Source organism: Spermophilus citellus (assembly GCF_964194105.1).
Source record: "Spermophilus citellus genome assembly, chromosome: 1".
NCBI lineage: Eukaryota > Metazoa > Chordata > Mammalia > Rodentia > Sciuridae > Spermophilus > Spermophilus citellus.
Window position 1 is genome coordinate 37906460 of NC_138182.1, and position 135908 is coordinate 38042367.

General features: G+C 38.4%; 1 protein-coding gene and 1 long non-coding RNA gene across 5 annotated transcripts; one reads left to right on the forward strand and one right to left on the reverse strand.

The window, feature by feature from the left end:
• Window positions 1-10784: 10784 nt before the first annotated feature.
• RNASEH2B (ribonuclease H2 subunit B) lies at window positions 10785-89287 on the reverse strand. Of its 4 annotated transcripts, XM_081295612.1 has the most exons (11): window positions 88563-89257; window positions 70462-70533; window positions 68371-68478; window positions 63701-63777; window positions 61048-61162; window positions 52941-53005; window positions 51317-51422; window positions 48850-48931; window positions 47160-47202; window positions 23652-23732; window positions 21386-21543 (listed from the first exon to the last, which is right to left on the reverse strand). In XM_081295612.1, exons 1-11 carry the CDS (start codon window positions 88624-88626, stop codon window positions 21412-21414), a joined length of 945 nt encoding a protein of 314 aa, XP_081151738.1. In that variant the 5' UTR covers window positions 88627-89257; the 3' UTR covers window positions 21386-21411. The 4 variants fall into 4 exon arrangements, with proteins under 4 accessions (XP_081151740.1, XP_081151738.1, XP_081151739.1 ...); XM_081295614.1 differs by lacking the exons at window positions 21386-21543; window positions 23652-23732 and adding an exon at window positions 10785-10949 and having other exon boundaries at window positions 88563-89253; XM_081295611.1 differs by lacking the exons at window positions 21386-21543; window positions 23652-23732 and adding an exon at window positions 38646-42760 and having other exon boundaries at window positions 88563-89271.
• On the forward strand, window positions 88813-96172 carry LOC308649806. Its single transcript, XR_014022168.1, has 3 exons — window positions 88813-88920; window positions 93732-93846; window positions 96056-96172. It is a non-coding gene; the product is annotated as an uncharacterized lncRNA (long non-coding RNA).
• Window positions 96173-135908: the final 39736 nt, after the last annotated feature.

A 135908-nucleotide genomic window follows, 5' to 3' on the forward strand; every position in this document is an offset into this window, starting at 1 on the left:
GCTTGAGCCACATCCCCAGCCCGCTCCTCTTCTTTTTGACAGGTAGGTTCTAGTTCCCCTAGTTCCCCTCCCTTGAGTGTGCACCAACCTTAGTGGTTAGTTCAACCTCCAGAATCCAATGCGAGTGAGAGGCTGTGCCAGTTCAGGCACAAGGAGTGGTTGTTTCCTCCCCCAGCCACTGGGCACACTTGCTCATGGTGCAACAAGGTGTTAGGAAAGAAGTCTGACCCCCTGACACCATCGTTTCATGAGGAAGCCCAAGCTAGTCATGTTTAAAGTCAATGTGGAGATGGTCAGTCAGTCCCGAACTGATTCAGCCCTGCCCGCTCACACAGCTCTGTGCTTTCCTTATCATCCTTTCCTCCCTCACACCTTTAATTGCATTCTTATTTCTTTGATGGCTTACTTTTTCTCCCATGTCTACTCTGCAACCTCACTAGTTCCAATCTCATCTCTTGCCTTTCTATTGCTTCCACGGACTCCTACACCTCTACTTTGTGCTCAAGCATTTTAGAGGTCACAGTATCATTAAATAATGTGTGTTTGCAGTTAAATACTCCATTTTCAACTGCTTTCTGGCCATATTTTATCTACCATTTTTCCTGAATTTTTTATTTTTTAATGTCTTGCATCTTTGAAACAAATTGAGTTGGCACTTTTTGATTTCTCACTTTTGAGGCAGTCAAGGTTTGGAGTGGGGATGGGTAGATATTTGCAGGAGCACATCTAGGAATTTTCTTTGTGAACCAAGTTTTGCATGTGAGTTTTTGGTCTATTTCTCCCTTATCAGTACAGAGGGGAACCTATGAAGTTCCGCAAAAGCAATGTCTCTTCTTTCTTGCTGGCACGGAGATAGAACCTTCCCTGCAAATATGGTATGTACATGTAACTTTTTTTTTAACACCATCAAACTAAATACCAGGGTGAGATTCTCCAAAGATCCATAAGTTTATATGGGCGTGCATTGCAATGGGAACACACATGTCGCTGTAAACTACTTGCACACTCAAGGAGGTAGGGGCTAGAGGAGGTTTGTATTAGCAAAAAGAAAGAAAGTCAAGTAAGCTGCTTCGATACAGCAGCCAAAGGACTTGGAGACTTGAGACAGAAGTTGGCATTAGCTTTGGCGATTGCTGATCCCACCATTTTTTAAAAATTTTTTAAAAATATATTTTTAGTTGTATGGACACAATATCTTTCTTTATTTTTATGTGGTGCTGAGGATCAAACCCAGTGCCTCACACGTGCGTGGCAAGTGCTCTACTACTGAGCTACTGCCCCAGCCCCCACCATTCGTTTTTGTGGTAATCAGTGTTATAGATGTCATAGTAGGTGCTGGGTATTTTATGTAAATTTTATATAATGTTTTAATATGCATTTCACATATATTTTGTACATTTATATATATAAAAAACTTGGCTTCAGCTTATTGGTGGAGGTGCCATTCTTGGACCAGTATTCTGTCAAGGACGTTTTATCTGGATTGCTGCAGTCTTAAAGAATATTAAAGATAAACTCTGTTACAGAAATCTGTGCAGACGTTCAAGGCGTGCAAAACATGGGGTGTGTATAGAATGTGCAAGAATTTCTTGTAGGGATTTTAGAAAGTCCTTCAGATAGTCATTATCTCAGGCAAGCAGGAACTCTCCTCCTTCATTTCCCGGCTCCAGTTTTGTCTGGGTCCAACAAAAATGATTTCATCTTGGTCAGCAATATTTATATCCCATCATCTCTGCTTTTCATGACGGAATTGGGCGCTGGGGAGTTCTTGCTACCCTGGTGGGTATGCTGCTCTCTCTGGTGTAAATGTGGGGCTTAGAATCAGCTCCTTGCCTGCCCCCTCACTGTTTACAAGTGTGCATTTGCTGACATGGTGTGATTCTGCAGCCATGTGATCTCCCTTCTTCTGTCTCCTAAGTGCTCCCTGCTTTGTGTTTCTAGTTGTTGTTTGTGGTTTTTAACTGCCTCCTAGTTTTGCCAAAAATGAAATTTTTATTTTCATTTCATCTTTAAAAAATCTCAAGGAAGAGAAGGGGAAGGACAGACTTCCTACATCCATTTCCAAACAGAAATGGGTGTGAACATTTTAAAATTTCAATGTGCATAGTCTAAAGGGCCGGAGGCAGCTGATTTCAAAAATCTTGTATAGGAAAACAATATGGGATTCACCTTCCAGAGCATATGGATATTTTGGGTGGATTTACAGTGTTCGAGGTACTGTCTTTGCCTATCACTTGAGCAACTATCTTTTTCCTCTGGACCTCATTTTCCCATTGCATGGGTTTAATGAGAGGATTGCTAAAGACTTAAGGCAAAGTGGACAACCCCAGGTTTAACTCTAAGAGATGAATCCCTGGTGGTGGAATTTAGGTTTGGAATTTTTGGCTCGGGGAGAAATTAAGGGTCTTGGAATAGAAAGAGAAGTAACTTGAATTGAGCAATTACTATGTGCCTGGTTCTGTCCATAATCTTGGAAGATAGGGGTTATTACGAGCTCCATTTTAGGATCATAGAAAATGACTCTAAGAGTGTATTAGTTAGCTTTTCATTGCTCTGACGAAAACACCTGACAAGAATCACTTAGAGGAGGAAAAGTTTACTTTGGCTCCCAGTTTCATAGACCTCAGCCCATGGTCAGCTGACTCTGTTGCTGTAAGCCAAAGATGAGGCAGAACATCCCAGCAGAAGGGTGCAGTGGAGGAAAGTTGCTGTGCTCTGGTGGCCAGGAAGCAGAAAGAGAGGGTGGAGCCAGCAGTACAGGCCAAGGGCACACCCCCAGTGACCTCACTTCCTCCAGCCGCACCTCACCTACCTAGAATTACCACCCAGTTAGTCCATTCAAAGTGGGATGGGCTGATTAGGTTCTGGCTCTCATAATCTAATCATTTCTCCTTCTGAAGCTTTGGGGAGACATCACATGTGCAAAGAGATTAAAGGACGTACTCAAGATGGCAGAGCCAGAATTGAAATCCTGGTCTTTCTGGGTCTGGAGCTGAGAGTTCTTTCCCAGAGGGACATGCAGAGGTGTGCAGGCCCCTCCTGCCTGAAATCCACCAGCAGTGTTCATGTTTCTAGCCATCACTGCCCTCTGTCCCCCTGCCTTCCATCCATCTTCATGACAATTATTTTAACACCAGGCTTTCTATCAATTTAGCCTCCGATCATGGGTCGAACTATTGTCTTTGCCTATCACTTGAGCAACTCATGTAATTCCTCTGGACCTCATTTTCCCATTGCATGGGTTTAATGAGAGGATTGCAAAAGACTTAAGGCAAAGTGGACAACCCAAGGTTTAACTCCAAGAGATGAATCCCTCGTGGTGGAATTTAGACTTGGAATTCTTGGCTCCGGGAGAAGTTAAGGGTCTTGGAATAGAAAGAGGAGAAGTAATTAAAAGGACTGGATCACTCTTTTACAACTTCCTGGTAATCAGATCCAGGCTCTGCTAAGGGTGACTGCCTTCAGCCTGCTCAGGACAGCGCTCTGGAAACCACACTCCAAATAGGAGGATATTTGTTTACTAAAACTTTAATAAAATAATTGCAGACAAACTATTTTTCATTTTTTAAATAGACCGCATTGATACCTTTGAAGAGCCAAGGAATCTTTACCCAGATCATTTCCTTGAAACAAACAAACAAACAAACAAACAAACGAACGAACAAAAACACCCATGGGTACTTTTGTTCACTTTAAAAAAAATAAGGTGTAACAATTTACCACTTGTCATGCTCAGTAATGAAGCCAACGCAAATAGCCTTCCTATTTTAAAAAAAGTAGTAAAAAAGCATGCCAAAACTACATTGCTTGGAAATTCTTTTTACCTTTTGAACTTCCTTGGCCCTTATAAACCTGTTGGCAAAGGAAAGTGGGGGCCACTCTGCTATAGTCATAAACAACGACACCCTTTTTATGAGTCTTTATTCATTGGAAAGGTACACATGTGTTGAAAAGCGGTAACTGAGAAAATAAATGAGCAGAAAACTGATTAGTTTGCATTTAGTGATAAGCTGACCCTGGTCCGAGTGTTAACAAAGGCCAAAACTTGATTGGCTTGGGAAGCTGACGCCTGTCTTTTCTCCTGGGTAAAAGAAGTCTCCTGACTTTGCACTTGTCCTGCCTGGACTTGTCCAACCCCAGAGCCCCATATAATTGCTGCCCTTCCAGGGTGTGTCCCTGCTGGCCTCTTTGCCAGCTCTTGTAGTTCTAACCCAATTTAAATTGGAATTTTCATGATACCTTTAGACTCCAGCACCAGGTAGAGAAAAGGTGAAAATAAATCCCATTGAGATTCTCTAAACCCAAATAGCCGAGGAGGCCTCCTGTCTGAATTCTCACTGCTTCTGACTCTGAGGGACAGGAAGGCGGGATGTGAACAGACTGTTCCTTCCCTTCCCTTTCTTGGCCTTGTCTTAGGTGGCACCTCCATGTGCTCCAGCCTAGGTCCACCCTCTCCATGGAGCCCTGCCTGTCGACACCCAGCAACTCTGGCAGATGAATGGATTTACCTTCACTGGTAGAGAGGGCTTCCCCTTCAGAGTAGATGACATGCATCCTTGTCATGACAACCAGCCATTACCAAATATTCAAAATAAATCAACTAACTTCATTTTATATGAAAGTGAAGTGTATATTTTCCAAGTCAACTGATAATGGTCAACTGATAATGTAGACGATTGGTCATTGAGGTCTGTTCTACACCACAGTGATGTCCTTGAGTGTGACTTTGAGCTTGTCCCAGATGCTCCGGTCTTCTTAGGCAGTTGAGGAACAGGGTGCAGAACAGGGTGCCTGCTTACTGACTGTGAACTAGGTGTGTCAGTCGGCCCATCATCGCTGGGAACAAAACACCCGACCGACAAGAACAACTTAGAGGAGGATCATGTTTATTTTGGGCTCTTGTTTGCAGAGGTGTAGTTTATGTTCAGCTGGCTCCACTGCTCTGGGTCTGAGGTGAGGCAAAATTCGTAGCAGAAGGTCATGGCAGAGGAAAGCTTCTCAGCTCATGAGAGAGAAGAAGGGAGAGAGAGAGAGAGAGAGAGAGAGAGAGAGAGAGAGAGAGAGTGCGCACGTGCATGAGGAGCATATATAACCTCCAAGGTCACACCCCCATGCCCACCAGCCTACAGTTACCGCTTTGTAGAGTTGTCCTTTTGATTTATTAATCCATCAACTGGACTAATTCACGGATCAGGTTTCAACTCTCATGATCTAATCATTTCAGCTCTGAACATGCCGCATTAACACATGAGATTTTGGGGGCCATACCTCATATCCAAACCTTAACACTCGGAAACTAGAAAATTGAAATTTTATGAAGCATTTAGAAAGTAAGAATAAACTGGGCTTGGTGGAAGTGTGGACCTCACCTTGTGAAGTCTGATGGTCAAAGATGGGGTGGGGGAGGAAAGGATGGCGTTGGTGTCAGGAGGGAATGCCAATGAACATCTGGACCACCCCTCAAACCAGTGATGGCGGTATGTCTAGGAGTGGGCCCCCGCATCGGGATTTCCTCAAGTTTTCCAGACCCTTCCCAATGTGCAGCCGTGTTGAGAAGCACTTGCTCTCTTTGCCCTCATCACCCACACTGAAGTGTCACTCTCGGTGACCAAATTGACCAACAGTGCCAACACATGGTATGGAGGGAGGTGATGGCAAGCTGGGGAAGTAGCCTCCACACCAGTGAAGTGCCAGCTCTACTCTTCCTGCTGCCACTTCAAATACAGGAAGTCCATCTTCACGAGAAAGGCTTTGCCTGAGCTAAATATTCAGAATCATAATTTAACTCCGCCCTTTCCAGAGGATGTACATTCTCCTTTGAGGAACTCAGGATGTCGTCGATGCGTTATAGTACTTCTTGGTTTGCTTGAGAATTTTTCAGAGGACAGATTTGGTCCTCGCTCTCTGAGTCATTTCCATTTCAGAAAACATGTAGTAAGCCACTTACTAAATGCCAAATGCTGGGCATGGTTGTGGGGACATGTGGTATGTGGAGGGTCCTCAAGACACTCCCATCACCAAGCATGTGCTATAAGGAGTTGCAATACAAAGTCATGTTCACAGCTAAAATTAATTCCAGTGGTGCGGTGGGGATGCCTAGCCAGATGGGAAAAGGACTGGGGCAGTGTCTGGGGAATCCATGCACAGGCTTCCTTATGCTCTCTCCCTCCCGTGAGGACCAGGCAGAGTGCCTGTAGGTGAGTGACAATTCAGTGTCATGCCTGTGATACTTCTGCCCAGGGAAGCCCATTGTAGACTCCATGCCTAAGGCCATTTTGGGGGGCTGCTGGTTGTAGGCACTGTTTGCCTTGTACCAAAATTTTAGACCCCAGAAGGAAAGCACATGGTCAGCATAAACCATGCTGCTTATCCCAACAGGAAGGGTACAGAGAGTCACTCTGATCTTATCAGTATTTCATTTCAGTGTGAGGAACTGTTTACCAGACGCCAGCTGAAGACCAACTTTGCAATCAGGCCTTTCTAAGGACTCTACCCCTGGCCTGCCATGATAATCATCTGCAATAAAAGGACATTAAAATGGGCCCTGCCTTCACGAAGCTCTGTGTAACTGGGAGATAAACATTAATCTAATAGTTAGACCTACAAATAGAACAATGCCTCCGATAGTCCCAAGAAGGGGAGGTCAAGGGTACAATGACAGACTGGTTTGTCTTGAGCTGTGCTGTTGATAAAAAGCTATTCTAAATATTGTGACTATCACTTGTGCTAGCATGTATGCAACGGAGGTGCCAGGGAGGTCCCCAAAGGGTTTACAGAACGTCGGTTTATCAAGACACTTAAAGGGACAAAGGATTCAGTAGTAAAACATGGTGACAGATGCTGAAAAGAGTGGGCATTTCTAGGAGTTTTATAGTGTCTGTTAAGATTTGTGCTCCAAAGTCAATCAGGAAAGAACTTTATTGAATTCAGCACAGCCCACAGACTCTGCCACCGCCCCTCTGCCTTTTCACAGGATACTTAATGCTACCTGGCCTTTTGGCAATAATGACACAAAGAAAAACGTGTCTCAGTCTCCTAAAAATGCCTCAACAATAATAAAGTTTTATAATCTCCTTCATTAAGTTATCAAATCATGAAAAAGATGAGGGTGGAATGAGAGACACTAAGATAGGATCCTATAATTTTACATAATTCTAGAAGTGGCCGAGACAACTTCAAAACCACCAACGCTCCATCTTGATTTATTTCAATAAACTTTTTTGGAAAAATTTATTACTAGTGCTTAGGAATTTAATCTATAGTTCTTGCTATGAAGTTGAGCACTTTGGCTAAGGTTATGGTTTGGGCCTGGAATATCCCCCTAAGACCCATGTTTTAGTGGCTTGGCCACTAGCCTGTGGTGCAATTGGGAGGCGATGGAGCCTTTAGGGGGTGGGGCCTAATGGAAGGAAGTTAGATCATTGGTGTCTGTGTACTTTAAGCAACTTCCTGTCTTTCTCTCTGATGTACAGGCCTCCTAGGCCTCACACCTCCACCATGATGTACTGTGCTGTCACAGGCCCAAAGCAATAAGACCAAAGGGACCATGGACCAAAACCTCTGAAACTACAAACCAAAATGAACCTATCTTTCTTCTAAGGTGCTTATCTCAGCTATTGTGTCACAGCGACAGAAAGCTGACTAGTAGTTACTGTCTGCTAAGGGGAAAACCATAAAAGCTGATCATGAGCTAATTTGAAACATTCTCTTTTTGTGCCCTCCTCAGTTGGTTGTATGTTTTCCTGTCTCCTCAGTTTTGTGGATCAGAATAGTCACTCTCAGGCCTGGTTGTGATATTCCCTAGAGTATCTGCAATTATTTCTAGGGCTCTAAGGAGATCTTCAAAGCAAAATTAATTGATTTCAGCATCCATGTTCATGTCCCAAAACACACCATTAAAAACAAATCATATATTTTTGACTAGATAAGGGGGAAGAGATCAGGGAATCACATAGTAGGTATCTGAAACCTTTGAAGGTATGGGGATGGAAGAAGAACCACTATTTGATTATTGGTAGCTAAGCATCCTTTTATTATTTACTAATCTCCCACTTGAATACAAAACCTAGAATAGTGAAATGTACCACGATTCTCCAAAAAACTTACTAAATGAGACACAACCCTTTTCAAAAGATAATAATCATAAGAGAAAAAATTTTAAGGAACATTTAATGATATGACTTAACACAGAATTTTAAGATCGTTTTTGTATTAATGCAATAGTAATACATGTTTATCATAGAAAATTGCTAAAAGAGGGAGGGAAAGAGACACAGCAAGAAAGAGGAAGGAAAAAAGAGAAAGGGAAGAACCGAGTAAGGTTGGGCAAGGGAAAGAGGGAGAAAATGGAAGGAAGGAAGAAAAGAAGGCATGAAGGGAGGCAAAAGGGAGAAGGGGGTCCTTGTATTTTCAGAACTGAATTTTAAACACAAATTTTCTCAGCCCTCCCATTTCAGGGTTTTTCCTCCCCTTTATTTGGTATTTTAACAATCCCATGATGAACGTTCTTGTAGCTGACTCTTTGCACACATTTATGATTCTTCCTGAGACTGTTCTTTTAGCAGTGGGTATTGCTGAGGCTCGGGGGAGCAGACTCTCCAGGCTGTTGACACTTATTTCCAAGTTGGCCTCCAGAAGTCGGGCCTTTTTATAGCCTGGCCAGCAGTGCCCGTTTCCCACTTCCTCTCTACCTCTGAGCACGACTGCTTTCTAAAAGTCCTTGACAAGTTGTGGGAAAGAGGATCTGACTGTGTCCATCGTGACTCACGCTCTGAGCGTGGGGCCCACACTGCGTGCTCATCGCTGTGGGCAAGACTCTATTTGAGACCCGAGCCATATGGTCTCTGCACTCCAGGGAGCTGGCCATCCAGCTGGAGCGGCTTCCTTTTGGAGGCAGTGGGCGTGGAGAGGAAAGGACTTGAGAGAGGGCTAGGGTTTTATATCTGTTATAATTTTAATTTTCCCACGAGACATTTCTGAAGGACGACTCAATAGGATTTGATTCTGAAATAAAATGACAAAGTGAATTGCAGACACAGTAACTCTAGTACTGCTAGTTAGAAGAAGGGCAGACAATGGACATTGGATTGGGTAGCTAAGAAAAGAACCTGATCTAGGGCCAAGAATGCAGTTAGCAACAGGGGCCTGAGCAGTGCTGGTAAGAGGTAGGGTCCCTTTTGCTTTTTCTTTTAGTTGAAATGTGTCATGAATTACTTCAATGGAAAAAAAAAATGACACAAATTTTTGTCATTTTAATTGTGTTAAATTTGAAGTGTTGGTAGTTTTTCAAAGTTCAGAGGCCAATGGAATGTGAACTTGGGGCACAAGTAAAAGAGTGACCACCTGGGCATCGTCAGGTCCAGTGGTTTTGGAGTGTGTGCATGGAGACAATAAGAGAGACTGGGGAGAGGGGAGGAAGGCACAGAAGCAGAGGGTCAAACACATGGTTGGTAAATGAAGACAGTGGTAGAAAGAGATGTCTTTCAGAAACTGGGGGAGCCTTATACTTAGGGGACCATGGAGTCCATCCAGAAATCTACCAGCAGTAAGTCTCTCCAGAGGAAGGAGAGATAAGGGCAGGGGTCCACCTGCATCTGACAGCTATTATATTAGGAGGCTTTCTGTCCCAGGGATGAAGTTCTAAGAGGATAAATGACTTGCTCAGACACAGAACCTACTAAGCTGGAGCACCGTGGAATTGGCAATTGCTTTGGGCCAAAATGTACACTGACCTCCAATGACAGTGGACTGTACAAGAAGAGGGTGGGAAAAGCCACATTTTAAACTCTTCAGCTATGTGCAGAACCACACATCAGGTTCTTGATCCTTACCCTAAACAGCCTGGGTTTCAAGCAGCTCTTTTTATAGAGCGCCCCCTCCTGGAAGCCAGAATTCTACATGGACTTTCTGGAGCTGGGGTTCTGGAGAGGAAGATTGCTTCTCAACTATGGAAGCCCAGGAATGTTAAAAGTTCCTTGAGGTGAACGGAAAATTTTCAACATATGAAAGGAGGCATTGAAAAATTATAGACTCCTTGCCAGACTAGATTCAACTAAACTGATGGAGTCAGAAATTCAGAAAAGAATTATTTCCTGCAAAAGAGGTTAGGGGTCCCATTAGAACACAGGAAGATGAACTGAACCGCAGCAACCCCATTCCTTCTGTACATCTAGTGAATGAGCCTGCTTGAACCCCCAGACACGTTTGCACACCCCACCCCCTCCTCCTGAAACTCATTCACTAGGCACTAGAATTTCCCACTAAATTACTTTTTGGCATTGACTTCTCTCTTTCTCTCATATCCTATGCCCTTGCTCTAAGAAAATAATAATACACATACCAAACAAATCTTTTAAAAATGAAGCAATGTTTATGACTCCATAACTCTAAGACATCATAAAATGCACATGTTTAGATATTGTTCTGAACCAAAAGCTGCCAAGTTGGTAAGGAGTAAGGAAAGGTGAGGTTTTGGGTAAGTATTTAAAGAAAGGGTTGAAACCTGGTTTGCTAGTGCTCCTAGTGTAGAATCCAGTGACACACCCAAACATGCTGATCTGACCCAAGTGGAACAAGTCGATGTGGTCAGAGGCCTAAGAATGACCGTGAAAAAGAGTTGTACCCTCAACATTTTGATATGTGATGCACTATACTGGAAAGAGCCACACTGTTATGGGGATAGGCCTGGGCAGAGGTGAGGTGGCTTGAATTCCTCAAATCCACTCTGGGGATGCCTCCATCTTGAGGGCCAATGTCATTGCCTGTTACTGATCAAATAAATGAAGCTTTCATCATTGGTCCCTTAAAATGCATCTATTAGCAATTGGTGGTTTTCTAGAAAGGTGGGAGACAAAGTCTTAGCTCTTGGGGGTGTCTGAAGTTGTACAGGAAGCAGCCAAGCCTCATGTGGAACTGTGTCATTTGCCCCTTTTCACTCTTCGCGCTGCCATCTAAAAGGAAAAGAAAATAGTCACCTGATAACTCGTGCACCATCAGCAATCTCTAGAACAGAGGAGCAAGGCAGACTGGTTTAGTACTGAATTGGTAGCTGTGCATTTTCCCTTCCAAGAGAGGCCCTCAGGTGCAGCACAGGGTTCCCATGGTGACGGGCACTGGTGATCTCATCCTAGGGCTAATATCAGGCTCCCGGACAACTGGCCAAGGAGTACATTTTTTTTTCCTCCCACAGTGTTCAAAGGCATTATAAAATAATGTAAAAAATATAAAATAATGTTAGCATCACCCAAACTTCTGGAGCCCAAACCATCATTTTAGAAAAAAAAAATACATACACATAAAACATAACATGAGCATAAGCTTCTGAGATGAATAATTCTTAAACCATTTTAATCTTTTTGGCTCTTATTTTTCAGATCCTGTTTTAAAAAGAATGAAGCATTACGTAGACTCCAATGTCTAACAAAATAGAGGGACATTGACTTATAGTAGACTTAGAAATCCCTAACGTTTCTCTGAAGAATGTAATTGAACAAGTATAATTACAAAAGTTGTTTTTTTTAATTTCTTTAGTACAATGTTAAAAATAATTCATTGTGGAACTGTAAGTCATGAAAAAAATGTGGATGGAAATCAGATTTCTATGTTATAAGGTGGATAACATACAAAGGCAGCAAAGCCTTCCTTGACTCCCTCTCCCCAGACCCTGTCCTTAACCTGCTCAGCTTTTCCCAGAGCCCCCACACTACCTGATATGCCATCCGACCACCCACCCTGGAACCGAAACTTCGCAGAACAGGGATTTTTGTCTGCCATGTTGACAGCTTCATATTCAGTACCTAGAACATTTGGCGTGTAGCAGGTGCTCCGTGCAAATTCTCAGAGGAATGAAAGGATCTAAGCTTATTCCTTGGCTTCTTTTTTTTTTTCTTTAGCAAGAACTAACAACACAACTTTAATTTTATACACATTCTGATCAAAACCCACGTGTAACGTAACATTCCCTTTATTGTTTATGAAGATGCTCTGATTCCTTGTGTAAATCTCATTGGGTGCCTGCTCCCTTCTCACAAGGGCTTGATTAGAGTCAGACCATCAAAATAACATTTATGAATGAAAGTACAGTAACCGCTAAAAAGCTGACAGCTGAAGGAATGATTGGACATGTAAATGCACCAGCTAAGAACTTAAATTCTGGCTTGCCACTCTGCCAATTCATTAAGAATACAGCTAGAAGATGAAGCAGAATAAATCTGAGTTTTTTCCTTTCTTAAAATGAGATTTGTAATTAGGACAGCCTACTTAAGGATGAATGGCCATAACCTATACAAACAATGGTATGAATAAGAACCTTGGGTAAAAACCAAAAGGAAAGCAGCCTGGGCTTGCAGGGAGCAGGGAGGACGCCCGGGCTCTGGCACCTACAGTCTGGAAGACTTTAACCTGTACAACAAGGGTACCACCCCTTTTCTTGTGTACCTTGAAGAGTTGTAAAGATTAATTTAAATACAGATCAGAGATTGCTGTGAAAGACATAAAATACTGTTGCACATTGCGAGAAAACCTTTTGATTGGTCTGTGGCCCCAAGGAATGCCGAAACCTGAGGAGTTTATAAAGAGGTACAAAAATCAACTCAGTTCTGATTATTCAGACAAGATCAAAGCCACAGGACATCTTCCAACTACACTAAGACAATGCCCGCCTGCCTCCCTGGGCCTGGACTCTCTTCCAAGGGACAGGCTTTGCTGCATCATGCATCTAACTCCCAGGATCTCTGAATTTTGGAGTGATTGGGAGAAATACCCCTTTGTGATACAAGATGGCTAGTCAAATTAGACCGGCTTAAAAACAGGGAAAGAGGGTCAATCCCTAAGCTATATGAAGAAGCTGTCCTTTCAGTCTGGTGTTATGGTTTGGATGAGAGGTGTTCCCCAAAAGCTCACTCGTGAGACAATGCAAGAAGGTGTAGGAGAAATGATTGGGTTATAGGAGTCTTAACCTAATCAGTGAATTAATCCCTGGTGGGATTAACTGAGTGGTAACTGGAGGCAGGTGGGGTGTGGCTGGAGGAAGTGGTTCATGGAGGGCATGGCTATGTATCTGGCAAATGGAGTCTCTCTGCTTTCGGATCACCGTGTGAGCTGCTTCCCCCTGCCACACTCTTGCTCCATGATGTTCAGCCTCATGTCCAGCCCTGAGGAATGGAGTTGGCCTTCTATGGATTAAGACCTCTGAAACTGTGAGTTCTCAAATAAACCTTTCCTGCCCTACAATTGTTCTGGTCGGGCCTTTTAGTCACAGGAGTGAAAAAGTTGACTAAAACATCTAGTGATGACGGACTTCCTAGGATGTGGCAGCCATCTAGGGAAAGGCCTCTAGGGAAAGGGAGTTTGGGGTGTTGGAAAGTCCGACAGTCAGAGGTCCCAAGTTCAAGTTCTGGCTCCTTATTTGTTAGCTGAGTGATCTTGGGCACATAAGTTGGTCTCACCTTGTTCGACTGTAAAATGGGAGAGAGAATACCACTTGTGCCATGTTTCTATATGGATTAAGCACATAAAATCCTAGGAAAGGTGCTTTAAAAATTACAAAGCACTTTGCTAGACTTTGTGATTACTTTCCAGTAATTGTGCTCTTTGGAAACTGAAGGCAAGAAAAATAAACACACAGAGACTATAATGGTCAGTATTTGGTGTATTCCCTTCAGACTTTCTTCCAGGAAAACAGATGATCTTTCCAAGGGGCTTAGGGAAGTGCTTCGTGCACTGTCCCATCTCATGAATGCTCATTCTAAAAGCACCTACCTCCCAGGTGAGAAGGAAATGAGGCACCCCAAGAACCAGCAATTGTAGGAAAGGTCATAAGATGACTTTGTGAGTTAATACCATGTCACAGAGCAGGTGGCTGCAGGCCAGCAATACCAGTGATTTGGCCAAAGCTCAGAGTTAAGGCAGGATGGAGACTCAACTAGGAACAATTCAGCTACTTTAAATTCACCAGTCCTTTTGGTACTGAAACATGGTGTTGCTCATTTAAAGTCTCCTTTTCACTTCATTTACCCTTAAGATTTAAGATATGTGTACTGTTGTCACAAGTCGGAATAAAACATTACATTTAGTAAGTAAATGGACATGTCTATGGACCTACTTCCAGATTGCCTTCATGTCCTATGAAGGTTCCCTCCAAAACCATACATAATGTCTACATGTAGACAATATGAAATAGAACAGAAACAACGAGGGACAAATTTCTCTTGACATCTGCCTTTAGCCAACAGAGAAGAATCTCCCTGGGAGTGTGGAATCAAATTATAAACCTTGAAAGATCAAAAGAGCTGAGGACTGAGAATACAAGGAAAAATTAAATTGAAGATATTAGAGACACACAAAAGGAAAGAGTGTAGGTAATCTGGGATCAGTTTCAAAAACATGTATGGTCTGATGAAAACAACAGAAGCCCTGGTGTGTGTGTGCAAGTGGTTTTATAGTTTGCAGAATTTTTTTGAAGCTTTCCCAAACTAATAATAATAATAATAATAATAATAATAATAATAATAAATGATGCAAGAAAAAAAAAGGGGCCAAAGAACTTGAGTAAGCTAAAGTATCCTAGTGTTTGGTATAAAAAGTACAAAATGACTCTTATTTGAAATTCCTTTAAAAGTTTGAAAGAAGGGTAGGTTATACATGTATGTGCACAGGTGTACATGTATGGTAGATTCATACTACCCACACACGCTTTCATATAAGCCCAGATTGGTTTATTCTTAATATTATTTCCCCATGTGGCACCTGGCCTGTGTAACATCTTTCGTTTTTCATTTTTCAAGCATTATCCAACTCTTGATTAATGTTGCACATTGCAGTTAAGATCAGAATCCTCATCTTGGTGTCAGAGGTTGCTATGGTTTAGTTGGGAGGTGTGCCCACAAAGCTCCTGTGTTCATGTTCAGAGGTAAAATGATGAAATCATGACAGCTGTAAGCTAATTGGTGATTAATTCAGTTGATGGACTAATAATTTGAAAGGACTACTGTAGAGGGTGCCAACTGTAGGCAGGCAGGGTGTGCAGGCAGGATGTGCCTCGAAGTAGGTCATTGGGGACAGGTCCTTTTGGATTACATCTTGTCCGTCTGGCTCCTCCCTCTCTTTCTGCTTCTGGGCTGCCATGAGCTGAGCAGCATTTCTCCGCCATGCCCTTCTGCCATGGGGTTCTACCTCACCTTGGGCTCACAGCGATGAAGGTGGCCAACCATGGATTAAGACTTCTGAAACCATGAGTCAAAATACAGTTTTGCTGTCCTAAGTTGTTCCTGTCAGGTATTTTGCTCACAGAAATGAAAAGCGGACTAACACAAAGGTGAAGTCAAATATGCAAGAAAACAAAGTTGCTTATTTCCCAAATTCCCATTTAATTTGTGGCTAAGCCATGATGTAAGCTCCTGTTTAAAACTCCTGGGGAGACAAGGATTTTATAAACTCACATATATTCTCAAACTGTAATAAATGAGGTGGTGGGCTCGATAGAAATCTCTAAATGCTACGTGAAAGCAAATTTATTAGCATTGGCAGTCACACATGGATATAATGTCTTGGCTGCAGGTCTTGAGAATTAAAATGACTGTAGCAAGTGTTGTCTAATTCACAGCTCTTGATCCAGAGAGATTAATGATTCTATTTCACTTAATGACCAGAATCATTAGCATACAACTTTAAGGCCAATGTAAGTTTTGCATGAATTTATGAATACGTCATCCTTGGACTTCAAATACTAGAGCACCACAGAAAACCCATTCACAGTATGAACCCCGAAGTTCAAGTTTCAGCCAGAAAGCTGTTGAGAACTTCAATGTACTGCAGAATACTTGCCTGGGTATTCAGTGATGAATTCAGCAGCAGGTTAATCCCTTATGCAACACCCACCTCTGTCTGCTATCCCCAGCTGAGTGTGTATTTGTGCAGTAGTCAGGCAGGGGTCTCTGGAGAGAGGAAGGCAGGAAAATGGGATGGAGGGTGTCTGAGTAGAAGCATGGCGGAGGCAGGCAAGGAGGGTTAGGGTTGCTTCTCTGATTTTGGGGTGATAATGACAAGACAGAACAAATCACGTGAAGAGCTGGAGAAGAGATAGAAAGAAATTAGTCATACAAAGGTACCAGTGTGTGTGTGTGTATGTGGGGGGGAGTGTGGTGTATTCAAGACCAAAACAAAGGGCAGAAAATAGCTTAGGTGCTCTGAAGGGCCACAGTGGATAAAGATCTTGACTTTGTCCCTTAGGAAAAAAAACAGTCCTCTCAACTAGTGAGGGTACTGGTTAGGTTGTTCAATCGTCTGCTTATCGTATATGTGCCTAGCATTGTGAAACATGCAAACTTGAATAGTCCCTGCTGCTAGGAGCTGACCTCCAATAAGGATGATAATGCAAATGTTTCAGTGGCCTTTCCTTTTGTCCTTTGCTCTCTGGGTTGGTGTCACTATTCTGGCTCCTATCACACCTCGTTCTGCCACCATAGGGATTAAACGAGTTATTACGTGCAAAGTGTGTAGATCAGTGCCAAGCACATCAATGTTATCCAGTGTCTGTTCTTATTGGTTGTTAGTAGTGCTATGAAATGATTACATGAGAAACAGCATATTAGCACAGTTCCTAACTATCTAAAAAACTGAGGATCATTTTTACAAAATAACCAATCAATATTCTCAAAAGTGTCAAGGTCACTGAAAGACAAAGAAATATTAAAAGACTCTCATAAATCAGAAAATACTGAGGAGATATGACAACTAAATACACTTTGAGATCACGGATTGGATTCTGGAACAAACAAGTGACATTAGTATAAAGATAGGTGAAATTCCAATAAGGTCATGAGTTAGCTAATAGTATAATTGTAAATTCCCTGGTTTTGATAATTGTACTGTAGTTATGTAAAGGGTTAATACTGGGGGAAGCCTAGGGGAGGGTAGACTCTCTTTAGTATTCTTGCAACTTTTCTATAAGTCTAAAGTTATTTCAAAGTAAAAAATAATAATAAAGGGAGAGAAAGAAACAAATCAACACAGAAATGACCAACTAACAGACATCTATGTAGCTACCTAAAAAGCTATAAAATATCTAAAGGAAAACACAAATATATGTGCAGAAAAGTGAGAAGACATAAAAAAAGGTCCAAATAGAACAACTAGGACCAAAAATTATAATATTTGAAATAAAAATTCACTACTGGAGGTTAATGGAAGATGAAATCCTATATCCAAAATAAACTTGAAAATACATTAAGAGAAATTGCTGTCTACAAATGGAAGAAGGAAAAAAAAATCAGAAGTTCCATGTCAGGGCTGCTATCAAGAGGCCCAGTATACATGTAACTGGGGTCCCAGAAACCGAGGAAGTGGAGAGGAAGGAGGGAAAATAACTGAAAAATATCTGAAGAAATGTTGGCCAGAAGTTTTCCAAATTCGTTGAAAACTATAAACTCAAAGATACAAGAAGCTTAACTGACTCCCAAAGAATATCAAGAAAACCATACCAACATGCTGGAAACTATTAGGATACATTATAGGAAGTAGGAGAAATGTAAGAATTAAAACAGATGTCTTATCAGACATGATGCAAGCCAGAAGAAAATGGTTCTTCAAATGGATAAAAGGAATTGGTAAGCTTTGCTTGAGCTAATGAAGAAAACCAAAAAGACACAAATGACAAATATCAGGTATGAAAAAAGAAACATCGTTATAGAAATGCAAACAGTAAGAGGATAATATAAAATATGCTCTTACTGTTACTATGACAATATTTATGCCAAGAAATTTGACAACTGACATGAAATATAGACATTTCTTAAAACATATAAATTACCAAAACTGGCGCAAGAAAAAGGAGAAGACTGGAATAGCTCTATTTTGACTACAAAAATTGGAATAGTAATTAAAAACTTTCCCAGAAAGAAAATTACTGGCCCGATCAGCTTTGAAACAGCTTCTTCCTCTAACAACTGCTCCTATAAACCGGACAAATTTGAAACAGTACTAATCATTGTCCTGCTAATCTGTTCTTCATTTCTGCATCTTAGCTTCCAACAAGTTTTCATGATAAGAACAAAAGCAGAATGCACCCCAAAGCCCTGGCCCCTGCAGCCAAAAGGATGCCACTGAGATCCAAAGAACCCGAATTACAACATACCTCTGGCTCATAAGACTAACTGAATATACACGTGCAAGTCTCTCCCGACACTCTCCACACTCCCCCGACTACTTATATTCTTCCCCTATTTAATCGGACCCTCAGTACCATCTTCACAAGTTAATTCTGCTCAACACATAAGGTAAGAAACAAAATGAATCTCACACAATGTCTTCAAAAGATAGGTTATGTAAAGGTATTTCCCCACTCATTTTATAAGGCTGGTTTTACTGATATCAAAATCAAATAAAATCATTACAACCAATACAAAGCAATATTTATTAACCATACAAACCAATGTTTATTAACAGAAGATATAAAAATCCATAACAAAATATTAGTAATAAAAACCCAACTGTTAATGAAAAGAATAGTGCACTATCACCAAATAGGGTCTAGTCTAGGAATGCAAGGTTAGTTTAACAATAAACAATCATTATGGGGCTGGGGTTGTGGCTCAGCGGTAGAGCACTCGCCTAGCACGTGTAAGGCCCTGTGTTTGATCCTTAGCACCGCAAAAAAATAAATAAAATAAAGGTATTGTGTCCAACTACAACTAAAAAATAAATTTAAAAAATCATTATAATTCAAATATTAAAAGGTACTCCTTTATTAAAGGAAAACTGCCAGGCAGGGTGGCACATGACTATAATCCCAGCAATTTGGGAGGCTGAAGCGGGATGATCACACGTTCGAGGTTAGCCTCAGCAACTTACAAGGCCTTAAACAACTTAGTGAGAACCTGTCTCAAAATAAAAAATTAAAAGGGCTGAGGATATGGCTCAGTAGTAACCACCCCCATTCAATCCCTAGTACCAAAAAGGGGAAAATTCTGATCATCTCAACAGATATGAAAATTATTTGACAAAAATCAATAACTATTTATGATACAAACTCTCACAGTAGTAGAAATAGAAAAAAGCTTCTTTTCCCTGATAAAGTGAATCTACAAACTATCACACATATACATAGCTGTTGATAAACTGCTCTAGAAATGTTGATATGAGTACACTGTTATATATGTACGCATGCACACACACACTTTCTGGCTTTGGACACTAAGCAATGTTGTACCAGTAATGGCACAGCTACTGCCACGATGTTGGTTTCTAAACACCATTCTCCAATTAAAGGAATAGGGCTCCTTGGAAAAAAGGCTGATTCAGGCTTTGGATAGGGAAAGTGCAAAAAGAGCCTGGAATTCCCTGCTGCAGAAATAAGAAAGTACTAAAGAACAATAAAAAGATTAAAAAGATGTAGGAGCAAGCTTAAAGGGTCTCCTTCTAGCCATTTTGGAACAATTTGAGCATCAAAATTACAACTACTACTAGTACTACTACTACTATAACTCCCTAGATAAAATTAAAATCTAAAAATTCATATTGATATAAAATCATTAGTGAATAAATAAGTGGAGAAGGGAAGGCTCTTCATTACCAAAGGATGCCAACCAGTGCAGAAGACACGCTAGAGTTAGAAAAATCATTGGTAGATCCTAAAAATAGTGAGTCAACATTTGATGTAGAATAGGATATTTAAGAGTTTCAGGATATTTACCCCCAAATACTAATTAATTACAAACATAATCAATAATAATTTACAGTGAATAAGCTTATGCACACCATTCTGAGTGAGGAAGTCAACAAGATTGGTATGGGGCAAACTGTGACTCCTGATAGTACAGTAAGAAAGACACACACTCCTTCTGTGGGTGTCTCAAGTGTATAGTTTGGATTTAATCAAGAGGAAAGTTAGACAACCCCAAAGTGAGAAATATTATACCAAAAAAAGTGGCTTGTATTCTTAAAAAATGTCAAATAAGACAAAGGAACAGGTAAGAAATTCTTCCTGTTTAAAGAAAGCTACAGTAAACAACAATAAAAAAAAAAAGACTCCAGTCAGTGCTAGACAATTTTACCTCTGATAATCTTTTCAGAAATAGAAACAACCACCATGGAAATTGTCAAAAGATTAAGAATGGAACCATCTAACCAAGTGGCTAAAACACTTCTCGAAATCTTTGCATAACAATTAAAACCAGCATCCTTGAGAGACACATGCATACCCATGTTTATCACAGCACAATTCACACTAGCCAAGTATGGAATCAATCTAGGTGTCCGCCAACAGATGACTGGACAAAGAAAATGTGGTGCTTATAACACAAAGGAGAGTTATTTGGTTAAAGAAACACAATTATGTCATTTTCAGGAAGAAGGTTGGAACTGGAGAGCATTATATTAAGCAAAATTATATTAAGCCAGATACAGAAAGCCAAGGGTCATGTTTTCTCTCATATATGGAAGCTTGAGATAAAATTGTAAAAAAAAAGGAGATCTTATGAAAATAGAGTAGATAGAGGCAGGGGCTCAGGGGAAGAGACGAGGAGAGGAAAGGGGAGTTAGTAGGGAATTAACCTGATCAGATTATATGTATGTACAAATGTCCCATCCACCATTTGTTAGAGTGCAAATTTCTGACAACTTTTTTGGAATATATTTCCATAAGTATATATTTGAAAAACTTATTTTTGAACCAGTAAACTCACATCTAAAAATCTATTCTAAGGAAGCAATAAAATATCTAAACAAATATTTACATACAATCTGATTCTTCAAAACATGAACATATGTAAAGAAATGTAAGGATATTTATTAAATAATCAAATGTTGAATAATTAAAAAGGATATTGTCATTTAAAAATCATATTTGTGAAAAATACCTAGTAGCCTGGGAAAAATCTCACAAAATTATGTTACAAAAATTGAGGTTATAGGGGCTGGGGTTGTAGCTCAGCGGTAGAGGGCTTGCCTTGCACATGTCAGGACCTGGATTTGATCCTCAGCACAACATAAAAATAAATAAGTAAGTAAAAATAAAAAAGTAGCAATTTACCTGACAGTTTTGTTAGCTAGTTTCTCTCAGGATACTGAAAACCATGTTGTTAAAGCTACTGTGTAGCAAAATTAAATAAAATAACAACAACTCAAATATTGTCATAGGTCAGTTAGCAGAGGGCACTGTGATGCTACATGTTAAATTCTGTTCACTTGATTACTTTTTCAAAGACACCAAAGGCCACTGTCATGAAACCACACAATAACTTTCCCGTATTTTGTTCAGAGACACAAATATCAAATCCTAAAAAATGTTCAAGAGAACCTGAACATTGCCATGTTTCTCCAAAAGGTGGTAATCAAGGGTCAGGAAGTACCGAGGCATGGAGGAAGAATGAAAATGGAACACATAAAAAGAAAAGATGCTTTTTGCTTTATTAGGCTTTATTTTTTAGAGTTTTGAAGGTTTCCAATTTTTTTAGAATTTTTTGCACCAAAAAAGGCATCAATACTTTTCATTCCACTCTTGTCAACTTTAGCCAAAGCCTTCTGAGCTGCAGTCATTTTGCTTGTTTTCTGTTTTTGAAAATAAGAGAGAAATATATGTTATGAATATAACATTAGTAATTCATGCATGCAAATCAGACAATATTGTGTATGTCTCAAGGTTCGTCAAGGGAGGAAAGCTCTGCTATTAACATGCTTCCCAAGAGAATGAATAAAATTCGGATATCTATTCATAATTCAGACACAGAATATGTTAAGATAAGATTGCTGCCTTCTAAGGAGTGGACGGTTACAGCCAATGATCTACTGCAAGGGGAATAATTCTGGAGGGTGCATTAGTGCAATAACACAAACAATAGAACTGACACAGGCAGAGATTGTCAGAGGAAGGAATTACAGCCTTATATTACCACACGATGAATAATTCACATCAGCTTACCATCTGATTTTATTCATTTGCTCTATGGGAAACCAAGCACAATCTATTATATTCAAAAGATGACCTGTATTACAAAACATCCACTGGTCTTCAACTAGTACTGAAAAGTACTTCTTCAACAAAGAAATACTCTCCAAAAAGCTGACTCCAAATAACTCTGCCCTTTAAATTTTTCTCTCTTTCGTGGTTACTGTATTGTTCTCCCCTTTCACCTGAACTATGTCCTTTAAAAAGCACTAGAAGATGGTAAATAGCAGCTGATTTTACTGCAATGCATCAAAACTTGTTGAAAAGAAGTATAAATAATGGGAACCAGTAAAGAAAAAAAAAATCGTCTATCTCCCTGGAACTGTAAGATAAGTTCAAAGGCACAGCATATGATCCTGCAATCTGGCTTCCCACATTCTATCACACATCACATAGGAGGCTTAATTCTTGACTGGATAGTGAAAAGTGGCCATCTCATCCAGACAAGTTGTTCTGGGTATTTATGCCTTAATAAGCGACACATAAACTCTAAGGGGACTATCCACTGTTAAAATCTAAATGAAAGTTAAACATAGAAACAATAGGGAAAAGGAAACATACATTCTTCAGAAAAAACTTAAAACAACTAAAAAATCAAATGAAAAGGTTAAAAACATTCTGGAAAATTTATCTGTACCCTGTGTCATAAAAAGTGTTAATAATCTCAATTTAGAATAAGTTCTTACAAATCAACAGAAAACATTATTATTCCAACATGAAAACAGGAAAGGGACACAACTGACCTTTGCAAAAATTGTAAATTAACGATAAATAATTGGGAAAACAAGTCTTTCCAGTTAAAGAAACTTGAAAGGCAAATATTTTCAAAATAAAAATAATGCTATCCAGAATGCTAGATAAACAGTCATTGGCAACCATGTTTGGGATTACAGATTTTTGTTACATCATCTTTAGAAAACAATTTAGCTATATATTTTATGAAAGAGTTCATGTTCTCTAAGCATTTACTCTTAGTTTTAAATTGTGTCTCATAAAATAAACTGATATAGACTGTAAATGTCTATCACTTCATTAAAACAAACAAAACCCCTGAAATTTAAAAGCCAGAAGTAACCCATAAATACAAGACCAGGGGATGGATTACATTATATTCCATATGATGAAGTAAATTAACACTCATGATTGGATATGAAAGGATGATCAAAACTTCAAAGAGTGTTTAATGATATGTGAACATTTTCACAACACAATGATAAATGAAAAGGGCAGAACCAAAAACTATGTAAGCACTATAATGCCAATTTTAAAAGCTACATATTATTTATAATGCATGTGTCAGATAAAACTTAGTACGAGATGTTACCCAAATAACATTTATGGGTAAATGCTGAATGGTCGAGTTATTAAAAATTTTTGTTATCATAATTTCTGGGAAGATTCTGGGCAGTAAGATTGACCAAAAATTTACCTGTAGAGGCTTCTTCCCTTACCACCCATCGCTCTATGAACACATGGCTAAGTGTAGGCACATTCTTGCCAAGCATATTGCTCTTCTCTGTTTTGTAAAAAGTTTAAATTGCTTAACATTTTCATTGTCATGCACAATTTTGAATACATTAAGCCACAGAGATGCAAATTAATAATTTTCCATATTCAAAAACTAATCACAATCAAGTGTGCAATTGTTTCTGATGTCTATACAGGTCACCCATTGCAAATGTATAATATGTCACTACACCTGGACACGTACCTTTTCAGTCTTGAAATCTTTTGTGTTAAACTTAGTGTAATCTTCTTTTGCTTCTACAGGCTCATTTGATAACTTTAGTTTCTGCAATGTTAGAGCAGTGAAGTGGTGTCAAATGTCACCTTGCCACTTATATGATGCATTAAAAACAAACAAATGTGCAATTTGGACTCACACTGGACAAATGGAGCACAGACCTGGCAATGGATTTGCTTTTTACAAACTCCCTACATTTTGACAACTATCTAGTGAACTAAGCCACGTACCACTTCCAAGTAGCAGCTGGGGTGATGGGATTAGGTAGATACAAGACTCAATCTCTCATCCTGTGTAGCAATAGAAGCGAACTCTCATTTTGTGTGTGTCAGGTACAGTAAGAACCTAGGTGGCATAAGACTTCAAGGACAGTCTGGGGCTAAACACAATGCATGGATGTCAAAGACAAGAATTCCTTTAAAATGGATCAGACATCCAATTGTAACTAGGCTTCCGTCACCTCCTAGGCTGATTAATATCCACTGAGGAATACAGGAGCAATATTATTCTATTATTACCACAGTTGCATAGCTTTATCTCCTTACTTCCTTTCAATTTAATTATCTTATCCGAACAAGAACAACTGAAGAACAAGAAGCAGGAGAGGGAAGCGAAATGAATAGCTTAAGAGTCTAGTAGAGGACGTGGGTTGCGATTTCTATTTTTATACAAGTGTTCTTCCCATTAGGTCCAATGCAGCTAAGTTGAACCTTCCCTAAATATTTTTGCCTTTCACATGGGTGTTTTGCAGCAATGCATGTGAAAATTCTGTCAGGAGCTAGACTGTGACCTTAATGACCATTAAAAAAAAAAAGAAGAAAAGAAAGCATGTCATGCTTATGGTAAAAGGTGCAAAGGTGGGCAGACGAGTCATGTTTGACATGGTAGATTGACTGTACAAGACCCTGCATGTCTTCAAGCTCTTTGTGGAGATATCATGTGGGTACAAGCCAACATGGTTCTCCCCTAGGTAAACAGACTTATCATTAGCTTCATTCTTCACACCCCTGCTTTTCCTAAGCAATGAACTGTATTAGTTAGTTTAGTGCTAACATATGCTACCACATGAACCACACAGGGAGGTAAAACTAAACAAAATTTCTAAATTCTTTGCTGTATGTGATCAGATGAGCATCCTGAGACTATATCACATATTGTGGGAAAATCTTCTCTTGACCACACAGCAACCTATAGCAAATCAGCTATCAAAAGCAAGACCACTGATTCTCAGCAGAAGGAAGAACAGGAACAAAGACCCTGAGGGGACTCAGCAAATGACAGACTTGAGGGACCCAGTGAACAGTGGCTGCTTTTGAGATTGCAGCTGCAGGATGAGGTGGGAGAGCTGAGGGAAACCCGAGGTGCAACCAGTGAGTCAGCAGTCACCAGGTGAAACCCAGAAATACTGGTTCTTGGAATAAGAGGATTGATCAAAGAAACGGTGTGCACAAGGGAGGAGAGCTCCTCTCTGTCGAGCTGAAGCAAACCCTCATGATTCAAAAAATGCAGACTCAGGCAAACATGGAGTCTTGGCAGAAAGGAGATTTTGAGTCTGCAAAGGGAGCTAGTATGGGAATGGGGTTGCCCCAGAATTTCAGTGACAACTGGGAAAGGGGCTTCATTGTCCAGATGAACTATGCCAGAGATCACAACTTCTGTGTTTTTTTTCTTTCTGTCTTCAAAACCCAATGGCTTTTCTTTCACTGGGTCAGCGGGCACCTACCTTGAGTCTCAAGCTGGGATCAGGAGGGAGACTGTGGCACTGACCTGCTGATAGCTCTGAGAAGCACAAGGTGGAGCAGCGTTCCCTTTGAAATTGGTGTCTAAGCTGGGTGACAAGAGGCAAACCGGTGGGGTGTGGATTGGGGATGAGATTCAGAATGGAAGAGATGAGACTGGGTCTGGTGAAAAGCTTGCTGCTTACAGCACACCCCAGTACCCCCAAAGTCACCACTGTGAGCTGGACACTTCACACACACACACACACACACACACACACACACACACACACACTTTGAGACATTCAGGATGTGTAGTGCCAGATAATCCAGATCAGTTCACACACATACTGTAGCCAAGTCCATCCTTTCCTCTGATACAAAAACCAGGGCTACATGAATTTAGCTCTGAGCAGATCTCGTTTCCTCAATGCTTGCTTTGGTGGGCAAGGAGAGGCAGAACCCAGCATACAGGTTTGGCCTCCTTGAGCCAGAGTTGAGAAGGAATCAACTGAATGGCCAATGGGAACTGTGTGAAATTTTAATCTTTTTTATATTTATTTTTGCATTCACTTTCTTGGTCAATTTTGTTGTTATACATCATTGGGTTTTTATAGTTCTAACTTTAAATATTTTTATCAATGAATTAGATTTGTTCTCAATCTCTTTTCTTCTTTATCATTTTAATTTTCTTCCTTTTTCTTTTTTCTTTCTTTCTCTCATTTCTTCTTTTCATCCCCATTTTTAATTGTTCTTTTTAGATATACCTGACAATAGAGTGTATTTTCACATATGATATATGCATGGAGTATATCCTAATTAGGATCCCATTCTTGTGGTTGCACATGATGTGGGGAGTCACTGTGGTGTATTCATATATGAACATTGAAAAGTAATGTCTGATTCATTCCATTGTCTTCCTATTCCCTTTGAAACTGGTGGTCTAAGCTTCATAATTAGGGACAAACAGGTTGGGTGTGTATTTGGGATGGGAATCAGAACAAGAGAGATGAGATTGAGTCTGGTAAAAAGTTTGCTTTTCTTCATTAACCTTTGTCTAATCCACTGAACTTGAAGTCCCTCCCCCCACCCCCACTGTGAGTTAGCATCCATATATCAAAGAGAACATTCAACATTTGTTTTTTGGGGACTTGCTATTCACTTAGCATGATAGTCTCTAGATCCATCCATTTACTGGTAAAAGTCATTTTTTTTGTAATTGAGTAATATTCCATTATATAGGGTATTCCACATTTTCTTTACCCAATCATCTGTTAAAGGGCACCTAGGTTAGTTCTATAGCTTAGCTATTACAAATTGAGCTGCTATAAACGTTGATGTGGATGTGTCACTGAAGTATGCTGATTTTAAATTCTTTGGATCTATACCAAGGAGTGGTATAACTTGGTCAAATAGGTGGTTCCATTCCCAGTTTTTTGAGGAATCTCCATACTGCTTTCTTCCCATAACGGTTGTACCAATTTCCAGTCCCACCAGCAATGTATGAGTATACTCTTTCCCCCACATCCTCACCAGCATTTATTGCTGTTTGTATTCTTGACTAATGCCATTCTGTCTGAAGTGACATGAAATCTCAGTACAGTTTTATTTTACATTTTTTTACTTGCTAGAGATGTTGAAACTTTTTTTCATAAATTGTTGTCCATTAGTATTTCTTCGGTAAAGTACCTCTTCAGTTTATTTGTCCATTAATTGATTGGGTTATTTGTGGGGTTTTTTGGTGGTAAGTTTTAGAATTCTTAATATATAGACATTAATGTTCTGAGGGATAGGTGGCAAAGATTTTCTCCCATTCTATAGGTTCTCTCTGCACACTCTTGATTGTTTCCTTTGCTGTGAATAAGTTTTCTAGTTTGATACCATCCCATTTACTGATTCTTTACTTCTTGAGCTTTAGGAGTCTTGTTGAGGAAGTCAGTTCCTATGTCAACATAACAGAATATTGGGCCTACATTTTCTTTAGTAGGTTCAGTGTCTCTGATCTAATGCTTATGTCCTTGATCCACTTTGAGTTTTGTACAGGATGAGAGAGAGAGAGGTTAAATTTCATTCTGTTTCATGGATTTCCACTTTTTCCAGCACCATTTGTTAAAGAGGCTATCTTTTTTCCAATGTATGTTTATGGTGCCTTTGTCTAATATGATACCTGAATTTATGTATATAGGTTTGTCTCTGCCTTCTATTCTGTTCCACTGATCTTCATGTATGTTTTTGTGTGTGTGTGTGTGTGTGTGTGTGCAAAATCATGCTGTTTTGGCTACTATAGCTCTGTAGTATAATTTAAGGTCTGGTATTGTGATGTCTTCTGTTTCACTTTTCTTGCTAAGGATTGCTTTCACTATTCTGGGCCTCTTTCTAAATGAATTTCATGACTGCCTTTTTTATTTCTATGAAGAACATCATTGGAATTTTATAGGAATTGCATTAAATCTATATAGCACTTTTGGTAGTATGGCCATTTTGACAATATTTATTCTAACCACAAATATGGGAGATCTTTCCATCTTCTAAGGTCTTAATTTCTTTCTTTACTTTTAATAGTGGTCTTTCACCTCTTTTGCTAGATAGATTCCCAAATATTTTATTTTCTGAAGCTATTGTGAATGGGATAGTTTTCCTAAATTCTCTTTTGGTTGATTCATCATTGGTAGAGGAATGCAATTGACTTATAGGTGTTAATCTTATATTCTGCTACATTTGTTTCTGAGTTCTAGGAAGTTTTGGGGTAGAGTTTTTTGGGTCTTCTAAATATAGGATCATGTTGTGGGCAAACAGGGATAGTTTGAGCTCTCCTTTTCCTATTTGTATTTCTTTAATTTCTTTTGTCTAATTTTTCTGGCTTGAGTTTCAAGGACTATGTTGAATAGAAGTGGTGAAAGAGGGCATCCCTGTCTTGTTCTAGTTTTTAGAAGGAATGCTTTAAACTTTTTTCCATTTAGAAATATGTTAGCCTTGGGTTTAATGTATATACCTTTTACAATGTTGAAATATATTCCTACTATACCTAGTTTTTCTAGTGTTTTGAACATAAATTGATGTTGTATTTGTTAAATGCTTTTCTATTGAGATAATTGTGTGATCCTTGTCTGTGAATCTACTGATGTGGTGAATTATATTTATTGATTTCTATTTGTTGAATCAAATTTGCATCCTTGGGATGAAACCCACTTGATCATGGTATACCTTTTAAATATGTTTTTGTATGTGCTTTATTAGTATTTTATAAGAATTTTTGCATCCATATTCATCAGGGAATTTGTCTGAAGCTTTCTTTCTTTGATGTGTCTTTGGTTAGTTTTGGTATCAGGGTGATACTAGTTTCACAGAATGAGTTTGGGAGGGTTCCTACCTTTTCTCTTTCATGGAATAATTTGAGGAGGCTTGGTGTTAATTCTTTTTTTTTTTTTTAAAGAGAGAGTGAGAGAGGGGAGAGAGAGAGAATTTTTAATATTTATTTTTTTTAGTTCTCGGCGGACACAACATCTTTGTTGGTATGTGGTGCTGAGGATCGAACCCGGGTCGCACGCATGCCAGGCAAGCGCGCTACCGCTTGAGCCACATCCCCAGCCCCTTGATGTTAGTTCTTTAAAGTTAGGTCTGGTAGAACTAAGCTGAAAATCTGCCTGGTCTTGGTTTAAAAAAAAAAAAAATATATATATATATATATATATATATATTAGTTGTAGTTGGACACAACACCTTCATTTTACTTGTTATTTTTGTATGTGGTGCTGAGGATTGAACCCAGGGTCTCGCACATGCGAAGCGAGCGCTCTACCGCTGAGCCACAACCCCAGCCCTGGTCCTGGGTTTTTCTTTGTTAGTAGGCTATTGATAATGTCTTCAATTTCATTGTTTGAAATTGATCTATTTACATTTTCTGTGTATTCCTGATTCAATTTGGGTAGGTCATATGTCTCCAGAAATCTATTAATGACTTCAAAATTTTCTATTTTATTGGAGTATAAATGTTCAAAATAGTTTGATTATTGTATGTATTTCAGTAGTGCCCATGGTGATATTTCCTTTTCCATTGTGGATTATAGTAATTTGAATTTTTCCTCCTCTTTTTCTTAGTTAGCCTGGCTAAGAGTTATCAATTTTATTTATTTTTTTAAAGAACCAAGTTTTTATTTTGTTGATTTTTTTGTATTGTTTTCTTCTTCTTCTTTTCAATTTCATTAATTTCAGCTCTGATTTTAATTATGTTCCATCCTCTTTTGCTATTGATGTTGATTTGTTCTTTTTCTAGAGCTTTGAGATATAATGTTAGGTTATTTGTTTGGTGACTTTCTATTCTTTTAATGAATGAACTCAATGCAATGAACTTTCCTCTTAGAACCTCGTTCATAATGTTCCAGAGATTTTGATATGTTGTGTCACTATTCTCATTTACCTCTAAGTATTTTTTTATATTTTACCTCTGATTTCTTATGGTCATTCAACAGCAAATTATTTAGTCTCCACGTGTTAGAGTAGCTTCTATTTTTTATTTTATTGTTGTTTTCTAATTTCATTCCATTTTGACTGATAGAATGCAAGGTATTATCTCTATTTTTTTATTTGCAAAGAGTTGCTTTGTGGCCTAATATAGTCTATTTTAGAGAAGGATCTGTGTGCTGCTGAGAAGAAAATGTATTCAGTCATTGATGGATAAAATATTCTATATGTGCCTGAAAAGTCTAAATTATTAACTGTATTTTTTAGTTCTATAGTTTCTTTATTTGGTGTTTGTTTGGAGGATCTATCCAGTGGTGAGATAGAGTGTTAAAGTTACCAAGTATTATTGTCTATTTATTCTTGAAATTGAGAAGGGTTTGTTGATGTGTATAGATGTTGCATTGTTTGGGGCATAAATATTTACAATTATTATATCTTGTTGGTGTATAATTCCATTAAGCAGTAAAAATAAACTTCTTTGTCCCTTCTTATTTACTTTGGCTTGAAGTCCACTTTATCTGACAACAGAAACCCCTGCTTGTTTACAATATCTATGTGAATGTTATTTTCCCATCCTGCACTTTCAGTCTGTAGATATTTTTGAGTCTTGGTGACAGCATATTGTTGGGTCTTGTTTTTAATCCAATCTACTAGTCTATGTCTTTTGATTGATGAGTTTAGACTATTTATAGTCGATGTTATTATTGAAAAATGATTTATTCCCTGTCATTCTGATTTCTGGTTCTTAACTTGAATTAGTTTATCCTTTGATTGACTATTCTTCTAGTAGTTCCTCCCTTTGCTGCTTTTCAACTGTATTTTTCATTAAATATTTTTATTATATTTTGTAGTACAGGCTTTCTAGTTGCAAATTTTTTAAACTATTGTTTTATCATGGAAGGTTGCTATTTTATCATCAATTCTGAAGCTAAATTTGCTGGATAGAGTATTCTTGGTTGACATTAATTTCTTTCAGAGCTTAGTATATATTATTCCAAGACTTCCTAGCTTCTAGGTTCTGGGTTGAGAAATCAGCTAAGAAATGGACTTATTTACCTCTTAATGTAACCTGTTTTTTAAGCCTTTAATATTCTGCCTTTATTCTGTATATTAGGCATTTTCATAATAATGTGCCTTGGTATGGGTCTGGTGTAATTTTGTGTATTTTGGGCTCTGTAAGCCTCCTTTATTGATTTTTCCATTTCATTCTTAAGTCTTGGGAAACATTCAGATATTATTTTATTGAAAAGATTGTGCATTCCTTTGGTCTGCATCTCTGAGCCTTCATCTATCCTGATAAATCTTATATTTGGTCTTTTCATGTTATCCCATATTTCTTGGAAGTTCTGTTCATGGTCTTTTAATATCTTTTCTCCATGGTCATTTATTTTCAAGATTATATATTTTGTCTTCATTGCCTGAAATTCTATCTTCCAAATGGTCTAGTCTGTTGGTGATGCTTTCCACTGAATTTTTTATTTGGTTTATTGATTTTTTTCATTTTGAGGATTTCCACTTGATTTTTCCCCCCAGAATTTCTCTTTATTGAAGTGATCTTTCACTTCCTATATTTTCTGATTTCGCTCCTTACATCATCCTTTCTAAACTCCTTCTCTGATATTTCTTCCACTGTGGTGTCAATGGACTCTGTTATTGAATTATTTGTTTGTATGAGGTGATTTGGTCCCTTGCTTTTTTTCATATTGTTTGTGTGTCTACTCATCTAAAAGTATGGATCCGAGGCAGTAGAGTTTCTACCCTGTGGATTTATAGTGTCCCTGGAGGTTTCTAGAACCTCATAGTTTAGGGGGAGGCAAATAATAACAATAACCAAAGCCAAAAATATACAGTATTAAACCAAATAGTTCCTACTATGACATCTACAATGTTAACTGTAACAATAAACAGAAATGATGTGATCAGTTATTGCCCACATGAAAACAGTAAGTTTGTGAAAGGATTTACAATTTTGAGTGGTGAGCGGGGAGAGAACAGAAGAGATGTAGAATGTCATGATTCTGAAAGAGGAGGTGAGAAAATAGAATTTAAAAATTAAAGGAAGAGTGAAAGAGAGAACCAGAGAGGTTGGCTGTTAGCAGAAGAAAAGAGAAAGAGAATTACGGGAAATAGATAAGTGAGAGAAAAAAAATATCTAAAATAAAAAACATAATAAATAAAAATAGAAAAATACAAAACAAAACTGAAATATACTAATTAAAAATCCTAGCCCTCAAAAGATGGAGCCATGAAAAATAACCATCTTCAAAAAATGCTAGAAATGAGAAAAAAGAGACAAATACGCATAAGTGTCCTTGAACTATTCAGCTCACAATTAAACAGAGGGGGAAAAAAGTACTGATGAAAAGTTAAAGAGACAAAGAATTTAAAAAGCTGATCATTATACAAATGATCAGAGAATTAAAAGAAGAACTAAGGAATGAGCTAAGGAAGTAAATATAGGAAAGAAAAATGCATTTCAATAGATACTCTAAAAAAGAATTGAACAAACCTTGCAAATAAAACTCAATAAATCAAATCAAAAAAGAAAAAAAAATACATATCAATAGTGAGTCTTACCAAAAGACTAAGCAGAAGAAAGACTATGAGGGCTCAAAGACTAGGCAGATGAATTAGAACACTCAAACAGTAATAAAGAAAAAAGAAAAACTACAGGTAGAATATATGAGAATTTTGGGACAGTGTTAAAAGGCCGAACTTAAAGACTCATAGGTCTTAAAGAAAGTAGAGACAGACAAATGGTATAGAAAACTTATACAGTGAAATAACAGCAGAAAATTGTCTTAATTTTGGGTATGAGATGGACACACAGATACTGAAAGCATTTACAACTCCATATAGGAACAGAAAATGACCCCTCTACAACGTAGTTTTAATGTAAAAAAAAAATTCAGAACAAAGAATCAATCTCAAAAGTTGCAAAAGAGGGCTGGGGTTGTAGCTCAGTGGTAGAGTGCCTGGCTAGCACGTGTGAGGAACTAGGTTTGATCTTCAGCACCACATAAAAATAAATAAATAAATAAGAGTATTGTGTCTATGTACAATTAAAAAAAAAAAAAAGAGCTGCAAGACAGAAGCACCAAGTCATTTATAAAGTCAAACCCATAAGAAAACAGATTCCTCAGAAGAAACTCTAAGGTTGAGAAGGATATGAAATTATACATTTCAAGTCCTAAAAGACAATAACTGCCAACCTGGACTACTATATCCAGGAAAGCTACTGTTCAGAATTGAAGGAGACATAAAAACCTTCCAATATAAGCATAAACTAAAGGAATCTATGATCAAGCCAGCACCGCAGAAACAGCTTACAGGAATACTACACATAGAAGATAAAGATAAAAATAACCAAGAGAGCTTGGGAAAGAATATATTTCACTAGCAGAATAGATGAACAAATGAGAATTAAGAATGATTCAAATATTAGAAATAAAGCAAATGACAGGAAGTTACACATACTTCTCCATAATAATACTGAAGGTAAATGGTCTTAATTCTGATTAAAAGACAGATTGGCTGGGCTGGGGATATGGCTCAAGCGGTAGTGCGCCCGTCTGGCATGCGTGCGGCCCGGGTTCGATCCTCAGTACCACATAAAAACAAAGATGTTGTGTCTGCCAAAAACTAAGAAATAAAATATTAAAATTCTCTCTCTCTCTCTCTCTCTCTCTCTCTCTCTCTCTCTCTCTCTCCTCACTCTCTCTTAAATAAAAAATAATAATAAAAAAAAGACAGATTGGCAGATTGGGTTAAACTCAAATATAAGTTTATCTCCAAGAAACACACCTTACAGACAAAATCCTTCACAGACTAAAAGTGAAAGGCTGAAATATGAGATTCCATGCAAGTAGAATTCAAAAGCAAAAAAGTAGCTACTCTCTCTCATATCAGACAAAGCAGGCTTCACGCTGAATATTGAGAAGAGGAAAGAAAGTCATTACACATTGGTAAGGGAACAATTGTAACAAGAAGATATAATGATCATAAATATTTAAGCCTTAGATGTTTGTGCATCCTATTTCATAAAACAAACATCAAATATACCATTCTTACTAATAGGTCATTCAGACAGGGGGATAAAGGAGTAAAAACACAATAGATTTAAACTATTCTATAAATGAAATGGACTTAACAGACACCTACTGAATATTCCATCCAATGACAATGAATATACTTTCTTTTCATTCACTCAGAACTTTCTCCAAAGTTGATAATATATATATATTAAGCCATTAAGCGATCTGAGCAAATACAAAAGGAATGAAGTAATCCCCTGTATCTTTTCAAATCATAATAGGATGCAATTATAAATTAATAGCCAGAAAAGTTACAGAACTACATAAATACACAGAGAATGAATAATGCACTTTTGTTGTTGTTTCTTGTTTTTTGGCTTTTGGGTATCAGGGATTGAACCCAGGGGTGCTTAACCACTGAGCTATACCCATTTTTACAACATTTTTTATTTTGAGACAAGATCTTGCTAAATTGTTGAAGGCCTTGCTAAGTTGCTGAGGCTAGCTTTGAACTTGTAATCCTCCTGTCTCAGCCTCTTAAATCACTGGGATTACAGGTGTGTGACACCATACTCAGCTGAACAATGCACTTTTGGATGATGAGTGAGTCATTGAAGAAATCAGGAGAGCAATTTTAAAAAATTTTAGAAGCAAATAAAAACACAACACACCAGAATCTATGGAATACACTAAAGGCAGATCTAAGAGAGAAATTTATAGTTATGAGTGCCTACATTTAGAGAGAAAGACAGAGAGAGAGATAGAAAGAGATAGAGATATCTTAAATAACCTAATGATGCATCTCAAGGTCTTAGAAAACAAGAATAAACTAGTAGAAGAAAAGAAATAACAAAGATCTAAGCTGAAATTAATGAAATAGAAATTAAAAGAACAATACAAATAATCAACAAAACATGGTGGATTCTTTGAAAGGAGAAACAAGACTGATAAGCCCTTAGCCAAACTAACTAAAAGAAAGAGCAAAGAGACAAATTAACAAAATTAGAGACAAAAATGGGAATATTACAATAGACACAATTGAAATCCGGAGGATCGTCAGGGACTATTTTGAAAACTTATGTTCCAATAAAATAGAAACTCTAGAAGAAATGAATAAATTTTGAGAAACACAACCTATAAGAGTTGACTCAAAAGGATATGTAAAATAACAAGCAATGAGTTTGAAGCAGTAATAAAATATCTCCCAACAAGAAAAGCCCAGGATGAGACAAATTCACAGCTGAATTTTTACCAGATCTTTAAAAAACTAACATCAATGCTCCTCAAATTATTTCATGGAATAGAAAGGGAGGAAATTCTTTAAAACCCATTCCCTGAGGCTATTCTCACCCAGATATCAAAACCAGATCAGGACACATTAAAGAAAGAAAATTACAGATCAATATCTTTGATGAACATAGACACAAAAATACTTATTTTATTATACAAGCAAACTGAATTCATTTTATTATATGAGCCAACTGAATTCATTTTATTATACGAGCAAATTGAATTCAATAATCCATCAAAAAGACGATCCATCATGATCAAGTTGGATGCAAATCTGTTATAACTTATGCAAATCAATAAACGTCACCAATAACCATATAAATAGAACCAACCAAGGACAAAAATCACACGATCATCTTGATGATGCAGATAAGCCTTCCACAAAATTCAATACTCCTTCATAACAAAAACCCTGAAAAAACTAGTGGTAGAAGGAACTTAGCTCAACATCATAAAGGCTACATGTAACAAACCTAAAGTCAATATCATTCTGAATGAGGAAAAAACATTAAAAACTTTTTTTATGCACTTCCTCTGAAGTCAGGAAAGACACTGATGTACACTCTCACCACTCCTATTCAATATAGAACTTGAAATTTTAGCCATAGAAATTAGGCAAGAAATTGAACTAAAAGGGATACAAATAAGAAAGAAGTTAGATTATCCCTATTTGCAGATGATATGATCCAATACTAAGAAGTCCCTAAAGGTTCAAGAAGACTTCTTTAGCTAATGAACAAATTCAGCAAAGAATCAGTATAAAACAAATCAACATAAAAAAATCAACAGCTTTTCTATATACCAATAATGAATCTGTTGAGAAAAAAAATCAGAAAAACAATTCCATTCACAAGAGCTTAACACATACACACACACACACACACACACACACACACACAAACCACCACCACCACCACCAACAAAAAAAACCCCAAACACTTAGGCATAAATTTAACAAGGTGAAAGACCTCTACAATAAAAATCATAGAACAATGAAAATAGAAAACACTATTAGATGGAAAGACCTCCCATGTTCCCCATATTCATGGATAGGTAAAATTAGTAACATTAAAATGTCCTTATTCAAAAGTAATCTACATACTCAATGCACTTCTCATAAAAATACCAGCAATATTCTTCACAGACCTTGACAAACCATTTTTAATATTCACACGGAAAAGCAAAAGATCCATAATAGCCAATGCAATCATGAAGATTGCGGGAGGTATCACATTATCAGATTTCAAATAGCTTTGAAATGGTGGTTGAAAAATTGGTTGTGTTGGAGCTGTGGCTGTGGCTCAGTGGCCCTGAGTTCAATCCTCAGCACTACATAAAAATAAAATAAAATAAAGATATTGTGTCCAACTACTACTCAAAAATAAATATTAAAAAAATTGGTTGTTTTTTCTCTCATATGAGAAGATAGTGGGGGTAGTTACTATACTACAGAGACATAGTAACTAAAACAACAGTACCAGCATAAAACAGGCACATAGGCAAATGGGTCAGAATAGAAGATACAGAAACAAACCCACATACATGGCTACAGTCATTTGATCCTTGACAAAGTTTCCAAAAACATACTTTTAAGAACAGAGAGCTTCTTTCAACAGAAAGTGCTAGAAAAACTGGATATCCATATGCAGAAGAATGAAACTAGATCCCTCTCTCTTGCTCTGTATAAATGTTAACTCAAAATGAACCAAAGACCTAAGTATAAGAGTAGGAACTGTGCAACCATTACAAGAAAACAGGAGAAACACTTAACATATAGGCACAGGCAATAACTCCCTCAATAGGACTCCTATATCTCAGGAAGTAATAGCAAGAATCAATAAATGGGAAGGCATCATCTACAGCAAAGAAAACCAACCCCAGAATGGGAGAAAATCTTTGCTAGCTACTCTTCCAATAGACACCTAATACAGAATACATAAAGAACTTAAAAATTCAGGAGGCATGGGGTTAGAAATGATGGTGGAATGTGATGGACATTATTATCCAAAGTACATGTATGAAGACACGAATTGGTGTGAATATACTTTGTATACAACCAGAGATATGAAAAATTGTGCTCTATATGTGTAATAAGAATTGTAATGCATTCTGCTGTCATGTAAATTTTTTAAAAAGTAATTAAAAAATAAAATAAATAATAGGAAAAAAAGAACTAAAATCTTCAACACCCCAAACCAAATAACCCAGTCAATAATTGGGCCAATTAAGTGAATAGACACTTCTTCAAAGAAGTACAAATGACCAACAATTCTATGGAAAAAAAAAATGTTGAACATCTTTAGTCATTTGGGAAATGCAAATCAAAACTATCCAGATTCCATCTCATTCCAGTCAGAATGGTAATAATCAAGAATTCAAATTATATTAAATGCCAGCGAGGAAGCTGGGAAATGTGCACTAGTACAGCCACCAAGAAAATCAGTATGGAGGTTCCTCAACCAACTAAAAATAGAACTATGATACACTCTTGGTATTTATCCAAAAGAATTAGTCAGCATACTTTAGAGACAGAGGCATACCCATGTTTATCACAGCACAATCCACAATTGTCACGTTATGGAATCAGCCAAGGTATCCATCAACAGAGGAGTGGATGGAGAATATGTGGTTTATATACACAACAGTGATTTATTCAGTCATAAGGAGTTATGTCATTTTCAGGAAAATGGATGGAAATGGAAAAGCACCATATTGAGTGAAATAAGCCAGACTCAGAAAGTCAAGGGTTGTATGTTTTCTCTCAAATATAGAAGGTAATAAGGAAAAAGGAAAAAACAAAGAAACATCATGAAAGTAGAAGGGAGGCCAATAGGGATAAAGACGGGATGGGGGGCGGGGCAGACAGGAGCGAAGGGTGGGGGAGATGCTGGGGGGTGAAACTGATGAAATCATGTTATGTGGATGTATAAATATGCCACACTGAAAGCCACATTCTACAAAAGCTACCCCCCAAACATATGGCAGAGGGGGAAAAAATAGGCTACTTCACCACATATGAACTACCTACCACTACAAAGCGCATGGATACATGCAACTTTCTTAATACATGTTTGTTTAAATTGAGACAGTAAAGGGAGGTCAGGCTATGTATATTTTTACTGGAAAGGTGTCTTCTTGTGGCTCACGATGCTGAAGGTTATTATTTTCAAAACTCAAAGAGCACAAGGTCAGGAGGATGTTTGTGTTCCTTATCTGTGGTGCAATGTTTCTAACACAGATGTCATTATAAACATTGGAACATTGTTTACTTCTCTGATGATTCAAATAAAAAATGTCCATGGCTAGAACTTAAAATAAATAAAAGTACTTCTGTCATCATATAGGGATCTGAGATCTATAGGAGCAGAGATCTCTACTTGCATCTTCCAGGTTCTTGACCATGTTGCAGAAAATAATTTAAGAACATAACAGGTGTAAGATAACAGCGCAAGAGATTTATTAAAAAGCGAAAGTACACACACAGGAATGGAAGTGCAGGAAGGGAGCCTGAGGCAAGCCTCCCTCCTTATGCTGCCAACGTTACTCTATCATATGCTGAGTGATCATCACATATCTGTGGATTTGAGGGAATGTGGGAAGTCCAAGTAGAAACCAGTCACTTGATTAGCAGCTCATATCTCCTCCCATGTGGGTTAAAACTACTACAGTGGGAAGTCTGGTCACATCTTGGTCAAAGATGTGCATGCTACAAGGAGTCGTGTGTTCCTCCGGCTGCCTAGGAGCTATCCAGCCACGGTGTCATAGCCACTGTTTTATTGGCTAATTAGTAAGTGGTGGTGAGGGCTTAAGGCGACAGAACACAGGTAGGTCTGCTCACAAGTTGTTGTTCTGTACGTCAATGGTTTCACAGGCATTCCTTTGTTGAGAATTACTGTACTCCTCAATTTGCCTATCTTATCTCCTGTACCAGACTTAGATCCCTATTTTTACCAGGTTGCCGAAAGAAGGTAGTCTATCTTCTGTAGCTGCTTCAAGCTGTAATGGGATGTACCTGTAATGGGATCCCTACCTATCCAGGGATCTAAAGTCTCTAGTCTCAGTTGCTGGAAAAGGTCGAAATCCATTCACCACCATCATTCTGGCTACTTGCCTAGGGAAACAAGTAGATAGTTGAGGTAGTATCCCAAAGCAACAAAATAATCCATGGCACAAAAGCAACCCAACACGTATGAGGGTCATAAGGAATATTAATAATTTTTCCTAGCAATTTCCTGTATTCCGCCAAGAGAGCCAAGCATTTAGGCTAAGGGCAGAATCATCAACCATCACCTTTACCTGGACATGCAGATCTTGCAGGGCTAAAGTAATGCTGCCTTAATTATCAGGGATATATATACAACATCAGTTTTAATAATGGCACAGCCCCTGACTGGGCAGCTATTAAGATGTCAAATGCCATATGATTCTGGAGCATTGCTTTTCTCATTAAGGCTACCTCAATACTTACTAGGATTATTCCAACATGGGGATACCACGCTGTCATTTAAATTTCTTTGAATAAAACTGAAAGGCTTCTATGTGCCACGTTACATCTTCCAGCCATATCTGGAGTACAAAGATGGAAGCTAAATGGTCATACCAGTAAAGAACAATTTGTGACCATCTTTCATGAAAATTTGGGAGATTAGTAGGCTCACCTGTGGTCTTAATCCAACATCTATGATCCAGGGATATCCTAGGGTACATCTAACCAACCACCAAAGGGGAAGCCAAGGCCCATAGAATTAGTTCCACACAATCACTGAGTTCCACTTGATGCTAGCCATCTTATTCTCAACCTCTATATCCAAATGGTAGCATACTAATCACTTTCTTGTAGTATTATATTTTACCTTCTGTTGGGATATCTGGACCTTTCATGGAGATACTCAGAACCCAGGAAACCCCAAGAAATTAAGAACTCTGATAGTATTTTTGTCAGCATCTTGTTTTGTGGGGCTGCAGGTAAGACCATTCACATATTTGAACAGAGCTCCATTTTCTGAAGTTTGAGAACTTAATTCCCCTTTGCTAGGGCATTTCTAAACAGGTGCAAGCTGTCTCTAATTCCTTGAAGCAGCACCTTCTAAGTACATTGACCAATTTCTATTGTGCCAGGGTCAGTCCATTCAAAAGTAAACTGTTATTGTGACTCAGGGTGTAATGGGATGCAAAGACAGCATTCTTGAGATTAAGGACAGTGTACTATGCAGATCAACTCAGTATTTAAGTCAAAATAGTGTATAGGTTTAGGATTATGGGATGAAGGGGGATTAAAGCCTGATTAATTCCTTGCAAATCTTGGATCAGTCGACATTCCCCGTTAGGTTTAGCACTGAGAGAATCGGAGAATGACATGCTCTGGGATACCATGCTTAAAATAGAGATAAGGGGTTGGAACCCTTGGCAGGCCTCAGGCTGCTAGAGAACTATTGTTTATGGAGCTATGTTTTGGGGTCTTTTAGAAAAATTAAGATTGTCTGGGCATTTATTGCCTTTCCTGATATCTGAATGTCCCAAACTTGAGGAATTATTTTAGTCAAAGCATCCACAGGCAGAACTCCAATCTCTTTCTAGATATTATCAATGTTATCAATTCCCCAATGAAGGGGGAGGTGAATGTTTAGGTGCTAAATGAAGAGTTACATACAGGGAGCCTAAGAATTTCTAACCTAACAGGGGAGTGGGGCTTTCTGGGAAAACCAGAAAGGCTTGAGTCATAATTAGTTCTCCAAATCTGCAAGTCAGAGATACAAATCTTTTAACTTTAGAGATTCTGCCAAGACCAATCACAAAACAGTTTGATTATAAAGTAGTGTAACAGGTTCAAGTAAGGCAAAATATGAAGTCCCCATATCCCATATTTTTTTTACCTGCCATGTCAAGAGTCACCTGAGACTCTTCCTGAGTGAAGTCCAGCTGGCCAATGGGGACAATATGAAACCTTGGATACATTCAGTACTCAAAGGCAGTCATCATAGGAGAGGATGTCCATCCCGCTTCCCTTTGGAGGCAAGGGCAGTCTCACTCCATTGTTTTTCCCCCATGACATAGGGGACAAAACCAGGTTGAGGCGGTCACCGTTTAGGACAATTTTTCCTCCAGTGTCCAGATTCTCCATACCTGAAACAACTGTCAGGTCTCCAGTTTTTCCCCTTTGGGCTACATCTGCCTCTAGGGTCACCTTGAGATTGCAAGGTGCTTCTCATACCAAATGAAATTAGTTGGGCTTGTTCTCTAGCCTGCTACCATCTCCTCTGGGACCTCCTAAACTCTTCCTTTCTTTCTCTGTGGAATGCCAGATGGACCAAATCTTTCAGCTCCTTCAAGGACAAGAACTGGTTCAAGGCCATCTTTTGAATCTCTTTTTTGATGTATGGGGTTGACTGGTAGGTGAAAAGTATCCCTAATACGACTTGCCCATCCACAGAGTCAGGATCAACAGAATATTTCTGGAAGGCCTCAGCTGATTTAAAAACAATAAAGGATTTTCATCTTTTTCCTGTTTTACCTTCCAAAATTACCACATTTTTCCTTTTCCTTATACTTTTTCATCCTTCGATAAGACAAGTTATCATGTGGTTACGCCTAACAAGGCTTGTGTGTTCTGGTTGATGATTCCAGTTAGGGTCCTCACGGGGTATGGCTATATCCCCTAGTGGCTGGTTAAAGTCAGGCTACCTGCATGTGCCCGAGCTTCATACAAAATACTATCCTTTCCTTCAAGAGTGCAGCAGGTGGACAACACTACATGTAGGTCAGACCAACTGAGATTAAAGGTCAGAGTCAGGGCCTGAAATTCATCTATAAATTAGTTTGGATCCTCTGAAAAATTTCCTAACTTCTGTTTGCATTGAGCCAAGTTTGACAGAACAAAATGATCATAGACTCCCATGATTTCCCCTTCTCCATTTGAGACTTCCTCAAGTGGATGAAGACTGGAGAGCTGGGGGCCCCCATGAAGGGATAAGGTTCTCAGCACTCCCCTGTAGGGCCGCTCCCCTTGGATGGGGGAGGGGGGTTGAGAGTTGATGAGAAGGTGGGCTGACAGGTAGACCAGATGGGGCAGATTGGGCTGAGAAACCCATGGGATTACAGTCTGGGGAGAGTGGCAGGCTTTCAATGGGGAGGGCCCACGTGGCATACTAGGGCCACCACTCAAAAGTGCATCCTCTAGGGGAGCACTTTCTTCCTGGACTTTAGTTAAAGGAAAATGGTCATTGTGTATTTTACAGAGACCCTTAAGTTTTGGGTCCCGGTATAAGACCATAAAGGCCTGGACATAAGGTACTTCTGTCCATTTTTCCTCTTGTTTGCAAAAGAGATCCGGCTACAAGACAGTGTTCAATTTTAAGGTCCCATTTTCTGGCCAAATCTCCCTACTTTCCAATTTGTATTGAGGCCATGCCATGTTGCAAAGAAAAGTTAGTCTGCTTTTATTTAGACTGTCAGCCTTAAAAGCATCCCAATTATTTAAGATGCAGCCCAAAGGAGAATTGGCGGGCACAGATGTGGTATTATCCATTTGGAGAGGTGACATTATCTTGTTTAGTGATGAATGTGCCTCTCTGTTCTGGAAAAAGAAAAGAGAAATTGAAATAAACAAAGTCCTGTCCACAGGTATGACCTTATGTCATTTTAACTGGTGTCTTACAACAGAAAAGTTAGGCATTCTTGCCTCCAACTGACACCTGTGCTTCTAGTTATCCTTGGAGCCCCCGGATTCTTCAAGCCTGCCTGGGGCCCTATATGAGAAGAGACAGAAAGGACTCCAGAGGCCAGGTATGGGTCTGCATGCCTGTAATCCCAGTGGTTTAGGAGGCTGAGGCAAGAGGATCACCAGTTCAAAGCAACTTAGGGACACCCTGTCTCAAATTAAAAAATATATAAAATGGGCTGTGAATGTGGCTCAGTAGCTGAGCACCACTGGGATTAATCCTGTACCAAAAAAAAAAAAAAAAAAAAAAAAAAGGTCTACAGAGGTCTGAGGATGTCTTTAATGATGAAAAATGGTCCACTCTCCTTTTATTGCCCCCAATGAGCCCTATCAAGGATAAGGATTAAAATGACCATAGGATCCTTGTGAGCAATTTCAAATCTCATAATCCACATCTCTCCCATAAGCCCAGAGCATATGAATAGCATTTACATTATGATCCCAAAACAAGTGATTCTGGGATCTGCGCTTATACCAAAGGGGGAACAAAACATCTGGACTGCTGGTAAAAAGGAGTTTGGCAGTTGGAAAGATTATGAAAAAGAATCAAAGGCCTTAAAGGAGGGTCGCTCAAATCCCAGATCACACAGAGGATAATTAGTACTAGATGAACACAGCAAGCAGCAGCACAGCACCAAAGAGGAAATTTACCAGTGCCTGGAAACAATGCAGGAACCAAGATTTCCACAGCAAAGGGGAAAAAAAGAAGAAATACAAATAGCAAGGCTGGAAGGGAGATTGCCTGCCATCCTCTGCACTATGTAAGGTTCTGCAGAGTTTGGATTACTGTGTTGATTTTGGAGGTTGCTTCTGAGGCTGTCATGCCAAGGCCAATTTCCTCTGCTGTGCCTCAGGTGTGACTTACTTGTTTTATGAAACGTGAGGGTGCTGAAGACAGAGTGATCAGCCCTTATGAGTGTCTCCCCACGTGAGCTTGTTAAGTTCCATCTGACCCAGTGCCTCTTATCTTTGACATCTTTATGATCTGACACTCATGTTTCCCTAAAGAGGGAAGGAATCTGAAGACATTTCAGAGGCAGAAAAAGAATGAGAGAGAGAGAGAGAGAGAGAGAGAGAGAGAGAGAGAGAGAGAGAGAGAAGAGAGAGAGAGAGGCGTGCCAATGAACTCCCATTCAGCTTGGCACAGTACTTCCTAAACCCAAAGATTGGTGTTAGGAGTCACCTGCATGGTCCTTGCACCTGCTTCATATTACGAACTAGTTCTGAAAAGGAGAGCCACAATCAGGCAAGTTGAGATTATGTTCTGTGGCTCATGAAAATGGAACAGGATGGAAAAAAAAATCAGTTGAACTTTTTTAAGAGTGCAAGAAAAGCATGTCAGGTCACTCACTAGGGGTCGGTTGTTGTCATTTTACCTCCTATCTGGCTCACCAGAATACATGACAATGTCACAGAAAATAACTTAAGGATGCATTTGGTGGGTAACAAAACAAAAGATTTATTAAAAAGGGAAAGTACACACACACACAGGAATGGGAGTGCAGGAGATTGCAGAGAGCCTGGGGAAAGTCTCCCTGCTTATAAGGACAACATTACTATCATACTGAGCCATCATTACATATCTGTGGGTATAAGGGAATGTGGGAAATGCAAGTAGACTCATATCTCTTCCCATCTGGGTTTTACTATTACAATGGGAGATGCGGTTGGGGAAGAGGGTCTGGTCACATCTTGGTCAAAGTTCCTGATGTGCATGTTACAAGGAGTTGTGTGTTCCTCCGGCTGCATTGGAGCTATCCTGCCATGGTGTCTTAACTGTTGTTTTACTGGCTAATCAGTAAGTGGTGGTGAGGGCTTAAGGTGACAGAATGCAGGTAGTTTTGCTCATGAGTTTCTTGCTCTATAACATGTCAGTGGTTTCAGAGGCATTCCTTTGTTGAGACTTAGTACTCTCTGTACCCCTCAATTTACCTACCTCACTTCCATCTGATTATAAAACATTTAATTTAATAAGCAAAATGATTTGAATTGTGTGTTTTAAAAGCTCACATCCAAACAATATATCAGTTATAAGTTTTTCTTATAAAAAAATAAAAATTATTGTGGTACATCTCTGCACATGTTATTTCTAGCACGTTGAACACATTGGGGGGAAAATTTATTGATAAATTTTTGTTATTTAAAAGACCAAATCACTATGGAGTGAGAAGATGCTTCAGCAGAAATAGTAAAGTAGCTCAGAAAGACAGTACCAAGGATGTGACTAAATGGGTACAATTCTGGGAAGAGAGGAACAAACACTAGACTAACATGAAGATTTATGTTAGGCCTGGTCTTCTCACTATTACAAAAAATTTGCAAAAAGGGAACTTGGGAACATCTCCAAACACTGATTACATCCAACTTTGTCAGTTGATAGTGACAAATTCAAAAGATTGCAGGGGATGAGGGTAGGGGGCTGAGCTCAACAAAAGCAGAGATGTGACAGTAAGGGAAAATGAGGCAAAAAAAATTTAGATGCAGACTCCATGCTTGTATTACAACTGATACAAGGATGCCTGGTGGCTGCTGGGAGGTATTTCCTGAAAATGATCACATATACTCCTATAAAAAAAATCAATCAAACCCTTGGCCCAGACAGGAAAGCTAGTAGAAGATATAGTCTATGCTTGTTTCAACTATGATACATTATCCAGTATAGTTTGTAATGTGCATGCCTCATCTAGGAGATAAGGCTGAGGTGCAGAAAGGACAAGATGCTGAAATCCAAATCAGAGTTTGGCAAACTATGGCCCACAGGCCAAATCCAGCTGGCCCTCGATTTCATAAATAAAATTTTATTGGAACCTAGCCATACTAATCACTTATGTATTGTCTATAGCTGTTTCTGCCCTCCAACAACACAGCCCCTGTGCTGTAACAGAGACTGTCTATGCTGGGAGCCTAAAACATTTATTATATATCCTTTACAGAAAAAGTTTGCTGACCCTAGATCTAAATAAAAAATGACAAGACCACAAATGACTTAAATTTTGGAAATTAAGAAACAGAAAACCGGAATGGAGAAGAATAAACTTATGAGATATATTCTAAAAGATATCAAAGGCTAGCACTTTCAAGGCTAAGTTTATATCAATTCATGAATTACATCTAAGTTTCTAAGGAAGATAGACATGTGGGAGAAAGAAATACGCTTTATTTTTTGAGGTAGAAAAATAAGAAACAAACACTTTCAGAGCACCTATTATTTTACTCTTTATCCCCCAGATACTGTCAGAGATTAACTACGGAACTGGAAGAAGCATGTGTCTGACCTAGGATGTCCTTAGATCTTACAGCAACTGACTTCTGCCCAGTGCTCTTCTTCAAAGGAAGCAAAAGATGTACCTTCTTTGACAACTGCTGAATGTGACCCCAAATGAACACTGATGCACTTTCAATTTTCAGTCCTTTTCTAAAAATCAAAGAAAGCTCAACAAAAGCAGCTTTTTAAACTGCTAACCCCACCTGCAAATAGGACTTGATAGGAGAAAATTCCTGAGCACGCCGACTACCTTGAAGGCCAAGCAATGAATGCAGGGGGAAGGAAAGCTGTCTTGTGTCTGTGAGGTGTCTACTGCACATGCTCAAAACTTTAAGTCCTCTGCTGGCTGGAGAATGAGCTCATCCACAGCAGTGCATGTGTTTATTCCCCTGCCTCAGAGCAACACTTACTCATCTGAGATCTGGCCTAGACTAAGGGATGCTACAGTTTAGGCATGGGTTATGATTGGCTTTTCTAGCCTATGGATCTAGGAAATAAACACAAGCTATAGAGGAGCTAGGGAGAGCTGTTTGAGGATGTTTGGAAAAGGAGGATTCTCAATAACAGATGGCAACTACAACTAATTTTGTTAATCATTTCAGATTCAGAATAGAAACATGGTCATCCTTATTCATCTTTGAGTTACAAAACTCATGCTCGATGTGCCTCTGGGCTATTTATAATTAGATTTGGCAAAATGAGTTTTAGTTGTATGGTTTTGGGTCATTAATGAAAGTAATTAAATGGCTTAGCCTACTCAATAAGACTTCATTTTAATTATATATCTATAATATTTTTATAGAGGTGCCTTCTAAAATGAACTTGGTTTTCACTTTGGGTAAAATCTACAATAATTAAAAATACTCATGGAGAATCCAGAATAATATATATTCCATATTGCACCACTCCATGAGAGATGGATTTTGTATGCTTTAATATATACTAGAACAAATTAAACTAAAAAAAAAAAAATTGGTCCCAGTTCCTTACCTTTGATGGAGGGTTTGGCAATGGAGCTGAAGGTTCTGGAAGCCTAAAGAAGTTAAGAAAGATCACAGCCATGAGTTTTCATTGAAAGGCAAATAGAAACTGAGCCAACTTAAGACTTAAGAGAGTCCTGCTTTTCATATAGCTTTGCCACTATAGATCCTCCTGTTCAATCCCCTCAAAGTAAAGAATGGAATCTCTCTAAATTAATGCACCTTCATTTTGCTACTTAATCCCTCATATTAAAACTGTTTAAACAGAAAAACAGAAAAACACTAAACCCATTTGTTGAAACACAGTGGGTTTTTGTTGGCCTCCACAGATTAGAGTTTTGGCACTGGAGTGTTTTTTCTTCATAAATTATGATGCTACCATTTATTTAAAAGTGAATAGCATTATAACTGTTGACAAAAGCCACACAAACTTTTCTCCCATTAAAAAGAAGTTTAACTGGCATGCTCTGTCTTCCAAAGTCTTTAAATCAAACTTGAAATTTTAGGGAAAGAAAAAAATATAAACAAATAATGGAATACAAAACAAGTAGCTAAGAAATCCAAGGAAATGTTAAACAGAAGGATGGTTATCAATTTAAAACAAGCTTTCAATATGCTTTAACTACTATAGGGACCAATTTCCACTACTGTTTTTAAAGCAGGATCTGTGGAATTTGCTGAAAACAACAACTCTATCTGTTATAATCTATTATGGATTTAAAAAAAAAGATAACCATATTATTCCCTTTCATGGATTAAAGAAGCAAAAGGATTTAATAAGGATTGGGAAAAGCTATTAAATCATCATAAACATAAGCTCTTAATAATGGCTAAAATCTTGAAAATAAGCACATACTTTTCAACAAAAGTATGGTCTATATATTATATTAAAGATCTTTAGGGGTTGTGGCTCAGTGGTAGAGCGCTCGCCTAGCATGTGCGAGGTCCTGGGTTCAATCCTCAGCACCACATAAAATAAAGGTATTGTGTCCAACCAACTACAACTAAAAAATAAATATTAAAAAAAGAGATCTTTAAAAAGGAAGGAATGAAAATCAAGTCATTCTTAAAACTGTTCTTCCATCTCTGAAGGACAGAGATTATTTTCCATGTGACTTTCAATTTGAAGTACTCAGCATTATAAAGGTAGTTGGTGAACATTTAATGGTAGTGAAATGGTATAAAACTTTTAAATACAATTTTCAAAAATATTCTCCATGCCATCTACCCTTTCCTTTCCTATCTCTTTCTCTTTAAATGATCACAAAAATCAAGTTAGTTAAGTCTCACTGGGGATAAAACTTTAAACACATTTGTCCTCTAATACAAAAAACAAAAATTCTAATCTCTAAACTCACTCGTTGCTGCAATCAGTTTCTACCAAATCAATTTGTTCCATTCAATGTCTATTAAAAATCCTCTCCAGGGCTGGGGTTGTGGCTCAGTGGTAGAGTGCTTGCCTAGCATGTGTGAGGCACTGGGTTCAATTCTCAGTACCATGTATCAATAAATAAAATAAAGGTCCATTGACAACTAAAAAAATATTTTCAAAAAAATCCTCCCCAATCCATACAGTATAAGACAAAGCTCAAGAATAATCTCTTATCACACAGTGATATCATATGCCACAGAGAAACCTATTGCTGGGGAAACCAAGAAGCACAAAAGTCCTTGTTCATTAGGACTACACCAACACTTACTTTAGATATTTGGATAAGTCATCACTTAATTCTTTAGGGATATAATCAGATATCAGACCATGGGCATAACAAATGTAATCCTCTGAAATAAATGAAAGAGAGTGAAATAAAACAATTAGGAATAATTACAGTGATTTTAGAGTCAAATTGACCAGAGTTCAAATTCTTGGTCTATATAGATTTAGGAAACTCATTAGGCTCTAGCCTCGGATTCCTTGTTGGTAAATGGTGATACTAATACAATGTGTCAGAGCAGAGACGTGATGATGATATATGATATAGCATGATACCAAAGATGTGATAATATAACATAGTAGACATGTACTAAATTAAGGACAGGAAAAGCAAAAACTCAGGGTTGCTTTGTTAGTTGAAGCCTTTGAATACAAATAAAATTTAAAAATCAGATGTGATAATGTTAAATATTAATGTCTCTTTTTTCTAAGGCTAATCTCTTCTAAATCTGTTCCAAATAACAAATATAATCATTGAATAGTAATGATAATATTCATTTAAGGTAAATAAAATAACATGATTTATCTCTATTAGGTATTTGCTTCATAAGAACACTTCATATACTTTGAACACTATATACTTCCAAATACAATGCCTTTTAAAACCTGAAACACAACTCACACAGCAGAATATAATATTAGTTCAGGGTATCTGAAGTCATAGTACTAAAATGCAGCTCTGCCATTGATTAAAAACAGCCAATAAAATCTGTTTCCAAATGCCGCTCTTTAATTCGGCACTGTGAGCAGATTATGTGGGGCAATCAAACTTAATCAGGAGATGGAATGACCACAGGGGGAGACGAACTGTCAAAAAGCAAAGCCCGGGTCTGCTGCAGAGATGTTTACTTGCTTTCTTGCTTTCCTTCTTTTCTGCCTTCAAAATAAGGCAACAATATACCCCAGTATTACTTAGTAAATGACTGCAGTCTGGTAGTTACCCGATCTTGAAAATCTTTAGTAGAAGACTTTCATGGCTGATGTAGAACACAAAGTTATCATTGGACCCTTCTTAAAATGTGCTCAGGGTTCTGGGCTAGTAATTTATCCAGTTAGTCATGAGGAGACAAAGAAAACTATTTTAAGAAAGTCAGTTTACAGGTCATTCATTCTCTGCTTTTGGTACCACACCCCAAGCTAAAGATCTAAAAGTATGTAAAGCTTACTTTATGGCTGGAACACTAACCAGCAATACAGCCATGCCAAGAAACTTAGATGTAGAGTCTTGGTGAAATCCCTGGACACAGAGCACAAGACCTTATTTATCAGCTAGAATAAACCATCCATCTCTCTGAGACTATAGTTGTCAATTTTTAAAGTAAGAAGACCTGTCTATAAAACTCTCTAATATCCCTTCTTCTACAAAAAAAAAAAAAAAAAAGAAGAAAGAAAAAGAAAAAAAGAAAAATAAATAAGTTTCATTGGTCAACTCTCCATCCATCTCCCCTTGTGATTCACTACTTCCTCCTCTTCTGTTAAGGCCAATTAAAGACACTGACAGTTCATGAATTTGGTATGGCAAGCATGCTGTTCACCACCCCCAAAATGGCAGTGGCCAGCTATGTCAATAAGTAATGAGTTGTAAAACAGATTTCTGCACATCAAAGACCGTCTGAATAATCCATCACAAAAAGGTCCCTATTCCTCATATTAATTTTTTTTAATGGCTAAAGTCAGGTATTGAAAATTGTATAGCCAGAACAAGGGAACACAGAATCTTGAAGCTGAAGGGCAGAATAATTTGTCTCACCCTTTCAGAATGTTAATTGCACTATATAATTGTTTTTATTTTTAAACAATGCACACATACACACATACACTATACTGGAAAAAGCAAAAGAATGTAGTACCTTAATAACCTAAGAAAATTGCTAAGTGAGTCAATTTTCATCTAAAATCAAAACATTTAAAGCTACCTTAGGAATTATGCTTTATGGCAGTAAGATGCAAAAAGAAGCAGCCCATTAGAAACCCTGAGCCAGAGGAAAGGTACAAGAAAAAGGGTAAAAGCATGGGCTTGAGAGTGAGAGAAGCTCCACGAGTAGCTCCGTTTTGCCATTTGCTGGTGGGTAACTGTGGACTGAACCTTGATTCTCATGGGACTTCCTGGGGTGATCAGGAGACAATGTTTGTATCCTGGCAACCTAGCCAAGGGTCTGGCACATAACATACCCTTAAGAAATGACAGCCAGGCTTCTCAGGGTTGCTATTACTGTTGGTGCAAAATAATTATTTGCTGAATGAATGATTCAAGTGCCACTCAGTGAGAGAACTGATCTGTTAGAAACAGCCTTTGATTCTGAAATAGGATGTACAATTGCCCTAATCTATGAAAAACACTGGCAAGAATGATGCTTCAGTGACATTAAAGATTTTAAAATTCTCATATATGCATTTGCACATAAGCAACTTACTCCAGACAAAAATTATTTCTGATGAAGTGGTTTACTTACCTTCCTTGTCACTCAAAACCTGGTTACCAGAGAAAAATGCAGATGACTGCACCCGAGCACTGACAGTGACATTACTGGTTTTTAATGCTGCCACAGTTTGTTTAACCTAGGAAGCAAACACAGGGCAGAAATTGGAGGAATCTTCAACATAACTTTAGAAATGCATGACTTTCCAGATGGCCCTCAATCCACTTAAGATCTATGAAGAAGTATTTGAGAACCTAGAAATATCTCCACCAAATATTACACACTTGGAGAGAGGCTGAGGGCAGATACATTTCTGGATGATCTCAGTACGTGGACTTCCTGAGCCTACGCAATATGAGAAGCAACATAAGGTGGTGACTGAAGCACTGACTCTGGAAACAGGCTGCTGTGATTTGCTCTGTGACCAATCACTCAACCTCTCTGTGCTTCTATCTGTGCAATAGGCAAAAAGAGTATCCACCCCATTGGACTGCTGTGAGATAATGAGTTAATGCATGTAGAACCCTTAGAACAGAACCCGGTACAAAGTTTCTATATTAGCAATTTCTAAACAGAACAAAAAATATAAAATTTCCCAATAAGCATAAACTTCACTTTGTGGTCATATCATTATCACTTGCTAAAAGCAAAAATGAAATGCTAAGATTTTGCTCAGCATTTTCACCTATATACAATATGCTCTGACATAGCACATGACAAGTGGAACATGATGGCACGTACTAAATTTTTGTTACTTTGTACAATAGGAGCCTGACTGATTCTACAGTGTTCATTTGCATGTTTCCAGACTCCAATGTGCTCAGCGATATAGTGTGACAAACGAGTATGGCTTTCACATGTAAGATCCAAGGGAACCTCAGGAAACAGAATTATAACTACTGGTACGCACTGATCTTGCAAAAACTAAGATTCTTAATCCATGTGAAAGTAATGATACTTTCCTTAGACCATTGGCAGAGTTTTTTGTTTTTTTTTAACTACAACCCACAGTAAGAAATATCCAGCAATTTAAGATCAAACACATATACAAGTATACGTTTCATAGAGTCATCCTTAACATTTACTCGTACTCTGGGCTATATATATATATATATATGAACCCATTCTGTCCTGTCCTAATTCATTCTGTCCTGCTCCATTCCAAGAGAAATACTGGTTGTGATGTTCTAAATCAATTTTAAAAATACTGCCCTGGACCTTGTATTTGGTCAAAATCACTAAGACATACAGTTTGCCTAGAAGATGATCCTTCTTCAGCATTTGGACACTTAGAGTGGACTAACTTTCTCTAAGTTTGAACAGCTTTCTCCTGCCATCTCTTGCCTGGTTATGTGAGCAACACCACCCTGGAGATACCTGTGCAGCTAACAGCAGTGAAGAGCCTCAGGCCTGGCACTGTCGGGCCTGGAAGATTCAAACCTGTACTAATCAACAGCAAGAAACTCTTTCATTTAGGACCAGGAAGAAATGAGGATTCAGGTCAAAAAAAATACCAAGTTTCTTTTCAGTCTTGGATATCTTTATACAGTTTTCCCATTTTCACTACACATATAGGATGGTCTTTGGATTCAATTTTATTGCCTATATAAAGTTTTTTTTTTTTTTTTAATCACAAGACACTAGAGAGGTACTATACCTTTTTTTCCAGCCACTTCAATGTCTTCTCTTTGCTATACTTGTAATATTTCTTGTTGCCTATTTCTGGATTAATGGGGGGAAAAAACCCTTAGTACAGTGAGTTAAAAAACAAAACAAACAAACAAAAACAGCTCAAGGTAACATCATATACAATAATTTAAAATTTTTCATAATACATTGTTAAAAAGCCCAACCTATAAACTGGAGAACATACTTGAGACATTTTTTTTAAAAACTCCCAGAGTTTAGGTACCTCAGAAGTGATGTCATCACAGAATGAATATGAACTTTTAAAAACCCTCAAGTTATATAAACAACACTGTAGAAAAGGTAATTTTTAAAATGCAGCAATCTAACATGCTAAATAATCTCAATTTTTCTGAGTTAATTTTAAGTTCACCTCAATGTTTTCAAAGAAAGACTTTCCTTTCTAAAATAAAAAACCTGCGGGGTGGGGGTGGGGGGGGTGAATAAAAACACTAAAATCAGGCAGATGCCTGTGAAGGTCCATGTTCAGGGGCAAAAGAAACAAAAAACATCTTAACTACTCAGTGCTGCCCTGGTGGAATTGGTGCAGCAATGGATATATCCATCTTTTAATGTATTACTAATATAGTCATAGATATTTCAGGAGAGTTTAGATTTATGGTAGGCTCAACTTGGCCCTTTATGGATATAAAAGTTCTGACTGTTAGAAATTATACTTCCCCTCACAATCCACCTAGCTTCATACGCTATGTCATTAAACCAGGATTTCCTCCATAACACGTTTAGTCCGTGGGATTTCTTCTTCCTGTGTGGTTAGCCAGCCTCCTTTATGACCATATAGGAGTCATTTTTATAGCTACTGGAGACCTTAAGGCCAGTGCAGACCCACCATCTGTGAGCTATACAGCATGTCACTTCCCCTTCCTCCCCCCCCATCACGGGAAATGGAAACTGCTTATTCAGGGGTAGCTCTCTGCAATCCAAATGGTTTGAATGGAAGAAAGGCTGAAAGACCCCTGCCCCAGTCTCTGTGCATTTCCTCCCCATTTCTGCCTGTAGTGGTCAACATGAAGATGGAGTGGGAGCTGAGCCTTTGCACCTGTCTCCTGAGTATGTGTCACTGAAGGAGGGACAGTTGCAAATGACATTCCATCAGAAGTAAGAGGATTTCTGCTCTCCTGGAGCCAGGATAGCCTAGAAAAACAGCCCACTGCAGAAGCAAGACTGGATTCAGTTTCCCTGGAGACAATATCCCATCAGGACATCAGTGGAAATTTAACAGGACACAGCTCACCCAATAAGTGTACACTGTTGAATGGCTTTTAGAGAAATTCCATTCACCACCTGCATCAAGACTCAGTAACAAAATTCAGTGCTCAAGTCTGTCCTAAGAAATCCCACCTGTCTCTGCTCTTTACCTACCTCCAAAATGCTAAAAGAACTACCACTTACATAGTTTTTGTTCTTGGCTCACATTCCCCGAATCACCTAGGCAGACCTCTCCTGTCCCTCTTGGAAATGGTCTCTCAGAAGAAATCAAGAATACAGACTAAGCCATACATACTTCCAGGGCTCATGCAAACCCCAGCATATGTTGTTACCTCGAGAAGCCACTTCATTGTCAAAACCTGTTTTCTCAAGGTGTAAAGCAAGGGTTAATTTGAATGTGCAATGGAATAGTCCCTACAAATCCTATGGCACAATGTCTGCCAAATAGGAAATAGTTGATATCAGCTAAGCAAAAATGATGACAGTTGATATTTGTCAATTATGTGTCAGAAAACTAACATTTATTCAGGCTCTTCACATACATTTTCTCATTGATGGGCAGAATGGATTTCAAATGAAAAGCTTTATTTGTACTCATCGCAGAAAACCAGGTTTGAGTGACCTAAAGTAAATTGTCCAAAGTCACTACCAATGAAGAAGCGGCACTGCATTCCCATCCAAGGTGACCTTTCAGCTATGGATCTGATGCTCATTTTACCAAGGACAATGAGGTCTACATGCTCCCCTAGGAACTTCTGTCCTCCCTATTCTCTGTGGGAAAGACCTCTCCAGAAGGGTAGCCACAAAACTGCTTTCCTTTGGTTTTCTCTGATGATTTCTCTAAATCTTTTTCCAGCTCTCCTTTACCCTTCTCCAAGGTCAACTGCACCGTTCTCCTGGAGAGGCTTTATATCCTAGTTCAACAAGACTTTAAACAAGCTCAGCTAGCAAATAGCAAACATAAAGCCCTGAGCCAAGGCTCAACATGTCTGAAACTAAACTGGTCATCTTCCCAAACTAGCCTCCTGGCTGCCCAGGCTGCTTGCCTCCCACACTACAGCACCTGATCCCAAGGCGACAGGAAGTGTGGAGAATGAAGGAGTCAACCTTATCTTGACATGGGGGAGGAAAAAAAATTACTGAATCAAAAATCAGGAGGTCTGGCTTCTAATGCTGGATTAGTAAGTACATTTTTTTTTAAAAAAATCAACTTTATTTATATAATGAACATACCCACTTTAAGTGTACAACAGGACGCGTGTTGAGAAATAAATGCAGTCATGTACTCATCATGTCCATAAGTTCCCTTGAACCTTTATGTAATCAATTCTCCCAGCCCTCCCCAGACCACTGGGGAACCACTGAGCTATCTTTATAGATTGATTCTTGCTTTATTCTGAAACTTCTTAGAAATGGAATCATATAGTGTGTACTTTTTTGTGTTCATCTTCTTTTGCTCAACAAAATTTCTGTGAGATTCATCTGTTTTATTGTTATTTTAGTGTATTCTGGATTGTTTTAAAAAAGAAAAAAAAGTTAACTGTGCATAACCACAGGCAAGTCCTTTAGAGGGATTCCAAAAGGACTGCTATCACAGGAGACTGGCAATCTGTGTTATGCCCCTGAAGAAGTTCCAGTGGGCCCAAATGTAGAGGTGGCAGAAAGTGATACTGATGATCATGACCCTAAGTAAGCCTACGCTAGTGTGTTTGCATCTTAATTTTTAACACAATTAAAAAAGAAGAAGAAAAGAACAAGAACAACAACTAAAGAAAGTTCACAGAACAAGGATGCAAAGAAAGATCCTTTTTTTTTTTTGAGGCTATATGATAGGTTTGTATTTTAAGATATTATAAGTAAAAAGTTAAAAAATTAAGAAGTTTATAAAGTAGTCACAGTAAGCTAAGACTAATATATTATTGAAAAAATAAAATGATTTAAAAATAAATTTAGCGTAGCCTAAGTGCATAGTATCAGTAAAGTCTCAACAATGTACGGGGACGTCCTAGGTTTTCATATTCAGTCACCATTCACTGCTTCACTGACTCACCTGGAGCACCCTCTAGGCCTGCAAGTTCCATGCAGAGTTAGTGCCCGGTAGAAGTCTAACAGTTTTTAAAAATTTATACTATATTTTTACTGTACTTGATTTATATTTCTATATACCAATACTTACATCCTGTTACTACTGCTTACAGCAGTCACTACAGTAACATGGTGTACAGATTTGTAGCCTGGAATCAACAGGGTATACCAGTAGCCCAAGTGTACTGCAGGCTACACCACCTGTTTATGTAATTTGCGCTCTACGATGTTCATGCAAAAATGAAATAGGCTAATGGCACATTTCTCAGAACATACCTCCCAGTGAAGTGATTAATGACTATACATATAATAAAACTGATGTTTGTATGTTGAACTTGTATTCTGAAACCTTGCTTAATAAGTTCTAGGAACTTTTGTTTTTGGTAGATTCCCATGGACTTTTTACCTACATGATGATATTGTCCATGAACAAGGACAGTTTTACTACTCACTGTCCCATCTCTGTGCCTTTCCCTTTTTCCAGTTCCAGGGGAAAAGGCAGGTTCAGTTTTTCACAGTGATGATGTCAGAAGTCTGCCACAGATGCCCTTGACCACATGAAGGAAGTACCTTCTATTCCTAATTTGCTGGGAATTTACTTCATGCCTGAATTTTGTCAAACACCTTTTCTGCATCCATTGAGATGACCATGCACTTTTCTTTTGTAATATGTAAATTTGTGAATTATCTAATTGATTTTTCTAATGCCCAACCAACTTTGCATTTTTGTAATAAGACTCACTTGGGTCTTACATATTGGATTTTCTAATATTTTGGTTAAGGATTTTTCAGTCTGTGAAGGCAAAGAATATTGGTCCAATTTTCTTTTTGTAACAATTTTTATTCTGGTATTGGAACACTTCTGGTATCACAAATTGCATTTCATAAAATTCCTTCCTCACCTGAAAGGTATTCAACAAGTACTATTTCTTTGAATATTATTTCTTTCTTAAAGTAGAGTAGAATTCATCAATGAAGCTAGGCCTGGATTTTTCTTTCCAAGAAGTTTTTAAATTATAAATCTATTTCTAAATAAAATATTCCCTGGATAAGATGATCACTATGTCCCAGAATACTACACAGATCCAATATATAAACTACATCTTAATTTTGAAATTTATAAATTTCTAAAAACAAGGAGATCTCAGATATTCATGAAGACCACAGGCGGCCCATAATTATGAAAAATAGCATAGCATGTTCATCCGTGTCCTAAACTTAATATTTGTGAGAGTTAGAAAGCTGGACAGTATGTGCACACACTGGATGGGTTTTTTCCCTTATGTGTCTGGTGCTTATAAAACAAGCCTCAAACATCTGGAAATACTGGGTTTACAAAATAAAGATGGAATAAAAATGACTCTACAATTAAATAACATGTTCAGCAATTGGGTAATCAGTTCACAAACCTGAATTTCCCTGATGTATTGTTGAACAAACTGCCTAGAGCAGATTTTCACTTCTGCTTTCTCAATGTTTTCCATAACTGAGAAACTCAGCCCGCCTCTTCTCCCCTGTCTTCTGGGGATAGAAACTTGGCAACTGCACTTGGGGAATTTTAATCAGGTAAGTTTTCCTGGCTCTTCCCATTAATTGCATCAGACAGTGCAATGCAACTCTGGCTTGCAACATGAAGCAGAGTGTTACATTCAAGGCAAAGTCCATGACCCCGTATTAGTCCTCTCCCGTGTCATATCTCCACTGAATGTGAGCTTCTCTGGCAAGAAACGTGCTCTGGGCCCTAGAGCGAGCAAGTAGAGCCTTTCCATTACTAATGAAGCAGGCAAGGCTAAGGTCACGGCCTTCATCATTTAGAGCACCAGCAGCAGTGGCTGGGCTTATTTATCCGGGGGAACACAAACAAACCTAATAGATCCAATCTTTAAGCTGCCAGTCCTCAATACAATCACTATGATGACCTGGAGGACAGTGCGTGAAAATAAGGTGAGGACTGTCTGCTCCTTAAGCGACTCCAGTTCTGTCTCCTTTCTTATCTTTTTGCCATACAAAGCAAAATCATTAAGAGGGGATACAAAGATTTTAAAAGAAAAATGTGTTTTCTATTTTTACAAGAGACACTCTCTAAAGACTAGCAGAGTATCCTGGAAGTACTTCACAGCTCTAAGAAAGAACAGCAAGTGTCACTATCAGTTCTTTAATTTATTAATACATACATAAGTTTTTCTTTAATCCTGCTTCTGCTACTTCATGTTCTGTGATGTCAGGCAAGTTACTTAACTCTCTAACACTCAGTTTCCTCATTTTTAAAAATGCAGATTATAATAACAATGAAAGGGCCTTACTGCGATGATTAAGTAATATATGGAAAACCATAAGCACCCACCTCCTGCTGTAGTGCAGATCCTCTACCCTTCTCTCTGTGGACAGCCTATAACAACCAGTGGTAAACCTCAGAATGCTGGGCTTTCCCCTGCTGATCTTCATGGAAAAAGACATTTATCTGAGTACATTGACCTGTACACAGACCTCACATAAAGAAAAATATTTCATATATTTATATTTTGGATGAAGAAAATGTTGTAGGGTTGCTTATACTCAAGTATTCTGATAGATGAGGCATGGAGAATCTCACTTCTTTTTAATTTTTCCTCCCTATTCTTAATTTTTTTTTTTTTTTGGTTTTGCTTTTAAACTTTCCATTATTTCAAATTTATAAAATGCAGTTCATTAAAGGTAGAATTGGATTATAAGTAAACTGCCAAACCTCTAAGGCACTGTACATATCTCTTACTGTAGGATATTTAATCTGAAAATATTTTGCTTTCCCTTACCATCACTTAATAACAAAGAAAGAAAAACTTGAGGACTGGGACTTTAGAAATCTGACTTACATACTTATATAAAGGCTAATAATATGGCCACTTTGAAAAATGGAAGTGCAAATCTTTTAAAAGTCAGGCAAAGTTGAGAAGAGACAGAGATTGGGACATAATTCCACACAGCGACGCAGCAAATGCCCAGGCTGGGAGAGGGCAGAGATTCAAAGTGAACAAACGCAGAAGCGTGGATACTGTTTCAGAATCTTGTTTCTGGGTATTGCTTTAAGTTGACTGCTTTTACACAGCCCATGGCAGAATCCTGGATAACAACTTCATTGCATCTTCAACTCATGTTAAAGTAACAAAAATTAAAATGACTTGTAATTCTATTTTCTTTATTACTTTAGTTTTCAAAAATGGTTATGGTCTACTTCATTTGTCACCCACAAAAAGATGCTGTCCCCTGCCAAGCTCAGCATCAGGAACACCTTTGATGGGGCTGCTTTGATAAAACGTTGGCTCCATGCAGCCCTCAGATCCAAACTGGATCCCCAAGCATTGCCAAGTAAGAATCAGTAGCCTCTCAAACATGAAATGCAATCAATGAGGCTCTCCCCTTCCCACTGTAAGCTTACACTTCTTGGAATCACCACTTTCTTGGTCCCAGAAGATCTGCCATTGTTAACAAACCATCTACGACCCCAGATGGCCACAGCCTCTAGGCCTGTTGTTCTGGTTCCCGTTATGTTTCCAGATTAACCCTGAAACTACGTGGATGATTATTTGAAACCCTGATGCTAAGTGTGTACAGTGTTTTTTAACCCATTAAAACACAAAACTTGTTTAACCTGACACACAATGCCTCACCTCCTCTACTCAAAATTCAAGAATAACATCTAGAATTCACCTCTTTGTTCTCCCGCCTGCTCCTCCAGCCCCTGTTCCCTGCCTCCAGGATGCCAGCACTGTACATCCTCTGGGTCAAGACATAAACCTAGAAGCCATTCTTACTCTTTCTTTTCCCTGACCACCATTCAGTCACCTGATGTGGCTGGTTTCCCCCTAAATTGCAGTTCCTCCTAAGCTCAGGCTCTCATGATATTCTGTCTAGATCACTGCAACAGCCCCTGTGGACCTGGCCTTGGCTTCTTGAATATATTCTCCACACGGTAGCACTGTCTTGGTGAAAAGTTCAGAGATGGGCCACCACCAGATGCATACAACGTTCCCTCCCATCTGAACCCATGCCCAGCATTCCTGCCCCATTCCTTACAGCCCCAAACCCTCCCAGATGCAATGAATTTCATGGAACCACCTAAACAGGACAACCTTTTCCATATATCCATGCCTTTGCTTTACTGCTGCTCTGACTCATCCTTTGGGACTCCACTTAGGTCACCTCCCCCTGGAAAACAACACGGTATTCACCCACCTGCACCCCACCCAACCCAGACCAGGCCTGTGCATCCCCAGGAAATACACGGTTACTTCCATCACCTGTCTTGTCACTGCCCTGCTTGTTGCTTGCCCCATCAGACTTAAAGAAAAGTGAGGGAAGGGACAGTGTCTTATTTGTCCCCAAAGCCCAGCACTAATATTCAACGTTTGCTTCTCATTAGGTACTCAAATTAGTACCCTTGGATCACTAACAGTCGTTTTATATAATTTAACAAATGAAAACTCTGAAGCAGAAAGCAGTTGACTTGCCTTTAGTCACAAAGCTACTTCAAAGAACTGAGACTAAAGCCATGTTTGTGATTTCTGACTGTGGAAGAGGCCATAAGATTTCAGTGGGCATAATTCCAGAGAATGAACAATCCGATGGGACCCAGGAGGGGTACTGACGACTGGAAGCCCATCTGAGTAACACTTTGTCTTCCACTGACACAGAATGGGCATTACAGCTAGGGAGGCTTTAAGCAGCTACATGTTCTGAGAAAGGCCCAGTCTTTCTGCCTGACTTCCAAGGCCCACATACCATACCTTTTTCCTCTGTCACGTGGTGAAGTACTTTCTCAAGTTCAGGAAGTTTCAGCAACAAGACACAATTCGGAAATGCATCATCTACCACCACCTGATCTAGAGGCTGAAACTTTCCCTGGAAAAAATACTTTGGTCAGTTAGAATGCAAGCATCCCAGCCAAAACACACACGAAAAGAGAAAAAGACATATCTCATGGTCTGTCCCTTCAACTTAGTTCAGAGCCTCTGTTCCATCTAAGAAATCCCTAAATGGGGACAGGTTTTAGGACTGATGCAGGGCTCCCTTTAAGAAGCTCTTTTGAGCCCTTGGTTTCCAAGCAGCAAGCACCCTACCCCAGGGGTACAGTCACCATACGAAACAAGGAACAAAATTCTAGAAAAGTACATGAAGCCACAGAAACTTGTAAAGATAATAGTGATTGCCCAGGGCTGGTCCAACCACTCAACTTGAAGAAGAGCCCCAGAGCAGGAGTCCCGACCATCACACAGGCCTGGAACAAGCCCAGATGGGCCCAGAACATTCCTTGGCCTCTGAAGAAAGAAAACCCAGCCACTTAAAGAAAAATTCAAAAGTAAATCCACTCCTGTTAGTGCTGTCAGATAATGCTTCCAAATTAAGAGGAGAACGAGAGAGAGAGAGAGGAGAGAGAGAGAGAGAAAGAATGCTAGAGGGATACATAAATGAAGGTGTACTCAGGCTAAGCCAGGCTCAGTTAGTTAAGTCCATAAAGCCTGGGTACCAAAAGAAGAAAACTGTAGACCATAAGAATCCAGAACACACACACACACACACACACACACACACACACACACACAGAATCCAGACCACTATTCTTCTCAGTTAAGTTTAATTCTTCTTAGCTTTACTAATTACAAAACTAATCATTTACTCGTGGATATTACTTATACTTGAAAACCCACTATAAGTCAGTTTGGACTCAGGTATTGAGCAGAAGAACATGAGCGATGCAGTTCATCACTTCAAGGGAAAGAAAGTACTTGTAGCCTATAATAAAACTTGAACTTTCAGGCAAAAATCAGAACTGTGGAAAACTTCTATCTCCCATATCACAGCTTCTCAATACTTCAAGGATTTTTTTTATGGTAGTAACTGATATGATATGAATATGGAATCTGCTTGCCAACGGGGCTCATGGGAGCTGTTTGGGGGTGGAGCCCTCGTGAACAGATTAATCCTTTCTCACATGAGTGAGTTCAAAGGACTAGATTAGTTATTACAAGAGCAGGTTTATCCCTCATGTTCTTTCTTCTGCAAATATGTTTGCCTTTCTATTTTCACCATGAGTTGAAGGAACATAAGACCTTGACCTGTGCCATGTTCTTTGAATTCCCAGCCTTGAGAACCCTAAACCAAAGTAAACCTCTTTTGCTTATAAAATTATCCACTTTCAGGTGTTACAGCAACCAAATTGAAGTAAGACATTTACAAAGGGTGGGTATGTATAAACTGGGATGGATTAACATTTGGAAGATTTATATAACTCAATGAACCAATATTTTTCAAATAAACCAAAACATGATGTAATAAAAAAAGATCCATGCTAAGTGAAAAACAAACCAGTGGATTTTAATGTAAGACAGCATGGAAGGATCATTGACAAGGGTTCAGATTCCACTTTATGACAAACCTTTAAGAAACTACTCCTGGGGCTGGGGATGTGGCTCAAGCGGTAGCGCGCTCACCTGGCATACGTGGGGCGCTGGGTTCGATCCTCAGCACCACATAAAAATAAAATAAAGGTGTTGTGTCCACTGAAAACTAAAAAATAAATATTAAAAAATTCTCTCTCTTTAAAAAAAAAAAAAAAGAAACTACTCCTTATTGATTTTTGAAGTAATACCAGAGAAAAATATCCACAATTATCTTAAAAGGCTACTATGCCCTTTCCTTCCTGTTCTGATTATATCTCTGTGTGAGGCCACATATTCTTCAAACACTTCCACCAAAACAATAAACAGGCTGAATGTGTAAACAGATATGAGAATTCAGTGATCTTCTTTTAACCAGCCATTAAAAACACTGCCACATGCCTTATTAAATTTTGTTGTTTGTTTCATTAAAAATGTGTTATTTATGTCAGTTTTAATTCCTAATATAGTAAATATTGATAATTAGAGCTCATAAAAACATAAGCTTTTGGGAACCCTTAATAAGTGTGAACATATTATGAGACCAAAATGTTTCAGAACTTTAGGTTGAAACTAATATTTTTTGTAAACTCCGTCTTTCTATTACAAGGGTAAATTTTATCTATCTGGAATTTCTTAAGTCTCAACTATATCTTCCTCAATAAGCTTTTATTAGATATGTTCCTATTTCTTCTCCTAAAGCTGGTAGTCAATTTTTATGTGTATCTGGGCACTTAATGATAAATGTTTTCAGTGTCAGGCTTTGTCAACCAGTAAAGCACATAGCACTGTGAGCTAACAATGCAAAAGTGATGGGCAAGCTAATATCAAACTGGATCAAGATTGCAGCGCTGCTTCTAGGCCTGTGTGGGGGTGCTCTGACCTGTCCTAGCACAGAGGATATACACCCTCCAAATTAAATTGGAAGTGCAGGGGATCTACATTTGAAAAGGAGAGCAGGAAGACAGAGGTCATTGTAGATAACCCCCACTGAGAAACTCACCTGTTTGTTGGCCAGTATGAGGTAGTGGAGGAGCAAAAACAGGGGGTCCATGGGTGTGGCGAAGTGCAGGAGACCTCCTAGAGGTTAAAAAAACAGTAGGGCTCAGGAAGGCAAGCTGGTGAATTCCTGCTGACCTCAAGATGAGAATCATTTACTGACAAATACATGTGGAATCCCCAATCCAAAAGGCCTTCTTATACAGGTCAAAGAAATTTACTGATCTAGTAACACGTGTGACAGCTCATCTTACCAAGCCTTAGTGCACAAGTGGCAAGAAATGCACAAATTTGAAGGCTGTCATTTTTTTCAAATCACACATTTCACAAATTTCTTATCATCTTTACATCTCTACCTTAAATCTTGCTTCTTTCACATTCAAACAATCTCAAAAGGCAGAATATGCTCCACCAGATTTTACTTCAAAAAGTTGCAAATCCCTGTGTGAAGAACGGAGCTAAGACACTGAAATCTGATTTTAACTTTCCATTTCTTTTTCAGAATTCATATTTTATAAAGCCTTCCATCCCCAAAGAAAGTAGAGGTGGGGGTAGCACAGAGGGAACCTAAACCAGGCAAACATGGGGAAACTCATAGAAGTCTATCTATAAAGCTGCAGTAAAAAGTAATTTCCTGTGCTTTTGAAAAGGAAGCCCTGGGAAAGCACTGTTATTCTCTTGGGACAGCTTCTTCTGGGCCTGGGGGCTCAAAGCTCATCAGGCACTTCACTAACCCAGATCCAATACCAACCCCTGCCCCCAAAGCAAAAGAAAAAAGGGTAGCAATCGGCTTGAACAAACCCAAAATCCCACTCTCTGGCTGAAGGAAACAGGCAATCACAAAAAAGGCTCCTGCTTCTCTTTCCTCTGTTGAACTCCCCTCCAAGGATCCCAGACAACCCCCTCCCTCCCTTCCACAGAACTGCTTTGGAGGAGGTATTTTCATCAAAATAAACGAATTCAAAACAATAAACGATTCACTTACCCCTGCCCAAGTGTTTTATTTTGGTTTCAGGAAACACATGTACTTACATTTATTTTCTAATTGAGCAACCTACCTATAAATACAAGAAATCCTAATCCTAAACCATAAATATATATTTATAGTTTAGATCAAAAATATATATAAATATACATATATTTATAATTTAAGGTAAGCATTTATATATATGTATATATACATACACATATATCTACACACATATCTACACACATATCTACACACATGCACACACACATATATATATATGAGAACCCATTTCATAGTAAGGAAAAAAAATCATAGTAAATTTTCCCCATGTCCTTTCATGATACGGAACAAAAAAATTCAAAGAAGCAGTTTTATATTATGACACTATTTAATTATTTTGAAAAGTGAAAGCTCATGAAAATAATAAGTTTTAAGCTAACCTTATATGAGGTATCCATTATATGAGGAAATTAGAAACAGGTTTCCAGATCAAACAGTAACATCTTGGTGGCTATTCTTAAAAACAGTTCTTTTCTTTAGAATTAAGTGTAAAAAGAAGACAATGGTAAAAAAAAAAAAAAAAAAAAATGCATGTACCTTTGATGTGAAGATAAATTTGTTGTAAAGAAAATAAAAGAAAGAAAAAAGTGAGTACCAACTCAGACAGTCCAAGATAGATGAGCAATCACTGCTGCCCAATATTTTCCTGTGTTCTGTGTCTCTCACCTACATTTGACGGCAAGTGTGTTACATTAGAAACCCTAACTCTCACATACTGCCAGATGAACATACACAACAACAACAATGAAAAGGTTGTACTTTCCATCCTCTAGGCTACACACAACTACCATTGCATTTTCTCAATTAAAAACTGCTTCAATTTCCTCATGGAAATAGGTATGCAAAACTAACCAAAGCAACAAATCCTTTTTGGGGAATGTCTTAGAAGGTAGACAAAAATGGCCTGTGTATCTTAGCACTCAGTGGCAACACAGAGCCAACAGAAAGCACTCTTAAAAAGCAGTCAGAGTACCCAAACAGGCACGAAGAGCAATGGAACAGACCAGAAGACAGAGACAAACCCACATAAATACAGTTATCTCATACTAGACAAAGGTGCCAAAAACATACATTGGTGAAAAGATAGCCTATTAACAAATGGTGTTAGAAAAACTGGAAATTCATATGTAGCACAATAAAATTTAACCCCATCTCTCACCCTGCACAAAAATTCGATTCAAATTGGATCAAACACCTAGGAATTAGACCAGATATCTTGGACCTGCTAGAAGAAAATGCAGGCCTAACACTTTCACACGTCAGCTCAGAAACTGACTTCCTTAACAAGACTCCTAAAGTACAAGAAGTAAATCAATAAATGGTATGGCATCAAATTAAAAAGCTTTTTCACAGCAATCAAGAGTATGCAGAGAAAGCTACAGAATGGGAGAAAATCTTTGCTACCTGCTCTTCAGAGCATTAATATCCAGGATATACAAAGAACTAAAAAAAAAAAAACTAACACACACACACAAAAACAAACAACACAATCAATAAATAGGCAAAGGAACTAAACAGACACTGCTCAAAAGGAGATATACTAATGGTCAACAAATATATGAAAAAATGTTCAATATCTCTAGAAATTAGAACAATGCAAATTAAAACTACACTGAGATTCCATCTCACTCCAATCAGAATGGCCATTATCAAGAATAGAAGTAACAATAAATGTTAGTGAGCATGTGGGGGAAAAGGTACACTCACACACTGTTGGTGGGACTGCAAATTGGTGCAAATTACTCTGGAAAGCAGTATGGAGATTCCTCAAAAAACTAGGAATGGAACCACTATTAGACGCACTATCCCACTCCTTGGTTTATATCTAAAAAATTTAAAATGAACATACAACAGTGACACAGCCACTTCAATGTTTATAGAAGCACAATTCATAACAGCCAAACTAGGGAACCAACCTAAGTGCCCTTTATCAGATGAATGGATAAAGAAAATGGTATATATATATACAATGGAGTATTAGTCAGCCATAAAAAAAATGACTTCATGGCATTTGCCAGTAAATGGATGGAACTGGAGACTATCAGGCTAAGTGAAATAAGCCAGTCCCTAAAGGTCAAATGCTTTCTCTGCTATGTGGAAGCTAATCCAAAATAAGTTGAGAGGGATTAAAAAAAAAAAAAAGAATAGAATAAAGATCAGTGGAGTCAACAATTGAGAATGAAAGGAAGGGAGAAAGGATGGGATAGGGAAAGACAGTGGAATGACTCTGACCTAACTTTCCTATGTACATATATGAATACACCACAGTGAATCTCACCATGTGTATTTCGAAGACATTAGTTTAAAAAGAAAAAAAAAGACTATAAGTAAACAGCAGAAAGATCAATGGAGTAGAGGGAGGTGAACAAGAGGGGGGAGGAAGGGAGCGGAAGGCCTGGGGACTGAATTAGAATAAACTGTATTTCATGCTTCTATAATTATGTCAAAATAAATTCTATTTTCATGTATAACTAAAAATAAGTAATTAGGGGTAAAAAAAGAAGCAATGAAAGTGGGCAGAGGAAATGCACAATGTCTCATATACCCAACCACTGCCGGACCCCAACCTGCCCCAGAACAGGGGTCAGAACACAGCTCTCTTGGTACCCTTTCTCCCTCTGAATCTAGAGCTTGGTGGGGAGGGGGGAGGGGGAGGCATCCTATCGTTTGAATCTGCAATGAACTCTAAAGGCCATATGTTAAAGGCTTGATCCCCAGAGTGCCACTACTGGGAAATTACAGAGCCTTCCAGGGGACTTGTGGACAGTCTTGGGTTATTGTGGGTGTTCCCTGAAAGGGAACTGTGGGAACTCAGTCTCCACTTCTTCCAATTTCTCTTTTGTTTCTGTCCATGAGCTGAGCAGTTTTGTCACATGCTATTACCATGATGTTCTGCCTTGTCAAAGGCCCCAAAGCAACAGGGCCAACCAATCATGGATGGAAACTTCCAAAATCGAGCCAAAATAAACCTTTTTATGAGCTGATTATCTCAGGTATTCATTACAGTAATGGAAACCTGAGTAACACAGGGGGACAGTAATTTATATGAAAAGTATTTTTTTAAGGTTGCTATATTCTAGTATCTAGAAGCTATACCAGTATCCAGTTTCAAAGAAATTATGTTAAAAATTTGAAGATCCTCAAAAGAAAGTCTACAGTCAATGAGATAGGCACTCCATGGTACAAAGGCAATCTAACTTCTGCCTGAGGATATGGTAGTGTTTTAGGAGACAACACTGGTTAGTTTAAACTTTCCTAGCATCAAAGACACAAGTAATCGGGGCTGGGGTTGGGGCTCAGTGTACAGCGCTTGCCTAGCACACGTGAGGCACTGGGTTCAATCCTCAGCACCACATACAAATGAAATAGAGATATTGTGTCCACCTACAACTAAAAAATAAAACATTAAAAAAAAAAAAAAAAAAAAAAATATATATATATATATATATATATATATATATATATAAAGACACAACTAATAATCTTTCCCTTCTCTTTGATTAAACCCTGCTCTGCTGCCAAGGAAGGATATGCCACTGACCAGACTCCCAACCAGGTGGATGGACCCATAAAGCCAGGTGTGAAGAGTAGAAAAACAAGAGTCCATACTTAGTTACTGGAAAATATTCACATTAGTCACTTACCTGATTGAACTGACTGATTTATAAACCAAGAGTGGTGCTTTTCCTTGAAAACTTTGATTTCAAACAGCTGGTGTAGACACATATTGAACAAGTAAATGGCCCCTTCCCCTGTAAGACAAATCTGGTTTTTATATGTAAGTTTTCTCTCTCTCTCTCTTTTTCTCTCTCTTACACACACACACACACACACACACACACACACACACACCACTCATACACATATCAAATTATTGCCCTACAGTTCTGAGGACTGCTGCTGATATGAGCGTAAACATATATAGATACATCCTATACACACTGACTCCCAGAAAAATCTTAGAGCTATTATATGCAAGTGCTTATTTTCCAGCTCTATAATCTTTACTGAACTTAAATCAAAAAAAGCAAAAGTATAAGTTATTTATCTTAACCACTACAAAGACTTTCTGCATCAGATCAGAGAGAAGGAAAGTCATAACTAAATTAGCAAACCCTAAGAGTTCAGCTAGATGGTCTGAGCTGCTACATGGGTCCCTGTCTCCAGGGCAACATGTGCTCCCCCCCACCCCAGGCACACAAGGATCAAGACAGGAACCAAGTTCTCTTACCCCACAAGTTAATCCAAATAGGGAAGACAAGGATATGCTTCAAGATATAGGGAGTAATTAAAGCCCCACTCAACTGAGAAGCTGAAAGGATTTTCGTTTATTTCTCAAAAGAGGGTGGGAGCCCATTCATATATTCATGTTTGATCTCTTCAACTAATGAAGAAAAAAAATCTTTCGAACTGGAGTACCATCTCTGGAGTCAAGAACCCTGAGCCTGAACTTGTCTCCACCAAGAGCTGGGCATGTGCTCTTAGGGAAATTACATAAACCTTTTTGTGCCTCTCCTTCTACATCTGTAAAATGGGGCAATATTGCACTTATCTCAGTTTTTTAAATAAACCCAGAACACATAAATAACATAGTACTTAGCATATAGTATGTGCTCATCAAATGTTGGCCTTTATTTTTTCTTGCCAGTGTAGCAAATAAGAACATTTGTTCCTCTATTCCTATGATAATTAGACAAAACCAAATTTTTAGAAGAAATCTGGCTTTTGTTAAATGCTTTAGAATTTGTACTGCTACCCAAAACTTCTCTTGAACAAACATTTCTCACCTCAACTTAGGCTTAAATATGACACCAATTACATTCAATTTCATTTTAGGGAAAAGAACATTGGAGAAAGTCATGAATTTTTTTCACCTCTCTTGTTGCTTCTAATGATCACGTCTCCCCAACAATAAGGCACTACCTGTTTGCTTTCCCTCATTTCACTATCCAGCATTATGGGCACCAGGAGAATGCTCTCATCTGCTAAGAATCAGGTATCTACTCAAAAAAACACCACCAATAACACTATACTACATACATACAAAATACTTTAATATTTTTGCCTAAAAATCAGAACATAAAACTGAAAATATGCTGAATGTAAAGTTAAAATAAAACTGATATCCAAGAAAATATGAATCTCTTCAATATACAATACTTTTAATTAAAATGAAAATCATCCCTGACAGGAGAAAAAACAACGCACTACTTTTTGGTAGGAATAAAATAAGGGAAGTACAGTTAAAAATGAAACTAATCAAAATCTTGGCATGTCAAGTAAAAGCCTTCTGCTTTTTTACTTTGGTTGTTTATTTTACTTTGTAATATAAAATGAATATAAATGAAGGCTAACATTGAATAACTACTAAGAAAAGTTGGCTTAAGAAAGCCAAAGAAAATTCATCTGTTTTCAGAAAGAACTCAAACATGCTACTTTTTTGTTTTGCCAACATTTCTGATGACCTTAAAGTTCTGTGGATTAAAGCTATAAGAAGAAATTTTTCAAAAAATGTTGAGGGGAAATTATCTGGGAAAACCAGGAAATGTCATCAACTTGCTTTTGTGACCTCATGATGCCATCTTAACTTTAAAAGCTGTTTGGGAAGAAGACGCACCAGTACCAAATGCGTCCATGCACTCATCAGTCACACCAGTCATCAGTCACACCAGCCACAGGGAGAAGGACATTCAGGACACCAGCATCTGAGGAACAGGGAGGGAGGGAGAGCTCACCTGAACAAGGGTTAACCAATTTTACAAACATCAGGCCACTTTTCATCTTCTTTGAAGCATCTTTTAAATATTCTGAAAAGAAATGGGGGGTCATCAAATTAAGAGATGCTTGATCTGCTTCTTACTTTACCTACTTCACTGTTTTCCTTCCTAAATTTTAACTTAATTTATCGCTTATAAACTGATGACCGGTTTCTCCAGGAGTTGCAGTGGAATTTTGGGGAGTTTTAATTTATTTGTTTGGGAAGAATATTTATAGAAACCGAAAAAGGTAAAATTCACAATGCCTGACACTGAATCAAATTCATTCAACAAAGTGAAAAAAATATGGCTGATGGTGAGGAACAAAACCTCAATTATTGAAAGAGGGGTACTGATATTATACACCACGAATGAGAATTTACAGAGGCATTGGAAACAGCATTTCTCGTGCACAAAAAGTTAAGTATAGATAGGAGATTTTTTAAAAAAACCAAACTGATTTTTTAGAGATGAAAAATACATCAGATAGGATTAATGGCAGAAGATTAATGAATTTGAAGACAGAGAAACAAAGTCTAAAATGAAAACACACAAAGAAAATTTTTAAAAGAGGAGGATCAGTGACCTATGGGACAAATTCAAGCACTTATCATAATAAACAGCTAATAGACACCTAATTACACCTAATTAAAGTTTTCAAAAGAGAGGAGAAAGGAGAACAGAAAAATATTTGAAGAAAGTATGCCTGAAATGTTTCCAAATTATGAAAATTGTAACCACACACATCCAAGAAGCTCAGTGATTTCAACCACAAAAGAACCAGAAAAAAACTATACATCATAATTAGTAGTTTGAAACAGCAATAAAAAGAAAAATCTTAAAAGCAGTCAAAGAGGGAAAAAAGACATATTTTGTACAGAAGACCAAAACAAGGAATGACAGCAATTTTTTTGTGAAAACAATGCAAACTTAAAGACAATGGAGAAACATCTGCAAAGTACTCAAATAAAACACCGCAATCCCATAAAAACTCCCCTGAAAATCAAGGTTAAAAAATAGACTTTTTCAGAAATAAAAGAGCTGAAGGAAATAAGCAACATACCCACACTACAAGGAATGCTAAAAGAATCCTCTGGCAAAGACTATGATACCAGATGAAAATCAGAATCTAAACAAAGAAACCAGGAAAGTGGGTAATGGTAACTGCAGAGGTAAATAAATAATAGTCTTTAAAGATTACTCTTTAAACAAAAAGAACAATTTACTGTGGGGTTTATAACATATGTATGCATAAAATGTATGACAACGATAGTATCAAGGCCAGGAGGGAAGAAGCATAAGGATACTCCTCTAAGTGTCTTATACCACGTGTGAAGTGGTAGAATATCGCTTGATATCAAATATCAAATCGCTTGAAGGCAGATGTGATGATTTAAATGTGTGTACAATAAACTCAAAGGCAATCACAAACATAAAACAAAAACAAAAAATGCTATTACTAATAAGACAACAAAGGAGATGAAATAGAACTTAAAAAATACATATTTAATCTAAAAGAAGGTAGAAAAAGAGTAAAAGGCACAAAGAACAGATGAAACAAATAGCAGGAGGATAGACTCACCCCCAACCATATCAACAATCACATTCAATGACCCTGGTCTAAACATCCCAACTAAACGCAGATATGGTCAGCCTGGATTTAAAAAGGTGAGATAAAACTGTATGCTGCTTGCAAGAAACACACTTGAGTCACAGACACAAGTAGAACAAAAGTAAAAGGAAGATTATATTGTGCTTATCATGCTAATACCAACCAAAGGAAAGTGACTAAATTGATAACAGAAGACTATTACCAGGGATAAAGAAGGCCAGTTTATAATGATAGAAGGGATTAGCTCAGAGGACATAACACTTCTAAATATGCACCCAATACAAGGCTTCAAAATGCACAAAGCGAAAACTCTACTCTGTCGCCCCCCCCCCACCATTGATCTGTTTTCTCTATTCATTTTGCCATTTTAACAATATTATATAAATGGAACCATACAGATTTAATTTTAAGAATCTTTTAAGATTTTCCTTTCTGTAACTTATTTCCAGATAAATTAGAGCACTGTTTAACATTTTCCCAAAAAACTAAAGAATAGTTTTCCTTCCTTCCCCTCCTACTGATTCTCATCCAACTCACCCCCAGCATCACGAACCTTCATATATATCTTAAGATCCAGGTGACCTCTTTCTGTGTTAGCAATATATCTTGCTTCACTATAACAGTAGACTTTTCAATTTTAACTTGATGAATTATTGTTGACTTTTTGTTTCTTTTTTTTTTTTCCAAAGTTACTGGATCTAGTGAACCTGACACATTCTCCTTCAGTTTTCCCCATTCCTCCAGAGCCCACACTAATCAAAAAATTTAAATACTAAAAGTCTAAAAAATGTATTTCTAACAATTCTCCAAGGGTAGTAGTGTCTTTATTTTTCCCAAGAAAAGCAGTAAGACCAGAGGATTAGTTATAGCCTAAAATGCAAAGCTATAACAACTTCTGAAATTACTAACTACAAATAAACACGGACACTAATGTATTATGCTGCAAATGCCAATGTTCTCTGAAATATGCTTTGGGATCTTCTCTCACATGGCGCAGACAAAACGACTTGCTGTTGGACTGAATCTTTCAACATGGAATTGCTAGTGAGATGCTGTACTCAGGTGGTTTGCCCCTCTTCACTAGAGAAAACATTTCAAAGTACGTTCCTTATGTCACTTATTAATCCATCCATTATTGACAAGTAAAAATTGACTCAGTCCCTATCCATATGGAGCTCATGCAAATCCCATGAAAGAAACGGGTTTTAAATCAAATAATCACTGAAATGTAAGCTGTTCATGTAACAACGGCCAAGAAAAAAAAAAATACAAGGAAAATGAAACCTTATGATAGAAGATCTAGATGGGGAGGTCTGGCAAGGCTTCCTGTGCCTTGGAATTGCTTAGTTCTCTGCTTTTATAGTTAAGGGGTCAAGGGAATTATATATTCACTTTACCAACTAAATCTTTAGCTAGCTCCTGGGCCAAAACCAATGCAGAGAATTTTTTTTAATTGATACTCAATAATTATACATATTTATGGGCTACACAGAGTATGATATTTTGATATATGTATACAATGTTTGCTGATCAAATCAGGGTAATTAGCATTCCTGTCACCTCAAATATTTTGAGCTATTTTAAAATACACAATAAATTATTGTTAATGTTGCACCTTACTGTGCTATAAAAATGCTTTATCTTATCTAATGGTAATTATGCATCCCACTAAATAACCTCTCCTTACCCACCCCACCCCTCAGTTTCTGGGAACCACAATTCTACTCTCTGTTTCTAGGAGATCAATTTTTTTTTAGCTTCCACATAAATGAGAACATGCAGCCAACCTATTTTTGACAAAAGAGTCACGAACATATGCTGGGAAAAGGACAGTATCTTCAATAAATGGTGTTGGGAAAACTGGATATTCACAGGCAAAAGAATGAAACTACACCCACCCCTATCTCTTAATATATAAGGTCAACTCAAAATGGATTAAAGACTTAAATGTAAGACTTGAACTATGAAACTACTAGAAGAAAACAATAGAGTTTTTGCTCTGATCAAAGATTATTTTGGATGTGAACCCAAAAGCACAGGCAACAAAACCAAAAACAGACAAATGACATTGTATCAAAGGAAACAATCAACAAATAGACAATCATTAGACTGAGAGATTGGTTTTATTTGATATGCTCATTTTTTAAAACTTGATTTAATATCAATTTTTGAAAATTGAGTGATTTTACATAAAATGCAGGTTTTAAATATAAATATTTCACTAAACATGGAAAAAAAGTCATTAGATAAAAATTTCACCTTGCACAATCAAAATACCCTGGCAACAAGCAGCTCACGTTAATGGATGGCAACTTCCATGCCCTGGTTCCTTGACACCCATTAGCATCCTGAACCTCATGACTGGACAATTACCAAATGCCATACCTGCCCTCACTAAACTGCCTTCTCATTCGCACTCATGGCAGGACAGGGTAAATATCAGGTGCTAAAAAAAAACACTGAGCCATGAAACAGCACCCTCCTACTGGACCTTCTTATTCTACCAATTTTATGCTACCAGGTCAGGCACTGGGCATCTAGCTGGGAAACCAAGCTCCTGCCCAATGTATCTTTTTGTCTTAAACTCTTTTTCCTCTGATATTAGTATGGCCATTCCAGCTCTCCTTGAGCTACTGTTTGTATGGAATATCTTTTTCATCCTTTTACTTTCAACCTGTTTGAATCTAAACCATGTGTCTTATAAATAGCATACAGCTGGAGCATAGACCCCCACCCCCGATTCTACGAATCTTTGCTTTTTAATAGGAGTGTTTAATGCATTCCCATTCAATATAATTACTGAAAAAGTAGGATTTATGTCTGTCATCTATCTCTTTTGTTTCTATACATTCTGTAATTGTTCCTCTACTCTTGAATTACTGCCTTCTTTTATATTTAATAGATACTTTCTAGGGCACCATTTTAATTCCTTTCTTTATTTTGGGGAAAGTTGTTTTCTTAGTGGTTTTTCTGGGAATCTTAATTAGCATTTTAACTTAAAACAGTGTAGTTCAGATTAATACTAATTTAGCTTAACAGTATTTAGAAACGTTCCTGAAATATATTCCTTTTCCTTCCTGCTGCTTTGAGCTATTATTGTCATACATACAGTGTATACCCATTGACACAGTTCTGTATTTATTGCTTTATATAGGTGTCTATTAGATGGAAGAGTTACAAACAAAAATGCATTTATACTTTTATACAAATTCTATTTTCATATGGTATGTACCCATTTACAGTTATCTTTACCAGTGTTCTTCACTCTTCCTGTGAATCTAAGTAACCATCTAGTGTCTTTTCCATTCAATCTGAAGAACTCCTCTTGATTCTTTGTGGGATGGTTTTTCTCTCTCTCTTATGCCTCTTACATGTATAATACATTCATATTTAATCACTGCTATATTAGGACATGCCTGCTTGTAATGAATTTTTATTTTTGTTTATCGGGGAACATCTTAGTTTCTTCCTCATTTTTGAAGGATTAGACGGATATAGAATTCTTTGTTGAGAATCTTTTCCTTTCAGCATCTTGAGTATGTCACCCTACTTACTTCTCGACTCTGGTTTTCAATGAGAAGTCAGCTCTTAGTTTGAGGATAGCTTCAACTTGATGAGTCATTTTCTTCTTTTGTCTTTTTTGACAGTCCCACTATGATGCATGTAGGCCTAGAGCTCCTTGAGTTTATCCTATTTAGATAGCAAATGATTTTCTAAATCAAATTTGGAAAGTGTTTGGTCATAAATTTTTCAAATATTCACCCCACTCACCTCAGGTTCCATTAAGCATATACTGGTATGCTTGATAGTGTCCTATGAGTCCCTAGGATAGTACGGTTATGCTTCCCCCCAACCCACCCCCATTCTTTAGTCTGGATAATATCAATTATGTCCAAGTTTTCTGATTCCTTTCTCTACCAGCTCAAATATGCTACTGAAAGCACTGGTGAGTTTTTCATTTTAGTTACTATACTTTTCAACTCCAGAATTGACATATTCTTTTATAATCTTTCTCTTTTAACATCATCTATTTGGTAAAATTCCATTATCATACTTCATTCTTTAGACATGGTTTGCTTTAGTTCTTTGAATATATTTATAATACCTAATTAAAGTCTTTTTTTTTGGGGGGGGGGAGTGGTACCAGGGATTGAACTCAAGGGCACTCAACCACTGAGTCACACCCCAGCCCTATTTTGTAGTTTATTTAGAGACAGGGTCTCACTGAGTTGCTTAGTGCCTCGCTGTTGCTGAGGCTGGCTTTGAACTCCCAATCCTCCTGCCTCCGCCTCCCAAGTCACTGGGATTACAGGTATGTGCGACAGTGCCTGGCTGATTAAAATCTTTATAGAATAAATCCCAACACCTCAGGCCCTTCAGGGACAGTTTCTATTGACTACTTTACCCCTCTGTTTATAGACCATATTTTCCTCTTTGTGTATGTGTCTTATAGAGTTTTTAAACTGGACATGTTGAATCAGATACCAACAGTCCTACATACAGGTGTAGCCTTCTAAGTCCCTAGGAATGTGTCAGAGATTTCCAAGCCCCTTATGAACATTTTATTCCCTGTATTCTCTCTTTAAGTTTTTGGCCAGGTTATTATTTGCTCAACTGTTATAGTCCCATCAGAAGCTACAATGTTATATAATTGCCACTGATTGTTTCCGACAAATGTCCTAGGGATAGGGCTTTTCCCAAAGAACAGACTCTGAACTCCAAGTCAGGCCAAATAATTGTGCCCTGCAAATGGGACTTTTCTAGGGAACTGTGAGACAGGTCAAATAGGGACAATGCTCCAGGAATGGGACTTTTTGAAGAGCTTCAAACCAGGTCTATCCTGTCCAACAGTTGAAAGATTGCTAGCTTTGGGGTTGAGCGCTTGTCTAGCATGTGTGAAGCTTTCATTCTCAGCATTGCATATAAATAAATAAAAAGATCCACTGACAACTAATAACAAATAAAAAAATTAAAAAAAAAAAAAGATTGCTAGCTTTTACAAGTACCATGTTTGCAAGACTGCTACTTTTCTCTGCTCAGTTCTAGGCTACTATAGAATTGAGCAGAGAAAAATGGGAGTAGTTCAAGTAACAATGCCACAAACCCTGCTTGCTGTTCCTAATGAGTTTCAGCAGTTTTTCTTGAGTAAACACTCGTTAGACTGTTGGAAGTCTTTGGCTAATTTTAAGAGTTCTAAAAAAGTTGATTTTGAACTCTCCTTGTCAGGATTTTCATTGCTTTTATGGAGGTGTTGTTTTACTCTCACTGCATTTTAAAGGCTTAGTATGAAAAAAAAAAGAACTGTACTACTATAAGACCTTTGATTTAAGTCCTTAGTCTGTACCTGGTATTTTTAGCCATGCAAAATTATTTGTGACTACAGGTCAAAGGTTCTATCAAAGTTAAAGATTTTTCATTTAAATATTAAATATGGGCTAGTCCTCACTCACCAGGTGAAGCTGCATTCTTTTTTTAATGTCTTTTCTCTCACCTGCACCTAGCACAGATGAGTAACTGCTAAATTACTTAGGAAGAAAAAAATCCTGCTTTTTAAAGTTATGAGAGAGAATCAGAAAAGTAAGAAAGAGGGACTATCAATCAAGAGGGCCCTCATCTATAAACCTTTTTTTAACTGGCAACTATTTCTTCAACAATCTTAGCACAAAATGATCCATGGATCAGACAGGGCCATTTCCAAACCCCCCAGCACCTCTTCTTACACAGCAGTGAGACGACAGGCAAGATACTCAACATTTGTTGTGCCTCAGTTGTTTCAATTATAAAATGGGCACAATCATAATTAGTATATAGGTTTTTGTTAGACTGAAATGAAATGTATGTGAAAGTGCCTAGAACATGTAATGACTACTCATTAAGAATCAGTTTCCCTTCCCTCAACTATATGAAAAAGTAAAGAACAGGTAAGGAATTGAAGACCAAAAGTTAAATACAAATTCCAAGCAAAGAGTTCCTAAAGGTCTAACAATTAGCCTTCCTAGAAAAGTTTAAACTAGAATCAGTATATCTTGCTTAAAAAGCTAGAACAATATACATTGTGTGTGTGTAAAAAACAAAACAAAAAACAAAAAACAAGAAAATGTTTACTTAAGTACCCAATAGCTCTTTGCACATGAAATGTGCTTGAAAACTATAATGTGTTCAGTTTTATAAAAAGTTCAATAAGAAATAATACAAGCAAATCTTGATACTTATAGAATCAAACTTTTCTTATGTAGAAATATTTATTCTTGTGAAACACTTCCTTCAAATTGTACTGAAAAAAATGAGAATTCACACTATTTTTAAGAGTAAGCTTTGGCCTTTTGACTCTCCTTATTTAAGATGATGTACACCCTCAAGCTCAATAAATAGCTTAAGAAGTATTTTTTGCTAAAAAAGGAAAGAAAGAAAAATTTAGATCAGAAGCACATATCAGTCTTGTTAGCCATTTCAAATTCCATAATCATCTCAAGCCTGCCACTCTGGTTCCTTATATCTAACGGATTTCACAGTATTTTCTTCTCATGGACTTTGGAAAGATCCAGTTACGCCCCACTGGTCACCATTAACTGGCAGCAGACTTCCACCTATTTATCATCCTGCTCTAATCACTCTGTAATTTTGAAAAGTTAGTCGCGCAGTTTCTCACAAGCCCAAACAGTCCATTCTTTCTCACCTACAGACCATACAGCATGGGCTGCTGCACAGTTGATATGAAGCTATTCATCAACCAGTTTTTAAAACTTGGCAGCTCTTTTTTATCCCTCTCTTGTTTAAGACAAGTTTCTTCGTATTATTTAAAGTTCAAAGACACGAGACTGGAGAGAGAGAATCATCTTTTTGCCAAGTGCTTTTATGACTTGGAAGCAATGGACATTTGTTCAAGATCCTGTCTCATTTTTGGCACATAAGAGATAAGCTCTGAGAAACCCACACCTATGTTACACGGAGAAGAAAGGAGAGACACCAAAGCACCATTAGCTCCATTTTTAGATACCGTATCAGGGCTATTCAGCTTTTTAAAGAAGATCCAATATTAAAAAAAAATGAGATTATCACTCCCACGCTCTTGTAATATGAGTCCTAAATGGCTCAAGTTTAACCACTGGAACATATTCAGACCCCCTGGTTCTCTCCTGCCTGGTTGCCAGAGAGCCTTCCTTGGAAATACTTCGCTAGCACACAAAGATAATGCATGCAAGACAAATCAGCACACCTTTCAAGTTCTTTACAGATTCTAGGAATGCTAATTTCAGTAATAAGTGTATGCCTTTCCCTTCCCAAGATGTTAGCACCACCATCAAAGAGATATGGGTCATTTTCTGAGTTTTGAGGCTCTATTTCTTCAAAGGCTACAGAGGCAAATCCAGAAGGAGGGAGGGAGAGGGAGGAGGAAGAGAGAGAAAGAAGGTGGAGATGGGGGACAGAGGCAGACACTAGGAAAATGATTTCCAAATGATAGGTTCCTCAAAATATAACTTTCTTTTGAAGCTTTAGGGAAAAAAAGTAAAAGTTGGCCTTCACCAAGACCATGAAAAACAAAACATCCAACCTTTCAGGGCTACCCCCTATTGACAGCCATGTTCTAAGAATGGCCTGGAGAATGCACTGGAGAAAAAGCTGGTGATAAAATTCAGTTTCACAATTAGCTCAGAACAACAAATGCCAACAACTTACCGAGATGGGGCTTGAAATATCCAAGAAGGAGGAAAATTCTGGAGAGGCAGAAGGACAGACCTGATTGGGGTATCTGACAGCAGCAAGGGCCGGCTCCAGAAGAAGAGGTGTGCCTGAGCCCAGGTCATCAAACCCAGAGCAAAGGGAGCCTCAGCCCTTCCGTGTCCCCAATCTCTGCCATGGTGCTGGGATGCCACCTTGCAGGCAGTAGGATGTCCCATGGAATAAAGCAGGAGTCCTACAGAACCTGAGAGAGCTGATGTGTCTCTGAAATCCTACTGCCTCCTGGACAGATACTTTGAGTTATGAGTCTTTGTTCCTGATGTATAAAACAGTGACATAAAGCTTGCCTGAACTGCTACCCAAGGTCACTGTGAGGGTCAAATATAATAACATACATGAAAGTGTACCACAGAGTTATAAGAGATATAAGATCCAAAGACAAGAGATGTTTCCTAAAAATTACATAAACCTTGGGGAAATGAAGGCAAGTAAAATCAGCTCTCCATATCCACAGATTCCACATTATGGACTCTACTAACATTGGATCAAAAATATTCTGATGGAAAAATCTATACTGAACAGAGACTTCTTTCCTTGTCATTTCCCTAAGCAAAACATTAACTATTTATATAGTACCTACATTATATTAGGTATTTTAGGTAACCCAGAAATGATATAAAGTAAAGGAGACTGCCTAGGTTATATGCAAATACTACACCATTCTATATAAAGGGATTTGAACACTTTCAGATTTTGGTATCTTGGAGGTCCCAGAACCAATCACCCTTGAATACCAAGGGATAACTGTAAAAGCTGCAGTCAGATTCCAATTCACCATAACCATTCTCTATACAAATAAACCTCTGCCATCTATGTAGGCATAAGCCCGTCAGAGAGAGGGCCAACAACTGAGATGTTCCAAATGCTGGCTAAGGCTTCTGAGTCCCCCTGGTAAGGAAGGCAGCAGCTAGTTCTTGAGCTGTCCTTCCATCCTTTTCTTCCAGAAAAGCACCTCACTCTTAAGTCCCCTTTGTCTTCCTCTCCCACCTTGTGCCCGTAGTGGAATCTACCCTCCTAGCCACATTCAACAGTGGGTGGAGGATGGGGATGTCTGGATCACAGGGGGCCCAGTCAAAAGCCTGTCTTGAAAAGTTTCACATCAGGAGATCTGAGGCCTGGGTACAGGGTGCAGCCTGTTTTCCACTCTGTGGAGGAAGTTAGTTTGAGCAGAGGAAGTTACCAATCAGGCAGAAACCCAGGGCCTCCTGCTGCCATGACACCCTGTTTCCAGATGTCCTCACATGTTTCACACTCCATTGCCCTGCCCCAGCACACAGCTGGCCTTTCCTAGGAAAATGGGAAACTGCTCAGGAACTCCTGGAGGAGTTCAAGTCAGGCTTTGTAACATGCAACCCAGATGCACTGACCCCACAGGGAGAAACAGTACGAAGTTCATATAAGACAGACTCGGGCACCATCCAAACAGTCCTTCAGCTTATGCCCAGTGCACAGAGCAAGGTATGCAGGAGGCTGTCCTCAAAAATTCAACCCATTTTGGTGGCTTTGAAAACATCGTAGTTTGCCATTGTATCCATTAGGGCTCTGAGTTTATCTTCATCTCTCCTGCACCCATTTGTATTTTCAATCTTTATCCATTTTTAAAGATAATATATTCCAAATGTATATCATCTACTGTGTGAACATAAACTCATGCCTCTTCAATATTCAAAGTATGATATACAAATTCTCTTTGTCAGCTTTGTTCATATTACAAGTTTTTCTTTTTCTTTTTAATAGTGTGTGTGTGTGTGTGTGTGTGTGTTTGTGTTGCTGTTGAGACAGGGGTCTCACTATGTTACCTAGGCTAGTTTCAAACTCCTGGGCTCAAGTGATCCTCCCACCTTAGTTTCCCAAGTAGCTGGGACTATAGGGACAGGTCATTAACAGAAAAATATTCAACCCCTCAGTTCCTCATTAAATCAATGCAACTGCTTTCTCTAATTCTATGTAGAAGTAAACAGTGCCATATAGCACTCTTCTAGAATCCCAACTCCACTGAGTGTTTTAGTATTGTTATAGGTAAATAGAGTAAAAAATGAAAGAAAGGCCAAAATAGAAAAATAAAAAAAATTAAAACACTGAAATCCCTTTTGTAATACAAATAACACAAAAAAATGGAAATAAACATCTCCATACAAATAACTGGTATTTTTTATTTCTGGGTGGCAGATTGACAAATTATTTCCTTCTTTATTTTTCTTTGCATTACTAAAATTTCCATCCTGGGTACTACCATTCTAATTTTTTAAAAGTTAATTAAAAATAGTAGGCAAATAAAAATGTACAAATTAGAGTTAATGAGACAAAAACTGATATTTAAAGAACAACAACAAAAAGTTTAAAAACAAGGTAAATCTGATAATCACTGCAGAGCCCTGGCAAACTTGGGCCCTCATGGTGTTAGCTCTGGTGGGAGGTACTCGGCCAGACTCCAGCCTAACGGTTTCAGGGGAAGATAATGAAAGAGGCACCAGGATATACAGACCTGAGTCCCTTACGTGTCTTTTCATCAGTGGCCCATTCCACTTAACAAAGTCATCCCTAGAAAAGAAAATCACAAAGGAAGTTCTGAACAAAAGTCCAGAAGTTTTAAGTGGCATGCTCTGCTCTTTACAGGCACCAGGAATGACTGTGGTCTGAAGCTGAAGGCCAAAGGGCCCACCACTGAGAAGCTTCTGGCTGCTCAGAGAGAACGCGCCTGGACCCTCCCTGGCTCCTGGCATGTATTAGGTGTTCAATACATATTTAAACAAAATGACAATGGATAATCATGATGACATGTAGGTGACCAGAGGTACCACTAACCTGTACACTAACAGGAATACAGGCCCAGTGGGAAGGTAGAGGTGACCCTTGAGCTGGGTTTAAAGGATAAGCAGAAATTTGACAGGCAGAGAAAGTGAAGAAGAGCAGGCAGAGCTCCGGGGAGATAGAACACCGTGGGTATTCAGAGAGAAGGTGGGGTCCAGCAAATGGCTTGGCTCTGTGGAAAATGAAGTTGAAGCAAGCCTTAAAGAATGGGTAGAATTTGGATAGAAGTGGAAAGGGGGGCAGGGGAAGGTCAGTGTAAGCAAAGATACTGCAGGAAGAAATAGAAGGAGAGACCTTCTTCCAGAAAATACCTATCAAATACCTACTGTATCCCAGGCCCAGTTAAGTTGGAGAGGACATGGGTGTAAATTGAGCCACAGACAACTACCGCATTAGACTGGTTCTGGTCTCCCCACTGCAGTAATGAGGAATAGACACTTCACAATAAGGAAGCAATTAGTTCAAGGACATAGAGCTACCAAATAGCACAAATTTAGTTTGTAGGTATCTTTCATTATAGCCAGGCTTTAGAAAGCATTAAGTTGTTTTTGTGCTGGGGATGGAACCCAGAGCCACCAGCATACTAGGTAAATGCTCTATCACTGAGCTACATCCCAGCACCAGAGTTGTTTGCTTTTAACATCACAGTTAAAGCTCAGAGGATGTGGGAGAACTCCTGAAGTCCCACTGCTTACTTTTCTTTTCTTCTTTTATTTTTAAGAGAGAGAGAGAGAGAATTTTAATATTTATTTTTTAGTTATTGGTGGACACAACATCGTTGTTTGTATGTGGTGATGAGGATCGAACCCGGGCCGCACGCATGCCAGGCGAGGGCTACCGCTTGAGCCACATCCCCAGCCCTACTTTTCTTAATAAATTTTTTCCTCATGGAAGATAAATATGTGGGAGCCATGAGTTCTTGTGCCAGGTCTTTTGGAACAATACTAAGAAGACATGATCAGGTTCCAGGAACAGCCTGATTACACCATCTGGCAACTGATTTAGTCCATCCATTTCAGAACATGCTCATAGCCAGGGGAGCAGATCCACTGGCCATCTGAGATAGGTCAGATGAGCCCTATCAAAAAATGTTTTTTAAAGGCAAAGGCAGACTTAGAATCCCTGTGGAAAATGTTAAACACGCTCCACACTGGAAAACCCAAACACCCATACAGAGTAAATGACATATCTTCCAAGAAGCCAGGGGCTGTCTGAAGTCGGCACTTGCACTAGCCAGGTTCCTACCTCTGCCAAGGGAAGGGCAACTTCCGGCCCACAAGGCATATTTCTAAACACAAACATATATACATGCACGCATATATGCAAACAGTTTTGACAAAGGGCAAAAAACCTGATTCAACTTTTCTAACATATGCCCACCCTTAGGCAAAAGAGGAGAAAAAGGTTTTTCTTTTTGTTTTGTAATATCACAGAAAAGTCAACGAGGTCTATGGTAGTTTATCTGTTGTCAAACTTTTACTTTCTTTCTCCCCTCATCCCTAACAAGACATGTGTCTCTCCAGGGCTTACAAAAAGCTACGAGACTGACCATCAGAGACAGCAGCGTTAGTATAAATTTCAACCATCATTACATAAGAAATTAACCTTTGCTTTTAAAGTTGATTTATTTTTTAATCTTTGAAGAGGGCACAGCTCTAAAGGGTGAGTTCACACAATACTTTCACTTCTGTTCTTGCTTTCCATTTGGAGAGGCAACTCTGATACTGCTATTTGTGTTATCGTGATGCCCAATTAAAAAGCTCTTATCGTACTTGAAATGTCTACGGTAGGCAGGCTTGGGATTCTTTTCTCTCAAAGACTTACCCATCTTCCACCCACAAGAAACTGGCCCTCACTTGTATAGAAATGACCCATACAACCTTTCCTAAAATAACTTTTAACATTTATTTTCATGAAATAAAGGGGGAAAGTCCTTTAGCACTATGAAAAGTAATACTGTAAGTGAAGATTCGATCTGAAGTCCATTTTGGCCTGGAAACCTTTTACTCAGGGGACTCATGTAGAAATTTTAATCAGGCTAAGTAGACCCAGATGACTTCTAGCTTTTTTTTTTTTTTTTTTTTTTTTTTTTGTGGTGCTGGGGATTGAACCCAAGGCCTTGTGCATGTGAGGCAAGCACTCTACCAACTAAGCTATATCCCCAGCCCAAGTTCTGGGCTTTTAAAAATTGTCTTGAAATAATTTCTGTTCTTCCCATTTTTCCTCACAAAAACATTGGGTTTTTCCAAATGTTTTAATACTTAATGGGAGGTGAATCCTGTTAATGATTCAGCCACAATAGCAATAATAAACTTGTCTGTCCCACTCAGCCAGTGTGTTCCCAGTTGATCCTCACCCCTCCCTGGGCCATTCCAGCTTAATAGAACTGACGAGTGTACAAAACTTGGACTAAAGAAAAACACTAAAAATATAAAACTCTGAGGGAAGCAGAGAGGGGCAAAACTTCTAACACGTTCTTAAAAGCAGAGATGTTAGGGGGAGGGGAAAAAAGGGAGAGAATTGAACAACAGCAGGGGAGGTAGAGAAGGAAGATGGGAGGGGAGGGGAGGGGAGGGGGGATAGTAGGGGATAGGAAAGGTAGCAGAATACAACAGTCACTAATATGGCATTATGTAAAAATGTGAATATGTAACAGATGTGATTCTGCAATCTGTATTTGGGGTGAAAATGGGAGTTCAAAACACAATTTGAGTCAAATGTATGAAAGATGATACATCATGAGCTATGTAATGCTTTAAATAATCAATAAAAAAATATTAAAAAAAGCAGAGATGTTAATGTTCTCTTAGAGAAACTACAACTGCCAATAACCTAGTGTGCCTAGATAATTGTAGAGAAACATTAAGAACACCTTGAACTAAAAGAAGTGCTTACCTTTGCTGAAATGAGAAGCAGTTCTGTCTCTACCTGCCTATTAAAATGCAGGTGCTAAGTCTGAATATCTTACAAGTATCCCTCCCAAGTTCCAGCTTTTATCTGGGATATTTGAGTTTTGCCCACCAAAACTGCAAATTAGAGGCCAACGATGTTAGGGTAGCTGGCACAGATATCCGTGAGAGACACAGCTCTGAGTTCAAGCAAAGGTTTACTGACAGAGAGTATCTTCCAGGCTGCTCTTCTATAAGGTGCAGCCAGCGGTCTAGGGACCTAACAAAAGTAGGTCCAACTTTTTAATATCTCCTTCATGATATAACAGTACAATAGTCAACTCAGAAAATACAAACTAACTGTTGGACATGTGTCATCACAAGGTTAGGTGGCTTTATATTGCCTCATGGACAAATTCCTTAAAAGTTCTGTTGTTCTGGTGGATAATGTGCTCACTGTTCAATACATAAAGGTTCTCTAGATCCCAGAAGTTTTCTACAACTGAATACACACTGTCTCTACCAAAATTTTTGAAAATTTTCATAAGACCTTATTAAAGGTCTAACCTCACTGTAGCTAAGATGCTCATTCAGCAAAGGGTATACAGTTTCCTGCTCCTGGATGCATAACTAACTGCACTGTCCCCATCTCCTGGAAAAAAAACACACAGCATGAAGACAGGCCTGGTACACTGAACTTCTGCATACTTGATGACTATGTAAACTCTGGCCCATTGCAAAACCAGCTCTAAGCTTGAGGCTCAAACTCCTATATCTCCATCTAGCTCCCAAGGACTGGACCTCACTGAAGTGGTTCTCAGCGGGGATCCCTGGACCACCAGCAATAGCACCTGGGAAATTATTAGAAATGCACATTCTCAGGCCCCAGCACTTCTGGAGGTGAGGCCTGGCCCCCAGGTGACTGATGCCCCCAAATTTGAGAACCACTGTGGCAAGTTGTAGCTATCAAACTGTTTGTACCCTCAGAGCCTGAAGGTGGCACTAAAGGCCAGCTGGAAGAAGGAAGGGAGGGAGCTCAAGTTTTAAGTGCTCCAGAAACCAGGCCTTCCTCTTCTCCTCCCACCTGACCACACAGCACCATCAGTTCCCTAACTGTTGTTCAGCTTCCCCAGTGCTTAAAAGGTGACAGTACATCTCATCTTTGAACAGGAACTGAGACAAAATTCTTCACCACCCGTCAGTAGATATTTTAAATCTTCAACCTTCAGGGATACGTTCAATATTTAATTATGGGGGTGGGGGTGTCCAATATAATGAAGGCACAAATACACTTTAAGAATGAAAATGTCAATACTCAGTAAACAGACAACAAAATAAGAAATTCGAATTATTATCAGCAATTGCATGTGTCATACTAATAACAATGCACTTGATTCTGAAAGATTAGAGTTCTTATCCTAAACATCTAATTGTACTAATGTGACAAAAGTGAAATGAAAGTAGGATTTTTTTTTCTTTCTTTTTTTAAATGGAAAGCATGTATATACATCTAACCCTTTGCTAGACTCAGTCAAAATCCTGAATTTTGCAGCAGTAACTTTGATGCTCTGCTGGTGGGAGTGCAGATCGGTACAACCACTTTGGAAAACCATTTGGCAGTGACTACTAAAGCCAAATAAATATGCAAGTACCTAGATCCAGCCATTCCACTCCAAAGTATATACCCTAGAAAAATGAGTCTCCATGTCCACCAAGGGCCTCACAAGTATAGTCTTAGAAGTACAACTTATACAAGTTACAAACTGGAAACAATCCAAATGTCATCCTCAGTAAAGGAGACAAATAGCATGGGTATTTATATCATGAACCAGAAACAGCAATGAAAAAAAACAACCAACCAAAGAACTAATGCACTGGTGCCCACAACACAGGCACATCTGATAGATACAATGGTGAGTGAAAGAAGCCAAAAAACGGAAGGGTACGCTAGTATCCAAATAGGCAAAACTAATCTCTGGTAAGAGAGGTCAGCACAGAGACAACTGTGGATATCTAGAGGAGGCACCTAGAGAAGTTCTACTTCTTGACTTGGGGCACAACAGATGAAAGGTTGGGTGAATTACAGTTAAAATCCCTATATTTTACTGCATGTACATTATAACTATTTACAAAGGGGTGGGAGAATTAAGCATATATGCAAAATATATTGACATACTGCCATGTAATTTTAGAAAAAAATCTAGATTAGTGGGTAACTGTGTCATATCAGTGTATATTTACTGCAAAAATACAATGCATTTGCTAGTCTAAATCTCGACATTAAATATAATGAACAGGGGACTTTCCTTCTTTCCAAAGTTATACTATCATACGTATGTGGCATTTGTATGCGGCATTTACTCTGCCGCTTAAAGGGTCCCTCTTCCTGTGGCACCACTATCCACCCTTCCATCCCTCCTCCACCCACTTCCCTGCATACCCTGGATGTCTGGTCACCGTGCACAGAGAGGACTAAGGACCTGGCTCTGGGGCTACTGTGGTCATTATCCTGCAGAGCATGACCATCCTTGGCCTAACCATCACCCCCAACCAGTTTCCCTCTTGCTCGGCCATACCAGGCCAGTTCGAGGTAAGAGGCCCAGTAAAAACAGCAGTATCTGAGGCCACTCCGGGCATACCGGATCCCTGTCTCCGATGCACTAGGATGGAAGATGCTATTCCAGCTGCTCAACTGGGGTCACGTGCAGGAACCTCCAGGGTACCGCAGGCACAGAGACTTGGAACCCACTGGCCCTCTGCAGGCGGGGTCGGCTCTCGCCAGCTCACTCGATCCAGGAGGATCAGCGCGGGTCCCTGGTCACTCCCGCGTTTGAAAACCGCGGCTGGCTATAACACGTGACCAAGACGCGGTGCGGGGTGTCACAGAGAAGTCCTTCCGGCCCCCTGGGCAGGGTTGGGAGCCGCGGGAGTTGGCGCGCGGAGTTTGCGCACAGCGGGCCGTCGTTCCGCAGTAGGAGCGCGTCCCCGCGCCCTCCCCGCCCGCTGCAGCGCCGGGCGGCCTCATTTACCTGGAACCAGGAATACGTGCTGCCGGGCGCGAGCCCCGTCCCCGCAGTCCACGCGCGTGGCCATGGCGCCCGCCTCCTCCGGGACGCGCGCGCGGCCACAAACCCGTAGCCACAGGCCCCAGTCCCCGCGCCCCGCCGGAAATGGCGGAAGGAGGGTCGACTCCGGGTGGCGCGGCGCGCTAAGGGACTGGCCGAGTCCAGGAGACGACCCACGGGTAGAATTCGGTTTCGTTTCCGGGACCAAACTGCGCTCGCTCGCGCTTCGTTTTTAAATTTAGCGCCAGGCCGAGGCGCCCGGATCAGCGGCGCGAGGCCGGGGAAGAGACGCTCGCCTCTCCCCTGCGCTTCTCCACCAGTGGTAGGTGCTCGCCGCGCCCCCCAGGGACAAGTGACGCGGCGGAGAGGGCGGCGACCTGGGGACGCTGTGGCGGCGGGCGGAGTCGCACAGCCCGACTGTCAGGGCGCTCTTGCGAGGTGGTGCAGCTGCCAGGGTCCCTGCAATGTTGGGCCTGGAGGACAAATGACGCCCGCCGCACTGTGGGTACCGGGAGACTCCTAGAGCAACAGCTCTCTAAGGACAACAGTTGACACATCCGAATCTTATTGTAACCCAGAGGACTTGGCCTCTAAGTCTTGGTTGAACGTGTCTTGACATCAGTTAGGTCTGCTTTGGAATTAAAGTCAGAATGTTGTGTGCGTGGTGGTTTATAATGCACCCCACAGCCCTCAAATCGGGCTTGCACTCATCACTTAAAAAAAAAAAAAAAAAGTGCCATGCACAAGGCCCTGGATTCAATCCCCAGCACCACCAAAAAAAAAAAAAAAAAAAAAATGCACAGTTTGGGGCTCAAAATATGATTTTTTTTTATTTTAAAGAACTCTTTGTAATGAGTTAAAAATGACTTTTTATGAAAAAATTATGTTTAAGAAGTCGTGACCATGAAATGGGGGTTAAACTTTTAATTGAAAAATTAGTACCCGACACAGGGTTTTTAGAAAGCAGTAAATATTTGTGTGCCCCACTTGCAAATCTCCAACATTTCCTTGTTTTTCCAGAATTTTCTCTTGCCAATACAAGTTCACGTTTATTTTTTGCACAAATGGGAGAATAATATGCATAACTCTTATATATTTTGCTTTTCTTGTTTAATCCTGAAGATACTTGGATTCTGTACCACTTAGATCTAACTGAGTCATTTGAAAATATTTTTAACTTTAAGCTTGTTTCTCACAGGCTGACAAACGCAGCTCAAATGGACTTGCAGGACACCAGTCGAAAGGAACAGCATCCTAATGCAGATTCTGGAACAGACAGCAGATTAGTACTGCTGTGACCTTCCCTGACACTGTAGTATAAACCCAAATCCCCATGGTGATTACTAAAACAGCTAAGGGAGAAATGCTACCCATGGTTCCCTCCCTCCACCATGTGTAGCTGGTTTCATTTTTCTCTCATCCTTTCCAGCTGTTGGCTGTTTGAGTATGTATTTTTATGTGGTTGTTTTCTCAGTATAAAGACAATTTCGTCTGCTTTTCTCACTTAACATTGTCATAAAAATGTTTTGCATTGTGTCCAGGACTGTCATTGTTAATGGAGGCATGTGATCTCACACTACTAATCTAAAGTTAGCCATTCTCTAGTGTACAATATTAAGATTATCTAAACTTACTATAAATAATGTTTCAATATGGACTATGCAGTAGTTTGAAAAAATTATGTTTAAGAAATCGTGATCATGAAATGGGGGTTAAACTTTTAATTGAAAAATTAGTACCGGGCACAAACTAGATGCACCTATACAATATGAATGCTTTATAGCAAAGGGGAAAAAAATAGATGCAGGAAATTATTCATAGCAAAGTACTATGTAGGTAAATTTAAAACATACATAAAACCAGTACTATATGTTTTACAAGGATACATGCATATTTAAGGCCATGTGTAAAACATAAAAATGGGTGTCTTTAAAGTGGAGGTGAATGAGACAAGAAAAGAAGGGCAGAAGAAATCAAATAAAAGAAGGCCCAGGTTCACATGGGCCACATTCATGTGGTATAAGAGTATAGTGAACTCTCCACACCTTCTCTAAACAATTTCTTTTGTCTCTTGTTATGATTTGAATACATCCCCCCCCAAAAAAAAAATGTGTTGGAAACTTACTTCCTAATGTTAAAGTGTTGGGAAGTGGGACTGATGGAAGTGTTTAGATCATGAGGGCTTAAAGACCCTCACCAGATGCTGAGCCCCTATTTTGTACTTCGAGCTTCCTGAATCCAGAGCCAAATAAGTTTTTGTTCATTATGAATTACTCAGTCTTGGATATTCTTTTATAGCAGCACAAAACAGACTTAAGAAAGTGCCCCCCTCACTTAATACATATCAAGTACCTTCTTGAAAGGGAGACCAGTAGTAGTGTGTGTACTGACTCTAGGTCCCTGTCATCCTCAAGGTAAAGTTAAAGGTACTAAGCTTTGAACACAACCCTTAAGATCTGGTCCTTGCTGGACTCTGCAGCCACAATTCCACATACCTCAGTCCTCTTCTGTCCGAATTCTGCCACAAAGAACTGCCTATGTGTCTGCCTTCTGTCCCACCCAGAACTTGACATTGTGTTCCCAATGCTGAGGGCCCCAGCTCTCCACTAACCTCTTTGCTAGTTCTCCCTTACCTATACATCACCACTGGGATGGCTTTAACCTATCCATCAAGTGTCACTTAGATAATGCCTTTTCCATATCCCCTCTCCCCTCCTGCTAACAATGACCCCAAGAATAAGTGAGAAGTCTTGGTCTTCCTGTTGATCTCATGAGGTAGTAAGAGCCCCTTACTTCCTTGAAGGAAAGAGAGCATCTAGTAACTCACCACTTTATCTTCCAAAAATTTACAGTGGTTCTCTTTGAATACTCATTGCCAAGCCCTGCACCAATCTCTGACTGTTTCAACTCTTGAAACAGCCCTAAGGTCAAGTATTACTGTGGTCACCCACATTGTACAAAGGACACAGTTCAGAGAAATGGATAATTATGATAGGACACCTAAAAAGTACCTGAGCTGGGCTGGGGATGTGGCTCAAGAGGTAATGCGCTGGCCTGGAATGCACGGGGCGCTGGATTCGATCCTCAGCACCACATAAAAATAAAATAAAGATGGTGTGTTCACTGAAAACTAAAAAATAAATATTAAAAAATTCCCTCTCTCTCTCTCTCCTTAAAAAAAAAAAAATACCTGAGCTAAGACTGGACCTTTAACCTTCCTTCCTCCCTCTCTGTTGTCCCAATGTCTATGGACACATATGTGGTGGGCAAATATTATTTTAATAAATATCTATGCCAACAGACTGCAGATGGGCAGTCATGACAATGGTCAATAACTTGTGGTATTCCCAGATTTTATAAAAAAAGAACAAGCTGATTATATCCAGTATGTGATAAAATACTCCATAAATGAATTTTTATACTAGTCTGTACTAGTCACACTAACATACAAAGAGACACATAAGTCACTCTTCAGAGAATAAGAGGGAGCAGCAACCTTAATATCTCTGAGTAGAATCACAGGTGTCTGAATGCTGGGATTAATAACCAGAATATAGGAAAAAACTCAAAAACTTAACACCAAAAAACCCAATACACAATAATTGAGCAAATATCTTAAGAGAGACTAGTCAAAAGAAGAAATACAAATGGCCAACAAACACACAGTAAAAAGGTTAAACATCCTTAGCAATCAGGAAGATGAAAATCACCTCAGGCAGAATGGCAATCATCAAGAATACAAATAATGATAATTACTGGGAAAACAAACATTTATACATTGTTGATAAGACCCCAAATGAGTATAACCACTTTGGAAAGCAGTATGGAGATTCCTCAAAAGACTAGAAATGGGCCCATATGACCCAGCTATCCTACCCCTTGATATGTATTTGAAAAAAAATCAATATATTATAGAAATGCATGCATACCCAGGTTGATGGCACCATAATCCACAATAGTCAAGTTATGGAACCAGCCTAGGTGCTCATCAATAGACTAGTGGATTAAGAGAATGTGGTATATGTACGTACACAATGGAATTCTACTCAGCCAGAAAGAAGAATGAAATTATGTCATTGGCAAGTAAATGGATGAAACTGGAGAATATCATGCTTAGTGAAATAAGCAAGACTCAGGAAGTCAAGTTTTCTCTCATGTGGAAGTTGGAAAAAAAGGAACTTAAAAAGGGGGATTTCACAAAAATAGATGACCTTAGATCTTCCTTACATCAGTAAAGTAGAAGCACAGGGGATGGGGGACTAAAGGAAAGGATGGGGGAAGGAAAGGGTGAATGAAGTTGACTAAATTATAATTTGTGAATATATGAATATATCACAATGCGTTCTAATTTTATATGTAACTATAATGAACAAATTTAAAAAAATAGAAGACCAATAGAATAGAGGGAGGGGTTGGGGGAGAGGGGAATGGAGGAAAAGAGGAAGTACTGGGGATTGAATTGGAGCAAACTATGTTTTATGTATTTATGAGTATGTCAAAACGAATCCCACTGTTACATATAAATACAATTCACTAATTTTTAAAAAGGGAACAATAGATTAATTTTTTAGTGGGGAAGGAACTGTGGGCAGGGGAATAGTTAAGTGTCACATGACCTTTAGCAATGCTTACTGGTGATCAGAGAGAAATAGAACTAAAGGTAGTGGAAGAATTTTTTTTTCTTCTACAGATTATTGAAGAGTTAATACTTCTTTCAAAATAAGATTAAAAAATCAAATTTATTGGGAAAAAAAAGTTGCTATCTTGTTTTTGTCCTGTTACTAAATGCTCCTCTAATGACAATAGAGAAAACAAACATGATCCTAAAGCATGAGATGGAAAGCCGATCAGCCCTCCAAAAGGCAACTCTTTAGCCAGGGGACCAATAAGTAATAATTGTTTTTCTGGGGAGAATATCATCTTCATGTTCTTTCTTTTCTAATTCAACTGCTGTGGTTTGGATCTTAAATGTCCACCAAAGGCTCATGCATTCAAAGCTTGGTCCCAAAGCTGATGGCACTATTGGAAGATGGAGGAACTTTTAGAAGGTAGGGCCTAATGAAAGGAAGTAAGTCACCAGAAATGAGCCCTTCAAGGAAATATTGGGACCTCTTTTTGCTCTTTTCTTCCCAGCTCCCATGAAGTAAGCAACTTTCCTCTGATAACCATTTCCTGCCATGATGTTCTGCTTCACCACAGACCCAAAGGCAATGGGGCCAAACAACTATGGATCGAAACCTCTAAAACTGTGAGCCAAAATAAATATTTTTTCTTTTTAAAGTCATTATCTCAGGTATTTTGTCATAGCAATGGAGAGCTAACACACCTACTTGAAGCTGAATTATACTTGTAGCAAAAGAGGCAATTTAACACATGGACACACAATAATCATGAGGTCTGCCAGTTACAGAATAAGGATGAAGCTATTGAGAAAGAATGAAGACCATCCTTTGATGTTAGAAGCAGGCTTGACTTTCATGACTAGGTTCTCCTCTCAGACTTCAGCCATTTCAGAATACCTACCTCTGATAAGGCTACTCTGAGACCTTGAAAAAAATAAGACCAAGCAGGTTCACTTCATAAGTTTTTTCTAAGCACAGATTAAAAATAAGGTCACTGTGTTACCCATAAAATGCCAAACAACCTATTTCTTGGCCCACATGAGGACTGCTGTCTGTTAACTAATCATAGCTTTGTCCTCACCAGAGTGAGGGGTGGCACTCACTATGGGTAAGAGCCATCGAAATGCTCTCAGACCACTCTGCTTTCTAACAGCATCCAATCTAGAGTGAATCCCTGCTTCCTCAGACCTTCCCTCAAATTGCCCAATCAGAGCTTCAATCCTATAAAGTTTCTTTCTAATGTCTTTCTGAGATGCCTAGGATTCAGTAAGTGTGTATGCTCCTTTGCTGCAGTGAGTTTCAAACCAAACTTGCTCTACCAAAAGAGATTTTTTAGCTTCTTTGGCAGAAGCTTATATCACTATGCTTACACATTTCCATGTGCATATGTGTTTATGTGTGTATACAGATAGACACAATACATATATGTTCATATAAAATCAAGGTAGCTAGAAAACTCAGACAATTCAAACTCCACAGTACACTTTTGTGCCTGAACTCTATGTACAGGTAGGCTACCAAACTCAAATCAATTGGATTATCAGATAATTACATGTTTTGCTGCACGGTAGGCTAGGCAATCACCACATACTTCATATAATCTTAATATCCTGACATTTTAGTTATTTTCACTTAGTTTGTTTTTATATATGCTCTTAATGTTTTCTACAGCACAATACATTGGAATTGTGTTTTTTCCAAGCAATGCCAACAAGTTAATAAATTGAGAATTACTAAAATATTGGCTGTTTTGCATTTAAATATCTATTTTTCAGAAGCCAGATGCAAATTTGCATAGTGACTATGCTCACAGCTTAAAAGAAAAAGTTAATAAAATAAAAGATTGTCAACTAAAATATAACCATAGTTCCTCTTCAATCATTTTTATACTTTGAGATATATTTTCTAAAATTGTTCCATTAATATTTAAGTTGATAATGGAAATAGTATTAATTCCTAGTTTCATTTTACTCTGTGCTTCTTCCTATGAACCTAGACAATAACATCCTGGTTCTCTTTTGGCATATCCTGTTCACTTTTATCAATGCTCTTTACAATTAAGAGGCATAAGGAGAGAAATGCATTGGTAACATTGAAGCACCCATGTCTGCTGCATCTTCCCTATAATTAAAAGACTCTTCAAATACTAGTAAGACACAATATTTTATTAACCCATTATAACAGAGCATCTGAGAACAGGAATTATAATTGTTAAATATGACTAATGTAGTGTCAAAAATGAAAACATTTTCCAGTAATATGAGAGTTTCACAATGTCTTGTTCAAAGCAAAAATAAGAAATATTGGTTAAATATTTAAAGAGGAATTATTGTGACTTCTACTGGATAATAGCCAATTTCATGTTGACTCTTGTAATTTGATTACGCAAGAGCAACAAGCCTAAAAAAACTTCATTAGTTCATCAAATAGCTCTAAGTCTTTGTGAATGTAATTCAGTTAATAAAAGGATTATCCTTAAAAGTTCTTATGATTTTTCTATTTTTTAGCATGAACATGAAGCATACCTTTTTTATGTCTTTATCAAAACTTCAATCCCAGAGCAAATGAGTAACATAAGTATTTCTTATTAAGATCATACCAGAGGTGAAGAATGTGTAACAAATCAAGCATCCTTTGTTGCTGGAGTTGGGAAGAAACCAAAGAGATTTCAAAATGATTTAATAGTTAAAATGTGGAAGAATTGTACTGGACTTCAGCACGATATTTATTTCATAGCTTTGGCAACAATAAACTAAATTGTGACTCAATTAACTAAAAAGTGACAGGCCTCTAATGACACAAACTCTTTATTGTCTTCTTTGTGATCCCAATCAGGCAGGTTTCTCAAATGCATCTCAAGATTTGAAAAGGAGAAGAAAGAAAAAGAGAAGAGGAGGAGGAGGAAGAAGAATTATGAGCAAACTGTGGTGCAATATTCAGAATTAAACACTGAGCTAAAGGGAACTTCTTACAGTTGAGTTTATGTTCAAATTACTCAGACTATCAGCACAGACTGGGGGAAAGGAAGTATAAATTTATGGAGAAAGGAAAAAAATATTGCTTTCAGTTTTTCATGTAATTCTAACAGTATGTGAAACAAATGAGCATAGATTAAGGCTCTGTTAAAAGGAAGGGTTACATCTTTAGACATGCCTGCTGAGCTTCTGTGAGTCTTTCCATTTGTTTGACATTAATATGATATCCATCTACTTGAAATTGCCTCCTTTTTTTTCCAACTTCTAACGTCAGATGTGTCACGATCCATCCTACAAATGACATTCCTACAGCAGCCATACAACTCAAAAGTGATTTTCTACCATTTTTCCAGAAGTGATTTATTTAGTAATAATCTAATTCTCATTCAAAACCAGAATCTACTTCGTAGTGCTCCTCCTAACAATGTCTGGCCCAAGCTACCTTTTGTGAAGGACTCACACAAAGTCACTATAGACGACATTAAACCAGGTGTGGTGGTACATGCCTGTAATCCCAGCAACTAGGGAGATTGAGACAGGAGGGTCACAAGTTCAAGGCCAACCTCAGCAACTATAGACTAGTTTAGGTGCAGGGAGCAGCTTCTCTCTCTAAACAAGTGGAAATTTTCAAGTGGGAAATAAATGAGATGTCCAAGCACACGATCCTCTTCCTTAGGAGCAGAGCCAACCCAACTCCTTACTTTATTCACCAAACTGGTTGGCTCCGGCAGTGGGTGAGAGGGAGAATCCAGGCCCATTACAAGGATTCTGTTATTTTTCTCCCTTAGTTTCATGTTATAAACCAACCAACCCAAGATTTATCTTCTGAACTCCTTTACTATTTCCTTTTCTATATTGGATAAATAAGTTCAGCAGAGGCACATGTTTTGCTGATTTTGCCTAGGCTCACTGTATTAAGACTATAAATTATAACCAGAGGCTCAGTTTTTTAACTTTCAATACACTCCTCTAGGATGGTTTCCTAAGAGGAACTGATTGACAATCTTGCTAGTCTTACACAGCCAGATGAAGATTGGGCCCTGGAAGGACAAAAGTGCAATATAGAGGAGCTACTTTCAAGAAGAATTTGAAGTTTTTGATAAAAGACAGGAAACACCCTAAGAATGCAAAATTAACATTCCATAAATTTGTATTTAATACTTACGTGTTTCTCCCACCCCCAAACCTCTCCCCCTCTCTCTTTTCTCTCCCTCATGATTTAGGCCAATCTGAATTGGCACCTAGTCTGTGCCAGACACTGTTCTGGTGGCTTGGGTTAAGTCAGTAAACTAAACACAATACCTACCCTCCAGGATTTTACATCCAGTAGAGAGAGAGAGAAACAATCCACACAATACATAAATTCTGGAGGATGGTGGAAGGTGGTTAGTGGTGTGCAATCAAAAAATACAATAGGAAATGGAGGGGGGTTCATGTGTATGAGGAAGGTTATAATTTTAAATATGGTAACATGGTCAGTGTGGGCCCCAAACAGAAGGTAACATTTGAGCAAAGACATGAAGGAAGGAAAGAGTCAGACATGTGAATGTCAGAAGGAAGGGTGTTCCGAGAAAGGGAGGAGGAAGTGCAAGGGCTCATGGGTGCTGCTTTCCTTGTATGTTCAAGGTCAGCTAAGGAGGCTGTGGAATGAGCAAGAGGTGACCCTGGAGAAGTGAGGACCCAGTACCCATCAATGGGACTAAAATGTGACCCATCATGGGCTGACTAGGGAGGGGTAAAGGAGCATAATCATTTATTGAAAAAAAATCGCTTTGAACATTATGTGTCCAAGAGGAAAAAAAAACTATTTTAGTTTCAACGAAACACCCAAAGGAAGCCCAGTGTTTCTCAAAATATTTTCACTGTAGAACACAATGAAATGTATATCTTCCAGCAGACCCAGAAGTCCCTCAAAAGACACACAGGATTAAAACAGAGATTTCACACACCAATATCTACACATTGTGTTCAATGTAGTCTGGTATTTTGGGGGCTGTTCTAATCTATTAGTTTCTTTTCTTTATTCAATGCTAATAAAACTAACTAAATTGATTTCACAACCTAATATTGGGTTGTGATCTGCAGTTTAAAAGGCATTGCCACAAGCAATGTGGTCATTTTGGCTACGCCCTAACACGCGGATAATATAATCAAAATCATTGTCAACTCTGAGTGTGCTTTGGCTAAAAACCATGTAAGGGCTAATGACTTTAAACAGGGAACCACCATTAGTTCATTAATCAAAATCCAATGTGTATTATAAGATATCCCACTTTCACGACAGCTGTCATTATATAAAGATATCATGTGGGCTGGGTCACTATTAGAAAATGTAAAACATGTGAAATCTGGGTACATCATTTCTGACAGACAGCCAATATTTATGGTAGTCAGCCAGAGATTTTACTACAAATAAACAAATGTTTGATGTGTTCATTAAAGCATTGACATGACCTTAATGAGTAAATTTGCAAGTAGATTTTTCTTCATTATCTGCAGACCAGTCTCTAGATATATTTGCTTTTAGAAAACAGTGCAAATTTTAGAACTGCATCTCAAAATGTTCTGAGAGTTTTTAAAACTGTTTGAGAGCAGGGGCTGCTGTGGTGGTTCAGTGGTAGAGCATTTGCCTAGCATGTGTGAGGCACTGGGTTCGATTCTCAGCACCACATATAAAATAAAATAAATAAAATAAAGGTCCATCAGCAACTAAAAAAAATAAAATAAAATAATTTAGAAAGAAATGTTTGAGAGCAGTACAGTTTTATGAGTATACTAGAATGGGTACTTTAATTGTTAAATTGCCCTTTCAAAACTCAACATTTATTTTCAGCTAGATTACAGCTTTAAAGGTTTTTTTAAATTTTTTTTTTTATTTTTTTGTTGCTGCAAAACGTTCTTAGATTTACCACTGGATGGTTTTAAGTGTTACATATAATACACTGAATCATCCTTTCAACCCACTTTCTACACAGCCTCAGTGCCCACTGTTCTCTATGGGATCTTTCTGCAGTGATGGAAATTCTCTGTATCTGGGCTGTCTCTTAGTAAGGGAACCACTAGCCACCTAGGAGCTTTTGAACACTTGAAATGTAGATGGTGGTGACCAAGAAAGGAATTGTTCACTTTAGTTTATTTTCAATTAATTTGAATTTGAATACCCATATGGAACTAGTGGCTACCATATTGGACAACATTTTAAATATGAAAAATGGAGAGAGTTACTTCTTTGCTTTAACCCCTTCAGAGACTTCCAACCACCTTACAACTAAAATTGAAAAATCTTCAATTTGTCCCAGCAGCTTGGGAGGCTGAGGTAGGAGGATCTCAAATTCAAAGCCAGCCTCAGCAACTTAGCAAGGCCCTACACAACTTAGTGACATCCTGTCTCAGTGATAAAAATGAAAAGCACTGGGGATATGGCTCAGTGGCTAAGTGCCTCTGGGTTCAATTCCTGATACAAAAAAAAAAAAAAGAAAGAAAAGAAAAGAAAGAAAGAAAAAGAAAAAGAAAAGAAAAAGAAAAAGGAAAAAGAAATCCTCAATTTGGCATTCTCAGTCATCACAAATAGAGTAGATACCTGCAGCCACTTACTTGGTCACTGTGCCACATCCCTCCCACCCTCAAGGTCTTGGCACAGATTGGTCCCTCTGCATCGCCTTCTCCCTTTTAAGTCCTCCCTTATTAGTTCACTTATTCATATTCATTCAGTAAATATTTGCTAAGTTTCAGCTATGAGCAAGGCATTGTGTAGGGGCTGAGGACAGCAAAGACTAGAAGCAAAGTAAAATAGGCAGGCTCCCTGTAGAGTTCGTAGTGTAGTTGGGATGGTAGACTTTTAAAAGTAAATAATTGTGGTAAGTATCCTGAACTGGGATGCTGCTCTGAACCACAGAATGATGGCGGCTGGGGAGAAGGTTCTCAAGGGATGTGACATGTTCAGTGAGAGCCTGCAGGGAAAGAAGGAGGTACATATATAGCTTTTTGTGCATTTAAAACAAGACTCAAAAAGAAAAAAGCTGTAGAAGATTGGTGAATTTGAGTACATCAGAAAAATTTTAAATATAAAATTATGCCACATCAGCTAAGACATAACCACAGACTTGAAGAAGACATTGTAAGGTCTGTGACTGGAAAAAATGGAAGGAAGGGTCTGAGGAACACTTATCCCAGCTGTGCCCTGTGATCACGTATTTAGTTAATTTCTATAAGCTCCACAAGGACAGGACCCTAACTATCTTGTCTTTTTTCTCCTTATACTGTGACTGGCACATAATCAAAGCTCAGTATGTTCTTGTTCATAGAACATACATAATTTTTTGAAATCTAGGTATCAAGAATAATTGTTTCAGAATAATTATAAAAGGAAAATTTATACATAATTAAAGTTATTTATTTTTGCTTATAAAGATTACTTTATTCAAAGGTTTTGAACCTTCAAAATACCCTGTGAAGTTCAAACAAGAATTCCCCGACCATCAAGATTTTGTTGATATTCCACCAATTCTCAGCTCATCTTAATGAGGCAATCATTCCTTGACTCTCCCATCTTCAATGCCCAAGTTCCTACTAGTTGTTAAATGAAGAACTAAATTAGACCATTCCTTTCATCCCCTCTTGGCAATTCAAAACAAAGGACATGCCAGCTCAAGATTGCCTACCCACACTAATCCACACAAGCAACGTTTGTAGAAGTGACATAAAAGTTGAAAAATCACATATCTCCCATTATCAAACAAGAGGAACATCTTCATAGACCGGCAATGGAGAGGAAACAGTCAGTTGGGGCTGGCGTGGCAGTTCTATGAGCCTGTTGGTCCAGAATCAGGCAGAGACGGCTGGGCACTCTATTCCAGTGAGTCACAAGGACTCCAACACATAAGTAAATTCTAGAGAGATACATATTTAGTAGAAAAGAATATGAACATTCAAAAATAGTACATAGTATAAGTGGAACATATGAATATATAGTCTATGAATAATATATGTATATATCATATACATACATAATCATATGCACATGTATAGACAAGTAATAAGCAATGATGTTAATAATCAATAAGCTTATTGATATGATAACATTGAGCAATGCATGTCAATAAGAACAGGCATGTACATGTCATAAGTGTATATGATTGATGTATATTATAAATGTGTGTATATACATGTAATTTTAAAACTAGCCAGGAAGAATATGCACCTAGGTTCACCAGAATAGTCATTATCTTTGAGGAGGAGGGACATGCAATGGTATCAGGGCAGAATCACCTATACCTATAATACCTTCTTTTTATTTGTGGTTCTGGGGATTGAACCCAGGGCCTTGTGCATGCAAGGCAAGCACTCTACCAATTAAGCTATATCTCCAGCCCTATAATATCTTTATTTTTAAAAATAAAATATTCAAAGCAAATATAACAAAATTTCTCTGTATGTTCTGTATGTTTGAAGGTTTAAAGGACTGGCCTCTTTATAATCAGCACCACAGATGGCCATTTATTTTAAAACTGAGACCAGATATAAAAAATGACACCACATCTTTAACTTGGTAAAGAAAACAAGCTGGTCAATACATTTTTAAAATAACAGTTGTGTGGTGAGGACATGATTTTCAGCGAAGAAAGCCCTAGTTTTTGTTTTCACTCAGGGTTGTAATAAAGGGAAGAGTCTTGAGCTGCAGCCAGAGATATTTAGATTAGACATTAAAACTAATTGTGTGCACAAGATGCTTGGTGCTGCCTGGGGACTTGAGAGAACAAGAATTCTGCTGAGTCAGTATAGGTTCTATCCTACTTGGAACTAGAAGGGAATTACAGCATCATGGATGTGCTTTGAAGTTTGAGATTCTGTCTTCCCACTCTATGAGTATGAAGATCATTGCTGTTCTGCTCTGAAGCTACAGCAAGACAGAAAGCAAGCCATGGAAGAGACCAAGAAAGCCTAGTGCTCAGTCCTCCAGAGCCCATCCAATGTGAGCAGCAAGTGGTACCCAGTGGCAACAAAGGCGTGGGGAGGGCAGGGGTGCAGGGAAGGGCCCCCTTTCACCTGTATTCCAGTTATTTCTATTCACCAATTGATAAGCATTTATAAGGGAGCTTTGAATTTCCATGCTGCACAAAAATGCTCCATAGAATGAATATAAGAAAGAAAAATAGTATTGCTTATTCTTAAAAAGCTTATAATCCCAGTTTAAGAAGATCCACACACATGAAATAGTTAGAAACACATAAGGGAACCCTGGACAGTATAGTAGTGATAACTCTAAACTATGGAATAGTAACAGGTTAATTCCAAATTCCCAATATAATGCTTATATAATGTTCACACACTGCTGGGAGAGGGCACTGCAATGGAGCCTGTGGCCTCAGTGGACCAGGGCAGTAGACTGAGCATAGAATCTTGGGCTCTTCCTGTCCCTGTCTTCAGTCCATTCTTTCCTTGGTCAAGTCACATCCCCATTCTAGGTTTCACCCGAAAAAAAAGGGGGGGGGGATTAAGCTGGATTTTTAAAAAATTGACTTGCTTAAACACAAATAAAAGCACATTTCTTCATGAATCTGGGTTCTAGCTTGACCCCAGCCTGGCACTTTAGGGCACATCAGGGCCTATTTGATAGGCAAAGTTAAGTGGCATGAAGCTAGACTTCTCTTGGAAAATAACCCATTCTAAGAGAGTGGAGCACATGTGCTTCGGTCAGTCACGGTTCCCCAGCGCTAGTGAACATATGCATATGTTGTCCATGACTGAGAGCCTGTTCTGGGCTAGTCCTTGTGGACAAATGACTGAATTTGAGGGAAAATTCAGAGACATTGGAATATACATTGCTCATGAAATCACTAAAATTAGTTGGCTAATTTCAACTGCAAGGAATCAAAATCCTTGACTCAAGCTGATATCAGCAATGAAAATGTTTATATATACAAACTGGACTCCAGAGGTCTCCTTGTGCTCCCAGTGTAACTGCCAGTAGCAATGGGAGCGTCATCCTTCCTGGTTTACATGAAATATAAATCTTCCTTTTTTAATTTTTCCTGTGCTGAGGATTGAACCCAGGGCCTCATGCATGCTAGGCAAGAGCTCTATCACTGAGCGACACCCTCAGCCCTTGAGTCTTTCATTTTTTTTTAATTTGTTCTAATTAGCTATGCATGACAGCAGAATGCATTTTGATTCATTGTACACAAATGGAGCACAACTTTTCACTTCTCTGACTGTACCCGATGTAGAGTCACACCATTTGTGCAATCATATGTGCACACTAGGCTAATGATGTCCTTCTCATTCCACCCCTTTCCTATTGTGTCTGTATCATCTCCGATAAAGTGTCCACCCTTGTCCTAATCTCAGTGAATTGAGATTGGCCTTTGGTTTAAACTAATCAAGTTCTATCCTTGGTGATTTGATGAGATCTGTGGAATAAGAGGTAGTTTCTCAAAAGTGCTTTGGTTTTCTGTAAGGTGCAAATGAATACTGCCCAGACAATGAGCATCTCCTATAACTCTAATACACTGTTGGGGCTGGTGGGAGAAAGGAGCAAGCATCTTATGTGAGGGCACCCGAACATCAAGCTGTGGACAAAGATGGGTGTCTAATACTTTTTTAGAAGTTGCAAGGACATGTGTTCCTCAAACTAATAAGCCCATCAAAATATAGTTTGTTGATTCTAATGGTTTCTATTCTTTAGTATGAATTGGGTTTCTCATTTACAGCTATTGATTTGAGTTGAAATCACATGTTCCAAGCAGCTAGAGGGAAGTTACCTAAGAAAAACTACCAAACACATGTGAGAGTTGGAGACTATAGCAGATGAAGAGATAATGAACCTTCTGGCCAGGATTTGGGATGAATGAAAATTCAAGAAATATATCTGGACAGACTTTTGGAGATTTAAAACAGAGAAGGGCAGACATTTGTAAAAGCATCTTGCCTTGATTCAAGGGATAATTACACTTTAAATCATGCATCTAACTTATTTCTTGATGGATGGGTTTGAATCGAGAATTCTAGTTGAACCTTTCCCTCTGCCATGGCATTATTTTAATGTTAATGCCAGTTTACATATGGCTCCTTTCTTTAAATAATACGAATTACTTGAGCCTATTAGGGGATCTATCCCATCTGTGAAAACCCTGCCTCTCTCAAAGCAAGCCACTTTGCATGTAAACAAGTAGGCCTGGCCATGGTCTAACTGAATTTCTACTCACAGAAGTGTGGTTTCCTGATAAAGAAAATGAAACCCTGTCTCCATGCCAGTATGAATCCAACATGCAGGCTAACATTTTTTTTTTTTTTTTTTTTTTTTTGCTTTTTAACTGTGCATCTGACTCACACTGAACAATCCTCTATTTCTATTCCAAGGGGTGGGGGGATTCAATTTATGTTACATGCCTGTAAGGCATTTTAAAGTTAATGGGGCCCTTTGGGTCTAATTTAATTTGTGTAAGATTGCTGTTGATGATTAGAATAGCTATTTAAGATTTTTGTTAACAGTCTGTTACGTGGACTTAATGGAAGCCCTCCAAAATCGGGCTCTTCACTTTCCCCCCTGTCAAATTCAGGTTCCAGAGCCTTTGCAGATGTTGCAAGCAGATATCAATATAGAAAGGGGATGGAACACAAATTAAAATCAGAAGTGTATCCTAGCTGCCAGTGTTGGACTTTGCTTAAAAACATCTGTCACATAAAAGCAAACATCCAGAGCCATTGCATCTTGTAATAATAGTCTTTATTTTTCATATCTTTGGCATGTTCACCATTTTATGTTACTGCTCTCTGAAATGTTTCTTAGAAAAAAAATTGCTTTCTTAACATCATCAATTTCTCTATATAAACCATATTTGTAAGGCTTTGGTACCAACACCATCCAGTCGGAGAGTCCCAAGCGGAGACATAATTCTGATGGGCTCATAGAATCTAAAAAGTCAACTCACCCTTGCAGGGCACTTTAATGAAGTGAATATATCTGACTCATACTGGCCAGTGTTAGATCCAACTCTCTCCTTTACAAGGTTATTTTTCATCATTTCAGAATTGATAGCTACTATCCTTATTTCATAGATGTCAATGACCATGAGAACCCTTAGGCCAAGTCTCCCTTTGGTACAATCGAGGAGGTTTCAGGAGGCTAGGGTCACTCTTCTGTTGTTATCAAATATGTTACAGTGGTTTTGGGATGAAAGCCCTTGCTCAGAAGGTTCCAAAAGACCAGGTTCTGTCACCAGTCCAAAAGGGGGCTTGCATGACTGAGGGGTTTGCAGAGCTGGTAGAGTGAGTCATCCTGGTTGGACTACAATCTGGTCCATTAAATATTTCAGGGCTGGGCCTGTGAGGTGGCTCTGGAGAAGCCCTTTTCACTTGAGGAGCCAATCTGGTTCCTACAGATGATTGCTCCTGCTTCCTGGGGGCTGCCTCCGTTCCGTCCTGGGATCACGGCTCCATTAGGGTTGTGATCTCATCAAGGGATGATATGCCTGTGAGACTGCACTGTTCCTGAAATCCAAGGTACTGCACGTTTAGGGCAATGACTGGAGACTTGCAGGCACCCACAGAGAGTTTGGACTAGGATGTGATGTTGTAAAGGCTGGCAGTTGGATGTCCCCGTAAATTTTTGAAAATGATGTAGTTACTCTTATCTCAGTCTTCAAGAGGGATGAGTTAGGTTAGTTAAATTTAGGGCTAATAAACCTTATATTGCATTCCTCAAGTGATGATGTCTACATTCAGAGCTGAGCAGGAATCTGTTTAAGGGAATAAAGGAGACAGATACAAGATGAAGGCAGAGATGCTAAACTTCATCCTGCTTTTAGTTATCCTCTGGGCATCTGCAGGCCCTAGTGAAGAGTCAGTGCCTCTAGCAAAAGCAGCTGATAATTCTGTTATAATTAATGTTATAATTACACATTTTTTCATATCTAAGACTTTATTTCTCTCATTACTTTGTTTCATAGCTTTTAACATTTTATTTCTTTTTCTGTTTTCATTTCCTGTTTGTCAGGCTTTGTGTGTCAAAACCACAGCCCCTCTATTTTATCTTTCCTCTTCTTGGCTCTCTTTTCCTTGTCCCCTTTTGCCTTCATTTACTCTCATTTCTTTTATAGTGTGAGTGATTTCTCTGGAAAAAAAATTAAACTAGGGATGTTTTTCCACTGAGCCACATTCCTAGTCCTTTAATTTTTTTTTTTTTTTAATTTAGAGTCAGGGACTCACTAAGTTGCTTATGGCCTTGCTAAGTTGCTGAGGCTGGCCTCAAATTTGGCAATCTGAAAATATTTTAAGTGTCCTATGGGCTCCAACCAAGATCCAACCTGCAAAGACAAAACTAAGGGGACAAATGCATACAACCTTCCCCAACCCACACTCCCCTACCCAGAGAACTGGGCCTATTATTAAGAGATTATAGGCAAGTATTTTGAAAATAAATTTTAAGTTTATTTATTCATGTAAGTAGAGCAAAAGATTTAATTAATCCTATTCTTTAATTTAGAAATGAAATCTCTTATAGTGTTTTATGTAATGAAACTGACCTTAAGAAAAAGGATTAAGCCAGGTGCAGGCCCATGCCTGTAATCCCAGAGGCTCTGTATGCTGAGGCAGGAGGATCTCAAGTTCAAAGCCAGCCTCAGCAACTTAGCAAGGCCCTAAGCAACTCAGTGAGACCCTGTCTCTAAATAAAATATAAAAAGGGCTGGGGATGTGGCTCAGTGCTGAAGTGCCCCTGTAAAATAAATAAATAATAAAAATTTCTTAACAAAAGATTAAAAAAAGAATAGAAATGGAAAAAGCTATAGATCATTTCACTTCAACCACTCTCTTTTTGACCCCTGGGTGTTCACCATGGTCCCTGCCTCCTTATACAGCCATTTGCACCATGATGAGATTGTATCAGCTCTCGCTTCCTCTTTGTCCAAAACAAAATCTCTTTTGTACTAAAATTGAGGAAAAAAATGTCCAATATCATGAATGTGGAAATGTAAAAACTAAGGCCCTGCAATCACATTTCCCTCATAACTAATTATGCAATTTAAAAGTTTTGTCAGGTCTTTATATGCCCCCTCAAACATATGCTGAAAGAATTTTTTCTGTTTTTTAGGGGGCTACCAGGGATTGAACTCAGGGGCACTCAACCACAGAGTCACATCCCCAGCCCTATTTTGTACTTTATGTAGAGACAGGGTCTCACTGAGTTGCTTAGCGCCTTGCTTTTGCTGAGGCTGGCTTTGAACTGGTGATCCTCCTGCTTGCACCTCCTGGGTTCAGCCTCTTGAGGCACTGGGAAGAATTTTTAAATCATTTCTTTTATTTCTATACCCTGACAATAATGATAAAACACCTTACCTCCCCCATGTCTATCTCCTTTGTAATACACTTGATGAAAACAGGAGGTCCCGGACAGTGAAGTAGAAAGGTCTGGTGGCTTTTTCATATTTATATAGCCTATAAAGATCTAATTTGAATATGGGCACCCTTTATAAACTTAATTCACCCTCCTGCATGGAGCTATATTGGCTGTGACTTGTGTGTTAGGAATTGGGTTCACTCTCCCCTTTGCTGCATGGTAAATGTTACCGGCTGGTGGTGGGAGGAGGTGGGATTTGTAGCCATTGCTGATTTCAATGGTGTAAATACTCCCAACAGTGCCATATTTCTAGCTTTCAATTTGACATTGCAGAACCCAAAATGATGTGCCCACTTGGCCCTTGAGAGCAGGCAAAAACTGCTCAGGGATTATTATACTACCCCCCAGCCCTTACCTACTGCAAGCCCACTGATTTTGTCACGTCCTGTGGGAGGAAAGGGTATATCAGACAATGCTCCTGGCTTAAGGGTGAAAGACACCAAAAGCAATGGCCAGAGAAAGCTGTGTGCAATAGTAATCCACAAACTCCACCCAAGAGACTCAGCAAAGCCCACAAGAAAGGAGCTGAGTCCTTGAAGCATGCTGAGGGTTCCTGGCACAGAGGGCAGGAGGGAAGCATGCCAGGAAAGAAAGGCCTGAAGGTCCCCAGAGACATGGAATATTCTTGGAAAAGACAGACCATATTCTCCATCACTGAGACTGCCTGGTGACCCCCAATAGGAGGTTTTTGTACTATTAAAGGATATTCTTTTCCTACATACTGGGCAGGTTTATTTTATACACAGTGCTTCTTTTGATCCTACCTAATAATTTTGGGTAAAGGCAGAATAGAATAGATATTATTATCATCATCATCATCATCATCATCATCATTAATTATTCTGACTTTATAAACGAGGAAACTTAAAATAAGGGTATTTAAGAACTTCACAGTTTACTATAAGCTCAGGCCCAGAAGGCTTTATCCCACACCTTCACACCCCTGGCTGGCTCCCTGGCTCTGAGGTCTGATGGCATTCAGGACATGGTACATGTGTTAGTCAGCTTTTCACTGCTGTGCCCCAAATACCTGACAAGGACAACTTAGAAGAGAAAATATAAATTTTGACCAACAGTTTCAAGAGGTTTCACTCCATGGTTGGCTTGCTTCCTTTTTTGAACCCGAGGTGAGGTAGGTCATGGTGGAAGGGCATGGTGGAGGAAAACTTCTCAGCTCGTGGCAGCCAGGAAGTGGGGGTTCAAGTGGAGAAAGAGGCCAGAGAGAAGATTAAAGCCTCTTCCAGAGCACACCCCAGTGATCTGCTTCCTCCAATTATGCCCCCCCCCCTCCCAGGAGTCCCGTTAGCCATCAGTGGATTAACCCACTGATAAGGTCAGAGCTCTCAGGATCCAGTCACTTCCCAAAATCCTCACTTCTAACACAAGAGATTTTGGGGACATTTCAGGTCCACAAGCATAATACTACTCAAAGTATGTCACCTTGGCATTTGAGGACACAGTTAAGGCAACTCAATAACTTTCTGATCTTTTCCTGTTGCAGGGAACAGATGAGAAAAGACCCCAAATAGGAACTGGAAGCTGATTTTATTTGGCTGCAGCCAGGTTCAGAGGGCAGAGCTTTAGCTGTGATCAATCAATCCCACTGAACCCCGAATTCAGGCAGTTTCAGAACTTTATACCCAGCGTGTAAGGGGAGGGGCTCAGAAGTTCACAGTCTGCAGAAGTTCACATAAAAGCAGCTTTTTTTTTTTTCCACTGTTCTGAGCAAGTTAACCCTTCAAGGACAACGCCTGAGAAGGGGAGAGCTGCTTCTCTCCTTTCTTTCCTCCCCCTGCCAGCTGTGACCACAGAGCCCAACTGATAACTTCTCTTATCTTAGAAATGTAGACTTCTCTGTGAAGCTCCAGCTTAAGGCCAGAGGCCTTGTTAAAGGATTTGCCTTTTTTTTTTTTTTAATTTTTCTTATCACATTTTGCATTTGTAAACACACTTTTACAAACTACTATACTGGATAAATGTTTGTGAAAAACTAGTAAAGGAGGCATTTAGCACCTGGATTGCTGATATCTTCCAGGCCAGTGGCCAAGAAAAATAGAGCAACAGGAAAATAGGCAGTTTACCTACATTGTACTCTTTTGTAGACACTCTTTTACTGATAATCTTAAAACCAATTATGGTGAAGATTTCTGGAGAAGCTTAGTTAAGATTTTGTGTGGAGAAGAGGGTACCATTACACCTTTCTCTTCTGAAGCAGGCCATAAAAGAATTATCTGACTTTCCTTTAAAGTAGGTCCTGAGACCCTCATTCTGGAGGTATCCTTCCCATACCTGGAGAAGAGGAAAATCCCTATCTTTAAAGACACAGGGACACAAAAAGGAATCTGAACAAATAGGCCATATCAAACTGCCCTGAGTTCAGTACCATTAGATCCTACCCTGTTGCGCTCCCTCTGGAATTCTGCATGACTGTCCATAAAAATACTTAGTTCACATTTTTCTCTAGGTCTTCATTTCTGAAGCCTCCTGTATCATATAAAACTTATATTAAATACACTTGTATGCTTTTCTTTGGTTAATCTGTCTCTTACTGAAGGAGTCTCAGCCATGAACCTTGTGATGGGTGAGGAAAAGATATTGCTTTTGTTCTTCAACATCTCTCTTACTGGGCGGTACTTCCATTACCTTCAAGCAAAGTCAAGAGCTTCTTTTTCCCTATCCCAGAGTGCTTTGTTCATGCTGTCACAATGGAATGTTAAAAGACCTCTAACTATTGTTCTTCACCTTCTGTCACTACATCTAATCAATTCTTCCCCAAGCCCAGGAGACCTAACCACTGCAGTAGTCTGTTGAGAATCTATTTCCCCAACCACACCCAGGAACGGGTTGTGTTGCACTAATATGAAGCTCACTTACAAATTCCATCATCTAGGTCTAAAATACTTCATAATACTGTCATATTTTGCCCACAAACCAAGGCAGCCACCATTTCTGCCTGCAGCCACACACATTTTCTGGAGAGTTGAATTACAGCTCCAACGCTCCCAACTCTCTTTTGAGGGTTGACAAACTGTGGCCCAAAGGTTAAATGCAAACTGCTACTTGCTTCTGTAAGTAAAGTTTGTTGGAACATAGCCACACTCATTTGCTTGCCTGCTGTCTATGGATGCTTTTATTCTGCAGCCGCAGAGTCGAGTAGTTGCCACAGAAACTAAAGCGCATCTCATTTACCATCTGGACCCGTAGAGAAAGTTCGCTGACCCCTGCTTTGGTCAATAACCTAAAATGGGATAAGTAAACATGATGTCATGTCTTAGATGAATAGTATCATCCTTTGGTTTAAGCTCTCAATGTCATTCCCAAATTATATCTACCATAAAATGCATTCTTCCATTGTTCATAACCTCAGTGAGTGAAGTGGAAAAAATGAAGGCTACAGGGTCATTCAGGATGTCGTGCATTTAGGTCAGCTCTTCACCCACTATCCTCCCCTGTCATACATATGGCCCTCTTTAAATTACAGATGAAGGACTCATTTGAACTTCTGCTAAGTGATCCTGGACTGCTCTTTGAGCATTATTATCCACATTAAATCTGTCACAGATGAAAAAATTATACACAGAGAAGAGTGTAATCTCCTCATTAGCCAGAGGCCCCAGGGCTGCCTAAATGTGCACAGAGGACGATGAATACTTGGTTTTCCATGTGGAGCTCTGATTTTGCTGAAAGAATGCTAGAAACTGATGGAGGCAGTCAGCTCCCTGCTGGCTTCACATCTGTATAGAACTCAGAAGCATTGTTTATTTCAGCAGAGGTCTGGAATAAATTATCCTTAATAATTTGGCTCCTGAAATGACTATTTCAAACTCTAGACTGCAGTGAACTTGCATATTGTGCAGCACTCACAGCTAAGTCAAGATCCTTTCATTTTTCCAGAAGTCCACTAGAATGTAAGCTCCATGGGACACTTGTCTCATATCTCCTTGTCCCGAAATGATCGTTAGCACATAGGAGGTTTGCAGTAAATGTTTGTCGAATAAACTTATTATGTGAGTATCTTGCAGGGGGTGGGGTTTGAAGACCAAAGCAAGTTTAAGCTCTTCCACATTTGGTATGGATGTTGAAATTAGAAATTTGAAGCATTGCTCAAACATTTTTAAAAATAAGTGTGTGTGTGTGTGTGTGTGTGTGTGTGCACACGCACATGCATTTAAGGTAACTTAGTGACACATGCACAACCTATAATCTGAGGACAGTGCACAAAATCTGAGGGAACAAGACTTTATTCCTATATAAAATGCAGAAAGTGGTGGAGCATCTCAATAAGAACAGGCCAGAAACACTACAAAACCCACAATTTTATTTGTTGTTTTATTTGTACCCTTTATATCCATCAGACAACCCAGCAACCAACAAACATACATACATATATACATATATAAATGTATGTAAAGGAAATATCTAAATTTCAGAAAGGATCAAACTTTTTCCATGAAAATGGGTTTTCCTCCCTAGTATGTGTGAGAAGGATCACAGAAAGGGAAGGGAGAAACCACCCTTTATTTAAGCAAATTTGGAATGATTGTATGTGGGCTGGCATAATTGATTGGAATTCCAAGGTGCTCCAGTGACAATCCATACCCACCCAGCCTCCACTGAGCGCATGGGGGTCACACATTGCAAGTTGCTGCCAGGGTAGGTGGACTGAGAGACCCTGTAGATGTATGTACACCATGTGTCCCCAGAGGACAGGAAAGGAGACTGCTGAACACTGGAAGCAAGGCAGGAGTGAGTCTTTGTTCAGATTTGGGGGTGCTGGGCGTGAAGACTGTGGGTTCAAAGCCAGCCTCAGTAACTTAGTAAGGACCTAAACAACTTAGTAAGACCCAGTATCATAAAAAAAATAAAAAGGGCTGGGGATGTGGCTCAGTGGGTTCAATCCCTGGTACCAAAAATAAACAAACAAATAGGGATGATGAGGCAGAAAAGCTGAGAGAAGCCCTGGGCTCTCACCAAGCGCAAGGCAGCGGTCTGTAGAAGCTGGGGCAAAGCTGGAGAAGGAAAGAAGTTCTTCCCTCCTCTTCCCACTCTGCCACACCAGGTGTTTTTCTCAGCATGTTGTAGCCAGGTACTGAATGCTGAGACGGCATCACGATGAAAAGAGCCATCCGAAGGCTCTGAGATGTGGAGGCAGAGTCACAGAGCAAAGTCAAGGCCCCAGCAACCCCCAAAGATGGTGGCCAGGCTCGAAAGCATGAAGAGGTCTCCTGCAACTAAAAAAGTGGGGGGCTGGGATATGAAGATCAGAGAAATTTCTAGAGACTTGCTGGCTGTCGGGCTCTAAGATAACTGAAAGAAAAGTCCCAACCTCACTTTTAAAACACTGAAAACAGCCATGAACTGAATTCCAATAAGGTACAGTGAAGCTCAGTCTCCGCCTACCCTTAAATCAGACGGACTCTGTCTCCCAGTCAGAGGGCTGAAAGAGCAGGGGTGTCGCGAGCCACCATGGGCTGTGTGTGTGAGCTACGCGCATTTGAGCCTACGAGGGGACTGGTCTGGCATTGAGTGCTGATTGGGCTGAGCCACCCAAATGTGCCTTTCCTCTGGCTCTGCCTGTGATCCCACACAGCACCTGAGATGGGTGTGACTTGCCAAGATGTCAATCAATCTGCTGACCAGAAGACATCACCAAGCTAGACTCCACTCTTCGAAACCCTACCCCTTGCCTTATTTGGGTGGAATATTCTATTGAATGTCTTCTCCCCAATAAATAGGAAGGTTTGGGTGTGTTCACTTGCTCTCTTTCCAGTGCTGCCCAGTGAGCTGACCCTTGGGGTCACAGAGCAGTCCCGCCCTTGACCTTAGAAACCATGTTCGTGTTTTGCATGGTTTCTTAGCTGTTTTCTCAGTTTATTGCTGTAGCCAGCTCCTTTGGACCCAGCTCATCTCGCCAGCTGGCGACACAGGGTCCCACCATTTTATAGGCGTACTGATTATTTGCCTGAGTCACTGTTGTTGTTTTATACCATCACACAACAAAAACAACAATTGTGAAATACTGAAAACAATAGGACAATGGGAATCATTTAAAGAGAAAAGACTGTCATTAAAAACAGACCCACAGATGGTCCAGATATTAGAATCAGTAGCCAGGACAATGCTAAGTGATGATAAATTCATCAGATTATTTAGTGAGAAAGGTGGACATCATGAGAGAAGAACTTGTCAAAACTGTCAAGGCCGTTATATAAATAAGGGCAGCCTGAGAAGCTGTGGTGGTCTGAAGGATCCCTGAGGGTGTAATGATCAAACATGGTGAAAAGAGCTACTTGAAGGCTCTGAAATGTGAAGGCAGAGTCATAGAGCAAAGTAAAGGCCCCAGCAACCCCTATCCTGGATGGGACCCTGAAGCAGAGAAAGTGCATGAAGCAAAAACCAGGGAAATGTGAATAAAGTGCAAACTTTAGTTAATAAGATATGTTAGTATTCACTATTGATTGTGGCAAATATACCACACTAGTGTAAGATTTTACAAGGGAAACTGGCCGTAGAGTATGTGGGAACAGCACTATCTTTGCACTTTTTCTAGAATTGAAAACTATTCTTTTAAAAATTTATTTTTGAACATGTAGGAAATACCAAACCATCTCACATATTTGTAATAAGGGGTCTAGAATAAGATGTAAGAAAATGAAGCCAAAGAGGCCAGGCATGGTGGCGCACATCTGGAATCCCAGCTACTCGGGAGGCTGAGGCAGGAAGACTGCAAGTTCTAGGCCAGCTGGGACAACTCAGTGAGACCTGTCTCAACATAAAAAATAAGAAATGCTTGGAATGTGATTCAGTGAAAGAGCATCCCTGGGTTCAGTCCTCAGTGCAAAAGAAAGCAGAATATTTGCCCCCAAACATGACCAAAAATCATTAAAATTGTTGAAAGACACCAAGCCACACATTTAACAAATTCAGTGAACACCAATCAATCAGGATTAATGCAAAACAGACCACATCTAGGCACATCTTAGTCAAACTGCTGTAAGCCTAAGGCAGAAAGAAAATCCTAAAAGCATCCCAAGAACAAACATACATTATATTTGAAACAACAATAAGAATGTTGACTGCTTTTCTCTAAGAAAAAAATGACAAAAACAATGGAAAAATATATTTATTAAGTAGAATGGAAAGGAAAAGTCAATATATAGTTTGATACGTATCTCTGCACAATTGACTAGTTTTAACCATATTCAGAAAGGAGAGGATAGAGAGAAAAATGTGTGATTATGTTTCTACCTACTGCAGATAATTTTAACTAGTTGATAGTTTTAATAATGTTCAAGATAGATAGATGATAGAAAGATACTGATACTATGTTTATGAGTTGAAGATTCAGTATAATTGAGATGTCAATTTTTTCCAAACTGATCTATAGATTCATCCAATAGGATTTTTTTTGTAGGAAAGAACAAACTGATTCTAAAGTACATAAGAATACAAAGGATAAAAAATAGACAAATGATTTTTTAAAAAAAGGAGAACAAAATTGGAAGACTAAGATTACCTGGTTTCAAAGCTGAGCATAATTCCTCAGTAATCAAGTTAGTTTGGTATTGGCATAAAGATGAGTGAGTGTGTGTGTGTGTGTGTGTGTGTGTGTGTGTGAAAACTCAATACTAAGACAAGAAACAACTCAATTAAAGATTGGGCAAAATATTGTAAGAGAAGACACTTTATCAAAGATAGCAAATTTTATATATATATATATATATATATATATATATATATATATATATATATATAAATTTTATACACACACAACACAGATATCAAACAAGCACATGAGCAGATGCTCTACATCATTAATCATTAGGGAAATACTAATTAAAACTTCTAAAAGTGAATATTCCACACCTATTAAAATGGCTAAAGTTAAAAAGACTCTCAGGTATGAGGGTGGGGGATGATGGAGAGGAAATATACCTCTATACACTACTGGTGTGAATAGAAATTGGTCCAAGCACTTTGGATGACTTTTTATTTCTGAATAAAGGAAAGATGTACCTACTACATGACCAAATAATCATTCCACTCTATGTTGGTTTATTTTGCATGTGAACTTGACTGGGTCATGAGTTACCTAGATATTTGGTGAAACATTCTGAGTGTGCCTATAAGGGTGTTTCTGGATGAGTCCAACATTTGAATTGGTAGACTAAATAAAACATGCCCCCCCCTCAGTGTATATGGACCCTATACAATCCATTAGAGTATAAAATAAAAGGCTGAATAAGAAAGGATTCTCTTTCTCTGCTCAACTGTCTTCAAGTTGGAACACTCCTGTTTGGGGTTCTTGAACTCAGACCAGAGTTCACACCATTGGCTCTCCTGGGTTTCAGTTTGCCTTCTGCAGATCTTGGGCTTCTCAATTTTTTAAAAATAGTCATATGAGCCAATTCCTTACATAAATATATGTATATCTCCATCCTATTGGTTCTACTTTTCTTGAGAACCTAGATTACTACACACTCCTAGGTGTTTACCCAAGAAAAATGAAAAATGTCTACACAAATACCTGTATGCAAATAATTACAGCAGATCTATTCATAGTAGTGAAGCACCAAAGAAAACTCATGTTTCAACAGGTGAGTGGATGAGCAGGATGTGTTGTCTTCACACAATTAAATACTATCCAGCAACAAAAGGAAGGAGCTATTTATATACACAACCAGATGAAGACTCTCAAACAATCATGAAGAGAAAAAGAAGCTAGATACAAAAGCCTATATACAGTATAGTTCCATTTATATAAAGTTCTAGAAAGAACAAATTAATCTACAGTAATAACTAATTAGTGGAAGGAGCAAGGGAGCATAAATGACCTGGGATTGCAAGCGGCATAAATGACCTTTGGGGAGCAATGGACTGTTCCATGCTTGGATTGCGGTAGAGATTTAATAGGGATGCACATAATTCATTACATGGTCCATTTTAAATGGATGCAGAATATTTTATGTAGTTTATACTTCAATGAAGTCATTTTTTAAAAATGTATAAATGCTTTTATAAGCAAAGACATAGAAAATGGTTTGGATGATCACTGATACCAGGAAATAAACTGGGTGTTTTACTATTTTATGCTAGAGAGTTCAAGATTTTTGTTTTTATTTTTTTTTCCTTTTTCTTTTCCTTTTTTTCCCCCTGGTTGTATCCAAAGTATATTCACACCAATTCGTGTCTTCATACATGTACTTTGGATAATGATGTCCATCACATTCCACCATCATTTCTAACCCCCTGCCCCCTCCCATCCCCTCCCACCCCTCTGTCCTATCCAGAGTTCGTCTATTCAATATTTTTTTAAAAGAAATGTGTTATAACGTATATTTGTTTCTTTAAAAAATAAAATCTAAAATTTAAAAAGCCAATTTTATATCAAAGTTTAGGGAAGTTGACAAAGCTACTTTTCTTGACCAAACTTTAGATAGTCCCCTGAACCTTCTCCTAGGCCCTGCTGTGTAGTTCCTGGTGAAATCCCGTTTTGCCAAGAACTCTGCTAACTCTGTGTAGAAGGAAACTTCACTCTTGATAGCTGTTCTCCTTCAATATCTGATTGGGTTCCTCATCCTCTGCGAGCCTTCAGACTGCCTGGTCATTCTGGCCTGTTTTCAGCAAGAATTCTGCTAGGTCCATTTAGCCAGAATCTCTCTTTCCTGGGATGTTTCCTCTGGGTAATTTTCCACCCACTGACCCCTCACCCTGCTTCTTGGCTCTAAAATCCCATTTTCCCGAGCTTGATTTCGAGCTCAGCCCAATTTTTTTCCCACCACTGCAAATCTTCTTCCTTGTGTGTTCCCCAAACCGATCTCAATGGTCCTGAATAAAAGTCTTCTTTATCATGATTTAACAAGCATCACTGAAATTTTTTTCTTTAACAAAGTACAGCAATCTTTCAGAAAAATGACGAATTTCCCATAATCTCATAATTCGGAAAAAGTCTTAACCTTTTGATTCAACTTAAACTAGGGTCATGTGTGGATGGATATCCTTGGGAGCACACTTTTACACATGAATATAAATTGAGATCATTCTGTTGGTAACTTGTACCCAGGGTTTTTAAATTTTTATTATTGTTGTTATTGAGTATTTTGTCATGAGCATTTCCAAATACTCTTATTTTTTGAAAACATATTATATGGGAGCATAGTGTTCTACTATATAGAAACATAATTTACTTAACCAATTCCTTGTGGTTGGATATGTGGATTATTTCTCATTTTTACAATGATAAATAATTCTGTATGTTAATCTTTTTATATATCTTTATTATCTAAAAAAATAGATTCCTAGAGGTGGAACTGTTGAATATAAAACAATAAAACATTCTTCATTTTTTCATGGTTCTGCTGATTGAGTTTCTAATAAACACAGAGCCATGCAAAGAGGGGGCTGCCTGTGTTTAAAGGTTATATGGATTCATATGAACATAGTGCTTTTCCAAAAACTGCTTAATTGCAGCTATACCCCAGCCAAAGCTGGATAATGTCACTTTAAACTTGTGAGAGGCAAAAGCATAGTATTTAATTCTTAACTTATTTTCCTTTGATTACAAGAATGATTTAATTTCTATCATATGCTTTTGTGGGTCATTTGTATTTCTCCCTTCCTGAACTGTAAATGGCTTTAAATTTTGAAGCAAAACGTTCTGCCTCAGCGAAATGAGATTTTTAAATAAAACTTTATATCTCTATAGTAATCCCCCTACTCTCCATAAAACTTTTAAACATTTAGAATACCACAATATAATTTTTAAGACAAATCTTAGATAATATCAGCAAGGGTAGATGCAGGGAATTAATGGTATATAGCAAACACAGGCTGCCAGAATTGAAATCAATGAAAAATAAAAAATAGAATAAACCAATATCTTCCTTCAGTTTAACTCAAAGCTTTCAAATCCATAAAGTTTGGGTGGACTCAGAATTCTAAATCAAACCATTCCTTGGACATTCAATTTTCCATTTCCTATGGGGGAAAAAATCTTTTCAGTTTGTTTCTTATTAAGTTGTTGGAAATACAAATGTTTCAGGTTAATAGTTTATTTACAGTATATAACTTTCCACTATCAATGTAATAAAGATGTATTGGAAATGATGAAATTTGTCATTAAGAATAGGAATAATAGGACTGGTTTGAAACACATCTGTCAAGATAACTATTTAGGGGATATCAACCCACCATGGTCTTTCAAGCTTAAGGGTTCAGCAGGGGTTGGGCACACAGTAGGCACTTGTAATGAACTGCCTTGCCTATGGTAAATGATGGTTGAATACTGTTCCTACTTTCTTTGGATGTTTGTGTTTATTTTTTAGTGAGGTATGATTTACAGATAATATAATGCACCATCTGCCATGCGACCAGCGCTGGCTTCATGAAAGAAGGTTCAGTTCATAAGAAATTACTAGGGAGTTTTAAATTAAAGAGACAGACTCTCATTACCTTTAACACCAGCTCCAAGATGGCTTCTCCTAGCTCCCGCCTCCATTCACTTAATGTGGTGGTGAGGTTTACAGAAGAGACTAGCGAGAGAGGGAGAGCACACCAGGGAGTGAGCTTTTATTGGGGAACAAAAAATCCAGGGAAAATCCCTTCCAATGAAGGCTAAGGGGGGCAGCATCCCAAGGTCAAGGATGACGATTGGGTGTTCTGGTCAGTGGCCAGGCATGCCTCTGCAAGAACAAGCCCTGGGACCTGGGAAAGGGTGGGGAAGGCTCAGACACAGCTGTGTCTAAGCGCCTCTCACCCAGCCAGGGAGGTAACTCAAATCATGTGGGAGGATGGCCTCCCACAGCACCGGATTCAAGCCTTCAGTCTGATGAGTTTTGATAATTATTTATTCCTCTGTCATCACCATCAAAACAAAATGCAGCATACTTCTATCACCCCAAAAAAGTTCCTCCAGGCCCCTTTCCCTTTACTTACCCACCCCTCTAATCCAGAGGCAACCATTCTCCAATTTCTACCACCACAGTTTTTAACTTGTTCAAGGACTTCATCTAAATCGAATCAACATTATGCATTCTTTCATGCAGAGATTATTTTGTTCAATACGAAAATTTTAGGATTCATCCATTTTGTTGTGGGTATTATTCCTTTTTACCTCCGAGTTGGAATCTACAATATGGATCTTCTTCACTTTGTTTATCTATCCTCCTGTCCATGACTATGAGGTTATTTTCAACTAGAGGTTATTATGAACATTGTTACACAAACATTTTGTGGACATAATTTTTCATTTTTTCTTAGATAAATTCCTGAGTGTAACTGCTTAATGATGGGGAGAACATCTATTTTTTAACTTTGTAAGAAACTGTCAAACACTTCTCCAAACGGGTGGTACCATTTTATACCCTCATCAGCGATGCCTGAGACTTCTAGTTTCTCCTCATCCGTACAAGCACTTGTTGTTGGTCTTATTTTTATTTTTATTTAAAAATATAAAAGACATATAGTGGGCTGGGGTTGTGGCTCAGTACTTGCCTAATATGCATGAGGTACTGGGTTCCATCCCCAGCACCACATAGAAATAAACAAATAAGTTATTGTGTCCATCTACAACTAAAAATGTATTTTAAAAAGACACATAATGTTGTCTCATTGTATGTGTGTCCTTTAATAGAGACATCAAGTTTAAAAGTTTTGACAATTTTTTAAAACCAGGTAATCACCATGTAAAACATAAAGAACTTTTCTATTAGCTCAGAAGTTTCCCTTGGGCATCTTAGTTTGTTTTCCCAATTGATAGCCTTTTTCACTTAGATCATCATGGAGTTTTGCCTGTTCTAGTAACTCAAATAAATGGAATCAGATGGTGTGTTAGTTATCTATTTCTGCATAACCAATTGCCACAAATTCAAAATAACAGCCATTGATTATCTCACAGTTTCTGTAGGTCAGATATCTGGCAGAGCGGGGCTGAATTCTCTGTTCAAGGTCCCAAGAGGCCAAAATCAAGGTGCTGGCTGAGTCTGAAGTTCTGTCAGGCAGGTCTCCTCTTCCAAGCATAGGTTATTGATAGAATCGCTTTCTTTCTTGCACTATCCACTTGTACTCCTTCATCTTCCAGCTAGACACAACTCTTCCAGGAATGCTTCTGACTGCTCCTTTGGCCTCAGCCTTGAAGAACTCTGGTGATTAATTGCATCTGCTAGAATAATCCTGAATAATCTCCCTCTTAAAGCCAACTGATGGGCCACCATCTGCAAAGCCCCTTTTTGCCATGTGGTATAGCATATTCACAGGCATCACATCTTAATGAATGTCCTACCGGCCAGTTTTGAAACCTAAAGTAATAGTAAGTACTTTTTTGTTGTTGTTGTTGTTGTTGTTGTTGTGGTTTATTTGATGCAACCAGATTTACACCTACCTGTAAGATTCAAACTTTTTTGTTGCAATGCATTTCATTCTGTGAACCTATCATGCTGTTTATCCATTCTCCCAGTGGATTGACATGTGGTTTTTGGCTATTGTGAATAAGAATGCTATGAACATTCTTTTACAAGTCTTTTGTTAACATATGTTTGCATTTCTCTTGGTGAGTACCTAGGAATGTTGTTGTTGAGTAATAGGGAACATGTATACTTAATTTTATAAGAATCTGCCAAACTTTCCTTCAAATTGCTTGTATCATTTTTTACACTCCCACCCTCAAAGTACAAGAGTCCTGACTGTTCCTTATCCTCCCCATTTTTGTAGTTGTCAATCTTTCAGTCACTCTATTGTTTTTAAGCCTTTCTAGTGGGTGCGAATTTATTTCACATTGTGGTTTTAATTTGCCTTTTCTAGAGAGTAATGAAATTCAGTTGTTTTTCATTAAGTGACTGTGTTGTTGGCTGTTCATGTCTTCTTTTGTGAAAGCAAGTTATTTTTTTACCCATTTTAAAAATTAGAATTTTAAAATTCTTAATTTGTACAAATCAAGATATAAGTCCTTTGTCCGATATGTATGTGAATATTTTCTCCATTCTGTGACCTGACTATTCATTTTCTCAATGATGGCTCTTAAAAAGTTAAATTTTGATGAAATCTAATTTATCAATATGTTTGCTAATACAGTTAGCATTTTTGGAACTTTATGGTTATTTTACCTCTCTTTGTAGAAACTGTATGATTATATGGTTTACAGCTATGATGAATTTCAAATTTTCTCTATAGAATGACACAGAGATAGAAGTTTATTTTAATATATTCAGCTTTTTCCTAGCACAATTTATAATTATTTTTATTTTTATGCTACGCAAATTCTAATAACTACAACACTTTCTGCCAGGTTTCTGTTCTCGAGACTAAAAGGCTCAGGGGTCACTCTAGTTAAACTGGGCTGACTGGGCTGCATGAAATAACCACACAAGAGACACAAATATCTTTTTCTTTGGGGTCGCTGTGACGGCTCCTCTGACCTTAAGGGTCGGCAGAAAGAGAGATCGAGAGCATGCGCTGACCCCTTTTATTGAGGAGAAGCTATTCAAATGAGGCAAGGGGTCAGGTTTCAGGGAGCTGAGTATCTTCATGATGTCCACTGTCAGCAGGTTGACTGACACCTGGGTAGACCACACCCAAGGGCACAGTAAGAGGAGGGGACACACACAAGGCACTTCCATGGAAGATTCTTTCCTAAACAGGGCAAGGGATTGTATTACAAAGGTACAGGTGAGCATAGCTTCACCCATGGGGCTGTAGCAAGACACACCTATGCACGAGACACTGACCACATTTCTGTGACTGAGCATCTCAGCACCCAGCCGGGGAGTGTGACCCAGTCACGTGTAAAGTTGGTCTCCCACAACTTTCAGCATTATTTATTTTAAAATTTCCTTTCTCCTTTGAATTTGTCAGAAGTCACTGGAATATATATGCGTAGTACAGGTTCTCTAGCTTTATTCTTCTTTTTCAGAATTGTTCTGGCTACTCTAAATATTTAGCAATTATTCTAGCATGATTTGTTAAAAAGATTTTCTTTTCCTGTTTAATTGCCTTAGCACTTTATCAAAAATCAATTGACCATACATGTGTAGGTCTGTTCCTGGCCTCGCTTCAGATCTGTCCTTGATCTGTTTGCCTCACTCATTCAATAACAATCTGCCTTGATTACTAGGTTTATGGACGTCTTGAAATAAGCACCATTCTTCTGCAAAGCTGTGTTGGATATTCTGGGTTGTTTCCATTTCCACATGAATTGTAGTGTCACTTTGTGAATTTATGTGAAAAAGTCTGCCAATATTTTGAGTGAGTTCATGTTGGATCTGTATATTCATTTGGGAAGAACTGAGGTCTTAACAATATTTGATTCTTTTGATTGATTGATACAAAATATTTCTCCTTTTATTTCAGCCTTCTTTAATTTCTCTCAGCTATATTTTGTCATTTTCAGCAGGCAGGCATTGCACATATTTTGTCAAATCTAGTCCTAATTATTTTGTATATTTTTGTATTCTTAATGGTACTTCCTTTTAAATTTCAATTCCTAAGTGTGTGTTACGAACATATAGAATTATGATTGACTTTATGTATTGACCTCTATTCTGAAAACATTCTCTACTTATTTATTCCCTAAAGTTAGATATTCTTTAGTATTCTACTTTAATTATTCTTGACTTTATAGTTATAACTCTGCTTTCTTTTTTATGTATGCATTACAATATTTAGCATAGCTCTGTCTGCTTAAAGTTAATATTTACTTCCTCCAAGTAAAATATAGAAATCTCACACAGTATATCTCCATTTACCCACCCTCCTCCAATCTTTGGACTATTTTAGTGAGATAGATGACATCTTGGTATATTTTAACTCACCTGGGCATTGTTTTTTGTTAATTTTTTGCTTTAAATAGCTTTGTCTTTTAAAGGAACTGAAAGATTTATAGTAATTTTATTTATCCACATTTTCCCATTCTAGTGTTCTTACTTCTTCCTGTGTATTTCAATTTCAGTTGCTTGCTGGTATTATTTTCTTTCAGCCTTAAGATAGACCTGCTTTCCTGCCATCCTGCCTGCCTTCCTTCCTTGGCTACAACAAAGGTTTACTTGCAGCAAATTCTCTGTTTTTACTTATCTAAAAATATCTTTGTCTCACCTCTTATTTTTTGAAGGATAACTTTATACAATATAAAATTCTTGGTTGACATTTTATCCTTCAGCACTCCCAAGTCTGGCTTTCGTTGGTGATATCGGGTGAGCTTTCATTGTCCTCCTTTCTGTAACCTGTTTTTATCTTTCACTGTTTTCAAGATTTTCTCTTTCTCTGCCTTTTAGCTGTTTGATGCCTCTAGGAGTGGTTTTTCTTGAGTCCATCCCTTCTTGCTTATTCTTTACCTTTCTCCTTTTCCCCCAAGATTGAGAGTGCACATATTTTTCACTGTTTGATATTGTCACACATGTCTCTGAAATTCTGTTCATTTTCTTCAGTCCCTTTTTTCTATTTATTTTTTCTTGAGTAATTTCTATTTATCGACCTCTTTGCTGCATTTTGCAATCTGCCATCAAACCCATTCAGTGAAATTTAATTTTAGTTTTTTTTCTTTTCTTTTGGTACCGATGATTTAACTCGGGGGCACTCAACCACTGAGCCACATCCCCAGCCCCTATTTTCTATTTTATTTAGAGACAGGGTCTCACTGAGTTGCTTAGTGCCTCGCTTTTGCTGAGTCTGGCTTTGAACTTGTGATCCTCCTGTGTCAGCCTCCCAAGCCACTGGGTTTACAGGTGTGCGCCACCATGCCTGCCTTAATTTTAGTTTTTGCACTTTTGAATTCTAGAAATTATTTTTTAGAGTTTTCATTTCTATGTGGAGTTATCCTATTCACTTATTCAGTGTCATAATATTTTCCTTTAAATCTTTAAACCTCTTTAGAATTGCTATTTGTAGTCTTTGCTAACTTCAGCATCTGGACACACTGGTTGTCAAATTCATGGGTTATCTTTATTTCCTTAGCATGATCATACTTTTTTGTTTTTATGTGTTTAGTATTTTTAGACATTTTCCTGAATACATTCTAGTAACTGATTTTCTAAGTTCTTCAGGGGATGATTGATTTTTATTCTCGTCAGTAGTTAATGTGGGTGAATTCAAACTACAAACTTTGCCCTGATGAGTGAATCAATGGGGATCTTATTTCATTTCATGCTTTCCCACTGCTGCTTTTTAGTCTGGCCCCTTCTGTGTTTCCATTATTTGTCAGGGCTGGGGATACAGCTCAGTTGGTAGAGTGCTTGCCTCACATGCACAAGGCCATGGGTTCAATCCCCAGCACCACAACAAAAAAACATTATTTGTCAGTGACCCAAGTTTTGGGGCAGAGATGGGTTTCATTCATTCAGTGGTTTCTCTGTTTCTGGGAATCCCCCTAATTTCCAGCAGCTCTGCTGACCATAGGTGTTGTCCTTCATCCTTAGGCTTATAAAGATTTGCCTTTCTGAAGCCCAAGTAGTTGTATGGTTCAGGATTATGCTAAGTTAAAAAAAAAGAAGGCAGGAAACTCAGGTCTGGCCACATAACTGTGTCTGTAAAGAGTAGATTTCCTTCTGCATGCCTATTTTTTTTTTTTTTTTGACCCTGTGGGTTTCCTCTATGTCTTTGGAGTTTAGTGTTAGGGATTTGAGAAGAATTTATATTCACCATTTGTGTTTTACTTTTTCTCCTGTCTTGTCACTACTGGGACTTTTCCTTTAGATTCTCAGGTGCTTTCCAATCCTTCAACTCTTATCTCTGGTACCTTTAACTAATAAACATGTAGTTCCCTTCCATAGTGTTTCAGTCATAGTCCCAGGGATTGGGCAGTGTCCTTGGGCCAGAAAGCCACCAACTTCTCGTTCTTTACCCCAATCATTGCAGTTTTTTGAACTTAAACGCTCTCACCGATTCAGTCAGGCCCTCCTCTAATACATATCTGCTGTCTTAAAATATTTTTATTTTATCCTATTTTTACAGTCATTATTTGAAGCATGGGTTTATGTGACTGGTTCACTCTTTTGCCATTGCCAGAGTAGCAATAGATACATATCTTCTTGAGTGATTTAAAAGAAACCATTAGAATCACTGTTTACTAGTTCCATGACTTTAAAAAATGCAGTATGCCTTGATTATTATCCCACACCAGTACTTACATTATACTTCTGTTTTCAGTGTGTTTCTAGTATAATACACTACAATTTATTTTCCACCCTCTTAATTATGTAAATGAGGTTAAAGAAAATAACCTTGATGAAACAAATCACCAAGCCTTAAATAATTAATATTTTGGCATTCACACACTTTATTGACAAAAATATATATAGTATACATATATATGTACCATATATGAAAGGCCAAGTTTCGTCGTTGGAGATTAAAATGCATACACACAGATAGCAGTGACAAAGATGAAGCACCTTATTGTAAGCTGGTGTTAGCTTATATAGGAAGTGAGAGTCAGTTATCTTAAACCAGGAAGCTCCCGGGGCCAATCATAGTAAAGGTCAGGTCATCACCTACGGTGCACGCACATCTGCCCTGCATAAGATTCATGGAGGGCACAAGCTGTCCACGATCATGGAAGACGGGAGGACCAATTAGAAAATTTTCAAAACAACTTGTTATCTGCCCACTGGCAACTTGCCTGCCGCCATGTTGCATTAGGGGCTCCTTATCTGAAAGGCCTGGGGAGTTCTAGCCACCCACTGGCAATTTGCCCACCGCCATATTTGAAAGGCCCAGAGAGTTCTCAGGGAGACTCCCAACAATATATGTGTTTGTATATGAAAAATAGGCTTATAGTCACCTTTGTACCAAAATTGAGTGCTTCTCCATGGCTTCTCTATTTCCTAAGGTTTCTAAGCAATAAGGTAAACGTCTCAACAGCAGGTCCCAGTGCATCTTGGCTATATTCCCTATTAAAACCCAGAGTTTTTAACACTCCTTTTCAGAGTGTTCATTGTTATTTAAAAAAATAATATTAAATTAAAGATATACATACACCATAAACACAGAGCTACCCCACGAACTACTAAAGGAAATGTGGTCCTGAGCATGGCTGTCTCTCTTATCAACCAAATACCCTGCCTCTCTTGGTGATCTCACGTGATGCTCACGTTATGTTTATAGAGAAAATATGTTTGATGTGAGAAGCAGTAGAAGCCAGACGTGCAGATGTTGGGGCTTGAGAAGCTGATCTTGGATTTAATATAAACACGAGAGGGTAAAAATAGAAGTGGGGGATCCAATGGTATTTTCGAAGTCATAATAAGAACCAGTACTACTTATGAAGAGTTGCCTCGTGGCAGGCATTGTTTTCGGCTTCCAACCTCTCTTGACTCATTCAGCATGCCCACTAAAGCTGCCAGTGAACTTGCTTCTCATCTGCTGACCTTGGCTAGCCCCTCTTACATGTGGCAGGAGGCACACATATCAGAAGCTATCAAAATCAGCCTGAGAGTTTTCTGCCATCTGAACTGTAAACTTTAAGCTTTAAGTCTATAGATATTCATAGTCTTCTTTCTAGAAACATCACATATTTAACATTTAGTTCTTAATTTATTTATTTTTACCATTTTAAAATAAGGGAGAATAATATCAGGAGTCCCCAATATGCTCATTTCTCAGATTCTGAAATTATCAACATTTTTGCCAAAGCCAATATTTTCTTTTCTCTTCCTTTTCCTTTTTCTTCTTCCCTTCTCTTTCTCTCCTCACTTCCAATGATTTTAAAATCAAACTACAGAGAGCACATCATTTTACTCCTACAGAACTCAGCACATATCTTTAATATGAGGATATTTTATTATATAGCCACAATGCTATTATCACATATAATAAAAGTACCAATATATCTTTGGTATCATCTCAGGAATTTTTTGGGGTGTGTGTGTGCTGACGATTGAACCCAGGGCTTTGTGCATGCAAGGCAAGCACTCTACCAGCTGAGCTTTATCTCCAGCCCCCTATTTTTGATATCATCTAAAAGTCTATATTCATCATTCCCAAATCATCTCAAAAATTGCCCTTTTTTTGGCAGTTGGATTTTTAGAAAAAATGCTAGAAATGCTACATACAACATTTGAAAATTATATTACTTAAGTTTCTTTCAATAGATTTTTGTGTATTTTTTGAAACATGCATGAAAATTTATTTTACAGAAAAACAGAATCCCACATTTGACATATAATGATGGTACACACTATTTCTCCTATTTCCAAAGATTTCCAAGGATGCTAATACATAATACAATATGCAGATCTTTTATACTCAGAGACACATTACAAGAATGGAAACAAAACAAAATAACAACAACTATATATAGATTTGGATACACAGATATATAAGAGAACACACATAAATATAGACGCATATACAGACATAATACATATGCATATTTATAAATGTAAAAATGTAAAATATAGGGAAAGATTAGAGGAAATGATTATTTAAAAATCATAGCATGATTTGATGAATAAACATTATTCTGTTTCTGACAGCCAAAGCAGGAAGAGAAATGATGGGCAACATGACTTCATACCAATTCATGGGGAAAGAAAAAATTTTCAAAGCTCTAAGTTCCATCAGAAATCTGCTGGGAGGATGAACCTCTGTATGAGGGGTGTTGAGACTGATAATGAATAATGTTCTTAAAAGCAATTTTTCTAAAACACCATGAACCTATACTAAATGCAGTCTTTGTTTAAGGCCACACTTGATGCCAGAGGAAGATTGACACTTAAGGACCAAAGAGAGAAAGGATCCACAAGGAAGGACTAACAAGGAATCAGGTGAAAAACCATGAAGGAAGGCAGCAGAAGCCTTGAGAAGAGAGCTTGTCGAGAGTGGAGTGGTTGAGAGACTGACGAGTGGCCTCTGAGTTCCCAAAAAGGAATTTGGCTGGATCTTAGGAAGGGTGCCCTTGCAGGAGTGGAGGAGAGATGGAGGGCAGGAATGGAATTAGAAGTGAGGACATGAATGCAGGGAGATACTTGGTCTTTTAAGAAGTCTGCTTCAGCTGTGGAGGATGAACATAAGCTGAATTGAGGAAAGATGAATTTTTTGTTGTTGTTGTTGTTTTTGGTACTGGGGAGAAAATTGAGGGACGCTTAACCACTGAGCCACATCCCCAGACCTTTTATGTATTTTATTTAGAGACAGAGTCTCAGTGAGTTACTTAGGGTCTCACTAGCTGCTGAGGCTGGCTTTGAACCAGCAGTTCTCCTGCCTCAGCCTCCAAGCTGCTGAGATTACAGGAGTGTGCCACCACGCCTGGTAGAAAGATGGAATTTTTAAGCTGTGAAATATATTTGATGAAAAGAAGCCAGTATAAAAAGTGTATCTGGAAACTTAGAAGAAGATGGGCGGGTGGGAATTTTAAAAAGATTCAGTGATTGCTTTGCATTTTAAATACTTCATATATTTTTTCTTATTTAATTCATATATTAGTATTTATCCCGAGATTACACATGAAACACTTGAATCTCAGAGAGTTTAGGTAAATTATGCAATTTTCACCAGCTAGTTATAGGTGTTGTGGGACTAAATCCATGTCTCAGACTTTGCTTGTGTATTGTAAAAATGGTTTTTGAAAGTTACACAGGAAATTCAAGGACATGCTTTTTTGGTGAAATATCTAAACAGTGTAGAAGTCCACTGTTAGTCATTTGGTTTTTATTCTCTCAGATATGTTGGTAATTTTTAACATATTAGAATCAAACCACTACCTTCTGGAGGCTTCCCATTATTTTAAATCCAGTCCTTGGAAACACTGGGTCAAAGTTTATTGGGGAAACTGGAGTTTATATAGTCTCAAAATATCTCTGTATAAATGATTAATTATAAAGGAGAAAAGCTACCTATGCATAGGAGCCTAGCTTACATGAGCCATCCAAAGCTTATACCACCAAGGAAACAAATTGACATCATTTGTCTCCCCACACGGTCAATATATTTATGAAGTACCACTGCCAAAAACACAAACTGAGGTAATTTTAACATGGGCCCAGATGAAAAGAAAATCTACCCAAAAATAACAGCTTTCCTGTACTCTTAAAAATATTAATGTATGAAAAACAAAGGCTGAGGAACAATTCCAGCTTTAAAGACTAAAAGATGCATGACAATTAAATGTAATGTCTGATCCAGGAACAAAAAAAAAAAGGGGGGATGGGGGAATTTCTGAAGGACATTATTGGGGGCAAATGATAAAATCTGAATATATTGGATTGTAGTATCCTGTCAATGTTCTGTTTCCTGGATGTGATAATTATATCATGATTATGTAAGAGCATGTCTGTGTTGGCTTTCTGTTACTATGACAAAATATCCAAGACAATCAACTTAAAGGAGTAAAGGTTTATTTTGGCAACCAGTTTCAGAGGTTTCAGTCCAGGGTCAGATGACTCTGTTGTTTTGGGGACTGTGACAAGGCAGATCATCGTGGCAGGAAGCACAGAGTGAAGCAGAGCTGCTCATCTCATGATGGCTAGGAGCAGAACAAGAGGAAATGGCCAGGTTCCCAGTATTCCCTTCAAGGTCAAGTCCCGAGTGACCTAACTTGCTTCCACTCAGCTTCACCTCCTAGGTTCCGCCACCTCCCAACAGCACCATTAGCTAGGGACCGAGCCTCAATATGTGAGCCTTTGGGGATTACTTCCAAATCATGGAAATATCCTTTTATTCAGAAGACTCATAAAAAAATCTTAAGGGGTCAAGTGCCATGATAGCAGTGATTTACCTTCAGAGAAATTTAAAAAAATGTTTGGTGAGAAAGAGAGACAGAAGAAGAGCTGAAACAAATGTGGCAAAATGCTGATCACTGATCACAATTTTAGGCAAATATCATAAAGAAATATTCTTTGTAATGTTCTTAGAACTTTTTTTTTTCTTTTCAAAATGATGTTAAGAAAAAGTCCAATATCCTTCTAAAAGGCTAGGTATGTGATCTGGTTCCAGAACTTTCTCTTGTTCCATCACAGTCCCCGACACTCATTCTGCTCAGACCACACTCTGTGGTTCCCAGACATCACCAACACCTTTCCATCTCACTGTGAGCCCTCCCATCAGGCCCAGACATCCACCTGGCTCACTCCCTCCCCCAATTCCCATAGGTCTCTGCTCCAATGTCCCCACCCTGCCCACACTACCCAAGGGAAAGTCCCCATGTGTTCTAACCCTTACTCTGGGTGGCACACATTTCTGACTCTTCTTTTTTGACAGCCTGTACTCTTAATGCCATAAAATCCAAATACTTCATTTCCCAGTCTTCTTTTCAAGTAAGGGCTGCTGTATAAAAGGAGCTCTGCTATTGTCTGTATTATTTCTTCCTCCGCCTTTGTGCCTAGAATGCTGACCTGTGGCATGGAGATGCAGTGGCCATCACAAATCCAGCAGGACCAAAGCCATGAGCTATGACAATAGAGCAGGAAGCTAGGAGAAGCTTCTCCAGTCCTTGATGAACTATCTACTAGCGTCTTTCCCCCTTATTGAGTGTCTGTTACACATGCTAAATAAATCTTTATTTAAGTCCCTACCAATTGGATTTTATCCGATAGATAAATACTGTAAAAAATACAATAAGCTTTATTTTTCTCACAGTACTTATTATTATTGGACATTGTGGGTTGTATTTATTTAATTTGTTCGTCATCAAACTTCCACTAAGATGAAAACTTTGTGTGGGAGGAATTTGGTCTTATTTGTGTGCCCCTGCCTCCAGAGCGGAGTTTGGCCAGGGAAGATGCTCAATCAGCATTGATATTCGCCAGGAGAGTGGATTATTTCATGCCATCCTTTCTTCCCTGTTTATAGAATTCTTCCTCTTCTTTAAAATAGTATTCACTGTAACAGGGACCTAATGCTTCACGGTGTTTCCTGGTTTTATTTGTCCATTCCATTCCTCTAAATTGGGGGTTTTGGTTCTTTCCACCACACCCATTCTCTTTTATTTTATTATACATACTGGGTATACAACTGTGCTTATGTGTCTGTACTCTATAGGACAGCAATTATCCTCCCAAAAGACTGAATCTGCATATTCCCACCCATGGCATAGCAGACTAGACATTACCCTACATGTCTGGCAAAATGTATATGAACCGACTTTTATTTCAGCCAGTGAAAGGTTGGGGAATAGGAAGGTCCCATGGCATATCGATTTAATTTACATTTTCCTGACTACTAATGAGGTTAAGCATCTTTTCATGCTTGTTGAACCTTGGATTCCCTCTATATATTTTTGCCTACATTTAATCAAAATCCATGTCATTTAAAATATGTACAGTTGATCATTGATTAAGTGCATATTCATACAGTTGATAAGTGCATATTCATCCTTTAACTGCTTTGTGTTGCAAATGTTTTTCCAGACTATCACTTTTTAAATATGAATTATGCTATCTTCCATCAAATAAAATTTTTAATATTTTATGTAAAAACATTTTATACTTTTTCCTTTACAATGTCTGAATACCGTATCTTGTTCAGAAATGCTTCCTTGATCAATGATTATAAATATATCTAACAGTATTTTCTCCCCATACTTTTATAGTTTAGATATTTCACATTTGCTCTTTAGTTTATCTGGTATTTATGCATGCACTTGACGAGAAAACAGATATAACTTTATTTTAACCAAATAGAAAGTTGCTATGGTTTAAGTGGCTTTGCCCCTTCCAAAATTCATGTTGAAACAATCAACCAAAGCAATAATATCGGGAGGTGTGATTTGCTGTCCTAATAAAACAGTTTGACAGAATTCATACCTTTTTGCCTTCTCCCTTCTGCAATGTAAGGGCACAGCAAGCAGTACCCAGAGGATGCAGCAATTAGGTGAAGTCTTGGAAGCAAAGAGAATGACACTGGACCTAGAAGCCCTTGGCTTTGAACTCCTGACCTCCAGAACTGTGAGAAATAAACTTCTATTCTTCATATATTACCCAGTCTAGTATTTTGTGATAGCAGCACAAACAGACTAAGACAATAGCCAATTGTCATCACTATTTTTCAAGTGATCTGACAAAAATAAAATACTTGTGTATATATACATATATAAACTCTATTGATCTATACTTGTACCATTTCCACAGTTTTAAAATTACTATAGCTTATAGTACATTTTGATATATATATAAAAGAAAGTTCCTCCTAATCTTATTTAAAAAATTTTCCAGGATATTTTGATGTTTTCTCCTCTGGATGAGCTTTGGAATGAGCTTGAGGCTTCATTGGAATTGCATTGTTTTTCTAGATTAATTTAGAGAAAATTGTTACCTTTATAATATTGGACTATTCTGTTGGAGAGAGAGTATTTTTTCTACATATTTAGTTTTTTAAAATAGCTTTTAGTTATATATATAGTTTTTATCATAGATCTTGAAAATGTTTTCTTTGTTGATTTCAAGTTATTTTACAAATTAGTTGTTATTATGAATTAATTAGAATTTTTCCTTCTGACATTTCTAATTGGTTATTGCAATATATGGAAAAGCTGATTATTTTTAAACTGTCAAACTGTTTTATTAGGACAGCACATCACACCTCCGGATATATCTGAAGTAAGCATTCATTCATTCAAATTGTTGTTCAACTGATCCTTTTGGATCAGTTTTTGTAAAAACATTTTATACTTTTTTTTTAGTGAATTGTAAAGAGAAAGGTTTATTTTGATAATAATTATTCAATGCAGCACATGACCCTGAATTATTGTACGCTTGAGGACAGGAAGATCATTCATACGACATCCTAAGCATGACACTGTTGAAGTATTACTTTGTATGTTTCAAATTTCAGTCAAATATCTACTTTTGAAGATTAAGTATATTTATTAGATTAAAAGCATACATACTGCATAAGTAGGACTTTCATTGCTAGGTATGTCCAGAAGTCAAAAGATCTTTCTCTGGGGTATAAATTTTCAGATATTAAAAATACAAAGATTATTGTGGAGTTTTCCACTTCTTGTGTGGACTACAAGTTCAAGTCTAAACAACAATGGTCTCAGATTACATAAAAATTACAAAACATATGTGATTTTTTTTTGTAGAAATTAAATTGTCATATAGCTAACATACTAGGAATTTCCTAATTAGTCAACATTTTATACTTTTATCCACCCTCTCAGGCAGATGTTTCAATCATCCACAGAGGCCCAGTCTGTTAGCTTCTATTCTACATTGCTTTGCCTACAAGGGTTAAATTTGAAAATACTGGCATGGAAATGTAAGGGAGCTAAAGAAAAGATGAAATTTAAAGGACAGTGTAAATTGTGTTAAATAAAATGAAGGATTGCAAGGCAGATGTATTATTCATCGTATATACTATTTATTTTACCCTGGCATTGAAATAATAGTTACTCAAAATTCTTTAAAAAATAAGCCACTGATAAATAGAATCCCATATTAAAATTGACACTTAAAAAATGTTAGATTTTGGCTGAGTGCGGTTGCACACACCTCTAATTCCAGCAGTTTGGGAGGCTGAGGCCGGAGGATCACAGGTTCAAAGCCAGCCTCAGCAAAAGCAAGGCACTAAGCAACTCAATGAGACTCTGTCTCTAAATAAAGTACAAAATAAAGCTGGGTATGTGGCTCAGTGGCTGAGGGCCCCTGAGTTCAACCCCTGATACCCCAAAGAACAAAGTATTAGGCTTTGTTCTTAGCTAAAATAAGTAGGATAATAATAATTCCTTTAATGTTTCTTTAACAATTATCTACCATTATCTAGGAATGATCCATCCTTCACAGTCTACAATTTAAGCTTCTGAGAAAGCTTACATATTTGAATGAGAGGCACAAAAGGGCCTTCTAAATGTAGCTTCAATTTTCAGGTGAAAGAACGGACCAAATAAAATTTGCATATGACTTTTCCAACAGAAGCCTGACATTTGATCACTTCTACGGCTCATTTGTGTTTTATGGTCGGATCACCCTGTAGAAGACTCTAGTTGCTAATTAACAAACAGTGAATAGTAGGGAACAGATGAGATTTTAAAAGGACATATTCTTTATGTTGGCATATGTAATATTGCATTTTATATAAATATAAATCTAAGAATCTTTTGTAGTTTTTTCCTCCATGTGAAACAAAGGATCATTTTAGTCATGTTCAACAAGTCTTTATTTTTGAAGCATCTTTTACCTTATTTCAACTCTTCAACGCATTCTCAATAATATTTTGAAACAAAAGTGATTAAAATGACCAAACAAATAAAATAAGCAGATCTGTTGGCTTCTCCTATGTTCCTAGCTCAGAGAGCCAAGGTAGGAAGGCACCAGTCCAGTGCTCTAGACTGGTTTGATTCTCTGGTTGTGCTTAAGGTTTAAGAGTTGGGAGATTATATTGAATCTTCCACTCTGAAGTTCCAACTTCATGGAAGCATACCCATAACGATCACAGGCAAAGCTCCACTAGAGAACTATGTGCCCCCCAATCCCACCCTCCCTTTTTTCATTACAATTACCATAGGAAAGGGAGCTCTGGTAAAAGAAATGGGAGAGAAGAAGAAATGAGAAGAAATGAGAGGGTGGATAAAACCCTACTGTCTGTTTCAAACAGAAAGCCTGACAGAAAAGGCACCCAGGGACAAGAGTAAAACATTCCTTAGAAGAGCCAGGTGCGTTGGCACAGGCCTGTCATCCCAGTGGCTCAGGAGGCTGAGGCAGGAGGATAAAGTGTTCAAAGCCAGCCTCAGAAAAAGCAAGGCGCTAAGCAACTCAGTGAGACCCTGTCTCTAAATAAAATACAAAATAGGGCTGGGGATATGGCTCAGTGGTTGAGTGCCCCTGAGTTCAATCTCCTGTACCCCCCCCAAAAAATAAAAAGTGTTAGAGAATGAGGATGAATGAAAGGAAAAGGACTGGGAAGATTTAAAAAACAATTTTTAAAAAAATATGTCAACCCAAGCCAAGAATTTCTGTCCTATTAAAACTGTACCTACTGGAAGGGTGGTTAACACCATATCTCCCCTGATATCTAGTTGAAAAAAATTATTAAAACACTTCCACATATTACTCTTCCCCCATTTTTATGATGATCTCCACTTTTCAATACTATAAGGCACACCTACACAAATAATCATAATAGTTTAGGAAATCAAGCAGCCTTTTATTTTTTCCCTCCAAGGGAAAGGATATTCTCCAGGTGTTACATTTTGTAATCAGAAACCAAGAGGCAGGTCATGCCAGACTGCCTTCCTGAAATGTTACTTAGGCAACCTGAAAATCCAGGGCCATTCTCTTACTCTTAAAAAAAAATCATTTGCCAAAGCTGCAATAATTAGAACAAAATTAGATGTACTGTATATGTACTCCTTTAAAACTCATTTATTTTCCAACTTCAAGAGTTCTTCTTGGAAATA

What these genes read in the sequence shown, in the direction of transcription:
- RNASEH2B (XM_081295611.1), bottom strand. Translation starts at nt 88,626, where the DNA reads ATGGCCACGCGCGTGGACTGCGGGGACGGGGCTCGCGCCCGGCAGCAC. An exon ending in ATTGGTTAACCCTTGTTCAG is followed by an intron (nt 68,479 to 70,461) that starts GTGAGCTCTCCC and finishes TTTGTCTTACAG; the next exon opens with GGGAAGGGGCCATTTACTTG. An exon ending in TGCCAAACCCTCCATCAAAG is followed by an intron (nt 42,761 to 47,159) that starts GTAAGGAACTGG and finishes TTCTTTTTCCAG; the next exon opens with AACAGAGAGGCACATTCATC.